The sequence below is a fragment of the Bos grunniens genome, chromosome 7 (genome assembly GCF_055505025.1).
Source record: "Bos grunniens cultivar Pamir isolate PY7600 chromosome 7, Bosgru_T2T1.0, whole genome shotgun sequence".
Classification (NCBI taxonomy): domain Eukaryota; kingdom Metazoa; phylum Chordata; class Mammalia; order Artiodactyla; family Bovidae; genus Bos; species Bos grunniens.
In genome coordinates this window covers 40,350,746-40,490,542 of record NC_141171.1, presented here as the reverse complement: position 1 = coordinate 40,490,542, position 139,797 = coordinate 40,350,746, and the positions used below count along the sequence as shown (strand labels likewise).

The 139,797-nt window shown below is 46.0% G+C and overlaps 6 protein-coding genes, 3 long non-coding RNA genes, 9 other non-coding genes and 1 pseudogene across 38 annotated transcripts; 12 read left to right on the top strand and 7 right to left on the bottom strand.

The window, feature by feature from the left end:
* Positions 1-4,323: 4,323 nt before the first annotated feature.
* On the top strand, positions 4,324-6,974 carry LOC147369164 (interferon-gamma-inducible GTPase 10-like). Its single transcript, XM_086411128.1, has 2 exons — positions 4,324-6,200; positions 6,245-6,974. Exons 1-2 carry the CDS (start codon positions 5,520-5,522, stop codon positions 6,827-6,829), a joined length of 1,266 nt encoding a protein of 421 aa, XP_086267254.1. The 5' UTR covers positions 4,324-5,519; the 3' UTR covers positions 6,830-6,974.
* Positions 6,975-24,411: 17,437 nt separating this feature from the next.
* LOC147369163 (H-2 class I histocompatibility antigen, Q10 alpha chain-like) lies at positions 24,412-42,237 on the top strand. Of its 12 annotated transcripts, none has more exons than XR_015167283.1 (9): positions 24,412-24,668; positions 26,899-27,006; positions 33,032-33,292; positions 34,351-34,626; positions 38,645-38,920; positions 39,030-39,128; positions 39,457-39,489; positions 39,737-41,463; positions 41,768-42,237. XR_015167283.1 is itself a non-coding variant. In XM_086411094.1 (8 exons), the coding sequence occupies exons 1-8, from the start codon at positions 24,560-24,562 to the stop codon at positions 39,739-39,741; spliced, it is 1,167 nt and encodes a 388-aa protein (XP_086267220.1). In that variant the 5' UTR covers positions 24,412-24,559; the 3' UTR covers positions 39,742-42,237. The 12 variants fall into 12 exon arrangements, 6 of the variants coding, with proteins under 6 accessions (XP_086267220.1, XP_086267219.1, XP_086267217.1 ...); XR_015167282.1 differs by having other exon boundaries at positions 39,457-39,498; XR_015167281.1 differs by having other exon boundaries at positions 33,017-33,292.
* Positions 42,238-47,817: 5,580 nt separating this feature from the next.
* On the bottom strand, positions 47,818-63,966 carry LOC147369161 (uncharacterized). The gene is made up of 4 exons (XR_015167296.1): positions 63,891-63,966; positions 51,913-51,965; positions 51,125-51,257; positions 47,818-50,770 (listed from the first exon to the last, which is right to left on the bottom strand). It is a non-coding gene; the product is annotated as an uncharacterized LOC147369161 (long non-coding RNA).
* TRIM52 (tripartite motif containing 52) lies at positions 50,269-61,574 on the top strand. Of its 5 annotated transcripts, none has more exons than XM_086411100.1 (2): positions 50,269-51,427; positions 54,606-55,860. In XM_086411100.1, the coding sequence occupies exons 1-2, from the start codon at positions 50,633-50,635 to the stop codon at positions 54,672-54,674; spliced, it is 864 nt and encodes a 287-aa protein (XP_086267226.1). In that variant the 5' UTR covers positions 50,269-50,632; the 3' UTR covers positions 54,675-55,860. The 5 variants fall into 5 exon arrangements, with proteins under 5 accessions (XP_086267226.1, XP_086267224.1, XP_086267228.1 ...); XM_086411098.1 differs by having other exon boundaries at positions 50,278-51,427; positions 54,234-55,860; XM_086411102.1 differs by having other exon boundaries at positions 50,285-51,427; positions 54,324-55,860.
* A 305-nt stretch (positions 63,967-64,271) lies between the features above and the next one.
* On the top strand, positions 64,272-69,028 carry RACK1 (receptor for activated C kinase 1). Its single transcript, XM_086411106.1, has 8 exons — positions 64,272-64,487; positions 65,678-65,849; positions 66,387-66,534; positions 66,794-66,889; positions 67,295-67,405; positions 67,799-67,939; positions 68,420-68,530; positions 68,915-69,028. Exons 1-8 carry the CDS (start codon positions 64,379-64,381, stop codon positions 68,978-68,980), a joined length of 954 nt encoding a protein of 317 aa, XP_086267232.1. The 5' UTR covers positions 64,272-64,378; the 3' UTR covers positions 68,981-69,028.
* LOC147369160 (small nucleolar RNA SNORD95) lies at positions 64,741-64,808 on the top strand. Its single transcript, XR_015168686.1, has one exon. It is a non-coding gene; the product is annotated as a small nucleolar RNA SNORD95 (small nucleolar RNA).
* Positions 66,143-66,221, top strand: LOC147369159 (small nucleolar RNA SNORD96 family). The gene has a single exon (XR_015168679.1). It is a non-coding gene; the product is annotated as a small nucleolar RNA SNORD96 family (small nucleolar RNA).
* Positions 69,029-69,789: 761 nt separating the features above from the next.
* TRIM41 (tripartite motif containing 41) lies at positions 69,790-80,293 on the bottom strand. Of its 4 annotated transcripts, none has more exons than XM_086411048.1 (6): positions 78,736-80,293; positions 74,858-74,953; positions 72,680-72,943; positions 72,114-72,136; positions 71,790-71,917; positions 69,790-71,380 (listed from the first exon to the last, which is right to left on the bottom strand). In XM_086411048.1, the coding sequence occupies exons 1-6, from the start codon at positions 79,543-79,545 to the stop codon at positions 70,779-70,781; spliced, it is 1,923 nt and encodes a 640-aa protein (XP_086267174.1). In that variant the 5' UTR covers positions 79,546-80,293; the 3' UTR covers positions 69,790-70,778. The 4 variants fall into 4 exon arrangements, 2 of the variants coding, with proteins under 2 accessions (XP_086267174.1, XP_086267175.1); XM_086411049.1 differs by having other exon boundaries at positions 72,680-72,910; XR_015167275.1 differs by lacking the exon at positions 72,114-72,136.
* LOC147369152 (uncharacterized) lies at positions 79,944-87,849 on the top strand. Its single transcript, XR_015167299.1, has 2 exons — positions 79,944-80,297; positions 87,103-87,849. It is a non-coding gene; the product is annotated as an uncharacterized LOC147369152 (long non-coding RNA).
* TRNAV-CAC (transfer RNA valine (anticodon CAC)) lies at positions 81,633-81,705 on the top strand. The gene has a single exon. It is a non-coding gene; the product is annotated as a tRNA-Val (tRNA).
* Positions 82,365-82,437, top strand: TRNAK-CUU (transfer RNA lysine (anticodon CUU)). Its single transcript has one exon. It is a non-coding gene; the product is annotated as a tRNA-Lys (tRNA).
* On the bottom strand, positions 85,842-87,718 carry LOC147369153 (uncharacterized). Its single transcript, XR_015167297.1, has 2 exons — positions 87,243-87,718; positions 85,842-86,325 (listed from the first exon to the last, which is right to left on the bottom strand). It is a non-coding gene; the product is annotated as an uncharacterized LOC147369153 (long non-coding RNA).
* Positions 86,598-86,670, top strand: TRNAV-AAC (transfer RNA valine (anticodon AAC)). The gene has a single exon. It is a non-coding gene; the product is annotated as a tRNA-Val (tRNA).
* Positions 87,850-94,514: 6,665 nt separating the features above from the next.
* On the bottom strand, positions 94,515-94,587 carry TRNAK-CUU (transfer RNA lysine (anticodon CUU)). Its single transcript has one exon. It is a non-coding gene; the product is annotated as a tRNA-Lys (tRNA).
* A 468-nt stretch (positions 94,588-95,055) lies between these two features.
* Positions 95,056-95,127, bottom strand: TRNAA-UGC (transfer RNA alanine (anticodon UGC)). Its single transcript has one exon. It is a non-coding gene; the product is annotated as a tRNA-Ala (tRNA).
* A 4,004-nt stretch (positions 95,128-99,131) lies between these two features.
* On the top strand, positions 99,132-113,231 carry TRIM7 (tripartite motif containing 7). Of its 3 annotated transcripts, none has more exons than XM_086411084.1 (7): positions 99,132-99,662; positions 100,544-100,639; positions 107,354-107,584; positions 109,073-109,095; positions 109,374-109,489; positions 109,972-110,007; positions 111,642-113,231. In XM_086411084.1, the coding sequence occupies exons 1-7, from the start codon at positions 99,156-99,158 to the stop codon at positions 112,151-112,153; spliced, it is 1,521 nt and encodes a 506-aa protein (XP_086267210.1). In that variant the 5' UTR covers positions 99,132-99,155; the 3' UTR covers positions 112,154-113,231. The 3 variants fall into 3 exon arrangements, with proteins under 3 accessions (XP_086267210.1, XP_086267213.1, XP_086267212.1); XM_086411087.1 differs by having other exon boundaries at positions 99,132-99,742; XM_086411086.1 differs by lacking the exon at positions 109,374-109,489.
* A 2,522-nt stretch (positions 113,232-115,753) lies between these two features.
* On the top strand, positions 115,754-115,826 carry TRNAT-UGU (transfer RNA threonine (anticodon UGU)). Its single transcript has one exon. It is a non-coding gene; the product is annotated as a tRNA-Thr (tRNA).
* A 4,782-nt stretch (positions 115,827-120,608) lies between these two features.
* Positions 120,609-120,690, bottom strand: TRNAL-AAG (transfer RNA leucine (anticodon AAG)). The gene has a single exon. It is a non-coding gene; the product is annotated as a tRNA-Leu (tRNA).
* A 3,136-nt stretch (positions 120,691-123,826) lies between these two features.
* LOC147369146 (EP300-interacting inhibitor of differentiation 1-like) lies at positions 123,827-124,382 on the bottom strand (annotated as a pseudogene).
* Positions 124,383-139,797: the final 15,415 nt, after the last annotated feature.

The following is a 139,797-nucleotide window of genomic DNA, read 5'->3' as shown; positions in this document are numbered from 1 at the left end:
ATCTTCTTTGCATTGATTTTTAGTCTAACACATTTGTGCAAATATCTTCTCCCTGTGTCTAAAGAAATTTTTACCCCCCGTAAGCATCTCTTTTCATGAAAAGAAGCTTTTCATTTTAATGTAGTCTAAGCACCTCATTTGTCAATCTTTTTTTATACAGCTATCTGGGTATCTTGTTTAAGAAATTTTTTTACTCTAAGATCAGTTATATTTTCTTCTAGAGTTTTCCATTTGAAATTTCAGTCTTTATTCTCCTTCTAGAGTGGATTATCAATAGTGATAGAAGTAGAGAATCAGTAACATTCTCCATATGGATAACCAGGATAACCAATTTTTCCAGCTCCATTACTACACAGTACCTTCTTTACTCACTGACGTGCCATATATGTCTCCTATTAAACTCAATTCCACACACGCTTGAGTCAAACATAAGGATCAATGTTGTGTTCTGAGGGTCAGTTGCTTTATCTCTATGCTGGCACTAAAGTGCAGTATAAAATATGCTTTGTTTATTTTCATGATGTATAAAATATACCATACATGGTATGGAAGTTCCTCCCATTCTTTTTTTTCAAAATGTGAGTTCTAAAATATCAACCACATCTTCCTGTTGTTGTTTAGGCATTAAGTTGTGTCTGATCCTTTGCAGCCCCATGGACTGCAGCATGACAGGCTCCTCTGTCCTCCACTATCTCCCAGAGTTTGCTCAAATTCTTCCTGAGAGAGACGTTTAGGTTAGAGGCTTCCTGATGCCTCCCATTCGGGCCTCATTACCCAGGGAGCGCAGAGATTTGCTAAGCCTTGTTCTTTACAGTGAGCACAGAAGCACACTCTGATTGCATTTCCTGGTAAAAACAGTTCTGGGAAGTGTTCCTGTGCAGCATCTGCTGTTTTCATGGAAACATTTGGATCTGCTCTGTCATAGGAAATCTGTTTTCTCTCTAGAACTGGTGAGGAAGCATGCTGTATATCTGCAGTGGCTAATTCTGGCTTTGTGCTTGAAGGACTGAGGGCAGGGGTGGCTGGTAGAGAGCTGAAATTCCATCCAGAAGTTCATGCCAACCTCTTTGGAAAACAGATAACCCTGGTGTTTAAAGATGCCTTTTCTTCTTCTCCTTTTTTTAAATTGAAAAAGTTGTAAGAAAATTTGGAATAAGAGAATGTTTACTGCTTTCACCAATGGTAAATTATGTAATGTTTGATGCACATTGAGAGTTTTCTGATTCTAGCCTTAATGCTTGCTTGCTTGCTTGCTAAGTCGCTTCAGTCGTGTCCGACTCTGTGTGACCCCATAGACGGCAGCCCACCAGGCTCCCCGGTCCCTGGGATTCTCCAGGCAAGAACACTGGAGTGGGTTGCCGTTTCCTTCTCCAATGCGTGAAAGTGAAGTTGCTCAGTCATGTCCAACTCTTAGCGACCCCATGGACTGCAGCCTACCAGGCTCCTCCATCCATGGGATTTTTCAGGCAAGAGTACTGGAGTGGAGTGCCATTGCCTTCTCCTCTAGCCTTATTACCATAGAGCTATTTAAATCTCTCTGAGTTTTGATAATTAAGAGGAATGAAAAGTAATTCTTTTCTTTGCCATTTTCTTAATCCATGCAGGCTATGACAAAATACCACAGACTGGGTTCCCTAGTTAAAAAAAAAAATCTATTTCTCTTATTTTTGGAAAATTGGAAACCAAGATCAAGGCAACTATAGATTAGGTGTCTGATGAGAGCACACTTCCTAGGTGGGTGCCTTTTCCTGTAAAGTCATGTGACAGAAGGGTTAAGCTAGATCTCTGAGGTCTCTTTAATGAGGGCACTAATCCATTTGTGATGGCTCTGCCTGCATGACCCGGGCAACTTGCAAGGGTCCATTTACTAATACAATCACTTTGAGCATTAATTTCACCTGTGAATTTATGAGAACAGGAGACATATAAAATCTGTCTGTTACAGTTCAATAGACCTCCCACCCTCTCCTTAGAAAACAGCATTCTTGTCTCACTTTGACATTCATTTCAATATTCTTGAACTACAATTGTATCTCTTCCTGAGTATTCATTCAACTAGCAGTAACATCTGCTCACTTCCTTCATAAGTCATTAGTTAATAAAATCCTTAACATGTATTTATTTTATATTTGAGAATCATGATTTTCCTTACTTTTTTAAGATTGTCCTTGCTCGATATGTAGGATGGGGGTAGAAAGCATTCAGCACACCCCTATTGGAGAGAGCCCACTGGTAATTCCTGAGACAACCTTATGTGTATAAATATTTCTTAAATCACACTTTCTTGATATAACCATCCTTGCTCATAGTAAATGATAGGAGATTCCATCGATGTAATATTAATAACTTCTTTAAATTACTTTGGTTTAAGCAGATACCCATGTTTCAAAACTGTATTGAACTGGGTAGGGAAAATTAGAGCTCTTATTTACTTCCTCTACAACTTCTTGTTACATATTTTATATTCTACCCATATTGGTCCATGAAGTGAGGTAAATAGATATTAAGCTCCAACTGGACAGCTATACCACAATGACTATGTTTTTGGTTGTTCTCCAGGACATCTGGGAAACAGATTTTATAACACATGTTTGGAATATATGTCCTGGTGGTCACCACCTGGTGGATTTGTCTCTGCTTCCTGCCTCTCCCACAAGCTAGGTCCCGTCCTGATTTGCTGCAGATTATTGGAAATGAGATCCTTCTGGAAGCCTTCTGTGCTCACTAATGTCTTCACCTAAGTGATTCTTCCTGCAGAATGGAAAGGTCCTGGTCTCTGTATTCAGGGGTCATGACAGTACAGACTGTCTATATTGGTTTCCCCTTGCTGTGTAACAGATTAATTCTATTATAGATCTGGAAGTGAGCAGACAAAATGAATCTTAAGGAGCTACAATCAAAGTGTCAGCAGGGCCTGTTCTATCTGGAGGCCCCAGGAGATAATCCATTTTCTTGTCTACTTCAGCCTCTAGAAGTTGCCTGACAATCCTTGGCTCATTGCCTTTCCTCCATCTTTCTAGATCTTCTCTCCAACCTCTGCTCTATTAGCCTATCTTCTTTTCAGCATTTGGCCCTGCCTACATCTTGCCTATGATTCCTGTGATTATATTTAGACCACTTGGATAAGCCAAGATAATCTTTTCATCTGAGCATCATTAACTTACTTACCTTCAAAAACTGCTGAATACACTAAGCCTTTATTCTTGTCCTCAAATTTTTAGATGATATTTTTACCTGCAATAATCAAACATGGACAGGTTAAGCATTAGGTTTTGTCTAGCAGTGGAATTAAAAACTAATGTCAGGTAAAAAGTGCTTTTTGCTATGTAAAGCAGCACACTCCCAAGTTATGGAGTTCACAATGTGGACATCTTAGGAACCATTATTTTGTCTTCCACACTGTCCTGACTCTTTGGACACATAAATTATCAGCATAGAAAACAGGCAGTGTCTTCTGCAACGGTGGAAACAAAAGCCATCAAGAGGTACTACTCAGCCATAAAAGAAGAATGAACAAATTCAATCTGAAGCAACATAGATGGACCTAGATATTACCACACTAAGTGAACTAAGTCAGAAAGAGATGAATGTCATATGATATCACTTACACATGGAATCTAAAATATGATACAAATGAACTTATGTAATGCTCAAACTACCACACAATTGCACTCATCTCACACGCTAGTAAAGTAATGCTCAAATTCTTCAAGCCAGGCTTCAGCAATATGTGAACTGTGAACTTCCAGATGTTCAAGCTGGTTTTAGAAAAGGCAGAGGAACCAGAGATCAAATTGCCAACACCCGCTGGATCATGGAAAAAGCAAGAGAGTTCCAGAAAAACATCTATTTCTGCTTTATTGACTATGCCAGAGCCTTTGACTGTGTGGATCACAATAAACTGTGGAAAATTCTTCAAGAGATGGGAATACCAGACCACCTGACCTGCCTCTTGAGAAATTTGTATGCAGGTCAGTAAGCAACAGTTAGAACTAGACATGGAACAACAGACTGGTTCCAAATAGGAAAAGGAGTACATCAAGGCTGTATATTGTCACCCTGTTTATTTAACTTATATGCAGAGAACATCATGAGAAACGCTGGGCTGGAAGAAACACAAGCTGGAATCAAGATTGCCGGGAGAAATATCAATAACCTCAGACATGCAGATGACACCACCCTTATGGCAGAAAGTGAAGAGGAACTAAAAAGCCTCTTGATGAAAGTGAAAGTGGAGAGTGAAAAAGTTGGCTTAAAGCTCAACATTCAGAAAACGAAGATCATGGCATCTGGTCCCATCACTTCATGGGAAATAGATGGGGAAACAGTGGGAACAGTGTCAGACTTTATTTTTGGGGGCTCCAAAATCACTGCAGATGGTGACTGCAGCCATGAAATTAAAAGACGCTTACTCCTTGGAAGGAAAGTTATGACCAACCTATATAGCATATTCAAAAGCAGAGACATTATTTGCCAACAAATGTTCGTCTAGTCAAGGCTATGGTTTTTCCAGTGGTCATGTATGTATGTGAGAGTTGGACTGTGAAGAAGGCTGAGTGCCAAAGAATTGATGCTTTTGAACTGTGGTGTTGGAGAAGACTCTTGAGAGTCCCTTGGACTGCAAGGAGATCCAACCAGTCCATTCTGAAGGAGATCAGCCCTGGGATTTCTTTGGAAGGAATGATGTTAAAGCTGAAACTCCAGTACTTTGGCCACCTCATGCAAAGAGTTGATTCATTAGAAAAGACTCTGATGCTGGGAGGGATTGGAGGCAGGAGGAGAAGGGGACGACAGAGGATGAGATGGCTGGATGGCATCACTGACTCGATGGACGTGAGTTTGAGTGAACTCCAGGAGTTGGTGATGGACAGGGAGGCCTGGCGTGCTGCAATTCATGGAGTCACAAAGAGTCAGACACGACTGAGCGACTGAACTGAACTGAACTGAACAAACTCACAGACATAGAGAACAAACTTAGGCTTACCAAAGAGACAAGAGGAGAGAGGGATAAATTAGAAGTTTACAATTAGCTGACATAAACTATTAATTGCTGTTGTTGTTCAGTCACTAAGTCGTGTTCAACTCTTTGCGACCCCATGGACTGTAGCCCCCGAGGCTCCTCTGCCCATGGGATTTTCCTGGCAAGAATACTGGAGTGGGTTGCCATTTACTCCTCTAGGAGTTCTTCCCAACTCAGGGATAGAACCCATGCCTCCTGTGTCTCCTGAATTGGCAGGCAGATTCTTCACAACTGAGCCACCTATAAATCCATATATGTGTAACTGGATCACTTTGTTGTACACCAGAAACTAACACAATGCTATAAATCAACTATACTTCAATAAAATAAGTCATCAGAGAAAATAAATTAACTGTAGAGACATGAGTCTGCATGAGGGATGGGACTGGTCGGTTAAGACCAGTGTGTTTTCTCAGCTGACTCTGTGTCTGTTCTGTTGCTTCATTCACCTTATCTCCTAATTCTCTCTTCTTTTCCACAGATTATTCAGTTAACTGGCATGGATCCACTCCTCTTAAACGTCATTAAAAAAAATGATTCTAAGCAACTAGCCTCAGAGTTTCTGTCTGGCTACAAAACATTAGTCAGTGAAGTGGGGGGGATCCTCTCTCAGGTAAGCCTTAAACGTATTCTAAAAGGCTTTGAGAAGGGGCAACCGAAAGACGTGGCTGATGAGATTCAGAGAGCACTTCAGAGCGCCGAGAATGCTCCCCAGAATGTGGCTGTGATTGGGCAATCTGGTTCTGGCAAGTCCAGTTTCATCAATGTCTTGCGAGGAATTGGTCATGAAGGGGCTGGATCTGCTTCTGTTGGAGTTGTGCCAACCACCAGAAAGAAAACTCCCTATCCACATCCAAAGTATCCCAACATGACCTTCTGGGACCTGCCTGGAACGGGGACCCCAGAATCCCTTCCAAACGCTTATCAAGAAGTAGTGGGAGATGATAACTATGACTATTTCATCATTATTTCGTCCTCACGGTTTAGCTCAAACAATGCTTTCCTGGCCCAGAAGATTCAGGAGAAGGGGAAAAAATTCTACTTTGTTAGAACCAAGGTGGATAGTGATTTATATAATGAAAATAAAAGCAAACCCAGATCTTTCAATAAGGAGACAGTCCTTCAGCAGATCCGAGACAACTGTCTGATCAATCTCAGCAAAATTGTATCTGAGCCGACTGTCTTCCTGGTGTCCAACTTAATCTCAGCAAAATTGTATCTGAGCCAACTGTCTTCCTGGTGTCCAACTTTAAGTCGAAGGAGTTTGATTTCCCAAAACTGCAGGAGACACTGCTGCAGGATCTCCCTGCTGAAAAGCACTACACCGCTCTCCTCTTGTTGCCAAATTTGTCTGAGTCTTTCATTCAGCTGAAGAGAGCTATGATCAAGGAGAAGCTCTGGCTGACAGCCTTCTGGGCAGCCATTTTGGCCTTCATTCCCTTGACACCTTTCTGCTGTGGCTTTGAATTGTCTGAACACGAGAGGGACTTGAAACAGTATCAGAGCCTTTTTGGTTTGGATGAGGAGTCGGTCAGTCAGATTGCCCAGAACCTGGGCACATCTGAGCAAGAGATCTACAGCCTCATGAAGTCCACAGATTTCAACTCACTTGTGAAGGATGACAGTATAATAGCCAATGTCAAGAAGTGTGCTGAGTTTGTTTTCTCAGTTACTGGACTCCTCCAGTCTTCTGTTTTCCAGTTTTATAAAGTCTACTTTCTACATTTGAAATTCATTGATACAGTGGCGGAAGATGCTAAGAGAGTCCTGGCTAAGATTGAGGAGATGAAGTCTGGTAGGATGAAGTAGAGACGGGTGGAGTTGCCTATGTGAATAAGTGAACCTCACATGTTGTGTTCTCTGAGTGGGTCAGGATCTTCTGCATACCACCAAGGCCAATGCTTCCCAATTTGAAAATATCTTCTGTTAGAGTAAGCCTATTGCTCCACATTGATGCTTTACTGCTCTACAAGAGAATTTGCCCATAGCCTGTTTACTGCACTCTCTAAGCTGTTTTCCTTGAATCATGATAGAAATGCACCATGTACCTTTCATTAATCTTCCAGTGTTATAAAGTAGCTTGCTTTTGCATGATTTATTCAGATAATAAAATTTTGGCAACAATGAGGATGACTGTTATCCATTGGATTTTTATGAATTATGATCCCCTGTTATCATTATCATCACTGGGACATTATCATCTCAATGTCCTCCTCATGAAAATGAGGGAAAATACACACATTTGGGACCATGGTCAAGTGAACAGTTTAGAGAACTACATAGGAGAAATAGTTGAGAGAGGATTAGAGAGTATAGAATGTCATATTTTCAGATATTTCTGAGGATTAGGGGGAAGGAAACCAACTCAGGGTTTATATTTCCAGAACTTTTTCAACACTGGGTTAACAAGACAATATGAGGGACAGAGATATGAAAGAGTAAAAATGAATTAGGAAGGAAAGCAAAGAATAAGTGAACTGGCAGAAGAGAGAAAATGAGTGCATTTTTCACTCACCAAATTTTATATCAAACTTCTGAAATACGACCTAGCACACATCAACATCACCTATCTCAGTCTTAGGGATTCTCATTCCTGATGTTATAGTAATTATAGTCACATATGTGACTTTTCTTCCTTATTCCATCACTGGTATAGGATAGTGGATCAGGATCTGTACTGAGTAAGATATGTACATGGTAGAAGTCATCCCTCAAATCCCCATATTCTGGAGGTCCTCTCAGAGGGTGGAGGGCACTGAGATGTGGAAGAGGGCATGCGTAGCCCACCATCACTTTACTCCTCCATGCTCGCCCTCTGCTCAGGAGAGGGTGCAGTCAGTGGGGGATGAAGGAGATCACTGTGTGCGCTGCCTCATATTTAATAGGTATGTGAAGTGTTAAAAGGGAAGGAGCTTGTGACCTTCTGTTATGGATGCATTGATTTTAAAAATTCTTTTGTTCCTCACATCCCTGTGCAGTATTTACACTCTCAGAATACAGTCTGTTTGTCAACTTGCCCCTAGACCTCATCTGTCCTTATAAAGAGCATGGATATTGAGGAAATCCTCCTTCTACCTCTACCTCAGCTTGTCAATCAGATGTGGCCAACACAGGGACTCATACAATCTTCTCCTCCTCCAGAAGTCATGACTTTCCAAGGTCCCTGGACCTTTTTACTCCATTTCAGTGGCCTTCCAACAAGGCCACTTGTTGCAAAGGACAATTTGCAAAGGACAAATCAAATGTATCTTGTGTGGGTCCCTTGGAAACACCCTTGCTACAAAACAAGAGTTATCAAATATTTACATCTGTGCTTTTTATTTTCAAAGTTCCCTCTTCCCAGATGAGACAGCAGGGTTAATGAATCTTTCCATCTGGGAAGAAAGAACTCAGGAGGAGGAAAATAGAGAGGCAGTTCCAGTGCTTTGCTTTAATCAACATGGTCCAAGGTGAAAGGGAAGTTTCTTATACCTAACACGGCATTCAGAAGGGACTGAATGATTTCACAGGCAGAGCGAAGTGGGGAATTGGGAGGTGGCTTAGAAGAAGAAGGGAAGTCTCAGAGTCTGGTGGGAGGGGATGGAACTTTGAGATGTCTCCAAACTGAGACCTGTGAGTCCACCTATCAATGTGTATAAGCATCAGGCTCTTGTAAGGGTAGCATCTGAGGTCCCTCCAGACTCTGTCAGAGGAGGCTTTTGTAGCTCCTTCAGGAGATTATATGATAGCTGACCACATTTTAAGCATTGAGTGAACCTGTCTCATTTGGTAGCCTTCAGCCTATAGCCAGATATATCACATCAGTGTACCATACACTTCCTTGGTCCCCATATGTCTTACTCTGTGAGTACAAAACTCCTTTCATGACAGCGAGAGAGCTGGTATTAGTGAGAAAGGAAAGAGGCCTTCTTCTAATCCCTGCAGCTCAGTGTTACTGGCTGAGAAATTACAGTCCCCATCCTGTCGTCTGTCCCAAATCACTGACTGAAAGAAAGAAAGTGAGAGTGACTGAGTCATGTCGGACTCCTTTCGACCCCATGAACTGTCCATGGAATTCTCCAGGCCCTTCCCCTCCAGCCTTGCATTTGTTCCACAGCCCCAAGGGGTCCTGCACCAAGTAGTGTAGGCTCCAGGCCTGGCCTCAGCACAGGGCTGAGAAGTGAGAATGGACCAATTTCCTCTCAGATGACCCAGCATCTTGTCTGTTAATACTAGAGTGGAATCTGTGGGTCAGTGACAGTCTGATGTAGTGTGATCAGGTCTGCACGGGTCCCCCCAGCTCTCTGGGAAGGATTTTAGTTTCAGTCTCTTTCCTCATTAGCTAAAGCAATTTCCATACACTTTGTATTAGAGGAGTAAAATAGTCCTTGCAAGCAAAACTGTCATCTCAGGTAGTTGCTTTAAAGTTATTACTGCAGTCAGTCACCCACATTACACAACATCCCCTCTATCAGTAAACAATGATTTCTGAACCAGAGGATGATAAAGCCAACCTTGTGTTTGTGTAAATAGCATTGTGCCACTAATGCTATTTGTGTCTTCTCACAGAAAGAATTTAGAGACAAGAAATAGTGGCCAAGAAAGCAAAGTGAGGATTTATTAAGTGATAGACTTCCCTGGTGGTTCAGATGGTAAGGCGTCTGTCTATCAATGAGGGAGACCTGGGTTCGATCCCTGGGTCGGGAAGATTCCCTGGAAAAGGAAATGGCAACCCACTCCAGTACTCTTGCCTAGAAAATCCCAGGGACGGAGGAGCCTGGTGCAGGCTACTGTCCATGGGGTCGCAAAGAGTCAGACACGACTGAACGATTTCACTTCACTTCACTTCAGCACACTCTCAGAAGGGAGAGTGAGCAGGCTTATGTGAGTAACTGCCCTGAGTTCCTTTGGCAAACTGGTGATACGGGTATTAAAATGGTTGGATGGAATAGTCACCGAAGAGAGAGGGGTCTTGGATCGTATTTCCTGATTTTCATCCTACTTCTGTTACCAAGCCCAGGCTCTCTCTGCCTCTCACACAATAGACAGACCAATCAATTGGGAGACAAGTCGTTGGAACAGGAATAAAAGTTTTAGTTGGAAAGCTAGCACACCAAGAAGATAGAAGATTACCCAAAAACCATCTCTTGAACTTCCCTGGGGGTCCAGTGGTTAAGAATCCACCTGCCAGTGCAGGGGATGCAGGTACGATCCCTGGTTTGGGAAGATACCACCTACCAAGGGGAAACTAAGCTGGGCTGCCACAACCACTGAAGCCAGCACAGCCCAGAGCCCAGGCTCTTCAACAAGAGAAGCCCCCACTGTGAGAAGCCTGAGCACCAAAACTACAGAGTAGTCCCTGCTCGCCACAACTAGAGAAAGCTCGTACGCAGCAGTGAAGACCCAGCACAGCCATAAATAAATAATAAACAAACACAAACAAACCATCTCTCCTCAGTACCAATTCGGGTTCCTTTTATACAGAAGGGGGAAGAGTCCCACTGCTCCCCGACCAATGGCTGAGCAGCATCACTGCCGGTTGCTCCTTGACAGTTGCGGAACCACGAAGAGTCGCTGACTGACAGTTGCTTGCTTGGGGGAGGGGCCCACTCGGCACCGACCAATGGCTGAGCAGGGCTACCATAGCGCTCTCCTGTCGCTCTGCGGAGAAGACAATGAATGGCAACCCACTCCAGTACTCTTGCCTGGAAAATTCCATAGACGGAGGAGTCTGGTACGCTGCAGTCCCGGGGGTCGCTGAGAGTCGGACACGGCTGAGCGACTTCACTTTGACTTTTCAGTTTCATGCATTGGAGAAGGAAATGGCAACCCACTCCAGTGTTCTTGCCTGGAGAATCCCAGGGACTGGGGAGCCTGGTGGGCTGCCATCTATGGGGTCGCACAGAGTCGGACACGACTGAAGCGATTTAGCAGTAACAGCAGCAGTCCCTCTGCTATTATGGTTCCACCTTCCGGAGGTGAGGAGAGATTTTTGTTCATATTTGGTCTTGATTGGAAGTGTCACGGTGTCAGCTTATGATGGCAAATTCTTATCTGCAAAGCTACTTCTATTGTAATGAGGACATAATGAGCAGAAAGTTACAGCTAGAGAGTCCCACCTTTCTGCCTCTTTTGTCTGCCTCTAGGACCCTTGTTACCACAAGATGTGTGGTTTCTTGCCACCTGGTCCATGGCCCCGCTTTTCTCTGCTCATATCTAGCTATCTGCTGGCTTTAACACTTAGAAAGCACTTGCTTACACACCTGCCACTTTCCCTACACCAGCTGCCACCCCTGTTGCACCTACAGCAGCAAGAGACCAGCTAGAAGCAGACACTTCACAACGCAAGAAAGGAAGGTACTGCTTTCCCAACTTTTGCCTCATTTGCACCACCTGGAAAACACGACAGAGGGTCCAGGAAGGTCCAGTGGAGAAAGGGGGTCTTGGGTGAACCAGAGGAGTGCCTCCTCTACTGCATCCTGGGCTCAAGCTCCTCTGACCAGCAGCTAGTTTCCATGGCTCTCTCTAAAATCCCACTCTGTCAACACCTGTTCCTAGGTCTCCAGGACACCCCTGTCTGGAAGACTCTTTCCCAGTGATGATGAATCTGTCCCTAGAATGCCATTCCCAAATAAGCCTGGCTATTCCCTGACCCTCCTTCTCCTGCCAAGTATAACTTACGTCAGTTAGGTTTCCCAGGTCACCTCTATTTTATTGTCTCCTGAGGGTTTACAGCACTGCCCACACTAGGGGGGTGGTGGGGATGGAGAATTGAGGAGCTGAAAGCAATTCAAGATCAGTCAGTGGCTCCTGAGAAGGGGCCATCTCTAGGGGTAGGAACCTGGATTGGCCCCTGTCCTCTGCTTCCCCTTGTCCAAACCCTCCTAGTGTGGCTTTTGTTCCCCTCCCTGTCTCATTTCCTTCTGAGCCTATTTTATGTGCAGCAAGATGCAGAGGGATGTGGAGCCCTGTGTGATTACCCAGGATCCCTACTTCCCAAAGAAGCCTTAAAGCCCAGCTCTTCTACTAGTAACATGATATACCTCTTCTTGTGCAGCCCTGTGTATACCCACCTTTTCCAGTCCCAGCCAGCCCTTCACCCATGTCCACTCTCCTGCCTCACAAAGAGATTTAGTATTTCCATTGCAGAGACTTGTCCAAGTTACACAGTTAATAAGGACCAACCCAGAGCTGGATCCCAGGGCTTCTGAGCCCATGAAGGGTGGGAGTATGGTGGCAAGATCACTGGGTTTTCCCTTCAGTTTTGCAGGGACCCTGTGTGTGTTCTGGAACCTCACAGCCTTGCTTCTGACCCAGTTCATCTGCTTCCCAGCTCTGTGACCATGAGCAGAAGACTAACCTCCCTGTGTCTCTGTGTCCTCATCTCTAAAGTGGGGGTCATGAAAAGGCTTGAACAAGTGAAGTCAGGACAACTCAGGTCCATCATGACCTAGAGACAGGAACTTCTTCCCCTCCCAGGATCCCACTCTCTGCTGTTCTTGCCATGTAATATCACAGGCTCACCCCCAGAATCCCTGGGTACAGTGCCTTCATGTGCCTGGAGGACCTAATGGTCACCCAGGCTGACACTGAGCATTGGAAAGTGGAGTCACGATGGTTCCAAGACTGCCTGCATATCATGATGGGCTACTTCAGTGAGAGCCAGGGTGAGTGATTCAGGAAGCAGCACAGCATCACCCCGTAGAGACCCCAGACCTGAGGTCCAGGACTACTCATCTCACCCAGCAGGTCAGGGGGCAGCAAGACATTCCCTGCTTGGCTGACCAGTGCTGGTACCCTGGGGAGGAATAGGCTGTCAAGGTTGGAGTGGTGGAAGCAGCCTTGAAGTAGGGCAATTCACATAAAAGCACTGTGTGGAGGAGAGAATCATAAGACAGACTCAGAGAGCTTCCAATTATCCATGTTCAATGTACCAAAAAGCACAAATACAAATTGCATATCCTGAAAGGGTCTTCAGGCTTTATTTTTTACATTTTAACATTTATTTTACATATTAAATATACTTAAAACCTTTTCACACAGTAAATATTCTCATTAATAATAAAATTTTAATAGTGACAGTGTGTTTGAATATGCATCATTATTTTTCCTTTTTTAAATTAATTATTTTTTGGCTGTGCCAGGTTTTCATTGTTGTGCAGGCTTTCTCTAGTAGTGGCGAGCAGGGCTTCATTCTGGTGCTTCTTATTGCAGTGGCTTCTCTTCTGTGTAGTTCAGTCAGTAAAGCATCTGCCTGCAATGCAGGAGACCTGGGTTCAATTCCTAGGCAAGGAAGATCTCCTGGAGAAGGGAATGGCAACCCACGCCAGTATTCTTGCTTGGAGAATCCCATGGACAGAGGAGCCTGGCAGGCTACAGTTCATGGGATCCCAAGAGTTGGACACGACTTAACCCTTTCTTTCTTTTCTCTGCTTGCAGAACACAGGCTCTAGGCGCTCATGCTCGGTAATTGTGGCACATGGGGTTAGTTGCTCTGAGGCTTGTGAAATCTTCCTGGACCAGGGATTCAACCCATGTCCCTGCATCGGCAAGTGGATTCTTAACCACTGGACCACCAGGGAAGTCCCTTCTGGTTTTATTTTTAAATTTTTATTGGAGTATAATTGATTTATAATATTGTGTTTCGGGTGTACAGCAAAGTGAATCAGTTATATGTATACATATATTCACTCTTATTTTTAAGATTATGTTCCCGTATAGGTCATTAAGAGTATTGAGTGGAGTTCCTTGTGCTATACAGCAGGTTCTTATTAGTTATCTCATTTACATAGTAGTGTGTATGTCAGTCTCAATCTCCCAATTTATCCCTTCCCCACCCATCATCCCCTAGTAACCATAAGTTTGTTTTCTACATCAGTGTCTCTATTTCTATTTTGTAAATAAGTTCATTTGTACCTGAAAGGATCCTCAGGCTTTGAGCAGAAAGCCAGTCTTGTGAGGCAGCCTCCCTGGGTTCTTACACCCCATCCTACCTCCTGCCCCAGAAAAACCATAATAAGGCTGGAGCCTTCCAGGGCCATGTTCTCCAGCTCATGGTCAGATTCTAGATCCTGGCTGATGGCAGCATCCAAGGGCTTTGCCAGTTTGTGAAGGACTACTGCATCACTTAGAGACTAACTTAGAGACCAATATCCGCCTTGTCATTCTCATTACCAAGTACAACTGGGAGGTGATATGGCCACTGAGAAGCAGAGTCTGGACTGGAGCATGAGTGTGTCTACCTTCTGAAGAGGTTCCTAAAGGACAAGAGCAAGCCTATGGACCAGACTGGTACCTGTCCCTCCAACCCCTCATCACAGCAGCTCACTGTGCCCTTGTAGAATGATGGCCAAGCTATGCTGCTCACTGCTTTTCCAGTGATTAGAGGCTGCGCATCCACAGTATCAACACCTCATTCAGCAAATGTGAAAGCACTTCCCCATGCAGGGCTTCTGGGGATACGAGGCTGAGGATATCCCAGGGTCCACCTGGGCCTTACTGTCTCCTGGGCAGAGGTTGTCCTCCTATAGGAAGGGCTGAAAATTAATTAGCTTTGAAAAAATTAACTTAAGCAAGAGCATATAGCACTTGTCTTGATTCCATTTCTGCTATGCTATGCTAAGTCACTTCAGTCGTGTCCGACTCTGTGTGATCCCTAGACGGCAGCCCACCAGGCTTCCCCGTCCCTGGGATTCTGCAGGCAAGAACACTGGAGTGGGTTGCTATTTCCTTCTCCAATGCATGAAAGTGAAAAGAGAAAGTGAAGTCGCTCAGTCGTGCCTGACTCTTAGTGACCCATGGACTGCAGCCTACCAGGCTCCTCCGTCCATGGGATTTTCCATGCACGAGTCATATATATCTCCATCTCTTCATTTGGAAAATGAGGGTAAATTTTTTAATGGACAAGTTGCATTTATTTTTTGGAGCCTTTTTTGAAAACTTGAAGTCACCACAAATCAATCTCATATAACTCCATTGACATATAAGGAACAGCTACATTAATATCATCATGTTTCACAGAAAGTTCAAAGTAATAGTAATTTAGCACCAAACATGATGGAGTATCTGCTGTGCACCCCACGCTCAAATGTGTGTCATCTCAGCTAACCAACCTTCTTTCAGTTCCTTGTGGTTTTTAACACTTTCTAAGCAAAACACTTTGCTAAACTCTTCAGTTGCTGCTGCTGCTGCTAAGTCGCTTCAGTCGTGTCCGACTCTGTGCAACCCCATAGACGGCAGCCACCAAGCTCCCCCATCCCTGAGATTCTCCAGGCAAGAACACTGGAGTGGGTTGCCATTTCCTTCTCCAATGCATGAAGTGAAAAGTGAAAGTGAAGTCGCTCAGTCATGTCCGACTCTTAGCGACCCCATAGATGGCAGCCTACCAGGCTCCTCTGCCCGTGGGATTTTCCAGGCAAGAGTACTGGAGTGGGTTGCCATTGCCTTCTCCGAAACTCTTCAGTATATTACAGTTTATCTCTGCATTTAGTGAATTTCCAGAACTTCAAAGATCTGACATATAGAAGAGTCATTTGACTGGCAGTAGAGGCCACCCAGGTGAAGCATTTCAAGCAGGGGTACAGTGGGGTCCTCACCACACAGAGAGAAGTCTCGGGCTCCAAGGGGAGGGTGATGGCAAGTGTGAAAAGCCAAGTGTTCTGGGTTCCCAGAGAAGAAGTCCTAGGCTACAAGTATTCCTTGCTCAGGGTTTGCCCCCAGAAATCAGGGGTGGGGGGAACAGGGACAAGGAATGTACTCTCACCCTGGAAAGGATAAAAGGCCTAATCAAACTTGGGTACCCCATGTGCCTCCTCGTGGTCCGAGGTGTGGATGTTAAGACCCTCTGGCGGGAAGTTCCAGCACCCTGCATCCCACCTGTAGCCATCTCTTTCCCTCCATCAAGGGTTTGCTGGGCTACCCAGGTGGAGCTAGTAGTGAAGAACCTGCCTGCCAATGCAGGAGATGTATGAGACGTGAGTTTGATCTCTGGGTTAGGAAGATCCCTTGGAGGACAGCACAACAACCCACTCCGGTATTCTTGCCTGGAGAATCCCATGGACAGAGGAGCCTGGTGGGCTACATACAGGCCATAGGATGGCAAAGAGTCGGACACGACTGAAGCGACTTAGCATGCACACACACATGGGTTTGCTACCATAAAGCAAGTTTCTTAGATAAGGTTGCCAGGACCATGGTCATTTTAGCTTCTCATGCTTACTGGCCTGGGGTCCTCATCCATTTCCACTTTTCTCTCTCCTCCCAGCCCCACACATGCCCCAGTGCTTCCTGACTGTGGACCTAGACCACCTTTAGTATCTCTTCTCTTGCCTTGTCTTACTCTAAAGGTGAGTTAAGCAGACCTCGGAAGGTGGGAAAGGTGTGAGAGAGGGCAAGACCTCCAGCTCGGAGCACTCTGAGGTTCCTTCCTGCTCTCAGGCAATGCTCCCCAACCTGTTCACCAACTTCCTTTCTTCCTTCTCTCCTCAAAGATCTCAGGCCAGAGCAGTGAAGACTTTGATCAGGGAGCCTATGGTGGATGAAGGGTAGTGAAGGATAAGGTTGTGAAGGGTGAGAATTTAAAAGCTCTTACTGCCTTTACCATGTAGCCATGGTAAAAAGAAACCACCGGAATCTGTTTTCAACCTGTGTGATCACCAATCTATAACAAGTCCCCTGTGACCACAGTTCTGAAAGTCAGCCAGTCAGCCAGAGCCCGGAAAGTAAACACTCTCAACTCTGAAAATCCCCAACCTCTGAGCACTGGCTTCTGCAAAACCCACACCAAAACCCACTTCAACTTTGCTTAAAGAGACAGTGTCTTATAAGCTGTCCATGCTTAATCTCTTAACTGAATCTCACATTCAGTTTTGTGTCTCAGCTTTTAAGTTTTCCTTTCTTCCTTTAACAAGGGGTTTACACAATCAAATGAGGTCCTCTGAAATCCAGGTTGCCTGGGTTCTCTCTGTAGAAGCCAACATATACTACAAAAGCCTGTGGAAGTCCTGGCTGTAGAAATCCTGGCCCAGACTCACTCTGCAGAAGTAATGAATGTTGTTTATGCTAACATTGCTAATTTCAGAATTGTTGATTATTGTATTAACTGACTGAGATAGAAGGTAATTGATTTTGACAACTTAACTTTGATGGTGAGCCTCCCATCCTTCTAGGAGTAGACCTAGAAGGGATTCTGCTCCAATGTCTGGGTCCTTAGCCCTGATGGTGAGCTGTTCTACAGGGATTGATCAGGGATTCTGAGAATCTCAGGTGCACCTACAGGAGAATTCAGCCTTCAGCTCTCATGAGAAGCATTTGATGGAGAATCACCCCTGGATGTCTGGACGGAGATCCAGAGGAGAAAATGGAGCTAGGGATGGGGAAGAGTTTGGCCAATGTCCCTAAAACAAAGACCTTAGGTGAATGGGCCCCTGGACCAAGACTAAGTAACCATGCAAGTAGAGGAGGTCTAGGGGAAATTCTAGAAACACTGCTGATCCCAGGGCAACCAGCAAGTACATAGCAGGGTGCTGGATGGTGCCCAGACTTCTCAGAAAGCCCTTCCCATGGGGTGCTAGATGAGGATGGCCTCTTGGGGTCTTTCTCTTCCTCTGTCACAGAGCTAGTGTCCTACCCTTACCTGGACCCAGGGACAGCTGTCAGTACACCCTTTGTAAATTCCCATTAGGCAATGGCCAATCCCTTCCAATGTCTCCTCTAAACTTCTATCATAGCGCTTAGAGTGCCCTGTGGCCCTTATGTGCTCCAAGAGTGTTTGAGAGCCTGGAGTCTGGACTCAGATTGCCTGGGTTCAAATCTTAGCTCAGCTTCTTACAAGCTGCCTGAATTAACCTCAATCTGCTTCACTTTCAGTTCAGTTCAGTTCAGTTACTCAGTCATGTCCGACTCTTTGCAACCCCATGAACTGCAGCACGCCAGGCCTCCCTGTCCATCACCAACTCCCGTTCACTCAGACTCATGTCCATCGAGTCAGTGATGCCATAGGGCCATCTCATCCTCTGTCGTCCCCTTCTCCTCCTGCCCCCAATCCCTTCCAGCATCAGAGTCTTTTCCAATGAGTCAACTCTTCACATGAGGTGGCCAAAGTACTGGAGTTTCAGCTTTAGCATCATTCCTTCCAAAGAAATCCCAGGGCTGATCTCCTTCAGAATGGACTGGTTGGATCTCCTTGCAGTCCAAGGGACTCTTAAGAGTCTTCTCCAACATCACAGTTCAAAAGCATCAATTCTTCGGCACTCAGCCTTCTTCACAGTCCAACTCTCACATCCTTCCATGACCACAGGAAAAACCATAGCCTTGACTAGATGGACCTTTGTTGGCAAAGTAATGTCTCTGCTTTTGAATATGCTATCCAGGTTGGTCATAACTTTCCTTCCAAGGAGTAATTTAATTTTACTTTTAATTTCACGGCTGCAGTCACCATTTGCAGTGATTTTGGAGCCCAGAAAAATAAAGTCTGACACTGTTCCCACTGTTTCCCCATCTATTTGCCATGAAGTGATGGGACCAGATGCCATGATCTTCATTTTCTGAATGTTGAGCTTTAAGCCAACTTCTTCACTCTCCACTTTCACTTTCATCAAGAGGCTTTTTAGTTCCTCTTCACTTTCTGCCATAAGGGTGGTGTCATCTGCATATCTGAGGTTATTGATATTTCTCCCAGCAATCTTGATTCCAGCTTGTGTTTCTTCCAGCCCAGCGTTTCTCATGATGTACTCTGCATATAAGTTAAATAAGCAGGGTGACAATATACAGCCTTGACATACTCCCTTTCCTATTTGGAACCAATCTGTTGTTCCATGTCCAGTTCTAACTGTTGCTTCCTGATCTGCATATAGATTTCTCAAGAAGAAGGTCAGGTGGTCTGGTATTCCCATCTCTTGAAGAATTTTCCACAGTTTATTGTGATCCACACAGTCAAAGGCTTTGGCATAGTCAATAAAGCAGAAATAGATGTTTTTCTGGAACTCTCTTGCTTTTTCCATGATCCAGTGGATGTTGGCAATTTGACCTCTGGTTCCTCTGCCTTTTCTAAAACCAGCTTGAACATCTGGAAGTTTACGGTTCACGTATTGCTGAAGCCTGGCTTGGAGAATTTTGAGCATTACTTTACTAGCATGTGAGATGAGTGCAATTGTGAGGTAGTTTGAGCATTCTTTGGCATTGCCTTTCTTTGGGATTGGAATGAAAACTGACCTTTTCCAGTCCTGTGGCCACTGCTAAGTTTTCCAAATTTGCCGGCATATTGAGTGCAGCACTTTCACAGCATCATCTTTCAGGATTTGAAACAGCTCCACTGGAATTCCATCACCTCCACTAGCTTTGTTCATAGTGATGCTTTCTAAGACCCACTTGACTTCACATTCCAGGATGTCTGGCTCCAGGTGAGTGATCACACCATTGTGATTATCATGGTCATGAAGATCTTTTTTGTACAGTTCTTCTGTGTATTCTTGTCACCTCTTCTTAATATCTTCTGCTTCTGTTAGGTCCATACCATTTCTGTCCTTTATTGAGCCCATCTTTGCATGAAATGTTCCCTTGGTATCTCTAATTTTCTTGAAGAGATCTCTAGTCTTTCCCATTCTGTTGTTTTCCTCCATTTCTTTGCATTGATCGCCAAGGAAGGCTTTCTTATCTCTTCTTGCTATTCTTTGGAACTCTGCATTCAGATGCTTATATCTTTCCTTTTCTCTTTTGCTTTTCACTTCTCTTCTTTTCACAGCTATTTGTAAGGCCTCCCCAGACAGCCATTTTTTGCATTTCTTTTCCATGGGGATGGTCTTGATCCCTGTCTCCTGTACAATGTCACGAACGTCATTCCATAGTTCATCAGGCATTCTATCTATCATATATAGGCCCTTAAATCTATTTATCACTTCCACTGTATAATCATAAGGGATTTGATTTAGGTCATACCTGAATGGTCTAGTGGTTTTCCCTACTTTCTTTAAGTCTGAATTTGGTAATAAGGAGTTTATGATCTGAGCCACAGTCAGCTCCCGGTCTTGTTTTTGTTGACTGTATAGAGCTTCTCCATCTTTGGCTGCAAAGAACATAATCAATCTAATTTTGGTGTTGACCATCTGGTGATGCCCATGTGTAGAGTCTTGTGTTGTTGGAAGAGGGTGTTTGCTATGACCAGTGCATTTTCTTGGCAAAACTCTATTAGTCTTTGCCCTGCTTCATTCCGTATTCCAAGGCCAAATTTGCCTGTTACTCCAGGTGTTTCTTGACTTCCTACTTTTGCATTCCAGTCCCCTATAATGAAAAGGACATCTTTTTTGGGTGTTAGCTCTAGAAGGTCTTGTAGATCTTCATAGAACCGTTCAACTTCAGCTTCTTCAGCGTTACTGGTTGGGGCATAGACTTGGCTTACTGTGATATTGAATGGTTTGCCTTGGAAATGAACAGAGATCATTCTGTTGTTTTTGAGATTGCATCCAAGTACTGCATTACGGACTCTTTTGTTGACCACAATGGCCACTCCATTTCTTCTGAGGGATTCCTGTCCGCAGTAGTAGATATAATGGTCATCTGAGTTAAATTCACCCACTGGAGAAGGGAATGGCAAACCACTTCAGTATTCTTGCCTTGAGAACCCCATGAACAGTATGAAAAGGCAAAATGATAGGATACTGAAAGAGGAACTCCCCAGGTCAGTAGGTGCCCAATATGCTACTGGATATCAGTGGAGAAATAACTCCAGAAAGAATGAAGGGATGGAGCCAAAGCAAAAACAATACCCAGCTGTGGATGTGACTGGTGATAGGAGCAAGGTCCGATGCTGTAAAGAGCAATATTGCATAGGAACCTGGAATGTTAGGTCCATGAATCAAGGCAAATTGGAAGTGGTCAAACAAGCGATGCCAAGAGTGAATGTCGACATTCTAGGAATCAGTGAACTAAAATGGACTGGAATGGGTGAATTTAACTCAGATGACCATTATATCTACTGCTTCACTTTACCCATCTTCAAAATGGAGAAATAACGATGCTCCTGACTCAGAGGTTATTGAGTGGAATAAATGGCAGCTGTAAGTGAAGGGTTTGGACCAGGACCTGTCTGATCCATCCACCATTATTTATGTGTTGGGGTTAGCTGTTTACTAGGATAATTAATGTAAATCACCTTCTTCCAGACTGTGGACTTTCTCCTGGCAATAACCTTACCTGGTTCCTGCCTGTGCCAAGCACCTGCTGCAGAGCAGACACTCCTGCCCAGCTGAATGGACGGTTGTATCTGACTGCTTACACCTTGAGGCCAGCATGCAGATTCCTTAGTTCTTCACTCAAGACCCTCTGTGATCAGGCCCCCAGCAACCCTCAGCTCTGTGAGCTTTCCTTCCACCTGTCCCCTCTGCCACCCAGCACCTCCCGCTGCTCCCCACACACCACTCTATTTGCATATCCCTGCCCAGAATTGCCTTTCATCCTACACCTTCATCTTCCTTGCCCCCTTTGTCAAGAACTAGGTCAATTCTCACCACCTCTAAGAGCCTGGCCCCTCTTCCTGCTCAGTATCCAAGTTTTACCAGTGGTGGGTATCAAAGCCCCATCAGAATAGCTCTCCTTGTTACAAATATTTTATAACATCATTTTCTTTCTGAAAAGAAATTCAAAGATAATTTAATCTATATACCCATAGAATTTTTGCCTTTCTATACAGTTTATGTGGTTCTCACTGCAAAAATACTAAAGTGGTTTGCCATTCCCTCCTTCAGTGGACCACGTTTTGTCAGAATTCTCCACTGTGACCCATCTGTCTTGGGTGGCCCTGCATGGGATGACTCATAGCTTCATTGAGTTACCCAAGCCCCTTCACCATAACAAGGCAATGATTCATGAAGGCAGAAGGAGAAGAGCGTGACAGAGGATGAGATGGTTTCGTGGTATCATTGACTAAATGGACATGAACTTGGGCAAACTCTGAGAGATGGTGAGAGATAGGGAGGCCTGGTGTGCCACAGTCCATGGGGTTGTAGAGTCCGACTTGGCAACTGAACAACAACCCATAGAATTATAAATTGGAGTCAATGTAGTGCTGTAATTATAACAAAAAGTATTAAAAATTAAATTATGTAAAATAATAGCATGTGTTTGAATACTTAAATGTTTCAGTTGACTATATACAAAATAAACTGATGACATAGGTAATTACATGTATGCAAAAAAAATTCTGTAAATATGATAGCTATAAATGCAGATTGATTTGAGTATGCAGTGTGGACAATCTGGAACATCCCTGAGGGTGACACAGCACTACAGAAAGCCTCTCTTGGTAAAGTACCCCACAGCACTAAGTACAACCTCTCTTTTATCTGCAGCACAGCTGCCTTCCTGAAAGATTCAGTGTGTACTGCTGCTGCTGCTAAGTCACTTCAGTTGTGTCCGACTCTGTGTGACCCCATGGACCGCAGCCCACCAGGCTCCCCTGTCCCTGGGATTCTCCAGGCAAGAACACTGGAGTGGGTTGCCATTTCCTTCTCCAATGCATGAAAGTGAAAAGGGAAAGTGAAGTCACTCAGTCATGTCTGACTCTTAGCGACCCCATGGACTGCAGCCTACTAGGCTCTTTCGTCCATGGGATTTTCCAGGCAAGAGTACTAGAGTGGGGTGCCATTGCCTTCTCCATCAGTGTGTACAAATGAAGCAAAAAATGACAGTTGCTTGCTTCCTTATGAGTAGGCCCATCATGTCCTATAGCCAACAGAACCTTCAATACTAAAACCAGGACAGTTGATTACCCCACTTTATACCTTGAAACAAACCAAAGCTAACTGGGTTGCTTTATTTGATTTAAAGAAAGGGAGGACGCTCAGTCGTGTCCGACTCTTTGCGACCCCATGGACTGTAGCCCACCAGGCTCCTCCGTCCATGGGATTTTCCAGGCAAGAGTGCTGGAGTGGGTTGCCATTTCCTTCTCCAGGGGATCTTCCCCACCCAGGAATGGAACCCGGGTCTCCTGCATCTTAGGCAGATGCCTTACCATCTGAGCCACCATTTGGCCCCCCAAATAAACCTGGATTATCTAGAAAAACAACTTTCAAAGCTATGTCAAACCTAGACAGCATATTAAAAAGCAGGGACATCACCTAGCCAGCAAAGGAGGTCTATATAGTCAAAGCTATAGTTTTTCCAGTAGTCATGTATGGGTGTGAGAGTTGGACCATAAAAAGGGCTAAGCACTGAAGAATTGATGCTTTCGAATTGTGGTGCTGGAGAAGACTCTTGAGAGTCCCTTGGACAGCAAGAAAGTCAAACCAGTCAATCCTAAAGAAAATCAACCCTGAATATTTATTGTAAGGACTGATGCTGAAGCTGAAACTCCAATACTTCGGCCACCTGACATTAAGAGCCGACTCATTGAAAAAGACCCTGATGCTGGGAAAGGATGAAGGCAGGAGGAGAAAGGAGTGACAGAGGTGACATAGTTGGATTTCATCATCAACTCGAAGTACATGAATTTGAGCACGCTCTGGGAAATGGTGAAGGACAGGGAAGTCTGTAGAGGTGCAGTCCCATGGGGTTGCAAAGAGTCAGACACCACTGAACAAGACAAAAACAACAATGTCTGCAGCTATGTCACAATCTTTGTGAATATAATAGTCATATCATAAAGCAGATTCATTAATTTTGTAGGTTTTTTCCTTTACACACAAATTTGTATTTGCTTAAATTTTCTGATGCCCACCTTCCTCTATTCTTTTCACTCCATGTGTTTTTTTGACAATATTAAAACTTAACAAACATTGTATTCTAGACTCAGATCATTACAGTCTGGTTCCTTTCCTCCTGTTAGCTGGCAGGACACCATTTGTGTGGTGGTCCCCAGACAGGACTGCACATCTGACACTCCTGCTCCCTCCCTCTGATGTGAAAATTGTCCCCCTCACTCACCCCAATCAGGATCACCAGAGCCCTCCCTGTGAATTTTCAAATATCAGAGAACGCTGGGCTGAAAACCATTTTTCTGAACATGAGAGTCCCTAGTGAGAATTCAGGGGTTCTGTGAACCCAGATGGGGAAAATAACCTTTATTTTCACTAACTTCTATTTGAAATTTCGCCGTTCTTCCCTGATGGATGGAGGTAAGAAAGCTCAGTGAGGTTAGCAGGAGCGGTGCCTTGGTCCCCAACAGAAACCACAAGAGTTTTAGAATGACGACAGTAGTCGGAGACACCTCTCGACTTGCCAGACGGCTGTAACGTGAGCTTCACCGCCTGGTCTACTTTGGTGAGGTAGTATACACGAAAGGCTGTGAGGCTGTATTTCACAATTAATCGATTGGTTTTCGTTCCTGTTTTTCATCCGAGGCCCAGCAGAGGGAGCCATCGAGGAGCTGGGGGCGGGTCCCAGTGGTGCGATAGAGTCCCAGCCGGAAGTCTGAACCTGAACCAGGATGTGGTCGCACCCTCCGCGGCCCAGAGGGAGCTGAGCGCTCACCCGCCGGGGACCCGGGAGCGGACGCGGCCGGCGTTAGCACAACTGAAGGCGGCCCCCCCGGGGACCGGCGCCCTCGGGCGGTGCGTGAGGCTGGCGACCATGTGGCTTCGTAGTTCCGGGAGTGCGCAGCACCCGCGGCCGCCGCCACCACCCTCACTGCTGCGGCTGCTGCTACTGCTGTCAGGACTGGTGCAGAAGGGAGCGGCAGGTAACGCGGGGCGGCGGCGGCCGCGGGGGAGCTGCTAGGGAAGGATCCTCCAAGAATACAGAGGCCATTCCGGGTTTGGAGGAGAGGAGAGTATGGTCAGTTGGAGAGCTGACTGACCCAAGATAGCCAAAGCCACAGTTTCCTGGGGATCCCTTGGCCAGTCTGGAGGATGCCGCTCGCACTCGGCTCCCAGACCTGGTCCTCCAGGAAGGCCCCGGAGAAAAGCTCCTTGGGGGCAGGAATCTGAGCGCGGCCTTGGAATCTGCACAAGCCTCTGCTTACTTGCTTGACGAGGCACCTGCCCATTGCTATAGGTCTCCCTGGCTCCCTGCCGAGGTTATCGCGTGTGGCCCGGGCAGCTCCTTGTTGAGGTAGCGGGTGAGAGGAGCAGCAAGGATTTAATTGACTTGGCGGGGAATTTCCATCCTTTTCCAGTTTCCATTCTGCACGCAGAACTGCAGGGCTGATCCTCTCCCCGCCCCTCCCATGCCAGATTCCCTACCACCACACCGAGCACCACCCATCCTAACTGCCCAGAGACCTGAAGATTATTAGCACAGACCGGGAGTGTCCACCGTCACGGCAGTAATAATAGCTGATGTCCTTTATTCCAGGCTCTGTACTAAAAGCTTCAAGTACAAGTAGCCATTTCGGCTGTAGAAAATTCAAAATGTACAATTTACAGATTTAAAATAGGGCCCGGAGAGGACGCTAGGGGGCAACACTGGGATCCAGATTCGGAAATTTTTTTCCTTTCTTTTTCTCAGAGTTTTTAACCATATTTGTACTTGGGCCTTGTCTCAGAATGTTTTTTATACATAAATGAAATACATATGATTCCTAAGGATCCAAATTATATTTTTATAAGCTATTAAAATTTTTAGCTATAAGTATAAATTTGTGATATGTAATATATATGCTTCTAAGTTAACACATTAAATCACCAATTAAATAGCTACAGTTCCCAGAATTTGTAAGTATTGAGAGTAAAGCATATTTACAGGTGTCTGAAATCACTGTCATATGATTGGAAAACATCTGTGGATTCTATCATGGACCACTGCACAGGTTCTGCTAATCCTGCTGAACTTCCATTCAGCATGGAAAATGGGCCAAACTTCAGCTAGAGCTTAGTGAAAATAAAGAGGTTATTTTTTTCCTCCAAGTTGAGGCTCCTGAATGCAATAGGAGGATTCAGGGCTTCCCTGGGGGCTTAGTGGTAAAGAATTCACCTGCCAAGCAAAGGAGACACACATGTAAAGAACAGACTTTTGAACTCAGTGAGAGAAGGCAAGGATGGGGTAATTTGAGAGAATAGCATTGAAACATGTACATTACCATATGTAAAATAGATGACCAGTGCAAATTTGATGCATGAAGCAGGGCACCCAGAGCCGGTGCTCTGGGACAACCCAGAGAGATAGGGTGGGGAGGGAGGTGGGAGGCGGGTTCGATGGGGGGAACACATGTATACCTATGGCCAATTCATGATGATATATGGCAAAAACCAGCACAATATTGTAAAGTGATTATTCTCCAATTAAATTAATTTTTAAAAAAGAATGGTATAATAAATGTCCTTGAACATAAAAAATGTGGGGGAGGATTTCTGTATCTGGGTATTCTGTTTCATATACTAAATATACATCTGTCCTCAGAAAATGAATGTGTATTTTTCCAAAGATGTATATGCATGTTCCATTTCTCCTATTTACTATATAATCTGTTATTTTAAAAAAAAATGAAAGAAATGGCAACCCATTCCAGTGTTCTTTAAACAACAAACATGTTTGTCAAATGAGTAATATTGCAAAGGGAGAGGTCAGGGCTGCCTAGCTGAGCAGCTGGGCAGGGCTGAGCCAGGCAGGAGTGCATGGGTTCTCCTTCTGGCAGCATATGAGCATCTCCTGGGAGGTTTCAACGCCTGCCAGTGTCCAGCCCTCCTGTACCTCCAAACCAACTAAATCCATGTCAATGGCAGGATTGTCAAAGCTGCCGGGTGGTGTTAGGCAGCCAGATGGAGACATCCCAGTCCTGGCTGCTCTCCTGGCTTTGTGCCTGCCTGCTGGGGAAGTTTCCCGTCACTCCTGAGACAAGACCCCCATGTTTCTCTTCCCTTCCAATGTGCCTCTCATTGTCATTCCATACTATCTCTCCCAGCGAACACAAGGATGGGAAGGATGTTTATGCCTTAAGATTCATACTATCCTTTTCCATTTTCCCCTTGTAGAGAGTCCCTGGGGGTTGCCCTCGGTGGCCGATGGCCCAGCTTCCATGGCAAAGGTGGTGATGGCAGAACTGGCAAACCTGAAGTTGGAAAACAAGTCATGGCCTAGAGGTAAGACCTTGCCCGCCTGCTAAAGAAAGGATAGGATGGTGGAGGCCAGGAGCCCCCAGCCTGCAGGAGACCATGTTCACTGTCTAGGAATCTGGAGGACTGTCTTGGGGTGGGGAAACTCTGCCAGGATAGAGGATACAGAGGCCAGGGCCTCTGGACAGTGTCCCAGGAACTGAGACCTGGCCTCCAGAGAGCTGACCCAAGCATCTTTGCTCACCCCACCCCAAACTCCAGCTGTCTCCTTCCCAAGGCCACCTCTCCCTTCAGAATAGGAAAAGACTGAGACTAAGAAGGTGCTGTGTCCCTGCCTGTTGTTTAGTTGCTCAGTCATGTCTGACCCTTTGCAACCCCTTTGCATGGACTGTAGCCCACCAGGCTCCTCTGTCCATGGGATTTCCCTGGCAAGAGTACTCAAGTAGGTTTCCATGTCTTTCTCCAGGGAATCTTCCTGACCTAGGGGTTTAACCTGAGTCTCCCGTACTGTGGGCATTTTTTTCTTTAACCACTGAGCCACCTGGGAAGCCTGCCCCATGCCTGAACTTTTTCTTATGTTCATTATCTCATTGGATGCTCCAGCACTGTGGAGCAGGTCAGTTCATTGAGCCTACCTACAGGTGAGAAAACCAACGCCTGGAGCATTGAAATAACTTCCTCAGAGCCATGCAGCTAGGGACTGGCAGTGCTATATGGATCGTAGGGGAGGTGTTCAGTTCAGTTCAGTTCAGTCACTCAGTCGTGTCCGACTCTTTGCGACCCCATGAACTGCAGCACACCAGGCCTTCCTGTCCATCACCAACTCCCGGAGTTCACTCAAACTCATGTCCATTGAATCGTTGATGCCATCCAGCCATCTCATCCTCTGTCGTCCCCTTCTCCTCATGCCCCCAATCCCTCCCAGCATCAGAGTCTTTTCCAATGAGTCAACTCTTTGCATGAGGTGGCCAAAGTACTGGAGTTTCAGCCTTAGCATCATTCCTTCCAAAGAACACCCAGGACTGATCTTCAGAATGGACTGGTTGGATCTCCTTGCAGTCCAAGGGACTCTCAAGAGTCTTCTCCAACACCACAGTTCAAAAGCATCCGTTCTTCAGCACTCAGCTTTCTTCACAGTCCAACTCACATCCATACATGACTACTGGAAAAACCATAGCCTTGACTAGATGGACTTTTGTTGGCAAAGTAATGTCTCTGCTTTTTAATATGCTATCTAGGTCGGTCATAGCTTTCCTTCCAGTGAGTAAGCATCTTTTAATTTCATGGCTGCAATCACCATCTGCAGTGATTTTGGAGCCCAAAAAAAATAAAGTCTGACACTTTCCACTATTTCCCCATCTATTTCTCATGAAGTGATGGGACTGGCTGCCATGATCTTAGTTTTCTGAATGTTGACCTTTAAGCCAACTTTTTCACTCTCCTCTTTCACCTTCATCAAGAGGCTTTTTAGTTCTTCTTCACTTTCTGCCATAAGGGTGATGTCATCTACATATCTGATGTTATTGATATTTCTCCGGACAATCTTGATTCCAGGTTGTACTTCTTCCAGCCCAGCGTTTTTCATGATGTACTCTGCATAGAAGTTAAATAAGCAGGGTGACAATATACAGCCTTGACATACTCCTTTTCCTATTTGGAACCAGTCTGTTGTTCCATATCCAGTTCTAACTGTTGCTTCCTGACCTGCATATAGGTTTCTCAAGAGGCAGGTCAGGTGGTCTTGTATTCCCATCTCTTTCAGAGGTGGGGCAGACACAAAAACATCTCCTGGCCTGGGTGGCAAAGGGACTGGCTCCTTCCTCCCCAACCATGGTCAGAGGAAGAAGGAGGCTAGGCTAATGGGGTACAGGACTGCTCCTTTTTGAAGACCAGCCATGTGGCCAAGAGACTAGGAAGTGGAGAGTTAGGGTGGAAGTGGGGAAAAACTAATGTTCACGCAGGCCCTGAAACAACAATGGGCATGTAGCAACTTCCTTAGGCCATGTCACTGCAGGAGCAGATACCGCTGGATGCCTGCCGTGTAGCCCCCACTTCCTCCTGCCTTGGTCTCACAGTGCCTGACACTGACCCCAGCCTGGCAGGTGGTATCACCTCCAAAGCCAGGGAGGTGGCCTTCCTCAGCTGTTTTTGCTTCACTGTGGGCTGCAGCCCAAGGCATGATGATTCCACTTGGGTCCAGTTAGCAGGTGGCAATCTAGTCCCAGCTGAGATTGTTCTCCTAGGCAAAAATGGCAATGAGCAGTATGTGAGCCCCCACAGAGAGCAGGCTGGACTCTCAAGACTATCTGGTAGGCAGAGCAGAGACTGGTAGGATTTTCAGGGAGGGAAGGGTGACAGGCCCCTCACTGGGTACATGGGAAGCAGTACCTGAAAGTCAACTGAGGCAGGCCACAGTCATGAACTTGTTCTAAAAAGCAGGTCCCTGACTCCCAGGATGGGTACCAGATGCCAGGATGTAGGCCATGGTAAGTAGTCCAGGGCAGAGCAGATTCCAGGAACCAGACCCCTCATGGCAAGGAGGGCCAGGCCAGATCTGGACAAGCCTGGGAAAGATTCAGAATTCAGCCCCTTCCTTCACCCCACATCTGCTACACTGAATCACAGCACCATTTTATTTTTCCCTGCCTTCTTGCAGCAGCCTCGGGACACCTGACATATGCTTCTGACTTGGGACCTTTGCACTGGCTCTCCCCTCTGCAGACCTGGAATGCTGTCAGATCCTTATATGGCTGGTTCCTTCCTGTCTTTTATAAAGAATTCCCTTTTGGAGGAGGCCTTTCCATTCTAGAACTGTATTTCTTGGCACATAGTGCCTTCCTGCATCTTTCTCTGCTGGAATCTCCCTCTCCCTCCCTTTTCTAAGGACACATTTAGGGCCTGCCTAGACAATCTGGGATAATCTCTCCATCTCAAGATCCTTAATTTAATCTGCAAAACTCCTGTTACCATATAAACTAATATTCAACAGTTGCAGGGATATCTCGGGGGGCATTTTTCAGCCTACCCCACTATGCTTTCTGAGCTGTGGAGAGGGAGGCAGGACTGGAGGCCCAGCTTGTACAGATTCCTCACTACCCAGGAGTCCCAGCAGCTACACAAAGACACAGGATCTTTTCTGTCCCTCACTTCCAGGGCAGGTAGAGCTGCTGCAGATCAGAACCAAGGAGTGGGTGGATCACCTTGACGTGGAGAAATCATAGCCTCTGTTCTCCCCCAAAGAACTTTGTGCCCATTCACAGCTGCCAGCACAGGAGTACCCCCACACTGCCCTTTGAGCAACTCAAAGATGTGCAAGGAAACAGCACCACGAGAGATAATTCAGTCATTTCCCAGGAGGCCCACATCAGTTCAGGCCTGACGTTAACCTTCACTCAAACACTCCTAACATTGACCACTCTTGCCTCCCATGAGGAGGTTCTCCAGGCATGAGAAGACAGCATCCCTTTTCTCAGTTTAGAAGAAGACAGCAGTCCCTGGGGAGAGAATCTGGGCTGCCCTCATTCTAGTACATGCCTTTTGAGTACTACACTTGGTCTCCCCTGGGCCTTGATTCCCTTATCTGTAAAATGGGACCAATCACACTGACCTCTTAGGTTTATTGTAAGGATGAACTAAAATAGTGAATGAGGAGGAGTTAAACCAGTGCAGGCACAGCGGTCACCAAAAATAGCAACTCTGATTATCCTCATACCATTCATGTTCTTGTTTTTTGTCCAATTTAGCAACTTCCAGCTGTGTGCTGCTGCTGCTGCTAAGTCGCTTCAGTCGTGTCCAACTCTGTGCGACCCCATAGACGGCAGCCCACTAGGCTCCCCCGTCCCTGGGATTCTCCAGGCAAGAACACTGGAGTGGGTTGCCATTTCCTTCTCCAATGCATGAAAATGAAAAGGGAAAGTGAAGTCGCTCAGTCATGTCTGATTCCTAGCGACCCCATGGACTGCAGCCCACCAGGCTCCTCCATCCATGGGATTTTCCAGGCAAGAGTACTGGAGTGGGGTGCCATTGCCAGCTGTGTGCTAGGTCCTGGATAAATAGAGGGCAGATGGACTTCCCACCCTCATGAAATCCATAGTTTCACAGGAAGCACAGGACACTCTTGAGATCCCTCTGTGAGACATCAGGCTGAAATCAGGAGGACTTCCTGGAGGAAGGGATGTTTGACTGCAACCTGAGGGATGTGGAGAGTGGCTGAGAGAAAGCAGAAAGGGGGATGCCTAGGGCAGAAAAAACAGCAGGTACAGAGGACCTGGCCAGAGTTTGGTATAGCCTGAAGTAACAAGGAGGCAATAAAAAGAGAGCTGTGAGTGTAGAGATGTGTTTGACTCTTTTCACATGTGAATGTTCAACCAATGAGCACCCACTGTATGCCAGAAGCTGTTCTAGGTGCTGGGGAAACAGAACAATCCATACAGGAATCTCTGCCCTTGGAGAGCTGACACTGCAGAGGAAAGAGTCCATTAACAAGACAAACAAATGCATACTCTCTAGTCAGTGCAAATGCATACTCTCTCCAGTGCTCTGGAGAAAAATAACACAGAGACAGGCGTGTTAGGGGATAAAAACTTCTGAGCAAAAGTTTTTTAAAAGTACGAAAGTAAGCCAGGGATATCTCTGAGAAATGTGACCTGAGTTTAAGATACAGCATTTATTTGAATAGCTTGACTCAGGACTGGCTGCTAAGTAGATTTCATCTCCAGCACCAAGTTAAATCAATGAGTTTGGAGTTACGGTAGAGAGGCAGCATTTAGACTCAAAGAGATAAGAGATCAACTAGTCTTGGGCCTCCCTGGTGGCTCAGATGGTAAAGAATCTGCCTACAATGCAGGAAACCTGGGTTTGATCCCTGGGTCAAGAAGATCCCCTGGAGAAGGAAATGGCAACCCACTCCAGGTTTCTTGCCTGGAGAATCCCATGGACAGAGGAGCCCACTGGGATACAGTCCCTAGGATCACAAAGAGTCAGACATGATTCAGCAACTAACACACAGTAATGTCTGCTGTGGGAACAGAAGGGAGTGGGGAATGGAGTCAAGGTGCCACCAGCTTGGCAGTAATGGTTCAAGCTAAGAATGATGTCCAACCTTTCTCAAGCATATCTGGGCAATGAATTAAGCTTAATTAACCACATAAATTTGGAGAAGGCAATGGCAACCCACTCCAGTACTACTGCCTGGAAAATCCCATGGATGGAGGAGCCTGGTGGGCTGCAGTCCATGAGGTCGCTAAGAATTGGACACGACTGAGCGACTTCCCTTTTACTTTTCACTTTCATGCATTGGAGAAGGAAATGGCAACCCACTCCAGTGTTCTTGCCTGGAGAATCCCAGGGGCGGGGGAGCCTGGTGGGCTGACATCTATGGGGTCGCACAGAGTCAGACACTACTGAAGCGACATAGCAGCAGCAGCAGCAACCACATAAATTAAGCTCCCAAGCAACCAACTTTTTAAAAATATCCCACCCTTTTTGTGAGAAATTGGAAACCAGACAATCACACTCACTAGAGATGAATACAAAGTATGAGTAAGTAGGCCCTGCGTGAGGAGCTGAGAAACTTTCTGAGAATAAAGTCCATAAGCCTTAATGCATGACCTTTGGCCTCAATGTTCAACTGGTTCTCTCTATATTAATCTCTTTGGATGCCCTTATGTTTTTTTTTCACTGAAATTGCTAGTGCTTACTCTTGCTAATGGACTTCCCAGGTGGCGCTAGTGGTAAAGAACCCACCTGCCAATGCAGGAAACATAGGGACTCATGTTTGATCCCTGGGTTGGGAAGAGCCCCTGGAGGAGCAGCAACCTACTCCAGTTTTTTTGCCTGGAGAATCCCACGGACAGAGGAGCCTGGTGGACTACAGTCCATGGGGTTGCAAAGAGTTGGACATGACTGAAGCAACTTAGCACGCACACACACATTCTTGCTCATAATAAATTCTCTTGGATAAGTTTCTACTGCCAACCTCACCCAGCACACTGAGGCCTGGTGCAGATCCTGGTCGTCTATGTGAACCCAAGACCAGTTTGTGTTTCCACAGGGACGCACTCCCTCCGCTACCACTACCTGGACCTGTCAGAGCCGGACCCGAGCCTCCCTAAGTTTCAGGCTGTAGGCTACGTGGATGATCAGCCTTTTATCCGGTATGACAGTCGTGTGGACAAAGCTGAGCCCCAGGCTCCATGGATTATGCCCATGAATGCCAAGTACTGGGAGAAGGAGACCAAGAAGCAGAGGAAATGGGCAGAGCTTCATCAGGTGGAGACATGGAGAATGATGGGCTACCACAACCACAGCAGCGGTACGTTGGGTGGACGCCCCATTCTCCTTCCTTCACCCTCTGCACGCTCACTCTCCTGGCAGCTATGTTTGTCAGAGGGTGTGGGGCAAGCCTCTGATACTTGGCTCTTTTCAGTCTCCTTCCCCCACAGTCAAGCAGGGGCCTCAGGGCCTCAAAATCCATTGTGGCTTCAGCAGCCAGCACACAGGCCAGTGCAGCAAGCATCATAGGAGCTGGGGGCCCATGATGTCTCCCCCTCAGCCCTTGCCTACCCCTTAGCTAACCTGGGCTCTGAAACTCAGCTGATGGGGAGAGGATTTTCCTGCCTCATCCTCACTCATGCAGTACCCCCAGGCCCTCTGGCACCACCTCAGCTTCCCCCTCTCAGCAACAGTGCACTTGGGCCCACCACCAGGGCCGCTGCTTATTCTGAATGAAGTGCTTATGGAGCACAGCTTGTTCACACAACACCATCCCTCTCTGTGCCTGGATACCCAAATGCCCAGACTAAAAGCCTCAGGTCCCCAGAGGCCTCAGAATCAGTACATACAAAGGATATAAAAGATTGAGACTGAGAAGGGCTGTGCATCAGCCAAGGGCCCCCAGAATAAGCATGGCATGACACCCACAGGTGGACTTCCCTGATGGCTCAGCTGGTAAAGAATATGCCTGCAATGTGGGTGACCTGGGATTAATCCCTGGGTTGAGGAGATTCCCTGGAGAAGGGAAAGGCTACCCACTCCAGTATCTGGCCTGGAGAATTCCATGGACTGTATGGTTCATGGGGTCACAAAGAGTCGGACACAACTGAGCAACTTTCACTTTCACGTTCAAGTAGTGTGGGATATGAAATAAGGATGTGTCTAATTATGAACTGGGGTGTTTGTCCCACATGAGAGGCCTAGCAGGTTTCTCAACCCAGGCTGCTTATGAAAATTACTTGGGGGATTTTTATCTAAATGATGATGCCCTGTCCCTCTACTTTTTTGATGTCCCTGTGGGTGGTGGGCTTCTCCCTGGCTATCAGGGACTTGACCCCCAGTCCCCACTAGTGCCAGCTTTCTTACCTGTACTCACAGGCATGCACAGCACTCACCGCATGTTTGGCTGTGAGATCCAGGAAGATGGCCACTCCAACAGCTTCTGGCAGTTTGGCTATGATGGGCAAGACCACGTGTCACTGGACATGGAAACTCTGAGTTGGGTGTCAGCTAACCCCGTGGCTCTGTTGACCAAGCGTAGAATGGAGACAGAGCACTGCTATGCTGAGTACAACAAAGCCTACCTGGAAGGCCCCTGCCTCGCCTCCCTGCGCAGATACCTGGAGCTGGGAGGCCAGAGATTCACCCGGAGAGGTAAGGTTCAGCCTGTGGCAATGTAGATTGGCCCCATGCTCCCATTCTCAAGAGCCATCCCATTTGACAGACAAGTCTCTGGGGAATGAGAGGTGGGCTGCGTCCCCAGGCTGTGTCCCCCTGGCCCAGGCAAGCCCTCTGGGATCCAGAAAGATGGCCAGCTAGCCAACTGTTTTTTGCTGCAGACTAAGAACAAAGCCCAGACCTCAGGTCTTCGCTCCAAATAAGATAGAGTGCAGAGTTCTGGAGTCTCCCCTGTTCCAAAGTGGTCTTGGGAATAAAGTCTCTTAATCTGGGTCTCATTTTCTTCATCTGCAGAGCAAGTGGGTTAAACTAGGTCCTCCTAAAATCCTTTGGGGATTTACCAACCTGTAACTCTGCTCCTTGGGAAACAGATCTCAGGTTCCAGGAGAACAGCAGCCCTCACCTCTCCCTAGACCACTGGGGACTGACAGGAAAGCTTAAGCTTTTTTCCCCTTTCTGCCCTCACACCCCTCATGCTCAATGTGCTCCCCAGACTCCAGGTGCATCATAAACTTCTCCTGACCCCAGCCAACAAGGCTAGAGACACAAAGGCTGGGGTGGACACTAGGGAAAGTGGGTGCTTGGGGGTGCCTAGGGTGAAAGCCTTTCTGGCTGAGGTTGCCAGGGGTGGAGCTGATCACAACACCCAGGACACCATGGATGTCTGGCAATTGAATGGTGGGACGTGAATCAGCTGAGGTAATAGGATATTCCTCAAAGGGAGGACAGGACAGATAACATCAGGAGTAGAAGATGTGATTGTGAGAGCAGGGCATGGTGGACAGAGCTCAGGCATTGGAGCCTAGCCTCCAGATAGCGCATCCCAGCTCCAAGATTAACTGGCTGTGTGACCTCCTGCCAGTTACTCGCCTTCTCTGCACTTGAGTTTCCTCATCAGTATAATGAGGATAGTAATAATAGCCGCTGCCTCTCCAAAGCACCATATTGGTGTGCATTAGAGTACTGTGGAACTCTCATTTAGGTGTGCATTAGAGTACTGTGGAACTCTCATTTAGCACCAGGTTTGTCCTATGTCCTTCACCTGGGAGATTAGTGAGATTCTTCACAGAAGCAGAACCAACAGGCTACATGGAGAGAGAGAAAGAGTTGTGTTCTAAGGAACTGGCTCATGTGACTATGGCGGCTAAGTTTCAACATCTGCGGTTGGCAAGCTGGAGACCCAGGAGAGCCAATGTTGCAGTTCCAGTCTGAGACTAAAGGCCTGAGAACTGGGAGAACTAGTGGTATGGTTCCTTCAAATGCTAGAAAGTTTGAGACCCAAGAAGAGTCAGTGTTTCAGTTTGATTCTGAAGGCAGGAAAAGACCAATGTTCCAGCTCAGCAGTCACGCTAGTGGAGCTCCCTGTTACTCAACCTCTTTGTTCTGTTCAGATTTTCAGTTGAGTGGATGGACCCACTCACACTGCAGAAGGCAGTCTGCTTCACTGAGTCCAATGATTCAAATGTTAATCTCAGGCAGAATACTCTTCAACATAAATTGCAGCAAGATCCTTTTTGACCTGTCTCCTAGAGTAATGACCCACCTCCTAGACAAAAATAAACACATGGGACTTCATTAAACTTAAAAGCTTTTACATGGTAGAGAAAACATAAACAAGAGGAAAAGACAACCCTCAGAATGGAAGAAAATATTTGTGAACAAAGCAACAGACAAAGGATTGATTTCCAAAATATACAAATAGAACATGCAGCTCAAATATTTAAAAAAAAAAAAAAAAAATCAAAAAATGAGTAGACCTAAGTAGACATTTCTTCAAAGAAGACATACAGATGACCAACAAATACATAAAAAGATGTTCAATGTCACTCATTATTCAGTTGAGTTCAGTCGCTCAGTTGTGTCCGACTCTGCGACCCCATGAACCGCAGCACGCCAGGCCTCCCTGTCCATCGCCAACTCCTGGAGTCCACCCAAACCCATGTCCATTGAATGGTGATGCCATCCAACCATCTCATCCTCTTTTGTCCCCTTCTCCTCCTGCCCTCAATCTTTCCCAGCATCAGGGTCTTTTCAAATGAGTCAGCTCTTCGCATCAGGTGGCCAAAGTATTGGAGTTTCAGCTTCAACATCAGTCCTTCCAATGAACACCCAGCACTTATCTTTAGGATGGACTGGTTGGATCTCCTTGCAGTCCAAGGGACTCAAGAGTCTTCTCCAACACCAGAGTTCAAAAGCATCAATTCTTCAGCACTCAGCTTTCTTTATAGTCCAACTTTCACATCCATACATGACTATTGGAAAATCCATAGCCTTGACTAGATGGACCTTTGTTGGCAAAGTAATGTCTCTGCTTTTTAATATGCTCTCTAGGTTGGTCATAACTTTCCTTCCAAGGAGTAAGCATCTTTTAATTTCATGGCTGCAGTCACCATCTGCAGTGATTTTGGAGCCCCCCAAAATAAAGTCTCTCACTGTTTCCCTATCTATTTACCATGAAGTAATGGGACTGGCTGCCATGATCTTCGTTTTCTGAATGTTGAGCTTTAAGCCAACTTTTTCACTCTCCACTTTCACTTTCATCAAGAGGCTCTTTAGTTCTTCACTTTCTGCCATAGGGTGATGTCATCTGCATACCTGAGGTTATTGATACCCCGGCAACCTTGATTCCAGCTTGTGCTTCTTCCAGCCCAGCGTTTCTCATGATGTACTCTGCATATAAGTTAAATAAGCAGGGTGACAATATACAGCTTTGACGTACTTCTTTTCCTATTTGGAACCAATCTGTTGTTCCATGTCCAATTCTAACTGTTGCTTCCTGACCTCCATACAGATTTCTCAGGAGGCAGGTCAGGTGGTCTGGTATTCCCATCTCTTTAAGAATTTTCCACAGTTTGTTGTGATCCACACAGTCAAAGGCTTTGGTATAGTCAATAAAGCAGAAGTAGATGTTTTTTTGAAACTCTTTTCTACTGGGCCATGCTCAGTAAATCTTTAATCCAATTTTCTATTGATGGGCAGAACTGTGTTTCATGGCAAATAGATGGGGAAACAATGGAAACAGTGAGAGACTTTATTTTGGGGGGTTCCAAAATCACTGCAGATGGTGACTGCAGCCATGAAATTAAAAGACGCTTGCTCCTTGGAAGAAAAGCTATGACAAACCTAGACAGCATATGAAAAAGCAGAGATATTACTTTGCCAACAAAGGTCCATCTAGTCAAAGCTATGGTTTTTCCAATAGTCATGTATGGATGTGAAAGTTGGACTATAAAGAAAGCTGAGCGCTGAAGAACTGATGCTTTTGAACTGTTGTGTTGGAGAATACTCTTGAGAGTCCTTTGGACTGTGAGGAGATGAAACCAGTCAATCCTAAAGGAAACCAACCCCAAATATTCAAAGGAAAGACTGATGCTAAAGCTGAAACTCCAATACTTTGGTCACCTGATGGGAAGAACTGACTCATTTGAAAAGACCCTGATGCTGGGAAGGACTGAAGGAAGGAAGAGAAGGGGATGACAGAGGATGAGATGGTTGGATGGCATCATCGACTCGGTGGACATGAGTTTGAGCAAACTCCAGGAGTTGGTGATAGGACAGGGAAGCCTGGAGTGCTGCAATCCATGGGGTCACAAAGAGTTGGACACGACTGAGTGACTGAACTGAACTGATTAGATACCTACTGTATGCAGGAAGTCACAGAGGAAGTAAATAAAGTCACTGAGAAAACCCTAGGATCTCTGTAGAAAGAAGGGGGTGTATCTAGGACCCAACAGCCCCACAGAGGTAGGTCCTTGGAGGTTGGGGACAGGAAGTCAGTCCCCTTCATGGCAATTAACAGGTCAATGCTTCTTTGTAACAGCTGGAAATCAGTCATCCCTGCCTGCAACAGTGATTGGGTACCTCCCCTAGAGAGAGACCTTGTCCCCATTTCCTTGTCCTCCACCCTGGAAGATGCTGGAGGAGCCCAGAATTAAGCATAAGGGATAGACAGAGAACAGCCACTCAGCAGTCTTCCTCCCTCCTCTCCTTGCAGAACCACCCACAGTACGGGTGACAAAGCACTCAGCCCAGGACGGGGGTACCACCCTGAGGTGCTGGGCCCTGGGCTTCTATCCACAAGACATCACACTGAGCTGGTGGCTGGGTGAGAAGAAGTTGAATTCAAAGCTTGAGTATGTGGAGGCACGCCCCAGTGGAGATGGCACCTATCAGACGTGGATGGCCGTGTGGGTGCCGGCTGGAGATGAGACCCAATACACATGCCACGTGCAGCACTGCAGCCTGAATCACACGCTCACTGTGTCCTGGGGTGAGAAGCTGGGCTTGGCCGGGAGGGGCTGAGGAGCGGAAGGGGAGGGTCCTAGGGGACCAGAGACAGGCCCATGATCTGGGAGTGCTCACTTTTCTGTCTTTCTTAGAAATGCCCTCTCATCCAAGACTTACGGCCGTGGTTCTCTCTCTCATCCTGATCTTGCTGGTGATTGGTGGTGGTGTGAGTTTGACCAAGTGCCTTCAAGGTAGGTGGGTAAGGAACAAAGGAGTGGGAAGCCCTCTGGCTGGTACAGCCTTTTAGGGAACAATACAATGTATCCTTCCCTGCGACAGCAAGAACAGTTTTCTCCTGGGAGCAGCAACTACTGCTGAGGTCCTGCCCCCTGTCCCCCACCTGTAGAAAAGTCCACATGTCCCCACCCTACCCCAGTTGCACACCACCAGGAGGACCTTGTGGATCCCACAGTCAGGGGAGACCTGGGACTGACTTGGGAAAAGGCCCAGCTGGGGAGAGGAAGAGGGATGGTGGGGACCCAACACTCACTGGGTCTCTTGTGTTCTTTTTCTCCACAGCCAGGAATAAGGAACCTTACGAGCAACCCCCAGGTGACTGTGGTATGGACCAGCTGGGGAGAGGAAACCCCAGATGTTCCCAACACAGCGGAGATGCCTTAGAACTCAGGATGGGGGTGGGGCATGGGGTGTATGCTTTCCCAGGCCTCAGCCCCCTGCCCCATGCCACCATCCTGCCCCTAGGCAGAGGGGGTAGGGAGCACTCCAGAAAGCCACCATCTGGGTTTGGAAGAGGGCTGGGGAGCCTGTTGGGATCACCTCCCTTCCTTTCTTCCTGCAGGTTAAGAGGACCCCCATAATTCTCAAAGCCCAGCAAGATCAGGAGCTGCTCAACTCATCTCCTGACAGAAGTCACTGTCACAGATCAAGGAAGTGTTTTGTGGGGTGTTAGGGGGCCTGAAGGCCTCCTGCCGTCTAATTATTTCTGGTTTGGGGGGTGGGAAGGGGGGGCAGTAGTAATCCCTCAGGTCCTCTTACACTTGACAGTTTTCAGAGTGATTTCATGCTAATTGTAAATACCACTTGAGCTTCTCAGGCACTCTATGAGTTTGGCAATGTTACTCTTATTCCCACTTGCCCAACATGAAAACCAAGGGTCTGGGCAGTCAGGGAAAAACCCGAAAAATATCCAAGAGTTATAGCGGCAGCATCATGTGTGAAGCTGCTAGCATCAGAAAGAAATGGCTGAATGCCTGCCTCTTTCATAGGTGTGTTCTGTATATATGTATGATCTCCTTTTGTATAGATTAGAGTGTTGGGTGTGTGAGGGTATAGGGGAGGCAGTAAGGGTAGGTGTGTGAAACTGAGGAGGTGTGTTAAGGTGAGGATGTGTGGGTGTGTATGTTTGAGGGTGCGAGGATATATGGGGTGCATGTGAGGGTGAGTGGTATGTGTGGTGTGTGGTATTCTTTTGTATTTGAGGAGAAGCTCAGAAGACAGGTACCTGGAGACCTGTTAGTTAGTCCCAGGCAACTGAAGGTTGGGAAACAATTCAGTTTCCCTATGTCCTATCCTTTTGAATGGTTGAATTTTTACAATAGGCACAGGTTACTGTTACAGTAAGGAAAGACCCCTTTTCTCTATGTCATGTGAAAATGCCTATGAAGGATATGTCTGGAGAAGGCCCAGCCTCACCTTTGCATATTCAGTGGAGCAGAAACCCCTTGTCCCCTCAATGAACAAGAATCCAATCTTAGGGCCATTTGATGTGCTAGCAGTTGGGACTCCAGAGCCGAGGCAGAGAGATAGCGCGTCCCATTGTCATAAAGGACACAAGGTCAGACCCCTTCCAGAGCACCCTCTGCCTCCCTTCAGCTGACTCCAAAGTGTGACAGAGCCTCCTGTGGGGAGTTTGAAACCTCTGTGTCTGTAGCCCTGGGAGGCTCAAAGGCCAAGGATGTGAATAATTGTAATACTAGAAAAAGACTCAACCTGCCCTGGTGGCCTGTGGGACCTAAGCAGTGAGCTTGTAATGACTGACTTGTACTGAAGACATGTCTTATATGTCTGTCTTTCTCACTGATGTTGTCATGCCCCATATATGCTGTGCAAACCACTTCCTAAGCAGAGTTCTAAGCACTTTATTACATGTTAGTTGCTTAGTCGTGTCCAGCTCTGTGAGACCCCATGGACTGTAGCTCACCAGGCTCTTCTGTCCACGGACTTCTCCAGGCAAGAATACTGGAGTGGATAGCCATTCCTTTCTCCAGGGGATCTTCCTGACCCAGGAATCGAACCTGGGTCTTCTGCATTGCAGGCAGATTCTTTACCATCTGAGCCACCAGGGAAGCCCTTTATTTTATACTTTATTGTATACTAAGCTGTTTAATCTTCCAAGCATGACTGTGAGGGGGAATTAATACTCCTGTGGTACAGATGAGGAAACTGAGGCCCAGGGTCCCACAGCTGATTCATGCCAGAGCTAGGATGTGAGGACTGCTGCAGCCTGGCCACCTCACCACTGCACCAAAGCCTCAACAATAACTGAGCTGTTCTGTAAATGGGCAAGTAAGTACAGGTCTATAATCCTTTATTTGCAATTCTGAAATCTACAAAAACCTCTGGAAGCTAGAAGTGTCTTCCCAAATTTGTCATCAAAACATGACCTGGGAGAGGGGCAGGAAGGGAAAAAAAAAATCCTAAAGGGAAGTGAGGTTCAGTGCTTCCACTGCCAGGGGCACAGTTTTGATCCCTAATCAGGGAACTAAGATCCCACATGCCCCATTATGGAGCAAAAAAGAAAGAGTCAAGTGGGGTTATTCATATTCTTCATTTACTTCCTCTAATGTGCCTTTTCACATTTTTTTCACAGAAATATTGATTTGGGGGATTATTAGATGTCACCCCAGACATCTCTGGTTGCTGCTGCTAAGTCGCTTCAGTCATGTCCGACTCTGTGCGATCCCGTAGACGGCAACCCACCAGGCTCCCCCATCCCTGGGATTCTCCAGGCAAGAATACTGGAGTGGGTTGCCATTTCCTCCTCCTATGCATGAAAGTGGAAAGTGAAAGTGAAGTCGCTCAGTCGTGTCTGACTCTTATCGACCCCATGGACTGCAGCTCACCAGGCTCCTCCGTCCATGGGATTTTCCGGGCAGAGTACTGGAGTGGGGTGCCATTGCCTTCTCCATTATATAATATTCAGCATTCACATCTTGGTATCTTTCTAAAGCCTAAAGAATTCTAAATTCTAAACTATATCTGACTCTAAGGGTTTTGGGTAAGGGATTGTGGACCTGTATTAATAAGGTTTTGTGGTAATAAACATGTTTTATTTTTTCAGTTCTCTGGCTGTATGGTGAGATGAGTTATAACAAAGGTCAGGTCTGGTCCCCAGCAACGGGAGGCACAAGTGCCCAGGTGGACCCTCAATGCTCCCTCAGCCCTGGGTACACTTAGGGCCTCCTGAGAAGAAGTGGAAGTTTCTTCTCTGGGGAAGGAGTAGAGGCAGAACGTTTTTGGGAAGAAGCAGATAGAAGGAGGCTTCTGATTAGTCTTTCTCTCTTTGAATTGGTATAGCCTGGTCACCCTTCTGTACCCCAAGGTTATGGGGGTTCAGGTTCCTCTATAGACCCTCCAGAGCCACCTCCCAGTTTTGATCTCACCCAACCAAGTGTGGCCCTTAGACTGACAATCTGCATGGCTTCTTTGATACAAGGAGGTGGTATATTCAGGGAGTCTTAGATATAGGGTCTGGCTTCTGTAATTATGCACTGGGCAGAATAGGCTGGAAGTTCCTGTCCAGTTCTGGGCTTCCCTGTGTCTAGGACCCTGAATACTTCTGGGGCTGTGGAATTAAAGGGACAGAGAGGCCATAAACTAGAACAGTGCCATAAGAGCCCCTATAGGACAGCAGCAGGGCCCAAGCACCTGCCCCTTAAAGGTATGGTCTTTCCTTCTTCCATTGGCTTCATTGGCTAATTGGCTTAGAAACTGCCAGAGGGCAAGGGATGTGCAGTCTACATCTGCCCTGGATATCCATCCACAAACCCTGGTTTTTACACCTCACTGCCTTATCCTGCTGGTTCTACTCATTCTGTCCACCCAGCCTCTGATCTCCTCATCAGAACATAACATTTGCAAGAAAACCTGGGGCTCTGGGACCAGGGGTCTGATAGAAATGCCTGAGGCAAGGAGACAGCTGTTACACTGCCTACCCTGGCCTGAGGGGCCTTCCTCCCCTTTCCTGAGTCCCACTAACCCTTCCCTGGTGGAGTAGCCCCCACCCCAAACTTGACACCCCAGGCAGAACCTACCAGCCTTTTTGCTGCCAGTGGCACCACTGTCCTGATGTTCAAGAAGTGTGTGTTCCATAAACAGATTATGAAATCTTTGGTAACTGGATCGCTTTTATTTTGTTTTAATCATATCTCCCTTATAGACTAGTTCAGTGTTGGCCCATAGGACCATAAAATACATTTTAGGAAAACAAAACAAAATAAAAAATATATATAAATACAAAATAAAATAATACATTTTGGACCTAAAAAGATCCTGAAGCACTTCTTTGAACCCCTGATAATTTGACCCTCTCACTAACTGCCCCACCCCTATCACACTACTTCCCTCTGCTGAGGTTTTGAGGCCTCTCACGTTAGAGTCCTTCCTGTCCAGGCTGTGAGCTCTCTCTCAAACACATTTCTTTTACCTCCATCCACACCCCAGCATATATTGGTTTATGTCTGGTGCAGTTGCAAAAATTGAAATAAAGGAACATGATTCAATTACCACCCCACAAACAGTAGGAGTGAACGCAGGGATCTAATGGCACCAAGGGATGAGGAGGCTTAGAAAGCATGGCTGTCTCCCATAACCCAGGTTTTGCTCAACCCCCATTTTTGTTTTTTGGCTTTTTAAAAAATATTTATTTATTTGCCTGCATCAGTCTTGGTTGTAGCATGCAGGACCTTTGCTGTGTCATGCATTGTGGTACACCAGCTCAGTAGTTGTGGAGTGTGGACTCAGTTGCTCTGGGGTGTGTGACATCTGAGGCCCCCAACCAGGGATCAAACACAAGTCCCCTGCATTGCAAGGTGGACACTTAACCACTGGACCACCAGGGAAGTCCCTCCATCCCCATTTTTGTTTCACTGCTTAGTAGCAGCTAGTCAATGGTGTCAACCAAAGTCTGGTGCTCTGAGCCTAGCTGAACCCACCTGGACATCTGCCTCTCTTGGCTTCCTTCCCCAGCCACTGCTGCCAGGAGAGAAACTTGTGAGGGGACAGAAGGAAAATGCACAGGGAGTTTGTCTTAGCTCTGAGTGTTCCTCTCAGCTTCACCGATGGACACCATGGTCTCAGGAGTGGACAGAGGCAGGAAGGCAAGTAAGGAGGGTTCTGAGTGCCCTAGAAAGGGCATGGGAATCTGGCAGGGGTAGGATGGCAGCTTTGCAAGAGCTCCTCCCTCAAATCCTTGATCTGAGGGAACAGCCTTCCTATCCAGCAGGGCACTGACTTTGTGTCCTGAGGGCACGGCCACAGGCCTCTCTAGGGAACTGCTTCCTTCTGTCAGCCATTCTGGGCTGTGGCTCAGAACTGTGAGGTCTCTACTCACAGACACACCCCTGGCTCAACCTGTGGGTGGACTGCTAAGTCATACTTCTAAGCCTCAGGCCACCCTGATGGCCTCCCTACCCCCATTTGCGCAAATCTCACATGCTAACCGCTCACTCAGGAGTCCTGTCCCAAACCACAACTTCTTGAGGGGCTATTCCATTCAGAACAGAATTCTCTGGTTGTTCAGTATGGCCCAGTGCTGTGATTATGCGTTGAATGAAGGAATTCACTAATGAATAATATGAATCATGGGTATTCAAAGAATATCATTAGAATCCAAACTCTCCAAACAGCAAGGCTTTCTTACAATATCATCTCCAGTGCAGCTTGACTCACCCAGTTTCCATCAGTGTTCCAGCCTTGCCTCCCTTCCTCCCAAGGCCATCCAGAACTCAGAGACCTGGACGTGCCTGCCCTGGGTACCATGATGAATTATGCAGGATATCCAAGCAGCCACAGCCTGGTCAGATGGGAACTAATGACAAAGGCCAACAGGAAGGCCCAGCCCTGGCCTGGTATTTTTTTTCTCCTCTAACTTTCTGGAAATGTTCACAGATCAGTGTGGCATCAAAAGCATAATCAAGGACATAGGCTCATTCACAACTGTGTCTTTCTAGACTCTCCTTGCCCCAAACTGCCACACAGTACAAAGGGAACCACACAACCTCATCTCAAAGCAAACAGCCAGGGAGGAGGGGGTCAGCCTTTCAGCTGTCTGTGCCAAAGGCCTGTCCCTCCAGGTCCTTTTACTCCACAGTGCCAGAGTCAGGATAGGGAAGAGACCCAGGAAGCCCGAGCTCTCTGCACCGCAGCCAAGGCAGAGAAGAAGCTGGGCCTGTATTAAGGAAAAGCAAGGCTGACCCACTGGTCATACTCACTCTGTCCAGCCAGGACCTCTGGAATCTGACGGAGAAGACGGTGCTAGGGCATGGTGGACAAGCTTGAGTCTTGAACCCAGAAGGTAGAGACAAACCAGAATTGTAACATTAGAAGGCATTCTGGGGACTTCCCTGCCATTCTGGTGCTTAGGACTCTGTGCTTCCAATGCAGCAGCTTGCAACTTCCATCCCTGGTCAGGGAACTCAGATCCCATATGCCACGTGGCACAGCAAAAAAACCACCACCAACAGCAAAGTCCTGCTGTATAGCACAGGGAACTATATTCAATAACCTCTAATATACTGTATTGGAAAAGAATATATATAAGTATATATGTGTAACTGAATCACTTTGCTGTATGCCTCAAACTAACACAATATTGTAAATCAACTACTTTGAAAAAAAACAACAAGGCATTCTAGAGGTCCTCCATTCTAACCCCATATCCCAGGGTTCAGTAAACTTTTCTTGTAAAGTGTCAGACAGTAAATATTTTAGACCTTTCTGGCCACAGTCTCTGTCTAAATATTCACCTTTGTTTTCTTGTTTTATAACCCCTTTAAAATTTAAGAATTGCTCTTTGCTCTTGAGCCTTACAAAAAGAAACCAAGGGCCAGATTTGCCAACCCCTGTGTGGTCAAGCCCATGCTCTACTGCCTCTCGGATACCTCTGACAAAGTGGTTTCCAGTGTCTGTGTGACAAATGCTTGCCTCCTCACCATAAATTGGAATATAATCATCTGCCATTGTATGGGATTCTTCAGCCTAAAAAGGCTGATGTGAGTTTCCATGGATAAGTCTTCTGAAGTCAGAATCCTGAGAAAAATGCCCTGGCAGCCACCTTCATTGCTGAGCCCTAGCTCCTGAGTGCCCTCCACAGCTCTGTTTTCCCAGTGCCCTGGGACAATGACACCGAGGCCCTGTGTGTGCCAAGTGATCTGCTCCAAGTACCCACAGTCCCCAGCTGAGTTCAAGAGAAGGCTAGCAGTCCTCTGTGAATAGGAGAGTGTGCCTGGTTGCTGAGGGTGTACAGGTTGCAAGAGGGCTTAAAACCAAGCCGCCTGTATACCCTGGAAAATATCAGCTAGGTTTCACTACATGATGGAAATTAAACAAAGTCCCTCTCTCAGGTGCCGCTTAGATTTGAGGGGAGGTAATTCAGAAGAGAAGCAAAATAAAATAGGTACTGAATTAGGACTTCATTCAGCTAGGTATTCTTGAGAATGGGTGTCCACTATATGTTTAAGTCACTTTGGTTCCTTCAGGATGCTCCCTCTAGCCTCCTCTCACCATCTTCTTTCACTCATTCCTCCTTGCTCTTTCTCCAGCTCTCCTTCCCACCTGGGCTCTGCTCCCTGGGGCAAACAGGAACTTGCTTTCATAAGCAGGCCCCTCTTCTCTTGGTCTGCTCCCCAGCTCTTTGCCAACCCCCTTCCATGTGCAGGGGAGAACCTGAATTCAGGGATGGGGAAGTAGTCCAGCCTTGAAACTCAATTCCAGTTCCTGTTGTACGTATTACCCACTGCGGCATCTCAGTCATTACCTCCAGGATGGCTCTCAGATTGTATATGGGAGCTCACATGTTTGTTTTCTAACAAATAGACAACATGGATATGTGTCCCACCTTACACAGGGAAGACCTGGGTTTCTACTCCTGCCCTCTCCAGAATAAAGGCTCTCAGAACCACTAGGATAACAGAGAATTCCCTGTCAGTTTGGTGGTTAGGATTCTGCACCTCCACTTCAGTGGGAAGGAGTTTGATCCCTGCTCTGGACCCTGCTTGTTGAGGGCAAAAAAAAAAAGTAGGATGACATATGGTGGGTTATTTTTCCCCTCAGGGTTCCAATCACTTGAACATACTTGAAGTAAGAGAGAATAGGAGATAAGGGAGAGTTTCTTCTGAGACTTATCTACTACAGGAAAGTAATACAGTGGTAGGTGATAAAAACACAAAAATAACTCCAGTGGGCACTGTTCTAACCATTTTACAACTAATCCAATTTTATACCAACCCATGAAGTAGGTGCTAGGCTTCCCTGGTGGTTCAAACAGTAAAGAGTTTGCTTGCAATGCAGGAGACCTGAGTTCAATCCCTGGGTTGGGAAAATCCACTGGAGAAGGGAATGGCAACCCACTCCAGGATTCTTGCCTGGAGAATTCCATGGACAGAGGAGCCTGGCAGGCTACAGCCCATGGCATCACAAAGAGTCAGACACGACTGAGGGACTAACACACACATGATGTGTGTGCTACTATCATCTTTATGTTGCATGTGGGAAAACTGCAGCATAGGGATGTTAGTAACTAACCCAAGGTCATACAGAAAATGAGTAACAGAGTTGGGGTCTGAACACAGGCTGGTGCTGATAGCTCACTGTGAAACGTGCAGCTTCAGGACCAGGAACCAGGCTTGATCACTCAAGAGCTTTTGTGTAGCAGAGTTTTATTAAAGCATAAAAAGGGACAGAGAAAGCTGACATAGACATCAGAAGGGGGACGAGAGTGCCCCCACTTGCTAGTATTATCAAGGCCTTATGTACCTTTACCAGACCCATTTTCACAACATACATCTTAAATTAACAAGATTAGAACTAACAACAGAAAGGTCTCACCAGACCCGCTCCCATAATATACATTTTAAGATGACAGGATTAGTCAAAAGGTTCTCAAGAAGAAGAAACATGTCCTTGAGCAAGATAAATTGTTATATTGACTAAGACAAAGCAATGTAGAAAAAATTGTTGGTCCTTTTCTCCTTAAGAGCCCCAGACCCCTTTCTCCTTCTCGAGGGCTCGGGACCCCTCTCTTCTCCCCCTCCTCCTCCTCAGGGACCCCGGACTTCTTATCAGCCTGCCTAGGAATTGACTCTCAGTGCCATCCTCTGCAGAGAAGGCAATGGCACCCCACTCCAGTACTCTTGCCTGGAAAATCCATGGAAGGAGGAGCCTGGTAGGCTGCAGTCCATGGGGTTGTTGAGTCGGACACGACTGAGCAACTTCACTTTCACGCATTGGAGAAGGAAATGGCAACCCACTCCAGTGTTCTTGCCTGGAGAATCCCAGGGACGGGGGGCGCAGAGTCAGACACGACTGAAGTGACTTAGCAGCAGCAGCAGCAGCCATCCTCTAGGAAGAGTCTCCTTCAGGAGTTTATGCCTAAGCAGAGACCTGAAGCTTAGTCAGGCATTATACCTACGTGAAGCAGCGAAGTGCAAGCCTTCTAGGTGAGTGAACAACATGTCCAAAGACAGAGGCAACAGCCTGGCAAGAGTGTGTCAGACCTTCATTTCAGGTAAATGGTACTGGTAGCTGAAGGATGCACTGAAATGAGTGCAAATGACCTTTCAGAAAATGTTTTGTCCATTTGGAAGCTGATAGGGTAAAATATAGGCTGGAAGAAACAGAAATAGAGAAGACCTAGATTTGAGGAGATAAAAATCAGCAGGACATGATCCTAGCAATTTGTTGGGTTTCCTTTATTTACTTTGCAGATATATAGGGAGTATTAGCTGTATATTCAGCACTATGATGGAGCTGTGTGCACAATGTTGAATAGTGCATTTATCATTCTTACTCTGTGTTCAAGCTCAGGCCCGGAGAGGAAGAGCATGGGATCCAGGGTTGGCTGAAGTTTCTGTTAGGGCAAGTGGAGTTCCTCACACCAAAGTGACCAATTAGTGAGGTCACTTTGCAATCACTCCAGTGGGTCTTGAACAGCATCTTATTGAAGCAGAACATATCAGAGTGATATGAATGCCTGAAGGAAAAGAACAATTTCCCCAAATTTTGTTTCTGTCATGTATGTGGAAGCCTGTATTGGATCAATATGTGCAATGTACTTCTTACTGAGGGCCAAGTTAAACAAACAAACCCTGTAAACCTTGGGTGACAGATGACCAAACGTCTATAATTCTGTAACTCCTTGAAGGACCCTATCATGCCTTACTCATTTTCTGTTGTTATTGTTCTTATAATGTGGACAGATGAAAGTGGGTGGATAAATGGATGGAAGGGTTATTCATGAATATGATGGATGAATGCAAAGGCAGAGGGATGGATGAAAAATGAATGGTTATTTGGGTAAGTGAAGTCGCTCAGTCGTGTCCGACTCTTTGCGACCCCATGGATTGTAGCCTACCAGGCTTCTCCGTCCATGCGATTTTCCAGGCAAGAGTACTGGAGTGGGTTGCCATTTCCTTCTCCAGGGGATCTTACCCACCCAGGGATCAAGACCAGGTCTCCCGCATTGTAGGCAGACTTTTTAACCGTCTGAGCCACCAGGGAAGTCGCATGCATGGAGAGTAGATGCTGAACGGAAGGATTATAGATGGAGATGAAAAGATTCACAGACGAAGTCAGTGTAGGGTATGCCGAGTCTAAGGTGTCTGAGGGCAGGTAGCAAGAAAGGGGTGAATTGATCTGAGAAGGAAAGTTGGAAGCACCCGGGTTTTTATGCGAGATTCTTCCACTTCACGGCCACTCAGGGGCACAGCGAACTCAATCCCGCCAGGTTCCTACAGACCACACCCTCGAGCGCGGGAGCCTCGGAGGAGTCCTCCCTACCACAAAAGACTCTGGGTAGACCCGGGTCGGAAATACAGGAGAGCACCAGAGCTTGGTCGCCGCACTTACGGCCCTTTTGGGTGCATGCGGGGACGGGCTTTCCTGAGCAGCTGCTGGACCCTCTGGGTCTGGCTGATTAGAGAAATCGTGGCTTAAATTGATTCTCTCGCCGCCTCCACCCATTCTGACCAGGCAGTTTTTTCTATCTGTGGTAGCTGAATGGGCGGCCGGTGCTCTTGCCTGGCGCGTTTCCGGGGGCACCATAGAGACGTGGTCCTCAGCCTGCCCAGTCCGCCGTCTCCCGCGTGTTAGCGTGCCTACGTCATTTTCGGTTGCCTCCGACGGAGTGAGGAGGGCCGGCTTCTGAGGGGAACGCCGCCGGGTCGCGTACACCTGGAGGCAGGCGAGAAGCGTGGAGTGGTCTGAGTTTGAACGCTGGGTCTCGAAGGGAAGTGGGGGGCCGCAGCCTGGTTCTTTTCCCACTGCCTTCAGAGGGCAGCTGTGAGTTCAGGGAGCGCCCGAGAGAAGGAAGCAAGGCTTCTCTGAGAGCCTGAGGAGGGAGAGCAGTTGGGGACAGCTTTGAATCACCAGCGTAGCTTGGAGGCATGTCCGCAGGTGCGTCCCCTGCTCCTCGGCTCTGAACTGACGACGCATCCACACCAACCGGCCGCGCGTTAAGATGGCTGGCAGTGCCACTACTCCTAATCCCTTGCAGACACTTCAGGAGGAAGCCGTGTGTGCCATCTGCCTGGATTACTTCAAGGATCCCGTGTCCATCGGCTGTGGTCATAACTTTTGCCGTGGGTGTGTGACCCAGCTGTGGGGCAAGGAAGACAATGAGCAAGACAGGGAGGAAGAGGAAGATGAATGGGAGGACGAGGACGACGAGGAGGCAGTAGGGGCCATCGGTGGATGGGGCAACTCCATTCGGGAGGTTTTATACCAGGGGAATGCTGACGAGGAGTTGTTCCAGGACCAAGAGGATGATGAACCCTGGGTCGGTGACGGTGGCATAAGGGACAGCATGGATTATGTGTGGGACCAGGAGGAAGATACGAACTACTACCTGGGAGGCTTGAGACATGACCTGAGAATTAACGTCTACCTGCAAGAGGAGGAGATTTTGGAAGAATACGATGAGGACGACGAAGAGCTGTACCCTGACACTCACCTGGCCCCGCCTCCAGCCCCTCCACGGCAGTTCACCTGCCCCCAGTGCCGAAAGAGCTTTAAGCGTCGCAGCTTTCGTCCCAACTTGCAACTGGCGAACATGGTCCAGATAATTCGCCAGATGTGTCCCACTCCTAATCGAGAGAGCCGGGTGAATGATCAGGACATCTGCTCCAAACACCAGGAAGCTCTGAAACTTTACTGTGAGGTGGACAAAAAGGCCATCTGTGTGATATGTCGAGAATCCAGGAGCCACAAACAGCATAGTGTGGTGCCATTAGACGAAGCGGTGCACGAGTACAAGGTGAGCAGCGTGGGAGAATGTGGGGATTTGAAGGAAGTGGAGGAGAAACCAGGGCAGCTGGGTACTTTGTAGCTGAGCCTCTTTTTTTGTGAGGGATGAGGCACAGGGTGAAGAGAGATGGACATATGTGGAGAAAAGAAACATTGGCGGAGGCTAACTGGCTTCCCCAGAGGAAACTGAGTAAAGACTAAAGACAGTAATCAGGAGTTGACCACTGTCCTTACTCCCTTTCAGTTTGCCCAAGTGTAAGGGGGTACAAGTGACAGACTCCTCCCCACTCCCCGACTTAATTTCCCTCTTATGTAAGTACTGAGTCTATACCTGACCAAGACTCTAGGACCCTTAATACACAGGAATGGAAAGCCATATGCTTGTAAATAACTAGACATTTAGGACATCAGCACAAGCAGTGTCAAAACTGAGGACTAATTGGTAGACCAAAAAGCCAGGGTGTGGTTCCTGCTAATAAGACCGGCTGGACATACCTGCCTAGTAAAGTCTGGAGTTACGTTGCTACCTTCAGTGGGGCCCATTTCCCCTGTAGAGAAAGGCAGAGGACATAAACATCAGAATAAACCTGCCCCGATCATTTTCCTTACCTGTTACTTTATCATAGCGGAAGAAGTTAAGGATTTAGGATCAGATGACCTGGCTCTAAAACTTACTGTCTAATCTTGGGCAAGCCTCAACCTCTTAGCTTTACTTTTCTCCTAAGCTTGTTAAAATTAAAAGAGATCTTATATGAAAGTATTTTATAAACCATAAAGCACTAAACAGATGTTTCTTTGGCTTTCCTCTAGTTTCCTCTAATTTTTATGGGTTCTGATATGGTTAAAACCTTGATTTCTAGTTCTGATCTGAGTATTAGAGAATTATCTCAGTGACAGCATGAAGACTGTCAAAAAGCCTAAATGGATATGACTCCTAGCAGTACCCAAAGGAGAGAAAGGTTGTCTTCAGGTCCCTAAAAGTCTTAGTAGCAGTTGCTCATGTCTCAGTAGTGCTTTACAGTTTATAAAGTGTATTTTCTCATATTCTACAGCAGTGGTTTTCAAACTGTGGGTTTTGACCAATTAGTGGGTCTTAAATGGGTCAATGCCCAGCATTATTTTTAAATGAAATGAGAAAATATCGAGTGCACGGGAGCATAGTAAGGGTAAGTATTGTTTTATGAAACTTTTAAATTATACATACACAGGTGTATACTTGGGCCACAAAACATATCGCTTACTCTGGGTTGCAGTCAAAACACAAACAGAACCCTGCCCTACAGGTATTATATATTAGATATTATCATCCCTCACCCCCCCACCCCACCCCCGCCCCGTTTCACAGTAACTGTTGGTAAGTACACAGTTAAGACACAAATCTTCATTACAAACCATTGCTAATTCCATCATATTAATATGATTTAAGGATAAACCCTAGTATCTGCTTTCCCCCCAGGGTAATAATTAAGTTTGCCTATAGAAGAAACTGTGTCCTGTACTTCTGGGGTTTAGTACCTAACGCTAAGGAGAAGAGGTAACCTTTCATTCCTCTGCTAGGATTTCCTGAAAAGAATTTTTGAACCAAAATTTTAATTGAAAGCCAATTTAGACAAGAGAAAAAGAGGTGATCTCTTTATCTTGGGAAGCCAGCTAACACTCATTTGAAACCTCGGAAGTTACTTATAAAGCACACTTGTAAGTATAAACAGCACAATCAAGTTAAATTGGAAATAATCCCTTTCAAAATATATACTATTTAAAAGAGTATAAAACTTTCTTTTTTCAAACATATACCAGAACTTAGATTGATGGTGTTACCAAACACAGGAATTACACTGAAGAGGTAATAATTGTGTAGGCCTTCTTTATATGGTTTATAGTTTTGGTTTTTATTGGTAAACATGCATCTTACAGTAGCATGATTTAGAGCCTTATGATACAAAGTTCTCACAATAATAACGTTATATGGAACTGTTTTTGTATAATGGTTTATTTAATTTGCTATACATTAGCCACCACACAGTTCTGGTTACATTAAATTCTCTCAGTTCAGTTCAGTCGCTCAGTCGTGTCCAACTCTTTGCGACCCCATGAATTGCAGCACACCAGGCCTCCCTGTCCATCACCATCTCCCAATTCACCAAAATTATAATCTCCTTTGGAGGTGATCAAGCTTTTTTAGTTTTAGGGGCTACAGTAGGAAGTTGTTACTCACAGACTCAAGGAACATGTTAGTGATTTTCAGAAATAGAAAAGAAAGCATTCTCTCCCCCTCCCTTCACACATTATATCAGCATTGCAGGGTATGAGGAAAGTTATAGTTTATGAAATCATACTTAATATTGTAATATTAAAAAGAAAAAAGATTTAATTTTTCATAATATAAGAAATAAATTGGAAAGAGCTCCTTGGCTGGTGGGAATACAAAGACAGACCAAGAAGTATTCAGAGTAAAGCCTATCTATAATCAGTGAGGTATATAACAAACTGTATACGCAGAGATGTTTGTTGTGGATATGGTACCATTCATACTGCTATTCCTTAAAGTTTAATTTTGTATAAGAGGCTTTTTTAGCTCTGAAACACTTAATTATTTACATCTTCCATTTTGTTCACCCCATGAGTTAAGAGTTCGTCTTGACTCTTCAAGCTAGAATCAGAGGATTATGAAAGTAAGATCGTTTAGATTGACCAAGGGTACTGTTAAATGGTGTCAGGTTTTAGCCAGCAGATTGGTGTATAAAAAGAAAATGAACAAAGATGTCACTTGTTGAGGCTCAGGCATAACTGGATGCCTGTATTGCCCTGCCACCCAGCTGCCGCGGGTAAAATCATTCATCGCTCTACAAGACGGACCAGAGGCTTCCATCATCAGTACTCCTGTTTTTCTGTTTTTTTTCCTTAAGGTAGCTAAAGGTGGCAGCCAAAACATTTTTTGAGGCTTTTATCAAGTATGTATTCATGAATGATGCAGAAGATAGGGTCAGCTTCTTCGGCTGAGTTATCTGAAAGTGTTGAGCAGTGATACATGCCAAACACTGTTAAAAGTTATGCCACTAAAACAGTGAAGTATTCTGCAAAGCACAGTTCTCTGCAGTTTTAAGATTGGACAGTATTGGAATATTAATAAGAATCTTCAAAGGCCATGAATGCCTACCTAATACTAAATAACTCTTTTAATTGCAAAGGAGAAAAAAATGGAGAAACTAGTGAAACCTTGCATTCCAAGTGCTGCCATAACTTTGAGAGGAAATTGAGGAATTCCAGAATTTCTTCATCAACTTCTGCATCTGAATTCATTGACTGAGCCTAGCAAACATCAGGTTTAAAAAAAAAAACAAAAAACAAACATCAGCTCATCCTTCTTTGCTGTTAGTTGAGATTAATCTACTGATGAAGAAAATTGTACTTTGCTTTGTTCAGAGTAAGGCTTTAAAAACTCTGGATGTGCTATTTTCACTAAGCCTAGCACTAAAGACAGTATTTTTGAAGTTGTATGAAATGAAATTGGTTGGAAGAAAAAAATTAGAGAAGTATATGTTTTAGATATGGGTCTTTGTCAAAAATTGAAGAAAACTGGTGAGATGTACCGTAGCAGTCATCACCAAGCATTGACTTCATCAGCCTGCCCATAATCTACTGGAAATCTTAAACCTTGCTGTCAGCATAACTGTTGTGAAAAGTAGTCCATCTGATCCCAGTTTGCCTTGGTTTTCAAAAATCTGAATGCTGTTCAGAGTATTTTCTGTCATGCACTGAGTTTCCTTGATCAGAAAACTTGGTTCACCTGAATTTATGGACAGAACAACTAACTTGGGACACCAATGATAAAGAATCTGTACTTTAAAACTTTAAGTAGAATTTAACACATTGAAGCTTAAAATACATTGACCCTGAAATGTCAAGGAACAGACACCAACATCACTGCTTGTTATAAAATGAGCACTTTAAGCACTTGCCAAAAATCTCTACAAATAGCGCACTCATGTGAAAAATGTCAATTTTCTTGGCTAATCTTTCGAGAACCAGATTCGTGAATGTTACTTCCAGGGGAAAAAAAGGGAAAATCTAAAACTATTTTGGGTGATGTTTTGTTGACCTCTTAAAACCTACCTGTGGTAGCTTTGGGAAGAATGTCTCATGTTTCACACTTAATGTTCAGTTCTCATTGGAAGAACTTCAGGAGTTTGTGGAACTCAAAGTTGGATTGTTTTGACTAGAAATTTTCACATTTTAATCCTTCATTATTCCATTTTTCTCCTTGTATCTTAAAAGCTTTTTTTTTTTTAAATTGGTATAACTAACTGTGGGAGAAAACACTGCAAGAGTGTTGTCAAAGCAGCTTGTGTTTTGTTGCATTTTCTACACCATCCAGGAAAGAAAAGGCTTAACAGTGACATGGTTATTATATCATTTGAATAAATTTTTGCCTTCCAAAATTTACCATTGCTTTGATTAATTTTAGTCATGAAACTTAAGTTTGTAATTTTAAATAACATTGAAGGAAGGAGAATGTGAGGTGTTAAGATATGTGGGGGGGAAAGGGATTATAAAACATGTGTGGGTTACAAAAACATTGAGAAAAATTGATACATATCCAAATCCATCAGATGCTCATCTGTTTATTGAATGTCTTCCCTACTAGGTTCAGCTGTTGACTGCTGTATCACAAGTCAGACTGTTTAAACTTGCTCCTCTCTACTGTGGCTGTACCCTGGACCTCTTCTTCACACAGACTTGCTACACACCTGAAATCCTGAACTCCAGTTGTACCATGACCTCTCATTCCAGTACAGTTAAACACACTCCAGTTATACATGCCCTTCATCTTATGGAGGCCAGTGTTCCACTGACTCCTAATTTTTTCCTTTCCCAATTTATCAGACACTTGCTAGCCTTACTTACTATCCTTCTGACCCTGTACCTCATGATTAGTCTTGGCATGAAGAACTGATCCATGTTGTGTTCTAGATCAGGGTTTTCTCAACTTCAGCACTCTTGTCATTTTGAGTGAGATAATTCTTTGCTTTGGGGGGTGGGGGATAGTCTATGCATTTGAGGATGCTTAGCAGCATCTATAGGAGAAGGCAATGGCACCCCACTCCACTACTCCTGCCTGGAAAATCCCATGGACGGAGGAGCCTGGTAGGCTGCAGTCCATGGGGTCGCAAAGAGTTGGACATGACTGAGCGACTTCACTTTCACTTTTCACTTTCATGCATTGGAGAAGGAAATGGCAACCCACTCTAGTGTTCTTGTCTGGAGAATCCCAGGGACGGGGGAGCCTGTTGGGCTGCCGTCTATGGGGTCACACAGACTCGGACACGACGGAAGCAACTTAGCAGCAGCAGCATCTATGGATCCCACCTACAAGATGTATGTAGCACTCCTCCACCAGTTGTGACAACCACAAATGTCTCAGACATTGCCAGATGTCTTGGAGGGAGTGGTGCAAAAGTATCCCTCCTTAAGAATCACTGCTTTAGTCTCAGAAAAGTTAGTCCTGTCTGCAGACCTGCCATTACTAGTCTCACTTAGGCCGTATAGTCAGTACCTGGCAGGGGGGTTTAAAAGTGTTCAGGGAAGAATAGCCTCACCCAGCTGGAATTTTATTAAATGCAGTCATAGCATCAGTGGATTAACTAAGACCCCTACTTCTCCCAGTTCTTGGCATACAGGTAACAGGGTCAACAGGCCTTTTTTTAAACTGAGTTGCCTATATCACTGCCATCAAGGACTAAGATAAAGCAGTATATGAAATAAGATCTAGAAACAATGAATAATAAAAGGCATTCACTTCATCTGTTCCTTAGTTTCAGCAGAGCCATATGGCAGTATTTAAGTATTCAGAACTATGACCAGAGCCTCTGTTCCTGTCAGAGTGGGAGTAGCCCTGGACTGATCCATCAGCCCTTAAAGCACTTCTTTAAAACCTAAGGCTCCTCTGCCATTGCCCATCAACCTCTGGTCCCTGTGCCATGCCTCCTGAAGCCTTTATAGGACCTAAAGATTCTATGCTGCTTCCCACCCCTTATCCCTGACCCCCTTTGGAAGCTATCCTATAACAGTGAAATTATCACAGATAGTTATTGACCAACAAATTTGGGTTACAAAGAGGAGACAGGGACAGTAGCCCTCTATACCAGCTCTAAGGACTTTATGCAATGATGGAAGTGTTCTAAATCTGTGCTATGCAATATGATAGAGGAAACACTGACTACATAGGACTTCTGAGCTCTTGCAACATGATTAGTACAACTCATTTATTTTAGTCACATATGGCTGGTGGTGGTTTAGTTGCTAAGTCGTGTCTGACTCTTGTGGCCCCATGGACTGTAGCCTGCCAGGCTCCTCTGTCCATGGGATTCTCCAGGTAAGAATACTGAAGTGGGTTGCCATTTCCTTCTCCAGGGGATCTTCCTGACCTAGGAACTGAACCCAGGTCTCCTGCAGTGCAGACAGATTCTTTACTGAATGAGCTATAAGGGAATCAAATCATGTTGGACTATATAGTTCTATACAAAAACAGGTTGAATTTTGATCCTTCCTAGGACTCTCAAGCAGAGAAGGCAATGGCACCCCACTCCAGTACTCTTGCCTGGAAAATCCCATGGACGGAGGAGCCTGGAAGGCTGCAGTCACTGAGGATTGGACATCACTGAGTGACTTCACTTTCATCTTTTAACTTTCATGCATTGGAGAAGGAAATGGCAACCCACTCCAGTGTTCTTGCCTGGAGAATCCCAGGGACGGGGGAGCCTGGTGGGCTGCTGTCTATGGGGTCGCACAGAGTCGGACATGACTGAAGCGACTTAGCAGCAGCAGCAGTAGCAGGACTCTCAAGAGTAGTAAAGTCCAAAGGGAAGATGAAAAGACAATTTTCTTTTCTCAATCAGGAGAGAGGCTGTAAGGTTATATTTTTAGGTATAAAAGGAGAAAAGGCGATTTGTTTGTTTAAACCTGACCAAAATGGTCTTGAGCCAGTTACACCTGTGATCCATATAGATCACATGTGGGAGATGTGACAGAGGAGAATTCTAATGGAAAGTAGCTAAAAACTATTACCCACTTTCCCAAAAGAGCTGGGGCTAGAACCTCAAAACAGGACAAGTTTAAGTATAAATAAGCTTTTATTTGGTTTAACTTTTTAATGATAGTGTCTGCCCACAAATCAGAGCCCTCAGAGAATCTTGGACTTGGGGCAGCAGCTCACCTGTGCATGTGGGAAGTATAGGTGGAGATGCCACAAGGCTCCTGTTATCAGGAGACCTGCTACTCTTCTCCCCAACTCTCCTGCTTCCAAAGAAGGGGAAAAATGGATACCTTAGGGATTTGAATTAGAAATAGCCTTAAAGAACAAGGAGGCTTATTCCTCCTAGCTGCATTCAGGCTGAGACCTTCCTTGCCTTTTCCCCCATCCTAAAAGATTCAGATCCAGAGTTGGTCAGGGCCTTCTGGTCAACAGTTCCACTTGGCATCAAGCAGGGCCCTGCAAAGTTAAAGGAGGATCCAGGTGGTCTGCAAGAGGATCCCTGGAGGTCACACCCCTTTTTTGACTACCATTTCCTAGGTGTGTAAAATCCCTTCTCTCCCTCTATAGCAAAGGATGGAATTTCTCAGCACGCTCTGGCTATTTAACCCAAGTGTGAGCAGGGAAAGGTTACATGGGCTGAGGGCTGTCTGCTTCGTAGCCCTCATATCTTGTAGTAAGCTAGTTAGCCTCAAGTTTCCATTCCAGCACAATCTCCTGACCCTGGTTCATATGAAATTCTCTTCCTGGTAAAAAGCTGAGAACAAGCACCCTGGGTCACATTTTGTTTCTCCCTTCCATTGAGTGCTGTTTTAAATCCTTTAACAAAGCAAAGAAGTTTGCCTTTTGCTGGCATTTCTTACGTTTTGCCTGGAATATAGCCACTTGCCCAGATCATGCCCACTTTCATAGCCTGTGACTCTGCACATCTGGTAAAGCAGGGGTCCCAAACAGGGCCACATAGTAGGAGTTGAGTGATGAGAGAAACCAAAACCACCTCCCCACCCTGCCCCCGTCTGTAACAAAACTGTCTTCCATGAAATGTTCCCTGGTGCCAAAAAGGTTGGGGACCACTGTGCTAAAGCACCCAGAGCCTGGGGAATGCCAGTCCATCTATCAGGAAAGACCCACAGGATATCTTAGCAGCTTTCTGGGAGACTGTTAGACTTCAGATTTCTGCCTTAGATGGACAGGGGACCTTTCAAGAGATTAAAAAATGGCATGTGATTTCAAGATCTATTCCCAACATTGATTTAATGCCACATCCCTGCTTCTGACTAGGAAGAATGGAACAAAACCTGTAATTATAGTCTCACATTTCCCTGTCTTCAGCCTTTTTTAACTTAATTCTTTAGGCCTCAATCATTACATAGCTTCTGTATACAGAACCTGACTCTAGACCCTGGAATGGAGGAAGCAGGGTAGAGATGGACTGGAAGAGATGTTCAACCCCTCACTCATAAGACCTTTGGTAAATCTTCTATTCCTTCCTTTATAAGAGTCTCATGATCCTCCAGGAGGCCCTCTTCAGCTTCTGAATTCTTACTTTTTTCTAGTCTTACTCCTCCAACCTAGCCTCCACTTTGACAACAAATGCCTTTCAGTAAGATCAAGGGTAGGCAGGACAGGGATGAGATAATCTTTAAGAGACTGTCCTGAGCTTCAGGACAAAATCACTAGGGTGAACTGCCCACCTTGGATTTCATTCTGCCTTCTCTCTTGAAATAATCATGCTCAAACTTGTGCATGCAAACAATGCACAAGTTTGCACATTTCCTCCCAAGCTGATCCCTCTGCCTAGAATGTCCTGCCTTTAACTACTTGTTCGTAAGTACTCAGCCTGTGAGGCTGACCACCAAAGTTAGAATCTTCCACATGTGAAACCCTCTACCTGGTGCTGGGAATGCAAAATGTGAGCAGAAACAGCCTAATCCCTATCCTTACAGCACTCACAGGAGAGGCTGGCAGAATTTAAGAGACCCAACACACACTGCACCACTAGTAGGACAGCATTAAATAAAGGAGCCTGACATACACCTGAGGGTCACAGAGGGCCTCCCAGATGTGGCAACTTGAGCTGAGACTTGAAGGAAGCTTAGATTTAACTAAGGTTGGGGTGGGGGGGGGAGGGGGTTGGTAATAAGACATGGTGGGCCTTCCAGACAGAACAATGCATATCCTGTATGGGAGAGAATTGATGGATGAGTTGGAGGAGCAAGGGAGGGCCAATGTAGTCATAACAATGGAGTATGGGGTATGCCAGAGCCAACCACACTAAGTCTGTGGAAGGACAGTAAAACAAAAGGAAGCCATCTGCCCAGGGCTGGCAGTCAGGAGGCCCTCTGGTCCCGGCCATACACCTTTTCCTTAAGGTCCTCACCTCAGCATTCAAGGGAAGACCTCTCCTACCTCTTGAATGCTGGCAGGAGGGGATGGAGAAGCCTCTGCTCCTGGAGATCATGAGCATCCAATAAGAAGTCTGAAGGACCCTTTCCAGCTATGTGGGTCCTAGGGGCTTCCTTCAGGAAATGAATGGTGAGACAGACTTACTTAGAAGAGCATCTCCAATTTCTTCTGTGGGATTCTTACCTTGTGTGGACTAGAGGTGGTGCCCATGGGGACAAGGGAAAGATGGGGCTGCCCAGGGGTTAAGACAATAAGTAGGTGAGACAGCAGTAAGCTCAGAGCCAGGACTGGTTCTACCTACAGGGTGTGGGCTGCCTCGAAAAGTGGGAGGATACCTTGGAGGAGAGCTGAGTCTTCCCTAAAGGGCAGATGAGAGCCTCCAGCAGCCTTCCACCTCCCTGAGGTTGAAGAAGAAATGCCCTGAATGAGAAGGAAGAGGTCTGGCCGGGGTAGTAAATAGACTTTGTTGAGAAAGGTGCAGCTGATTCTCAAACTGTCCAGCAGCTGAGGGACACCACCCTGCTGGAAGGGGGCAGGATCTCTCTGCTAACCAAAACAACCTACAGCCTCCTCAACAGGAGTGAGGAGTCCAAGCAGATCCCTAACCAGGGCAAAGTGAGGGCTTCCATGCCAGGGGTCCCCAACATCTGGGATCTAAGCCTGATGATCTGAGGCAGAGTTGATGTAATAATAATAGAAATAAAGTACACAATAAATGCAATGTGTTTGAATTATCCTAAAACTACTCACCCCCATGTCCATGGGAAAACTGTCTTCCACAAAACTGGTCCCTGGTGTCAAAAAGGTTGGGAACCACTGTAGCAGGGAGCCACAGAGTGCCCTTGAGGGAAGCAGGCGTGAATGTGGCTGGGCTGCAAAGGTCACTCCACCCCGATCTCTACCCAGAGCCAATGCCAAAGAGGTGCCCAGTGTCCCCAGGGTCAAGGCAAGGCCTCCTTCAGCTAAAGACTGTCCTTCAGTGGCACTGTGGCCTGCCAGCCTCACCTTCAAGAGAGGCGAGACCAGGTGGTGGCTGTAAAAGAGCTCTGAAGTGGAAAGCCTGAATCCTGCAGGGTCTCTGGTCTATGGGGAAGTCCACTATTTCTCTCTCTCCTCTACTGGCATTGCCAGCTTAGTCCTGGTGAGCACCAAGGCAAAACCCGAATTCCCTCCTTGACCCCATAGGAGGGGCTCCCGCCAGAATCATCTCAAGATTAGAGACAAGTGTGGGGAGAAGCCTGTGGGTTCGGAAAGTCACCTTCAACTGTCTCAGAGCAGAGGCAGGACAGGGAGGACCTGGGAGGGGCTGGGCAGGGGCAGGCTGGGAACCTGGGAGAGCAAGGATCGTCTGGGAGGCTTCTGGAAAAGAGTCTGGTGTTACAGAAAGGTCCCATCTTTGAGCCAGTATGAGGGACCTGGGCTCCTTTTAAACCTGGTTTCCTGGCACCCTGCCTCAAGGATGCAGATTCCACAGGGGTACCCTGGACAAAATTCAAAAAACAGCTGAATGAGGTTTTTCGAGGGGGAAAAAAAATATAATAATGTGATTGAGTGAGGGTGTCTTTGGAGAGTAGAGGTAGGAGGTGGAGGAGCAAGTGTTTTTGAGGACAGAGGAAATTTTGCATAACACATCTCACGTTCCACAGAGATAACCACAGAATCACTCACCTCTCCATTGTGCTGAGTACCCAAGGAGGCTTAATCATGGCCTAAATTGTGGGCAGCAAGCTGGATACTAAGATGGGTAAAGGCAAGGATCTCTCACCATCACAGGAGAAACAAAATGCATGGGTAGGGACTTCCCTGGTGGTCCAGTGGCTAAAACTCTGGGTTCCCAATACAGGGGGGCCACGGTTGGATCCCTGGCCAGGGAACTAGATCCCACATGCCACAACTAAGACAGGGTGCAGCTAAATAAATAAATAAAAAGCATGGGTAGGGGTAGAGTTCAGTGTTGGAAAAACTACAGGACAGCCAGTTGGGGGCGCCCTTAGGCTGTGCAGGAACACAGCGAAGGCTGTTCCTGATGAGCCCAACTTGGCTGTGGAGGAAGGCAGAGGTGTGCAAGGCACCAGGAGAGTAGCTGCTTTCAAGGGATGGATTCTGGCCTTCTTCACACATCTGAGCAGCCATAGCCCGTAGAAGCTTTGCCACTGTCCCACACTGTTCCTTCCCAAAGGCAGGCCTTCTAGTAGTCTGCAAGGTCCTTCCCCCAGCCTGCAAGGCCCTCTGTCAACTGCCACCCCCGCCCCCACCTCCATCGCATTGGTTTGGTCCCCAAGGCCTTCAACGCTCCAGCTCTGAACTTTTGCACTGATTCTTTCCTCGGATTGGAACATCCACCCATAAATCCCTAAAGCTCTCACCTATATCTTTCTTTGTTAAAAATCTCCCCCTTGAGCTCTCTTTTCCCCATCTCATTGGATGTAAACTCAAAAAACAAAGAAACAGGTCCCTTTTATCCTGTTCACAGCTATGTTCCCAAGACGTAAAACCGTGTCTGGTAGCCAAGAGGTGCTCACTAAGTTCTGTGCATTTGCTTTGCCAGGGATCTTTCTGGGTGTTTTACCTATCTAATATACTCTCCACACCATGTGAGGTAGGTACTATTATTCCCAATTTCATTTCATGAGAAAATAATACATGTGACAAACAGAAAAGAAATACTTGGGCACGCCTGGACACCCAGACCCAAGGACCTTTCTATGAGGTGGTTTTGCGCGAGCCAACCTTCCTCTTGGGGCCTTTCAGTTTCTGCGAGAGCTCTCCACGCTTCTGCTTAGGCGGGAGTGGGGTTTACTGTCCAGCAGCCCACAGACTAACTTATCTTTCATTCCCGGTTTTCCTCTCTGTAACCCATTCCTGCTTTAGTCCTGGGTGGACTGTCTTTCCTCACCCAACACCATCAGTGAATAAACCTCTTGAGGGAAGAGTCGCCGCCCGCGCATGGAATCTGTTAGGGTTTAATAGTTCACCTGAACGCAGTTTACTTTGAAAATTTAATATAGTATTATTCACATTGCCCACCGTTACTCACAATTGTGCCCATGAAATTAAGCTCCCTCTGCGATGCCCTCCGAAACACCAAGCGGAAAGGGAGGGGTTCAGGCTGTGCCACGTAGGGCCAGTGAAGCCACTAGGCTCTCCTTACTAAGCTCTGGGGCGTGTACTTCCTCTCTGACGCTTTTGAGACATCATGCCCCAACCATAAGGAGCCTTTTTAAATACTCAGGCATGTTGGTTTAATAAGGGAATTTGTACGGTGCTACCAAATTACGTTGTACGACGGTCTGGACAAAAAGTCTTTTATTTCTCCCTTTGAACTACATGGGGCTGCCATCTTGAGCAGAAGTGAATTATGGGAGGGCGCCATTTTGTTCGGGAGGGCGGGTATTTCCGGTTCCGGCGTGGGCGGCTCGCTCTTTTCCTCTGCAGGGCCGCGGTGGAAGCGGGTGCGCGGGTCGCCTCTCTGAGTTATCCAGTTCCATCCTTGTCGCTGCGGCGACACCCGCATTCTCCGTCGCCATGACTGAACAGATGACCCTTCGTGGCACCCTCAAGGGCCACAACGGCTGGGTGACCCAGATCGCTACCACTCCCCAGTTCCCGGACATGATATTGTCCGCCTCTCGAGGTACGGGCTGAGGTGCTGGATTAAGGGGCAGGGGTCGTTGGCGCGCGTCACGTGGTTGGGCCTGTGGGCCGCGAGGTGGGCTGTGAATTGACCTGTGCCTAGGCCTCATTGCGGATAAACCCATGAGGCGTCCCCGACTTTGCGAGCTCCGAAACAGCTGGCTGCCGGGAGGGTTGCAGGGCTGCGGCCTTTTTAATCTCTACCTCTCAAACCCGTGTATGTAACTGTGAGCCCAGGAGCCTTCGGGTCGGGTGGCGCGGTGATGATCCCAACATGCCATCTGAGTGCCTATGCTGAAACCCAGAGGCTGTTTCTGAGCTGCTGCCCGGACCCTCTGCTCATTAAAAAGTGAACTTCAAGGCGGACCTCGTATCTAGTCTCTCGGCTACTTCAGGGCAGCCCTTTCTCCAGCCCCCCCCCCCCACCCCCGCTTTTTTTTTCTTCTCATTCTCTCTGTGCCTGACTGCATTTGGAGACTTCTTGTCGATTGCTTTTTGCATTCACGCTATTTAAAAATAGTTCATCTGAGGCTACCATCATGTATGGCACTTACTAGGAAAGTTTGTTCAGTGGAACACATTGCAGTGAAAGCATCCAATCCTTAGCGTCTAAAGTGAATTTTCTATTGCAGGTATTTCTTGCATCCCCTAGCAGTAGTCTCAGGAGGCCCACAGCTACTCTTCCATATCCAGCCTGCTGTGCGCATGCATTGTGGAAGTGAAGTCGCTAAGTCGTGTCCGACTCTTTGCAGCCCCATGGACTGTAGCCTACCAGGCTTCTCCGTCCATGGGATTTTCCCAGGCAAGGGTACTGGAGTGGGTTGCCATTTCCTTCTCCAGGAGATCTTCCTGACCCAGGGATTGAACCCAGGTCTCCCGCATTGCAGGCAGATGCTTTACTATCTGAGCCACTTAGGGAAGCCCAGTAAATAGATGTGGAATCGTTTTGGATTTCCGAAAGGGGCATCCATAACCTGGTAAGGTTTCACACACCTGAGTTAAATTCTGAGGGTGCAACTTAGCTCTGCTTGACTCTTCACTAGAGTTACTTGGACTTGGCTAAAAACTACTTTCTCAGCCTTTAGGTAGTTTCCCTACCCCTAAATGCCCTTGATTTATGATCCAGAAGGTCAGATGGTGAGCCGTGGGGTTTTTTCACTGGGTCTTCTTTTTCGTTTTACCTCCCCTTAGATAAGACCATCATTATGTGGAAGCTGACCAGAGATGAGACCAACTATGGTATCCCACAGCGTGCTCTTCGGGGTCACTCCCACTTTGTTAGTGATGTGGTCATTTCCTCAGATGGCCAATTTGCCCTCTCAGGCTCCTGGGATGGAACCCTTCGCCTTTGGGATCTCACAACGCAAGTAGCTGCTCTGGGGCACTGGGGGGAAGCTGGGTAGAAAGCAGGTAGATACCATCAGGTTTCCCAGGGTAGTGATTTGGTACTTGAGTGGGAACTGTAAGGCAGAGTACCTGGAGAAGATATTTGTGGTTGTTCCGCCTCCCTCCCCGTTGCTTTTAATTAGAGACGCAGAATTGCTGAAGAATGGTCTGTTATAGCAGTTTTATCAGATGTTGTATTTGGGAGTGGGCAACATGTTTGAACATGCTGTATATTGGGAGCTCGGTCTTGGGTGGTCAGGCATAATGGAGGATCCTGGTGATGACAGATGACATTGTCAGCCAATCCCCACATGGGAGTGAGGACATGTCCTGCAATTCTGAAGGGATTCTCTGGCATATTCTCAGCCAAGGGCTTGCCGTTTATCAAAGTCATATCCAGGGTTGTGTGGGTAACGCAGCTCCATTGGGTGAGGAACTGGGCTAGGGAAGCAGTCTGACTGTGGAAGAATGTTTGCAGAGTCTGTCTAGAGAGTAACCAAGTCCTCCCTCTCAGGGGCACCACCACTCGCCGATTTGTAGGCCATACCAAAGATGTGCTGAGTGTGGCCTTCTCTTCTGACAACCGGCAAATTGTCTCTGGCTCCCGAGACAAAACCATCAAACTATGGAATACTCTGGGTGTATGCAAGTATACTGTCCAGGTAAAGTAAAGGCACATGCAGGGAGCATATGTTGAACATTTCCCCCTATCCTTCTTAACTGATGCTTTTATATGGTGATTTCAAGCCTCATCTGGAACCTAAAGGGATTCTATCTTATCTTAAAGGTTTGGGTTCTGAAGTGTGAATATAGGTTGTCAACATACTGAATATATAGCCCACATAACTGAGGGGGAAGTGTGGGGTCTGGAGTTTCATGAGACAAGACAATTTCTCCTTATTTCCTTTCCATCCTCTGCAGGATGAAAGCCATTCAGAGTGGGTGTCTTGTGTCCGCTTCTCGCCCAACAGCAGCAATCCCATTATTGTTTCCTGTGGCTGGGACAAGCTGGTCAAGGTGAGCTTGGAGCCAGGGTGTGAGGCCTTTACCAACCAGAATGTGTTCCCACTGCCTCCCAGTTGGTCATAATCAACTTCGAATGCTTAACTGACCAACTTGTCCCTTAACTGACCATTTTCCTCCTGATACTTTCTCAGTACAGGCCTTTAATTTTTGATATTTGGTCTAAAGTAGCTAATTGGGAGCCCAGAGTCCCTGGTAAGGTGGCAACACGGAAAGCATTTTTTTCCCTAAGTGGCCAAGATAAATAATTCTTGAACTTTTTTGTCAATGACAGAATGGAAATTGGCTGTCCTATCCAGGGATGCCTTTTAAGCATGATGCCATGCCTTTTCTTGACCTGAACCCTTTTGACCTTGATAGATCCAGAGCCCAGGTTCTTCACCTTTGACCCAATTTTAGGTATGGAACTTGGCAAATTGTAAGCTGAAGACCAATCACATCGGCCACACAGGCTACCTGAACACTGTGACCGTCTCTCCAGATGGATCCCTCTGTGCTTCTGGAGGCAAGGTGATTCATAGACACAGGAGTCCCCTAATCAATGGGAACAATTGGATACTTAAGATAATGGGATAGCAGTCCAGGGGAGAAACATTTTGAAAATGAGTTAAGGCATTAAGAGATTGTCTTATGTGAGGCTGGTTTCTTAAAGCTGTTGATGAGATTAGAACCTGTGCTTTTGGAGTTTACAGTGATGCATTTTGAAGTCAGGTTCTTGTAGGGTTGGTGAAGTGTCATCTCTTACATAAAAAGATAACTGGTGATACTTGTGAAATTAATTTTATAAAGACAGGATACTGCAGTAAACAGTTAAGAATAAAGGTCCCATCAGAAGGCAAGATGGGTGGGATTAATATGTGGAAGAAGTCATATTTCTCTGATTGGTTTTCTCCTGTCACCCAGGATGGGCAGGCTATGTTGTGGGACCTCAATGAAGGCAAGCACCTTTACACACTAGATGGTGGGGACATCATCAACGCCCTGTGCTTCAGTCCTAACCGCTACTGGCTCTGTGCTGCCACGGGTCCTAGCATCAAGATCTGGGTGAGTGTGGGCTGCAATTGAGGCTAGATATCTGGCTGTGCAAGCCTTGGCAATGTTGTAAATTTTCAGTGTGTCTTCTGACTCGCTGCTGGGATTTGAACTTCCTAAACAACTCCAGAACCATCATGCTATCAATGGATACCCAAGAAGGATGAATTATAACTTCTTGGGATTGGGGGGAAAAAAAGGAAGACCAATTGTAGTGATGTACTCAACGTCAGTGCAGTTGACACTTGGGTCTGGGTAATCCATTGTTGGAGGGGAGGCAGTCTTGTGCATTATTTAGGATGTTTAATAGCATCCCAGGCTCTACTCCCCACAAGATGCCTGTAGCAAACTAGTGAAAAATAAAAATGCCTCTAGGCATTGCCAAGGGTCCCCAAAGAGGCAGAAAGTAATTCTCTGCTGAGAATTACTGAATTACAATTAAAGGGGCGTTTGAGAGGGGACGTGTCTATCCTGGTTTTTCCCCTTCCCCAGGACTTGGAGGGCAAGATCATTGTAGATGAACTGAAGCAAGAAGTTATCAGTACCAGCAGTAAGGCAGAGCCTCCCCAGTGTACCTCTCTGGCCTGGTCTGCTGATGGCCAGGTAAGTGGATCTATCCTCTGGTGATTCAGCTTTTAACCTTTCTGCGCTTCAGCCAGTTACAAAATTAGTGACATAGGTGATTGCCTTTGGCGGGACTTGGATAACTGTGCCAGTGAACACAGATCAGCCTTCATGTGTTAATGTCAGTAGGAAAATTGTGGAGGAACAGTGATTACCTGTCTTCAGTTAAAACCTTGATTAACTTTATCAGTTTACAACTGATCAAGTGAATCCTTACGACCAGCTGTTGCTTCCTCTAGGAATACACAATCACCTGTGAATAGTAGAAGAGTGGACATCTTAAAACAAGGGTCATCTTTGTTGCACTAACAGGACTGTAGAATTGCATGGCTCTAACTTAATGTTGTCATTTCTCCCTTGCAGACACTGTTTGCTGGCTACACGGACAACCTGGTGCGAGTGTGGCAGGTAACCATCGGCACCCGCTAGGAACAAACACGGCAGAGCTTTAAAAATTAAAAAAAAATGGTTTTCTGACTTTCTATAGTGAGTGTCTTTCTCTGAAAACTTCTTGGGACTCATCACGTTAGCTTAGTCTGCATCAAACCGGGGCTTTGATTAAAAAGGTTTTGTTCTGGTCCTTTAAGGCAAGGACTCCTTTGTACTCATCTTACATAGATATTTAAAATTAGGTGTAGATGATATGGAGATGGTGGCTTTTCCTCAGGTGGCAGCTAAATGACAGATGTGTGGCACATAGAGGTCTCCTGTATATATACCGTCCAACTCATAATGGCAACGAGACTTCTTTGACTTCCAACTAGATACAATACATTAAAAGATTGGAGATGTAGTGTGCCTGAGTCTTGGGCATGAGGGCCACAGTATGGAGATTATTAGGAAAACCAAAGTCTTAAGCAGTGGTAGAAAAGAAGTGGCAGATGATCTTGAAGTAGACCTGAGGAGCCTGCCAATAACAAGCTAGGCAGAGGACCCAGATGGAGGGTGGTAGGATTTATACCTCGCTCTGTTGAAACAAAGAAGATCTAATTAAGCACTCCTCCATTCTGTGGCATCTCCTTTGTGTGTGTATGCACACTCAAGTCATGTCCAACTCTGGTTTCCAACCCCTATGGACTATAGCCCCCCAGGCTCCTCTGTCGCTGGGTTGTCATTTTCTTCTCCAGGGGATCTTCCCCACCCAGGGACTGAACCCACATCTCTTGCTTCTTTTGCATTGGCAGGCAGATTGTTTACCACTAGCAACACCTTACTCTTCTAAAGGAATGGACTCCACAAAAGCAGCAAATAGTTTTTATTTTCACAACACAACCCATCTTCCTTTCTCCCAGGAGCATAAAATTGACCTCAGCCATCAAAGCAGAGGACAAAAGCTGATCAGTGACAGAAGGCAAAGGGTTACTAGAAAAATAGATTCTGCCCAAGGCTCTCCTAGGGATTCAAATCCGTCCCAAGGCTCCCCTCCAGGGCTCACCAAATGGAGGGAAATAAGCACATGAAAAGAGGCTGGAAACTGACAAGGGGATTTTACAGAAAATGAAAGGAGCCTGGTGGTGAAAAGACCTGAGGGATTGGGGTGGGGGAGGAGCCTTGCTCCTAGATTAGTGCTGAAAAAGGAAGGGGGAAGAAATAATTGGATGATGTATGTAGTTTCCATCATGTCGACCATTCCAGATCTCACTGAAGCTAAATTCTGGCCAGTCTATGGAGGTAGAAATTGGGGATGGAAGGAAAATTAGAATCCTTCCTACTTCCCCCAGAGAGTAGACTGTTGATTATCCAGCTCTACCCTTTTCCCAGCCTGCCTCCCCCAAAAAAGCTTCCAAATCCCTTAGCTAAAATTTGCATCAGAAAATGGAATGAGGGCTGTCATGAGTCTTGCCCAAATCCTCCAGCCTCAGAACTGACATGAATGTTGAACAGGAAATGGGGAAAGGGAAGTTTAGTAATGAGATTACAACCTCCCTTTATCCCCTACTCAAAAACTCAGATCCCTGGGCAGACAGGAAGGGAACACCAGGCAGCTGTTGTCATCAGGGACCCATGCAGACCTGTTGAACAGACCCAGTAGGTGAGAGAAAGCTGAGCTGGAGGCTAGGAGAGTTTATTAGACTCCTAGAAATAGAAGCAGGGGCCTGGGGTCAGAGGAGGAGCATGAAGCAACGCAGGAACGGGAGCATTTTAGCCCCCAAACTTATGGGCCACCTTCCACCACCACCCGCCCCCCTAGTGCTAACCAGAGGGGCCCATGCGGGTGGCAGGCTGATCAAGGGCAGAGCTTGATGCGGGTGCCCTTGGAGAGCACCCGGAAGAAAGGGAAGACACGCTCGCCCAAGAAGGCAGCCGAAAAGGTGTGCACATGAGCCAGAGTCTCTGCATTGTAGAAGCCCAGGCGCCCAGCCTCATAGTCCAGGTACACGCCAAACCGCCGTGGTTTCTCACTTGGGCTCAGCAGTGTCTGCTCCGTTGAGCTTTGTGCCTGGTAGCGTTTGCCATTGGTGCCCACACACCACACTTCCCGCTGGAGCAGGGGCTGCTGGGGCAGGTGGAGGCGGCGGCGGCGGTGGTGATGGCGAGAGGAGCTGGCATCCCCACTGCCCACAGAGGACCCCCCAGAGCCCACCTTCTCCTTATGATGGGTTGATTCACGGGCAGCACCCACCGCCCAACCCCGACGCCCACCCACCTCTACCTCCCAGTAGTGCCGGCCAGAGCGGAAGCCCTGGGCCCCCAGCACGCAGCAGTCGGCCGAGAAGCGCTTGGAATGGTCAGCAACCTCCTGCCGCCTCTCTGCCAGGCGGACCGCCCGGCGGTCGGGAGACAGCATCAGAGCCGGGTGAGCCGTGTCAGGGTCCAGCGTCAGGTCCACTTGGGAGGAGGGAGGACAAATACGCCAGGGCTGGAATGACTGTTGGTGGCTAACTCCAAAGTTTGGCCTTTCCTGCTTTCCCCTTCACCTCTCGCCCTCCCCACCATCCAACTGACTTCAGCTCCCTGCCCCGACAGAGTCTGGGCTCAAGTTCCTAGGGACTCCACTTCTTTTCCCCACTCTGTTTTCAGGACACCAGACAGGTTTTCCCTCTGGTCCTGGCTTTTACTCCCCATCACCCACCTGGGCTAGAACAAAAGCTGCTCTCGGCTTGAAGCCCCAATTGGCCTGCCTTTATCCTGCTCCAATTTCAGCACCCATTCCCCCAGGGCCCAACTTCCCCTCAGAACCCAATCTCAGGTCTGTGAAGGGAAAGGCAAAGGAAGGTCGAACAGGTGACCTCCCTACCTCGGGCAGCCTGACAGAACATCCGGCTCATTTTCCTCACGATGGCGTCTGTCAGGAAGTCATGGCTATGGGGTTGACACGGGTCAGGGGACCAGACCTCTGGGGGCTGCAGCTGTACCTCTTCACACCTGGAGAAGGGGACCGGGCAGGGGGTGGGACCATGATATTCCCAGAGGAAAGAGCAGAAGCTGAGGGGAAGGAGAGGGTCCAGGAGGCAGAAACTCAGGTCCTGGGGAAGGAAGGAGAGGAGCGGGATATCCGAGAGATGCAGGGATGGGGAACCAGATGCCATTGGGTCACAAAGGATAAAGGGTGAGAACACACCTATTGAAAGTCTCCTTGATGTCCTGGGAATAACAAAAAGAGGGAGAGGGAGAAAGAAACAGAGAGTCAGCTGCACAGGGATGGTTCCCTTCTCCCCATCTGATTCCAGCCAGAGAAAGAACTTGAACTTGGACAGTGAGAAAGCACATACAAGGCCTTCAATAAGCATGCATCCATTTCAATCACCCATATGACTCATTATGCCTAATTTAACCCATCCTGCTGTGAGCCCAACAGAATTTACAGCCCCAGTAAAAGAATTTTCACAATATGACTTGGTCCTATTTTTCAAGATGTTAATGTCAAAAATTCTTTTCCAAACTCTTAAAATCCTTTTACAAACTGAATCTTCATTCTTTTCATTAGGTACAATTATCACACACCACATTCAGTATCAATCAATCTGTCTCCAGCCTCAAAAATTCGGGTTAAATCACTGTGGGTTCCTCCCAATGAGAAGAGAGGTAGCTCTGGACAGGTGTTTGGTAAGCACCACCTTTTACAGCAGACACAGGGCTGGGGCGGCGGGGGAGGCGGGGGTGGACAAGGAAGGGGCCATTGCTTACCTGGAGTAGCCGCAGGCCCCCTTGCTGGCTTCGCTCCTGGGCCTCAGCCAGCAGGCGGCTCAGCTGAGCAGCCTGCTCTGAGAGGCGGCTGGCCGCTGCTCCTGCACGCCCCAGCTGAGCTTCGTGCATCTCTCGGAGGCGCCGCTCTAGCCCTGCCTGCTCTTCGGCCAGAAACCGTGTCAGCCGCCCAAATTCTGAGGCCACAGCTGCCAGCTCTGACTTCATCTGGCTCTGGGATGATGCAAAGGGGATGGTGGATACCACCTCAACACACAGAAACAAACCTCCAATTTGGTAACTGCTGCCCCTCAATCCAAGGCAAAGGAGCCCTACATTCTGAATGGAAAAGAGCCCCTGACCCCTTCCCCATCTTCTGGCTTTAGCAGGCTTTAGCATGCTCCTGGCACAATGGTCCCAAACCCACCAACCACTGCCTGCAATGCTTATCTCCACCTTGGCTACTTGACTCTTTCTTCAAGTCTAAGCTTAAATATTCCTGAGAAATGTCTTATCTCTCTTCCAGATCTAAATCAGGGTTACTTATATAAATATCTCCTCGTGGCATATGCCTCAATTTGAAAGGTTATATTTACACTGGAGTATCTTTTAAAATCCTCTTTCCCCACTGCTCTGTAAGCTCTGTTACCACAGGGTCCTCAGACCCTGGAACAGTGCCGACTACCGAGTAGGTGCTTGGTGAGAAGTTTTTGAAATAAAAAATTCAGGAATCAAGATACAAAATCAGGGTCCTGGCTATTCCACTAATGACCATGGGAAAGTCACCCAATCCTTCTGGGTTAGATGTCAGTAAATTTTCCATAAAGGGTCAGATAAGATTTTACACTTTATGGGCCATGAGGCAAAATAAAAAATATTATGTAGATAACAATAATATATAAAGAGAGAAGACCTCTACCCATTGCCACCCCATTTGCCTCGGCCGGGCAACCCTGGATGATCAGCACACTTTTCACCCAGATATAAGCTGGAGATATTCTTAAGGGTATGTAAAAAGAGTTAAAAGACCAGAGTGTGGAGGGAAGTCCTGGCTGGTCAAGTGTGTGAAGAAAATAGTTTCACTCTCTATCCCAGTGAAACTCAGTTCCTGACACCGCTGCACCCCAGGAGCCCAAAAATCTCAATTTGGGCAGCAGGCTAGAAACAAGAAACTCCCTGACTCCCAGACTCAAGATTCCTACTAGGTGCCCAGCAACAAAGTCCCTAATGTATAGGTGGCAATGAATGAGCATGGGTCCTGGAAAGTGGCAAGGCTCAGCCATCCTGCCAGGATGGCAGGCACTAGAGAGATGGGTAAAGATGTCAGATAGGAGGGATGCCCTGGCTTGGTGTCCAAAGCTCATTGCCAGGTCATTCCAGTGCCTGCCAGCTTTACAAAAAGAGGCAGGAGTAAAGGGCTGGAATTAGGGGGAAAATATTTAAAAATACTCCATGGGGAGGGGTAAGCAATAATGAAAAAAGGCTGAAAAACACCAGACTAGAAGATAATAGGTCTCTGCAATGCTGACATTCCTCCACTCATGTTCCTCTCACTTATGCCTTGCCCACCACCTGACATCTGTCTTGGAGCCTGGAGCTTCTCTGACAGCTGATATGTGAATTTTGCATTGCCCTCTTCTGTCCTCTGTGCTATCTGGAGTGATAGTATGGGGCAGCAGGTCTAGGGTTAAGTGTCTGGGATGGTAAACATGCTCTGCAACCTTGAGCCAGGGACCAGCCCTCTCCAAGCTAAACCTATTTCATTCCATTTTGGAACCTAGGAATAAACATGCCTCTTGATTTGCTAAGGCTTCCCTGGTGGCTCAGATGGTAAAGAATCTGCCTGCAATGCAGGAGACCTGGTTTAAACCCCTGGGTCATGAAGATCCCCTGGAGAAGGGAATGGCAACCTACTGCAGTAGTCTTGCCTGGAGAATTCCATGGACAGAGGAGTCTGTTGGGCTACACTTCATGGGATCACAGAATCGGACATAACTGAGCAACTAACTCTTTCTTTGAGCTGCTAAGACACCTCTCCTCACAGACACCCAAGGTGTCTACTTCTCTCCCAGGGCTTGGCTGTCCTTCTTCAGAGGATCCAGTCACCACCTGTGAGAGCCCATCTTTCCTGCTCTGGTTTAACCACAGAACCAGTCAGCCCTGTCAAGGACATTCACTCACCTTCAACTCTGTCACCCGCCTCTCCTCCTTGGCCTTCATCTTCTGCACAGCCTCCAGGTGCTTCCTCAGTGGTTCCACATGCCCCTGCAGTTTGGCCTAAAGAAATGGAGAAAGGAAAGTTAGAGGTCTTGGATAGGAGAAGCACCTGCCCTCAAAGGCCATATCCCCCATTCTCCCTGCAGTGGGTTGGGCTCAAAGCCTGATACCCATTACAGGTATTAAATGAGCATCAAATTCCCTTCCTCCCCTTTCTTCTCTTCAGATGATGACAAAGGCTTTCAACCCTCCTCCTGAACTCATGTACAAAGTCTGCAAGTTAAGATTCTGGGACTTCCTTGGCAGTCCAGCAGTTAAGACTCTGCGCTTCCACTGCACAGGGCACAGGTTCAGTCCCCGGTCAGGGAAATAAGATCCTGCATGCCACTCGGCCTGGTCAAAATAATAAATAAAGTTAGGATCCTGATGACTACACAGCACCACACTCAAGAGCTGGGAGTGAACATGGCTTGAGCCCCTCAATGCACAAAGTCTTTCCATATGAATGCTCTTACATATGGTCCCTTCCTCCTCATGAGCAATCTTCCTCATAATTTTCAACTCTAAATACTTTTCTGATGATTTTATGCCTATGCTAAAAATCTTTCAACAGTTCTCCATGACTTGCAATATATGAGGCTCTCATTGCACCTTCATTTCTAGCCTCCCCTCCTATACCTCCTAAACACAGAATCTTTAGTTTTAGTCATAAAACTTCTAGTCTTTTCCTGAGCGTAATTCCATACTTTTATCCATGCTACTCCCTCTGTCTGGGACTGCCTTCTACACTTAGCCCAAGGCATTCTTCCTTTAAAACCCAGCTACCTGTCCATGCCCCTGATGCTTCCCACCCCCAACTTCCTCTGTGATCCCAAGGAACATGAATACACCTTTACAATACTTCCCTGCACTGTAATCACTTACATGTGTTCTGTCCCTAGGACACACAGGCTCATGGGAGCACGGACCCCACTTATTTTAATTTCTATGCTTCTCTCCCACTCAATTACTTGCTAAATGGAAAACAAATACACTCTCCTCCTACAGTTTTAACTTGTGCAACGAAAATGCACTTGAGCTCTGTGTTCTAATCGTTTGTAACAGAATCTTGTGCTTTAAAGACCAGAATGGATAAGCCTGGTTTTTGTGCCCTTTCCTTTTTTGTGCCTTCTACTACTTCTGCCTTTCAGCCTCCTTTTCCTTGGGGGGTGATACAGCCTAGAAGAGCTCAAGCCTAGACTCTGATCTGAACCTGAATGCAGGCAGGTGACCATGCTTCAAGTTACCTCATCTTAAAAAGGAATAACAGAATCTACCTTGTGGACACGATGCTTAGCACAATGTCTGGCACAGAGCAAAAGATCAGTACTAAATGTTATCTACAATTCCCTACCCAGGCCTAAGCTTCCAATGACAATCTGATAATGACCCTTGATCTAAAGAGGTTCCTGACCCAGAGCACAAAAGGTAGTCATTGCAAGGTTAAAGAGTTGAAAAAAAAAATCGTAATAAAATTACAATCCATAACATAAAAATAGCATAAACAACACAAAAATTTGCCTTTTGCTATTATTTTCTACTTTTTTCCAGTAGGGTCAATAATTTCAACTCTATTAATTCAACATTTATGCTTATATTTCTCATTTAATATTCTTCCTAAATTATGGACAAAAAATTCATACACGAATCCAAATAGAGTACCATTTAAGAGAAATTTTCAAGAACCTTTAACTTTTTGAAGCTTTATATCACTTGTGCATTATTACCTATTCAATAAAGAAATATTTCTACAAAACAACACTGTGCTAAGCTAGTGCTAGTTAGTGTATGTATCTGAAAAGAAACTACCTGCCTGTAAAATACCCTGTAATTTAGAAGAGACTCAAATTAGTCAATAAAACTTATGTATTTATATTTACTGATCAGTTAATGTCAGACTTGGTGTTTAGTGGCCTTTTCAAATTGCAGAGCTCTACTGGGCTGGCATTCAACAGCTACGGCTAACACAAATTAAAATCCAGTTTCAGAAGCTCTTCAGAAGAGTTCTGCAAGGAGAGGGTGGAGAAGGGATGGAATGCCCCATGGATATGCCACCCTGGGATCCAGTTAACAAAGTGACTACACACTGATGGGTACAGGTAACTAGAAGCCAAGAGGATACAAAAGGGAAGGACAAAAGGAGCTCACAATGTCCCCTAATGTAGGGCCCAAAAGGCAGGTGGTAGTACCAGTGCAGTGATTTCCATAGTAGCCTGGGCTTCCTAAAGATAACCCTCCCTGTCAGTGGTTCAGAATCAATGATGGTAGGGCTCACTCTACTTCTGAAAACCTCCACTAATAACTGGAACAATCAGCCAGGTTTGACAATCACTCTGTGGGAGGAACAGTTACTTGTCATAAGGTGTGTAGGTTTGTCTTAACTGTACATACCACTTCCAGCTGAGAAGCTCTAGACATCTTACTCTAAAACTGGGGTAATGATAATAAAACCCAAATGAAGTTACTGTACAAATCAGGAGAAGATTATGAAAACACAAGCCATGAAACAGAAAAGCTCTGTGCAGACTACACAGAAGAAGCTACCCTCTCCTCCTGGTTCCACTTCTACAAACCATCTGGCCCTTCGGTAAATGTTATTTCTACCAGCTATCTCACACACAAATCTCCTTTACCTGTGTCCAAAAAGATACTAACTAAATTAGAATTAAACTTCGAGAAGAAAAGTCACATGTCAGAAAAATCAAACAACAGACACCTAATAGTGGTGATGTTATAAACAGTATAGGCCAGGAAAGGCGGGGTGGGGTGGGGGGTGTAGTTACTAGTAACTGTGTGGCCCTGTGTGTATATTACTTACATCTCTCTGGTTCTGTTTCCCTTCCGTTTCCCAATCTGTAAAACGGGAATACAAACCGCAGCAAACACACGGGGTTGTTTTCGATTTTAAATGAGACAGTCCATGAAAAAGTGCTTAGTACAGTGCAGGGGTACATAGTAAGTGTAGAGTAAATATTAACTTTTAATCCTGCAGAAATTAAAGTTCAAAGACATTCAGAGACTAAGGGCCAGATCTTCTGACTTAAAAGCCTATCCCTCTTTTCTAAATACCCAGGAAAGGTAAGAAGTCCTGGCCAGTACACCAGAATGATTCAGATCCAACAAAATTCCTCAAGGGGAAAACAAAGCCATATCTTGGAGTGGGTGGGGAACCCATTAGAACAAGAGCAGAGCATATGAGTCTAATACTAGTAGTTAGTCAATATACACTTCTGTTCCTCAGAGCACTTTATTATTTGAGGCCCAAGCTCTTTCCTAGAGAAGCAAATGGCAACCCACTCCAGTATTCTTGCCTGGAAAATTCCATGGACACAGGAGCCTGGCAGGCTACAGTCTATGGGGTCGCAAAGAGACGGCCAGGACTTTGTGACTGAGCAAGTTCTTTCCATTTCTAGAGGTTTTAATCAAGGATAGAGTTGTAAGAGTCATTCACAGTTAAATAAGACTGGTGGTAAAGCCCTAAGGGCTTGTCACTTGCATTTCTATAACTTAGGGACAGTGGAAGTGCAAAACAGCAGTGGCTTTTCCCCAAAAGACAAAGTCCAGTGATATGACATCACCAGATTTCGTTTGAGGAAGCCAGTCTTCCCTGGTCTTCTTCACTGTGTCTACTTTGTGTCCAGGATCCTTCTCATTCTAATCATCCTGGTGCCAGTAAGTGCTTAGGTAAGGACAATCAGCTCAACAGTACACGAGGCTCTCTGAACGGGAAAGACACCATCTCCTTTCCCCAGTTCCTCTTACTTCTTCTCCACCCCAACTAAACTCCCATCTTCTACTCTCACCTTGTACTCCTGCACCACCTCCTCCAATGGCACCACGCTGTGCTGTTTGTGGTTCCTGGATTCTCGACATACCACACAGATGGCCTCTTCATCCACCTCGCAGAAGAGCTTCAGGGCTTCTTGGTGTTTGGGACAAATGCCCTGCTCGTTCCCACGGCTCCCCCGACCAGCGGTTGGGTGCATCTGCCGAATCACCTGGACCATGTTGGCCAGCTGCAGGTTGGGCCGGAAGCTCCGCCTCGGAAAGCTCTTGCGGCACTGAGGGCAGGTGAAGCACCTCCGAGGAGTTGGAGGCGGGGGCAGTGGGGTGACGGGATCTAGCTCCTCTTCCTCGTCCTCCTCCAGCACTTCCTCCTCGTCCTCCTCCTCCTCTCCCCTCAGGTCCTCCTCCATGTCCCCCAAGTAGTAGTCCAGGTCTTCCTCCTCCTCCTCCTCCTCCCACACGTAGTCCATGTTGTCCCAGTTGGATCCGCCCATGCCACTGGTCCAGAACACACCCTCTTCTTCCTCCTCGACCTCCTCCTCCATGTCGCCCTCATAGTCTTCATCGCGCATGGGGGTGTCCCAACCCCCACCGGCCCCCACAGCCTCCACTTCTTCCTCCTCTGCATCCTCCTCCTCTTCCTCCCGGTCTAACTCTTCTCTATCCTCTTCATCCTCCCCTCCCCACAACTGGGTTACACACACTCGGCAGAAGTTGTGCCCGCAGCCGATGGACACGGGGTCCGTGAAGTAATCGAGGCAGATAGCGCACACCGCCTCCTCCTGAAGGGTCTGCACAGGGTTGGGTGCCATGGCAACGGCAGCCATCTTAAGTGTCCAGTCAGCCAGTATAGACGGGTGGTGGGTGGTAGGGGGCGGGGGGGGGTCTTCCCTCTCAGACTCCCTGACGACCCAGCCCCACCCCCAGCCCTGCCCCTCCACACCTCGCCTCAAGCGCAGCCAAAGAAATGTCCTCCCGACAACACACCCCTGCACACAGAGTTCCCTACTCCCAAACCACAACTGAGTCCCTGAAAGGGGAGGGGACAGAGTTGAGCTATACCGCCAAGTCCCTCAGGTGGCCCTGAGTGCAAATCTGCCCCAACGCTCCCTTGGCCTCCTCATAAACCCCCGCCCCTCCTCACTTCCTGGCTCCGCCCCCTCACTTCCGGCTTCCCCTAACACTTCCGGTGCTGCTAACCATCCAAGATCGCGAGCTCCTTCCTAGGTCACGCTACGCCCCTTTCTCCCCCCGCTTCCCCGCCCCGGGTCCCCAGATGACAGGAAACGGTGAGGCGACGCTCTAGCAGGCACTCAGGAACAGGGAGGGAGGCCTAGAAGGACGGAGGCGTACGACTCTGTAATGCGAGGGAGTGGGGAACGCAGACGAAACTGAAAGCCCGGCCTCCCCCATCGCCCGCCACTGGGGATAAATTTCGGGGGACCTTGGAAGGGCTTGGCACCCGTCTACTCTCGTTGCTATGACCGTATCGGCCCGGCGCCATCCTACCGACCGGACACGGAGAACTGCAGCAGGAACTCCCCAAGGCCGATGCCGGAAATGGGAAGGGCGGGTGTCGGTGAGAACCCTGAAGTACTTCCGGCCCATCTAGGCGAAGGACTTTGTTGTTTGAAGACTCCGAGAGTCGGTCCGAGACTGACTAGGGGGCGGGGTCTGTAGAAGTACGGTGGAGGTGGGACCGGAGACCCTTCCCATACTCCCCGCTGTAGTTGGCATTTCCAAACACTGTAGAAACTACCATCGGTCACTGTCGCTTCGTTTGGATGAACTTTCTTAACTGCCATCAGTAAAGGAACCGTAGCAAATCATGACATGCACATTCACACAGTGGAACACTTCAGATGTAGAAAAGGGAATCCTCCCCAAAATGTACAAATGAAATGAAAAAAACAAGGTGCTAAACAATGTGTAGAGTATAATTGTAAAGAAGGGAGGGGGATAGGATGTTAAATGTATGTAATAGCTTTATAGTCCTGTACTAATTCATAAAGGTAGTTCTCAGAGGGTTTAGTTAAATTACTGTCGTGCAAAACTATTATAATATTGCCTAGCACATAGTAAGTGAGATACAAGGTTTAGCTATCCATCATTATCATCGTTGTCTATCTCTGGATGAATACTAGTTTATCTAGGACACTTTTCTGTAAATGTTGTTCTGTATCTTTTGAACTTGAACCAAGTCAATTTATTGCCTTAAAGAAAAAAATAATAATTTTGTTTCCCACCCCCAAAGTGCTATTGAGTCTTTCAACTCTTTCTGAGCTGTGCACCACGCGTGCTGCACGCCCAGAATACTTCGAGGTCTGTCTTCGTGGAGTCCCAGTGTAAGAGCAGGGGCTCAAACTGGGTTTGCGGCATTGGGTTTTACTTGAGAGAATCCTAGCTAGGATGTAGAACGGTATCAGTAAAGATGCTACTGTGGTACCTGGAGCATCTCAGCCAAATGGATTATTTGTGCGATAGAAATAATACTTGATGTTTTTAAAAAACATGATCTTGCTTAATTAAAAAAATTTTTTTTAAACAGCAGGGAAACTTACGGGACTCCCTAGTGAGTGTCGGGCGCTGCGCGATGCCAGAACTGGGCACGCAGAATTGACCCTGATCGCGAGGCGCTTCACGCCTCTTGTGGAAACTCCACAAAAGGACATGTGCTTTATAAAATGGTGGTCGGAACGCGCCAAAACTACGAATCTTCGTGCATAAACTATGTACTAGGCCGTGCCAGGAGCTGCAAGCGCTACTGTGGCAGATAAATGGGACCACCAGACCTGAACGTGATTCAGACGGCCCCTAAACGGAGCCCCATGTCCCTTTGGAATCTTGTATCATCCTGACCAGTAGGGGCCATGTGTAGATTCAGGGACTAATCAGCGAGAGAGTTGTTGTGGGCGTTTCCGTAGTGTAGTGGTTATCACGTTCGCCTCACACGCGAAAGGTCCCCGGTTCGAAACCGGGCGGAAACATGTTTTACTTTTCAATTCTAGTCATTACCTCTCTCGCGTCCTGGATTGAAGACCGTCACATCAAAAACGTGTGTGTGTGACTATGTTTACCTGTATTTCTGTTTCTCGGAGACAGGCAGTGAAGCGGCACTGTAGCAGGCAATACTCTACCTAAGTGCTCCAGTGGAAATTCGGTTCTGGCACCTTAGCTAATCTCCTTGCTCTTCCCCTCGGAAGCCTGCATGGCCAGCTGTCCCACGTTGAGAGGGTGTAGATTTCAGATGCCTTCGCCAGGCGCACAGTAGGAGCTCCATAGTACTTTTGTAGTTGTTTAGTAGTGAGCTGCCGGAGAAGGCAATGGTCCCCCACTCCAGTACTCTTGCCTGGAAAATCCCATGGATGGAGGAGCCTGGTAGCCTGCAGTCCATGGGGTCGCTAAGAGTCAGACACGACTGAGCGACTTCACTTTCACTTTTCACTTTCACGCATTGGAGAAGGAAATGGCAACCCACTCCAGTGTTCTTGCCTGGAGAAGCCTAGGGACAGGGGAGCCTAGTGGACTGCCGTCTACAAGGTCGCACAGAGTCGGACACGACTGAAGCGACTTAGCAGCAGTAGTGAGCTGCATCCTTGCTTGTGGATTTTGGTCTCCTGGGATAGAAGGGGTTTGTCTACTTGTAGCCCGGCTAGCTCAGTCGGTAGAGCATGAGACTCTTAATCTCAGGGTCGTGGGTTCGAGCCCCACGTTGGGCGATGATTGATTTTGGAAAATGAGACAATAAAAGAGATCTCAGTGTAAGGGCAGCAGTCCGAGACCCTTCTGGGATCCATCTTCCCGCTGATGATGCCCAGAAGCTGGGCTACAGAACAGATGGAGTGCACCAAGCTCTAAGGGGACAGTGAAGGTTGAGTACCGGGCGACAGGGCACCCTGATTAGCGACCACTTTACGAGGTGATTTTGAGGTTAGTATTCCGGGCTCTTAAAGCCACGGCCCTATTTCGAAGTCTGAAGCCCTCACATTCAATATATTCTCTTTAAGCTTGATACTGAGTCGATCTTTTGTGAAATGTTGCCCTACACATCCTAGTCTCCACATTCCCCCCACACGTAAAGGAATGTTAAAATAACCCCCCCTTTTTAAATCTTAAAATCATGATACATTTTATTTATAGAGTTCTAAGACTGATGACCTATCAAACACATTATTCTGGGAAAAGGCATTTGGTCAGCGTTGGAGGATATGCTTATGACAGGTCTTTACAGTTCTTTAAAAAATTATTTTTTGTTTTCTTTATTAATTTATTTTAATTAGAGGCTAATTACTTTACAATATTGTAGTTTTTGCCATACATTGACATGAATCAGTCACCGGATCCCCCCTCCCACATCCCTCCCCATCCCGTCCGTCTGGGTGGTCCCAGTGCAATGTCTTTTAGTGCCCTGTTTCATGCATCAAACTTGGACTGGTCATCTATTTCACATATGGTGATATACATGTTTCAGTGGTAGTCTCTCAAGTCATCCCACCCTTGGCTTCTCCGAGGGAGTCCAAAAGTCTGTTCTTTATATCTGTGTCTCTTTTGCTGTCTTGCACATAAGGTCATTGTTACCATCTTTCTAAATTCCATACATATGCATTAATATACTGTATTGGTGCTTTTCTTTCTGACTTATCTCAATCTGTATAATAGGCTCCAGTTTCATCCACCTCATTAGAACTGACTCAAATCCATTCTTTTTAATAGTTGAGTAATATTCCATTGTGTATATGTACCACAACTTCCTTATTTGTCTGCCAACGGACATCTAGGTTGCATCCATGTCCTAGCTGTTGTAAACAGTGCTTTGATGAACATTGGGGTACACATGTCTCTTTCAATCTCTTTCAATGGTTTCCTCATTGTGTATGCCCAGCAGTGGGATTGCTGGGTCATATGGCAGTTCTGTTTCCTGTTTTTTAAGGCATCTCCACACTGTTCTCCATAGTGGCTGTACTAGTTTATATTCCCACCAACAATGTAAGAGTGTTCCCTTTTCTTCACATCCTCTCCAGCTAAAATGCCCTTTTTTAAAAAGACCCTAACATGAACATCTTCAGCAGGTCTTGTCACCAGCTTCTTCCTTAACTTCACATGAATTCATTCTTTTCCATTTATTGTTCCTCGGTCCAGTAAATTCATCTCATTTTCTATTTTCCATCTGTAGAAGTCTCCCCACATACATTCCAGACCACAACAGAAGTCGGCTGATTATATAAAGCTGGTTTATTAAACTCGCTAAGTGAAGGATAGTTATCACCTTCAGTCTCAGAAGTGTATGGAAAGGAAGAGTTAGGGAGAGTTTAGCATGACACCCTCTGAAGACAGTGCAAGACAGGAATTGGGCAGAGCTGGTAAAACAGGTAGAGTTCCTAGTACAGTCATAACTCACAGATCCCTGGGGAGTTACTGTTATTACCATCTTTTCTTGGAATAGACGGGTCTAAACAAGCCAGTGTTGAAATAGTTTGGACTTTGGCATTTCGTGTTGCAAAAGGCTTGCAAATTCATCTGCAAAGTTGCTTTAGGGTTTTTTTGTTTTTGTTTTTGTTTTTGTTTTTACCGCCTTTACTGGGACTGGAAAACATTATTAAAAGATTCTGACTTTTTCATTAAGAGAATGTCCAAATGTACACATTTCTCTTCCCTGTCTCCCAACAAGCCAAGGCCACACCCTCCCCAGCTTTTTGCTACAATTTCTGCTTTTCTCTCCTCTCCACCCATTCCACAGAAGCCCCTCAGGTCAGGTCTTGTTTGGAATCCCTCTGCTGCTGCTGCTGCTGCTGCTGCTGCTGCTGCTAAGTCGTTTCAGTTGTGTCGGACTCTGTGCGACCCCATAGACAGCAGCCCACCAGGCTCCCCTGTCGCTGGGATTCTCAAGGCAAGAACACTGGAGTGGGTTGCCATTTCCTTGTCCAATGCATGAAAGTGAAAAGTGAAAGTGAAGTCGTTCAGTTGTGTCCGACTCTTAGCAACTCCACGGGTTGTAGCCCACCAGGCTCCTCCATCCATGGGATTTTCCGGGCAAGAGTACTGGAGTGGGGTGCCATTGTCTTCTCCGATCCCTCTGCTAGTAAGTAACCTATGAGGCTCTTGGCATTCAGCAGTTCAGAAATCAGGCTAATGCATGGTAGGATCTTTGCTCTTTAAAGGCCGAAGAGGCAGAAAGACTCTGATGTACATTTTGGAGCCTTTCAGGAATGAAGAGCTGAAGGTGTGAGGGAAGTGAGACTTCCTCAGGGAGAGGGGCTGGAAGGACACAACCACAGTCCAGACAGGAAGGGGCTTGCGCCAGGGTCAAGGCAGCAGCCAGACGGAGAAGCGGCAAAGGAGCTGGATGTATGGTTTGTACTCAGGGTAGGAAAGGGGTCTCCTGGATTTCTGTTTTATATGGGTTAATAATCAAGATCAGATACTGAAGATTGGGGCTGTTAGGGAAGGGAGGAGAGAGGTTTAGTCAGTTCAGTCTTGGACAGGTTGGGAGATGTCTAAAAGGACATGTCCAAGGCAGGAAGTTCTGAAGCTTGGGGAGAGCAGTCACAGCTGGAGTCACAGATGCAGGGAAGGAGAGTGGGTCAAGTGTGAGCTGAGATTTGACCCTCAGGGACATGGCCTCAAGTACGTGGAAGAGTCCGATTAGATGGAAACCCAGCAGCAAAACTCCCACTGAAGCCAAGGGAGTGGAGATGTGCAAAAAAAGGAAGGACAAATGGGTAGAGTCAAATTATGGTTTAGGAAGGGAAAATTGTAACGCGTGCATGAATTCAGCCACTTGCAGTCTCCTTGCTAACCTTGAACTAGACTCTGACAAGAGAGTCTCCTGCCCAGTGCTCTGGGGGAGAGGGGCTTCCCTGTCACAGAATCTCTACTCACACATTAAGAATCCCCACTCAGTACAACCTAGCCTCTTTTCCAATTCCTGGTTACCTTGGTCTTTGGCAACCAGCGCTGGTGGCAGAAAAACACTTTGCAGTACTTTAAACCATCCATACTGCTCTTAAATTTGCATATGTGTAAACTACATATAATATACATTAAATTTCATCCCAATTCTGGGCATCGAATGCTAGGATTGATGAATTTTATTTTTATAAGGTACTTAAGAGATTTCACTACATTTTCAAAATTTAATAAAAATTTCAGCTTTATTTAAGTAACATCGACTTAAAACTTGATATGTTTCAATCTCCCCTTTATTCTTAATAATTTTATATTATTTCTAAGAAATAGTTATTCTGAAAGCATATGTAAAATTAACTTCCTTGTTGCTTGTTCGTATTTAACATATATTTTGATGAAAATATATTCAAATCTCATGTACTTTGTATTTGAATCCTTTAGAGTGTAACTATCAATAGAGCACAAATTATGTGAAAATTTAAACCCGGCGGCAGTCCCCCTCAGTTCAGTTCAGTTGCTCAGTCGTGTCCGACTCTTTGCGACCCCAGGAACCGCAGCATGCCAGGCCTCCCTGTCCATCACCAACTCCCGGAGTTTACCCAAACTCATGTCCATTGAGTCGGTGATGCCATCCAACCATCTCATTCTCCGTCGTCCCTTTCTCCTCCTGCCCGCAATCTTACCCAGCATCAGCAGTCTCCCTAGAAGACAGATAATGAAAAGGGTTATCCACGTTTTACCTTCCCTTCGGCGAGGCTCGCTGCTTTCATTCACGCCTTTTTAAAAATTGCTGAACTTGACTGATTTCATAACCTACCAACCTGTCGTGCTCCACAAGTTTGACAAACACTGCTACCTGGGGCCACCAGGGGACCGATGTCCTAGAGTAGAATTGTTCCAAGGGCTCCAGGAGGGCCCGGGCAATGACAATGACTATAGTCTATAAGGGATTTGAAAGGGGTGATCGTCAGGTGTTTCCGTAGTGTAGTGGTTATCACGTTCGCCTAACACGCGAAAGGTCCCCGGTTCGAAACCGGGCGGAAACAACAAGAATGTTTCTATTTTCCCCAGCTACAACCACTTTCTTCTAGTCAATTTGTCAAGTTCTATCATCTGTCCCTGGAATGTGTGTGCGTAAAAGTATGCTTAGCTTTTACAGTTTTATACTATCGCTCTCTTTTCCAATCTATTACCAGTTCACTTCAAGCGAGTATATTACGGATCTCTAGGTCTGTAGCGCAAGAGAAGGTGGTCTGTCATTAGAGCCATCCTTCACAGAACTTAAAATCCTAGAAGATCAGAAGGCAGGAATGCCACTCAAAGACAAATGAAATAGTAGAAAGTACAAAAAGTGCGTTGGAATCATATAGTGGAAGTCAGACTGGGAAAGAGAGTTCACAGGAAAGAGCAGTAATAACCTCACCATCTATCACAATCACGTTAACTGGTCCTGTTGTCGGTGTCTCCCTCTCCTGCAGGTGAGGCCACTGAGCCACAGACACGTCACACGAGGTGACTAAATGTGGGGTAGAGGAAGTAGCAGACGGAGCTAAAGGACGGAGAATGCGGAATGAAACGGCACCGAGAGAAATTCAAGTTAGCATAGCCGGGAAAGTACCTGGTTCTGCCAGAGATGTGCTGGTGACTCGTTCCCGCTTAGCGCTGACGAATATTAGCGCGACAACCTTCACCTTACGGGACACCACCGTGAGCGAGTCTGAGTTCTTCTATCCTGACTGGTTTCACTCCCGGCCTGCACCTACGCATCCGTCTTCAGCGGCAGAATAGAACAGTAAAAAGAACATCAGCCTCTCCACAGGTGTCTCGGTCAGCCGCCTTCTTCATCCGTCCTCACTTGCTGCGTATCTGCTGCGTGCCTATGCGACTCGAAGGGTGGTTTAGGAAACGGGCTCCAGAGGTCAAGGGCAAAACGTCAGCGAAGGCTTCAGAGAAGCAGACCAGCGGTACTTGGAGTCCCCAGGCCAGAGTTCCCGGCCTGAAAGATGTCTGCAGACAGGCACACGGTGTGGACTTCTGAAGAAGTATAGCCTGCTTCTATGCATGGAAAATGGGGTTTACACTTTCATACACCTGACTGTACAACAATTTACACGAGCGAAAAGCAACTACTTCTTTCCCTAGGACTTCTGTCAAGCTTGAAAGTCAAATAGATAAAATATCTAAGTGGTAAATCAAATTCTTTTTAAATAAAGTTTCACAGGGTGTTTTTGTTTTTGTTTTTTGCATTGGGGCGGGGCTGGGGCCGGGGGTGTTGGTTGTGCGGAGGTGGGGGCGGGGTGGAAGGTTGGGATGCCGTGCTGGGCAGCTTGAGAGATTTTAGTTGCCAGGCCAGGAATCAAATCCCAGGCCCTGGCAGTGAAAGCACTTTCACATCTTAAATGCAGATAATGCATAATCAAAACTAGCTACGTGATGGCAAAGCTTGTTAGGTTACCTGCATTCACATAACTTTCACAGACACAAAATCAATATCATGCCCATATCTTTATCAGTGCTTTTTAAAAAATACTCACTCATATGCGTTAGCTTGGTTTACAGATGTAAACCCGACCAAAACGGCTAGGGCCCAGCTGTACAACTTAGAGCCCTAGAAGAGTGAAGAATTTTGGACCCCACTTGGAAGAATTTTCCCAGAGTTTCCCCTGCTCACTCAATTTCTTTTTTTCCCCCCCCTCATATTTTACTGACTGATTTGAGATAAATCAGAACAGTCCCTGCATCCCAGGCTCTGGACTGTCAGAGTGTCTTTTGCTGTATCCCCTCCAAGCCCACCCAAGACTCCGGGAGGCCAGGATCATCACTCAGTCCTGTCACTCTTCACCAGGTGGATTTTGGTCCCTGCCTCAGCTAACCTTAGAGTCTCCTCTGACTTCCTTGGGGAGACAGTAAACAAATCCACTGCAACACAGTTAACACCAAAGAGGCAGCTGGGCTGGGCAATAAGCTCCACAGGAAGTTGTCTCATGTGGGTCATATTTCTTTTGGGTTACATTTAATGCTAACTTGTCAATATGGCTTGAGAGCTTTATTAGTTTCATCTTGTTTCAATTAATGCTAAAGTTATCCTCTTTTTGATGCTTAAATTGTTGCTGCTTGTCAGTGGAAGCCCCTTTAAAATTGGCCCCTTTATCCTTTCAGCACTGCCCTGACAATTTGAAAGCACACTGTTTCCTGGTAGAAACTCACACTTCAGGCCTATCTTTAATTTTTCCTAGATAAAGAATAATTTTGGACCTCACTTGGAAGAATTCTTGAAAGAATCAAGTTCAGAAAGGTTTTTTTTTTTTTTTTTTAGTAAAAAATAAAAGAGTCAAATATGGGTACCAGGACACAATGCATGGGACCAAAGGTTGGCTCCCCCACTTCTGAGGTTCCCTAGGGAAATCCTTTAAAGGATGTAAACATACACTAAGAGCTCTATTTAATTGTAGCTTTGCTGGATCTTTACCTTTTTTTTTTTCCCCCAAATAAACCTCAATCAAATATACTCAACATCAATACTCTACAAAATTATTTACCTAAATCTCTCACTCAAAAGTAATTGTGTTACTTTTTGCTTTTATTTTTTAAACTTTTATTAAGAAATTTAAAGTAGACAGAATGGTATTAAGAAGTCCCAAGTACTCATCACTCAGCTTCAACACTTTTCTCTCTTTCACCATTTCTGTTTTATCTCTACATTCACCAGTTCCCACCCCACTGGCTCATTTCTTTATATTCCTCATAGATCTCATGATATATCCTTCTATAGTCACTCTATTGATCATCTCCCTTTCCCTCTGGTTATTCTGTTACTGTATAAAACTTCAGTGTTAGGAAATAATATTAATAGCTACAAACCTTGTGAATTGAATCCTTACCATGGACTAAAAACTGTTCTAGATGCTGGGCACACATTGATTCTTTCCACTCTTGCAACAAACCTATGGTGTGCCACCATTAAAGGGAAACTTCATTCATTCATTCATTCATTTACACTGCAGTGAAAAAGACAGGCCAGTGAAAAAGACTTGACCTCCTGATGTTTACCTTCTAACAGGCAATTAAAACAACAAACAAATAAGCAGATAGAAAAGGAATCTTAGAGAGTGATACAGACTGTGAGAAAATTAGTGAGGGTTATCTGACAGAGTGGTAGGCAGAGGACAGTATTAGAGAGATAGTCCAGGAAAGATACATCACAAGAGGTGACAATGAGCTGAGAAAGATAAGAAAGAGCCACCTTAGAAATATCGTGGAGAAATGGACTTTGGGAGAAGGGGCAGAAGGTTCAAAGGCCCTGAAGTAGGCATAAATTTGGTGGATTTAAGGATGGGGGAAAAAACCAAGACCTCCTTAACCAACCTTGGAGGTTAAGGAGCCACAGCTATACCCTCAAGGCCCCGCATTCTGATGACTGCATCCACACCATCTGCTGGTTTTGTTTGCAGATGGGTAGAAAAATGAGTGGAGGACACAGGATTTTATGTGTTTGAGGACTCCCAAGCAAATGAACACAGTAGGAATTTTAACAGTGCGGAGTTTTTAAGATGAACACACAGGTTCATTCAGAAATTTTCAAATAAACAATAAACATCAGCTCTAGGTCCTAGCTGTGTGACCTCACCAGCGCCTCCCTCACCTCGTCGTGAATTAAGGGTTCAGATAAAGTCTGTAATTATCATTTAAAATGTTTTAGAGAATATCATCAGTGGCTTAGATGTTCAGAATGATGCCTTTCGGTGGCTTTAATTCACATAAGAACCAATGAAAGGGATTGTTCCAGTTGTTTCAACATTTTCTAGCTTTATAAGAAAAACAACAATATTTTTTAATTGAATTTAAAACCTTGAGAAAAACTAGACTTTAACATTTGTAACTATAATACAATGAATATTAATCACAAAAGAAGTATATATTCCTTTCCTTTTTCAAAAGCCTTCCACTGCCCTTAGACACTGAACATCTCAAATGACAGCAGAAAGGGTTTCCCAAAATAGGCAGTGATTTTAATCCAATTGGTCCTGACACAGACTAGAGGAGCAGGTCATTCTGGGTCATCTTTTTTGGCCATTATTCCTTTTGCAGGGAGTCCTCCAGAGTTAGCTTGCTCTAGTTGACATTTTGTCTTCTTCCTTACCCAAAATTCATATTCCCCATGATGTGACTGAGATATGCCTTTTTCTAGGGGGACTTGCACCCTTAAACCAATGTGATATAAATAGCATTGAAATAATGGGGTGAGCATTTGATGATGTTTGAACCATCTTTGCTGATGCTACAGAGACCATAGAAGAATGATTTTCTCAAGTTAAGGAAAGGGAAACCAGTAACTGTTAAAGATACAGGAGTATTTTTATTTTTGATACTAGAATATTTTTAGACTGGTCAGAATATCCGTCTACTTGTTTATGCTCAGTTGTGTCCGACTCTTTGCAATCCCATGAACTGTATAGCCCACCAGGCTCCTCTGTTTATGGAATTTCCCAGGCAAGAATACTGGAGTGAGTTGCCCTTTCCTCCTCTAGGGGATTTTCCTGACCCAAGGATCAAAACTGCATCTCCTGTGTCTCCTGCATTGCAGGCAGGTTCTTTACCCGCTAGCCATGAATATAGTAAACCTGAAGATAATTTTCTGTTTCAAATGAGATTTTTAAATAAAAAAGTAGATGGTTGATCAGTGAAAGTGAAGTCGCTCAATCGTGTCTGACTCTTTGCGAGCCCATGGACTGTAGCCTACCAGGCTCCTCGCTCCATGGGATTCTCCAGGCAAGAGTACTGGAGTGGGTTGCCATTTCCTTCTCCAGGAGCATCTTCCTGACCCAGGGATCAAACCCTCGTCTCCCGCATTCCAGGCAGACGCTTTAACCTCTCAGCCAGCAGGGAAGCCCCTTTACATATAAATTATATATAATTGTTATTCGAGATCACTTCACAATCTACATGCATGATCTAATAATTTATATATGCCCTACATGACATCGAGACCTTATAGAAAATCACATACAAATTTAATTTCCTATATCTGACTGGAGTCTTCCTGCCCAAGGGAGAAAATTTGCCAAGTAAAAATAACTTAACAGGCCTTCCAATGATGTCATGGCTTTGCAAGTGAAGAAAACACGATGGCTCCCACAAAAACATGTCTGAAAAGAGAAAACAGTGTTATCCTATACAGTTGGATTAGAAATCATAAGTTAGAGTGACAATGTGATCTTCAAAATCTTTTGTCCAAGTATGCTCCTATGAGAGGCAAAAGGAAGGTCCCTTTCTCTGTAGGTAGTATCCTGTAGGCCCTGCAATGGTTATTATCTTATAAGACAGACAATGACGGACCCTGGCAATATTAAGGGGATAGGGACAGCCACATGTTAGGTTTGTTTTTCAAGCAGCTTGATGCCACCAAGGCAGTGGAGAAATAATCAGTCTCATTCATGACTGGTGGGAAGTAATAATACCCTGTAGGGGCCCTAGCCTGGTAATTTGTCTATTTCTGTAAAATTACAGCTTCATATATAATGAATCTTACTTGACCCAGGAATCTTACTTCTGGTAATTTTCCTTGCAGATGTAAGTTCAAAAGTGCAAAATGACTACACTACATGCTTATTAATGTAGCATCACTTGAAATAGCATGAGATTGGAAACTATAAATATCCATCAGTAGGTGATCTGCTGAATGAACTAGGATTCATCTACAGTGGGATATTAGACAGCTGCAAAAAAGACTGAGTAAAATTTCTATGTCTTGAGATGGAAAGAAAATCAAAATATAACAGAGTTGTAATTATATCTTTATGTAAGATAGAGGAAAATAAAAATATCTTTGCATTAAAAAAATTCTGGAAGAATATGTACATGGATACAAACTTGTTACCTAAAAAAGGAGAATAGAAGTTGGATACTTTTCACTGAATATTTTTATAGATGTTTCACTTTTTGAACAGTACAGTATATGACCTACTCAAAAGATGTTTTAAAAACTCATTTCGTGATGCAGCCTCTGTGGAAAATGGTATGACGATTTAAAAAAAATAAACATAGAAATACCTTATGATCAGCAAATCCACTTCTAGATATATGTGCAGAAGTGAAAGCAGGAACTTGAACAGAACAGATATAAGTAAACCCATATTCACAGCAGCATTATTCACAGTTGCTGAAAGATGAAAGGAATCTAAGTGGACTGATGCTGAAGCTGAAACTGCGGTACTTTGGCCACCTGATTCAAAGGACTGAAAAGACCCCGATTCATTTGAAAAGACCCCAATGCTGGGAAAGGTTGAAGGCAGGAGGAGACCGGGACAACAGAGGATGAAATGGTTGAATGGCATCACCGACTTGATGGAAATAAGTTTGAGCAAGCTTGGAGAGTTGGTGATGGACAGGGAAGCCTGGCATGCTGCAGTCCATGGGGTCACAAAGAGTCAGACAGGACTGAGCGACTGAACTGAGCTGAAGTGTCTACTGAGAGATAAATGGATAAACAAAATATGATATATACATACAATGGAATATTGAAAAGTGAAAGTGTTAGTCGCTCAGTCGTGTCTGACTCTTTGGGACCCCAGCGATCAAACCCAGGTCTCCCACAAAGCAGGCAGATTCTTTATCGTCTGAGCCACAAGGGAACCCTCTGTTGTTTAGCCTTGAAAGGAAGAAATTTGGAGCATGCTACAACATGGAAGAATCTTGAAGACATCACACTAAGTGAAATAACCCAATCACAAAGGAAAAATAATTTTGATTCATCTTATATGAGGTTCCTAGAGTGGCACAGCAGTGAAGAATTCACCAGGCAATGCAGGAGAAGTGGGTTGGATCCCCGGGTCTGGAAGATCCCAGAGAAGGAAATGGTAACCCACTCCAGTATTCTTGCCTGGGAAATCCCAAGGACGGAGGATCCCTGGTGGGCTACAGCCCATGGGATCTCAAAGAGTCGGACACGATTTAGTGACTAGACAACAACAACAAAGAATAGCCAAATGCATAGAGACAGAGAGTAGAATGGTGGTTGCCAGGGACTGGGAGAAAGATAGATAGGGAGCTAATGTTCATTGGGTAGAATTGCAGTTGGGCAATATGGAAAAGTTCTGAGGATGGATGGTGATGAGGGTTGCCTAGCAAGTAAGTGTGTTTAGAGGCACAGAATTGTGCACTTTAAAATAGTGAAAACGAACAAGATCCTACTGTATAGCACAGGAAACTATATTCACTATCTTCTAATAAACCATAGTGGAAAAGAATATGACAAAGTATATACGTATACATACATATGTCTATATGTATATAGACATATATACATATACATACAGGCAAAGAGTCGGACACGACTGAGCGACTGAACTGAACTGAACTGATATATATATCTGCTGTATAGCAGAAACTAACACATTGTGTATCAGCTATAATTATTTTTTAATAGTGAAAATAGTATATTTTATTACATACATTTTGAACAATTTAAAAAAATATTTATTTTTGGCTGCATTGGGTCTTCCTTGCTGGGCGGATGCTTTCTCTAATTGCGGTGCACAAGCTTCTCATTGCAGTGGTATATCTTGTGGAGCTCAGGCTGTAGAGTACCTAGGCTTCAGAAGTTGCGGCTATGCCTCCAGAGCCCAGGCTGAACAGTTGTTACCCATGGGCTTAGTTGCCCAAGGCAATGCGGCTTCCTCCCAGACCAGGGATCCAACTAACGTCCCCTGCACTGTATGGCGGATTCTTTAAATAATTTCTAAAATGTTGCTTTGCTAGTAGGTAAAGGATACAGTAATCAACGAACAAGAGCATAACAGCAAGAAGCCCACATCAACTTATACACATGGATCAAGAACAGAAGTATTTTTCCCTATCAACCTTCCGGTAGTTAAGAGCAAAATACACCTGCCGCCCAACGTGGGGCTCGAACCCACGACCCTGAGATTAAGAGTCTCATGCTCTACCGACTGAGCTAGCCGGGCACGTGAACTTCTTTTTCATTAACTTTTACTTGAAGGAAGGGTTCCGGTTGTATCTAGCTTGAAGTTTAAAGTTGAATTTAATTGGGACAAAATTGGGCCACTAAAGACAAGATTATTGGCAACCTGAGAAATTCAAACTCTACCAATCATGCTTGACTGACCGTCCTTCCCACTTCCGTCCCTTTTCTGCTCGCCCTTTTCTGCCATCACCCTAGCCCTTTTCCATCCCTGAGAAACACAGGCTCTGAGGAGGGATAATGTTTGCATCCTGATGCAATAGCAGAGCTTAATCCGTGAATTTTCAGTCTGAAGTTTAAACGCACCGTCGCGGGGTTGAGCCTAGAGTGGGTGAAGGCCGCCCCCGTGCCCACAACCTGCGCAAACTCCACGATTTAGGGTGTTTCCTTGGGTTCTGCATTTCTAAACTCTGGGGTCGAGAGAAAGCAAAACAGAAACTGCTGCTTGTTCTGGAGATGCCGGGGATCGAACCCGGGGCCTCATACATGCAAAGCATGCGCTCTACCACTGAGCTACATCCCCAGCCCGCCGCAAACCTTCCTCTAATTTCTGTTAGGTGGTTATTGGCAAAAAGCATGGTCGAACGAAAGGCATCTGCTGGTTTTGACAATCGAAAGGCTGCAAAGGCCAGCGGCCAGCGCTGGGAGCTATTCCAGGGTCCTCTACTGACTCTAAGCGAGTGGACTTCGACCGAGATGACGACCAAGGGTAGCACAGGACCAGGATAAACACTTGGAGGCAGCGGTGAAAAAAGAAGGGAAAGTCATCCGGCACGAGGCCCCAAAATGAATTGTGAGCCGAAAGAAGCAAAGTAAGATTAGCTGCAGGATGCTACGTTTGTTAAACAAAGAGAAGAGTTGTTCAGTCGCTCAGTTGTGTCCGACTCTGCCACCACATGGACTGTAGCATGCCCGGCTTCCCCGTCCACTGTCTCCCAGAGCTTGCTCAAAATCACGTCCATTGAGTCGGTAATGCCATCCAACCATCTCATCCTCTGTTGTTCCCTTCTCCTCCTGCCTTCAATCTTTCCCAGCATCAGGGTCTTTTCCAATGAGTCAGTTCTTCGCATCGGGTGGTCAAAGTATTGGAGCTTCAGTACCAACCCTTCCAATGAATATTTAGAGTTGATTTCCTTTAGGATTACTGATTTGATCTCCTTGCTGTTCAAGGAACTCTCAAGAAGTCTTCTCCAGCACCACAGTTGGAAAGCATCAATTCTTTGGCGTTCAGCTTCTTTACTGTGCAGCTCTCACATCCATGCATGACTACTGGAAAAACCATAGCTTGACTCTGCAGACCTTTGTCCACAAAGTGACGTCTGCTTTTTAAGGAGCTGTCTAGGTTTGTCATAGCTTTTCTTCCATGAAGTAAGCGTTTTTTAATTTCATGGCTGCAGTCACCATCTGCAGTGCTTTTGGAGCCCAAGAAAATAAGTCTCTCACTGCTTTCATTGTTTCCCCACATATTTGCCATGAAGTGATGGGATTGGATGCCATAATCTTAGTTTTTTGAATGTTGAGTTTTAAGCCAGTTTTTCCACTCTGCTCTTTCACCTCCATCAAGAGGCTTTTTAGTTCCTCTTCACTTTCCGCCATTAGGGTTGTGTCATCTGCATATCTGAGGTTATCGATATTTCTCCCAGCAATCTTGATTCCAGCTTGGGATTCATCCGGCCTGGCATTTCACTTGATGTACTCTGCACAGATGTTAAATAAGCAGGGTGACAATACACAGCCCTGATGTACTCCTTTCCCAATTTGGAACCAGTCCATTGTTTCATGTCTGATTCTAACTGTTGTATCTTGACATGCATACCAGTTTCTCAGGAGGCAGGTAAGGTGGTCTGGTATTTCCATTTCTTTAAGAATTTCCCACAGTTTGTTGTGTCCACATAGTCAAAGGCTTTAGCTTAGTCAATGAAGCAGAAGTTGATGTTTTTCTGGAATATTCTTGCTTTTTCTATAATCCAACAGATGTTAGCAATTTCATCTCTGATTCCTCTGCCTTTTCTAGATCCAGCTTGTACATCTGGAAGTTCTTGTTTCAAGTATTGTTGAGAAGAGGGAGTGTAGTAAAGTGTGCAATATTTGTACAAAGTAATTCAGAATTGCAAAGTTGACGCTCAGGATTGGAAGGGGGCTGGGGCATAGGCGATGGGCAAAGGTTTTCACTGTTAAATGCTCTGTACATCTGAATTTTGAGCCATATTTAAATTAATTGAATCCAAGAAAAGTTAATCAAGCTCTGTTGTGTACCTAGAACTGCTGTAGAAAACTGGGAGTTCGGCCATAAGCAAAACTGACATAGTTCATTACATCTTTCAGCTCTGGTTTCAGAGGAGGTTGAGTGCTAAAGAGAAAATAGAGCCAGCCTTGAGAGAGAGAATGGAGTAAAGCATGATTCTGAGAAGGTGACGTTTGAAGAAAAGGGTTGAAAGGAGATGGAATGTGAGCCATGAAAGTGTCTGTGAAAAGAGAGGTCCAAGTAAAGGTGAGAGCCAGTTTAAAGGCCCTGAGGTAGGAGCCTTGTGACATGTTATTGCAGGAATAATAAGGGGGTCCATGCAGCAGGGGAGAGTGACAGGAGGTGAGGGGATGCATCCCCTATCACTTTGTATGCAGGGGATGGAGAGAAAGAATGGATAGTACCTTTAGACGGTGTGAAGACTTCAACTTTTACTCTGAGACAGGTGGGAGCCACGGGAGAATTTGAGGAAAGGAGGGCCCCTATCTGACTTAACATTTTAACAGGATTGTTCTCACAGCTGGATGGAGAAGATAGGGCAGGAGAGGGACAGAAGGGGAAAGAAATGTTGTGATCATCAAATTATAGGTGATGATGCTGTGGAAGAACTGAAGAGATGCTGAGGATTAGGGGTGGGTCCTGTACATTTCCCGTCTCTTGGGGAGTCTCAGAAGACTCACCGGTTTGGGCCTGAGCACCTGGATGGATGGAGTTGCTGTTAAATGGAGTGTAGTGGGGAAGGCTATGGGAAGAGCAGGTGGAGGGGCAGACAGAAGTGCATTGTGGAAGTGTCGAGTGTGCAACTCTCCCTTAGAACGCCTCATGTGGAGATGCTGCCCAGTGAGTTGGCTGTGGGAGCCAGGTATTCTAGGAAGAGTTGGGCTGGAGATTTGTCCGTAGAGCAGAGAGAAAGTCTTTCAAGCAAGAAAGTGGAAGAGATCACAAGGAAGTGAGCGTAGACAGAAAGTCCAAGGACCAAGCAAGGGCAGGGAGAGGAAGAGGAAACAACCATGGTGACCAAGAAGCTGGTAGGAGGCCATAGAAGTGGGAGAAAAGCCAGGGAGTACAGTACCCCGGAAGGAAGAGATGGTGCTAGAAGGAGGAAACATCCCAGAAGAGAGGAGGTAAAGCCTAAGAAGCCGCCTGCCTTCGTCTTTGGGTTATGATCGCTGCGGTCACCCGTGACCTTGACAAGCGCGGTTTCTGAGGAGGCTGAGGAAGAAATCTGCTTCGAGTGCCCTCCAGAGGGAGTCATGACAGACGTGTGTGTGTTACCCGCTCTGTCGTGTCCGACTCATTGTGACCCCAGGGACTGTAACCTGCCAGACTCCTCTGTCCATGGAATTCTCCAGGGAAGAATATTGGAGTGGGTAGCCATTCTCTTCTCCAGGGGATCTACCCGATCCAGGGATCAAACCCGAGTTTTCGAATTGCGAGCAAACTCTTTACTGTCTGAGCCACCAGGGAAGCCCCCGAGGGGAGACCCGGCGTGAGCAAATATTATTGGCAGCTCCAGAAGGGCTGCAGAGAGCTGTACAAATAAAGATAAAGAGACAATAGAGGATGGGGGTTTTTTTAGGGGAGGAGGATAACACTGAATAAAGCGGGGGTATTGACTGTAAGTGTATTACTTGCATTAAAAAAAAAAAAAAAGAATAAACGGGCAGGGGAGGACACAAATGCAAGAAAGGTAGTTACAAAAGTGGATAAAAGGCCACTCATGTGGGTGGGGGTAGGAGCAAGAGCCAGGTTCCAGATTCTAAATTTAACTTAGTACAGGGCCGGACAAACCTGTGCTCCGGGAACCCGACACCGTGGTCGGGCGCCCGACCCTCGGGCTGTGCTGGGTCACCCTCGGGCTGTGCTGGGTCGGCCTCGGGCAGCAACTGGGAGTGGCGCCCAGGTGGGCGTGTGCTTCCACCCGTCCCGGCCCGTTTCTCACGGCCGACGGAGTCAGGCTTGGACAGCGTAGGTTCGCGTTAGAGCTGAAATAAGGGAGAGACGGAGAGAGGGCCGCGGGACCTCCGAGGCCGCTGGCCAAGGCGGGGTATTGAGGGGGCTCAGAGCGGGAACGCAAGGCACTGGCCCGCGCTTGGATCCCCTTGACCTGTGCTACTCCGCCAGCTGTCAAGACGCACCCTCCTCTAGCGTTTCTCAGCCTGGAGCACTCAGCTCTAGTCTCTGCCAGCCGGCGTCAGCCCCGCCCTTCCTCTTTCAGCGGCCGCTCGGACGCCCGCCCCGGCCGCGCACTGTCGGGTCCAGCAACTTCCCCAGCGTCGCCCGACTTCGGTGAGCTGGGGGCGCGCATGGCGGCAGTGGGGCCGCGGACTGGCCCAGGCGCCGGGGCCGAGGCGCTGGCGCTGGCAGCAGAGCTGCAAGGAGAGGCGACCTGCTCCATCTGCCTGGAGCTCTTCCGCGAGCCAGTGTCCGTCGAGTGCGGCCACAGCTTCTGCCGCGCCTGCATCGCGCGCTGCTGGGAGCGCCCGGGGACGAGGGCCACCGCCGTGTCCCACACGCTGTCCTTCTCGCTGCCCTGCCCGCAGTGTCGCGAGCCCGCGCGCCCCAGCCAGCTGCGGCCCAACCGGCAGCTGGCCGCGGTGGCCACATTGCTGCGGCGTTTCAGCCTGCCGGCCGGAGCGCCAGGAGAACGCGGGCCTCCGGAGGCCGTGGCGGCCGGGTGCGCGCAGCACGGCGAACCGCTCAAGCTTTACTGCCAGGACGACGGACGGGCTATTTGCGTGGTGTGCGACCGCGCCCGCGAGCACCGCGCTCACGCCGTGTTGCCGCTGGACGAGGCAGTTCAGGAGGCTAAGGTGAGCGTCGTCCCTACCCATGCGGGTTCTCGGGACCTGCAGTCCCGGTTCTACATTCCCGCGCACGCAGGAAGGCCCAGGTGAGCCCTTGCTTTTTTTTGTCCTATCCCATGCTGCCTGGCATTAGCTTCGGGACTCAACGCGGCTCTCTTCTCCGTCACCAGCCTCCCACACCCCTATCATTTCCTCTGGGGCCCATACTGGACCAACTGCATGATACCGCACAGATTTGGCGATTTTTCTGTCGGTCCCTGGCTTCTAGTAGTGCCTCCTTCACACCCCCATATCTGCTACCCCTACTATCAACCCTTACCACGGGCATAGCTCTGTTCAATGTTCTCTCACCTCTTGTGGCCAAGTGAGACGACCTTCCCAGGAGGTTGGGCTAAGGGGGTGAGTGGATCCAGGGTTGAGTAGAGTGCCAAGAGCCACCTGGGATTCTGGGTGCCTGCCGCCTCCCTTTCCTGCCAACTTGCTGGAGTGTGCACTAGGAGGCCTGCGGCACAGTCCCCAGTCTCTCTTTGCTCTGACTCTGCTCCAGCCCTCCTACCCAGATGGCTTTCTGATGCTGGTGAGGAGAGTAGAAAAGAGGACTAGGCAGACTGGGCGCTGGAGTGCTTGCATTTCAGCCTAGACTGTGCACAGATGATCTTGAGGACCGGAGACCCTGAGGTCTTTGGAATCAGCTTGCAGTTGCCCTGTACCCTTAAGTGCAGACTGTGTAGGCTGTATCCATCCCAACTTCCAGAGGTGGCTTCAATCCTGCCTCCTCCACCTCAGTGAGCAGGGCCTTCAGTTTCTTCTGGGTGGTTTCAGGAAGGCCCATGTGGGGGTTTCCAGAATCTTCTCCCTCCAATGTCTTCCTTCTCACCCTCCTGCAGGAGCTTCTGGAGTCCAGGCTGAAGGTCTTGAAGAAGGATTTGGAGGACTATGAGGCCTTTCGTTCCACAGAAGAGAAGGAGAGCAAGGAGCTCCTGGTGAGAATGGCAACCCCCAGGTTGGCTCCCCCTCCCCCAACCCTGTGCCCAGGCTGACAACACAGGGCCACCTACCACTCTGGCTTTGAAGTGTGTGCCTGTGGAACAGAGGTGGATTTTAGAAATATCAGTTCAGTTCAGTTCAGTCGCTCAGTCATGTCCGACGCTTTACGACTCCATGGACTGCAGCACACCAGGCCTCCCTGTCCATCACCAACTCCCGGAGTTTACCCTAACTCATCTCCAGTGAGTCAGTGATGCCATCCAACCATCTTATCCTCTGCCGTCCCCTTCTCCTCCTGCCCTCAATCTTTCTCAGCATCAGGGTCTTTTCAAACGAGTCAGCACTTCACATCAGGTGGCCAAAGTATTGGAGGTTCCGCTTCAACATCAGTCCATCGAATGAACACTCAGGACTGATCTCCTTTAGGATGGACTGGTTGGATCTCCTTGCAGTCCAAGGGACTCTCAAGAGTCTTCTCCAACACCACAGTTCAAAAGCATCAATTCTTCAGTGCTCAGCTTTCTTTATAGTCCATCTCTCACATCCATACATGACTACTGGAAAAACCATAGCCTTGACTAGATGGACCTTTGTTGGCGAAGTAATGTCTCTTCTTTTGAATATGCTATCTAGGTTGGTCATAACTTTCCTTCCAGGAAGTAAGCGTCTTTTAATTTCATGGCTGCAGTCACCATCTGCAGAGATTTTGGAGCCCCCCAAAATAAAGTCAGCCACTATTTCCACTGTTTCCCCGTCTATTTGCCGTGAAGTGATGGAACTGGATGCCATGATCTTAGTTTTCTGAATGTTGAGCTTTAAGCCAACTTTTTCACTCTCCACTTTCACTTTCATCAAGAGGCTCTTTAGTTCTTCTTCACTTTCTGCCATAAGGGTGGTGTCATCTGCATATCTGAGGTTATCGATATTTCTCCTGGAAAACTTGATTCCAGCTTGTGTTTCTTCCAGCCCAGCGTTTCTCATGATGTACTCTGCAAATAAGTTAAATAAGCAGGGTGACAATATACAGCCTTGACATACTCCTTTTCCTAATTTGGAACCAGTTTGTTGTTCCATGTCCAGTTCTAACTGTTGCTTCCTGACCTGCATACAGGTTTCTCAAGAGGCAGGTCAGGTGGTCTGGTATTCCCTTCTCTTTAAGAATTCTCCACAGTTTGTTGTGATCCACACAAAGCCTTTGGCATAGTTAATAAAGCAGAAACAGATGTTTTTCTGGAACTCTCTTGCTCTTTCGATGATCCAGTGGACATTGGAAATTCAATCTCTGGTTTCTCTGCCTTTTCTAAAACCAGCTTGAACATCTGGAAGTTCACGGTTCATGTATTGTTGAGGCCTGGCCTGGAGAATTTGAGCATTACTTTACTAGCGTGTGAAATGAGTGCAATTGTGCGGTAGTTTGAGCATTCTTTGGCATTGCCTTTCTTTGGGATTGGAATGAAAACTGACCTTTCCCAGTCCTGTGGCCACTGCTGAGTTTTACAAATTTGCTGGCATATTGAGTGCAGCACTTTCACAGCATCATCTTTCAGGATTCGAAATAGCTCAACTGGAATTCCATCACCTCCAGTAGCTTTGTTCATAGTGATGCTTCCTCAGGCCCACTTGACTTCACATTCCAGGACGTCTGGCTCTAGGTGAGTGATCACACCATCGTGATTATCTGGGTCATGAATATCTTTTTTTGTACAATTCTTCTGTGTATTCTTGCCACCTGTTCCCAATATCGTCTGCTTCTCTTAGGTCCATACCATTTCTGTCCTTTATTGTGCCCATCTTTGCATGAAATGTTCCCTTGGTATCTCTAATGTTCTTGAAGAGATCTCTAGTCTTTCCCATTCTATTGTTTTCCTCTATTTCTTTGCACTGATCACTGAGGAAGGCTTTCTTATCTCTCTTTGCTATTCTTTGGAACTCTGCATTCAAATGGGTATATCTTTCCTTTTCTCCTTTGGTGTTTGCTTCTTTTCTTTTCACAGATATTTGTAAGGCCTCCTGAGACAGCCATCTTGCTTTTTTGCATTTCTCTTCTTGGAAATATAATAGTATGCATATCATATAGTGTGACCATATAATTTATTATGTAACCAGAGCTTTTGAGAGTAAAAGGGACAGCTAAAATAATTATTTTCGAACATCTGGCTTAAACTGGAACTGTCCCAGTGAATCAGGAAGTATAGTCCCCCTAATATGACATAACACCTCAGTTAGGGTCTTTGGAGCATCTTGTAATTGAATACATTAATATTCCTGTAGAGAAACATATAAATGGAAAATAAATAGCCTTCTGTCAGTTTTAGGGCAAATTTTACCACCAAAGGAGTTATGAAAAAAACTTTTTCTTCATTTTTAGAGTTTTTTAGATTTTGAAATTGAGGCTAGGAGAGAGGGGGTTGGGGGTGGAGGAGAGGATGGCAGAGCTGTTCCCCACCCAGCAGAGGGCAGAAGGTTTGCGGACTTGGGTTTTCAGCAGCTGACTGTGCCAGCACCCCTGTGCCCAGAGCTTGGGGTGGTATTTTGTCTTCCTTGAAGTGAAACAGGAAAGTGAAATGGGGTTCATTTTGTTTAAGGTGGGAAAATGTGGGTCACTGTTATTTTCTATCTCGAAAATTCAGTTCCTGCTTGTTAGCACAGGACTGTGTAGTTGTGAAGTTGGAAAATGGAGGGAAAGGAATCTGAGGACCCCTCTATCCTTAAAGGGAGGACAGGTGGGGTGAAGGGGAGGCATGTGTATAGATGCCCCAGTGTTCTTTCCTGATCCTGAACTGCATCGGGTACACTTGCATTCGGTGCACACCTCAGGCCTTCTTTTCTGAAAATTCACTTCCCTCCATAAGGAAGAACTTACCTCTCCACACCTCCACCCTCTCTGCTGGAAAAAGGAATAAACCTGTGGTTCTTTGGCCATTACTGTACATCTATGACCAGAGGGCCTTCTCCAGCTTGGGCAGCTTCATGGTCTCTGATCCTACATCCCATGGCCTTGCTTAGCACTTTCTACTCTGTCCTACACCCACCCAGCCAACCCCTCTCTGGCCCATACATCCTTTAGAACTGCAAGATACCTGCTTAATGAAACAATTATTGCTGCCATGAGAACAAAGAGAAAGAACATTTTTATTGGAAAATGCTCTTACTATTTAGAGAAGTGGTTCTCAACTGGTGGCAATTTTGGGCCCCAGGGAACATTTGGCAATGCCTGGAGATATTTTTGGTTGTCAACACTGGGGCAGAGGTGCTACTGGTGTTTACTGGTAGAGGCCAGGGTACTGCTTAAACATCCTGCAAAGCACAGGACAAAGCCCTCCACAACAAATAATTATCTAGCCTCAAATGTCAATAGCACCCAGGCAGGAAACCCTGATTTAGAGTACTTTGGCAAATATTGTTACACTTGTGTTATTTCCACTTGTGTTGTTGTGTAAGAAGCTTGGACTTTGAGGTCAGACTCCCTGGATTAGAATCCTGACTTCCCGCTTCCTGGTAATTCACCTGTCTTCGTCTCCCCATTTGTAAATTGGGATGAGAGTATATCCATGCCATTGTGTGGTTGTCATCACTGAGGGAGCTGATACCTGTAAAGTGCCCCTTATTGCTGCTGCCGGTTTGCCCAACATCCTGAAGACTAGGCAGCAGTGACCTGAACCCCGGGTCGCCTGACTTCAGAACTCACTTACAGTCTGCTCTTCTAGCTACTCTTTCCTCCCATAACATTTTCACGGAAAAGGAACTTTGACATTTGAGCTTGTCCTGGAGGGATGGGATTCTTCTCACTGGCCACGAGAGGCCCCACTTGTGATATCACACAGAGTCCCTCCCATGTGTTTGTGTAAAGAATCAAGAGGATCAGGGGCGAGCTGCTGCTGTTGCTAAGTCGCTTCAGTTTTGTCCGACTCTGAGCGACCCAGAGATGGCAGCCCACCAGGCTCCCCCGTCCCTGGGCGAGAGTCTGGGTCTAAAAACACAGGGGAGAAAATCCCGTGAATGGTAATAATGGAAAGAATAGAATATAAAGCTTGCACACAGCATATTCTCACTTAGTTCTTGTGGATATGCTGTTACCTCTGATCACTGGCATTGATTTCACTTTCTTCTTTCTTTGCTGTTGTATTCAGTCGCTAAGTCCTGTCCAACTCTTTTTGACCCCCTGGACTGTAGCACAGCAGGCTTCCTTCACCATCTGCTGGAGTCCGCCCAAACTCATGTCCATTGAGTCGGTGATGCTATATAACCATCTTATCCTCTGCCACCCCCTTCTCCTTTTGCCTTCAATTTTCCAACGAGTTGGCTCTTCACATCAGGTGGCCGAAGTATTGGAATTTCAGTTTGAGTATCAGTCCTTCCAATGAATATTCAGGATTAATTTATTTTAGGATTGACAGGTTTTATCTCCTTGCAGTCCAAGGAACTCAAGAATCTTCTCCATTACAACAATTCAAAAGCATCAATTCTTTGGTGCTCAGCCTTCTTTATGGTTCAACTCTCACATCCATACACGACTACTGGAAAAACCATAGCTTTGACTAAATGGCTACCACTTTGTCGGCAAAGTGATGTCTCTGCTTTTTACTGCACTGTCTAGGTTAGTCATAGCTTTCCTTCCAAGGAGCAAGTGTCTTTTAATTTTATGGCTGCAGTTACCATCTGCAGTGATTTTAGAGCCCAAGAAAATAAAATCTGGTTTCCACTTTTTCCCCCTCTATTTGCCATGAAGTGATGGGACCGGATGTCTTGATCTTCGTTTTTTGAATGTTGAGTTTCAAGCCAGCTTTTTCACTCTCCTCTGGCACCCTCATCAAGAGGCTCTTTAGATCCTCTTCATTTTCTGTCATTAGAGTGGTATCAACTGCATATCTGAGTTTGCTATTTCTCTCAGCAATCTTGATTTTAGCTTGTGATTCATCCAGCCCAGTGTTTTGGCTGATGTACTCTGCATAGAAATTAAATAAGCAGGGTAACAATATACAGCCTTGACGTACTCCTTTCCCAATTTGGAACCAGTCTGTTGTTCCACGTCTGGTTCTAACTGTTGATTCTTGACCTGCATACAGGTTTCTCATGTGGCAGGTAAGGTGGTCTGATATTCCCATCTCTTTAAAAATTTTCCACAGTTTGTTGTGATCCACACAATATTCAGCCTGGTAGCAACAGAAGCAATGTGGAGGCCTGATACAGCATCATCCTTGAAGGAAACCAGTTACTTGGTAGCAGATGGATAGCCTCGGACCTCTTCCACCCTGGAAGGGAAAGTATTTTATCTTGGCTGAAACTGACACATATTCTGAATAAGAACTGTCTTTGCTGCCTGTGGAGCCTCAGTCAGCACTAGTAAGGGCTTATAAACTGATTCATCAACATGATGTACAGTCCTAAAGTGACTTGGGTGTCTGATTAGAGAGGGAATTTAAATATCAGAAGTGCTCTGAGGGACTTCCCTGGCAGGTCCAGTGTTTAGAATTCCATGCTACAACTGCAAGGGCATGGGTTCAATCCCTACTCAGGGGACTAAGATCCCACATGCCATGTGGCCAAAAACAAAAAAAACAAAACAAAAAGCTGTGAAAGTAGAGTTATTTAAAATTTACTTCCAATTTTTCAATTTTGATATTCTATTAGTACGTGTTTTAACACTGAATGTGCTTCTTTAAATGTGAGACCTGACACCATCTCTCCACACCTTGCTTCAGCCTTGCAGCCTAACAATGACTTAGGGTACTATGTTGGCTTGTCCATCTGACAGCCAGTGACATTGTTGGTTCACTTTAAATTTCTGTGTCTTAAAATGAATTTTCACTGGCACCCCCAGCTCCACAAAGGTTTTGCTTCAAAGTCACACCTTAAAGTTGCCTTGTAAATCATCTATTAAATCATTGCCAAAAATGTTGAACTAAAGAGAAGTGAGAAGAGTTTGACAGCATTACGTTTGAGATCTCACTGTGTGCTATAAAAGGTGCTTTCCAACTCTGCAACTTTAATGTTTTCCAACTTTCCAACTCTAGTAACTTGAAACCATAATGTGTTTGGATTTCCGCAGAATAAAGATCATAAATTTGGTCACACACACAGAAAAGTGGGTTGGCTACTGCAAAGTTACTTTCCTTGTAGTGGCTGGCATGGTTTTATCAGACAGGTTACTAAACAAATGTTGAGGAGGCCATTCCTTATAGGATGGTTTAAGGTAATATTTCTGGGAGAGCTGAAACTGTAATTAGGTCTCGGTTTGGTGACATGGGGCTTAGCATAAGTGACTCCATTTGGAGCCTGTTGTCTTGTTTTTAACACAAAATAAATGTGTTTGGGGACCTCAGCTTAATCTTTACAGTAACTACAGAAGGCACTGATTTATCCCTTCCATTTTTCAAATGAGGAAACTGCAGCCCTGGGTGGTTCTGGAGTGAGTTTGAAGTTGTTCTAGGTTGATGGGAGAGCCCAGGTCTAAAGTGACACATGGGCACAACTGTGACAGGGGAAGGGAAAGCACATGTCAAGGCTACCGCATGCTCGGAACTGTGATACTTAACTAGAGTGTGTGCACTGTGGGTATGTGTACATGAGTCTCTGACCCCCGAGCACGGAAGGAGATGGAACCCTGTCCTGTGAGATGGCACAGAGGCTCCCATCCAAATGGGATGGGATTGATGACCCATCGATGACCACATCCCTTGCCTTCTTCAACTTCGTTTCTCCTGAGACAGAAGCAGATGGCAGCTGAGCAGGAGAAGGTAGGGGCAGAGTTCCAGGCTTTGCGGGCCTTTCTGGTGGAGCAGGAGGGTCGACTCCTAGGCCGCCTGGAGGAGCTGTCCCGGGAGGTGACACAGAAGCAGAATGAGAACTTGGCCCAGCTTGGGGATGAGATTGCCCAGCTCTCCAAGCTCAGCAGTCAGATCCAGGAGACAACTTGCAAGCCTGATCTTGACTTTCTCCAGGTGAGTCTGGCTTGGCCAGGGGTATGAGTCATTAATTTTAAGGCAGGAGGCTTGAATGTATCCCTCCAACTTTTCAAATGAGGAAACAGCAGCGAGAACAGAATTAGTTTAGTAGAATCACACAATCTGGAGCCAAAGGGTATTGAAGAGAAAAGCCCTGATTTTCCTGGGGTTAGCAGTCTAAAAGGATGTGATTAAAATTTTTCTTGACCATGATCCACAATAATATATCTTACAATGCATTCTATTATATACATATGTGTGAAAAAAGTCTCAGAAAATAACACCTGTACTACATATGATGCACTTTGATCTTTCCTATCATATGTCCTTCTAAAATAAATAGTCACAACCCACTAATTAAACTTCACAAGTCACAAATGGACAAATGGATTGAGAGGTCATTTAAGGGAATTCCCTGGTGGTTAGGACTCTTGTGCTTCCACACAGATCAGGGAAATAAGATCCCACAAGCCATGCAGCGCCCCCCTCCCCTAAAAAGAATGGTCATTTAAAAGGCACTGGTCTAAGAATTTTTTCACCTTGTTTTATGGACATGACCGAGCAACTAACACTTTATGTCCCTAGATACGTTCCAATGTTTCCTGGTTTATAGTCTATAGGAACTTGAATAGAATTTGTATCTTGCTGTTGTCTGAAAATTGTATAAATCTTAATTATGTTGGATTAGTTCACAGTGCTTTTCAGATCTATTATATCCTTCTACTTATCTATTCATTTTTTTAATTTTTGAGAGTCTGATATTGAAAATTCAACTAAAATTCTTATCTACTTAAAAAATAATTGTGATATATAATGGAACTGTATGTAACTTTTTTCTGTACTTTCCAAGTCTCTGGTAAATGTGTTATCATACTTTCATAATTTGAAAAATAAAAAAGAAGAAAAATAATAATATATGGGGGAAAAAAAGCACTGATCTGAGTGACCAGTTGTTGCATAGGGGCTGTCAGTTTTCTTGAAAGTGTTAGTCACTCAGTGATGTCCAACTCTTTGCAATCCCATGGACTATAGCCAGCCAGGGTCTTCTGTATAGGCAAGAATACTAGAGTGGGTTGCCGTTTCCTTTTCCAGGGGATCTTCCCTACCCAGGGATCGAACCCAGGTCTCTGGCATTTTAGGCAGATTCTTTACCATCTGAGCCACTAGAGAAGCCCCATCAGTTTTCTTAGGCTATGTTAAAAGCAGAAGCAACGTTGACTCCTGGCACTTGTCTCCAGTGATGATTCTGTAATGATGGGAGCAATTGCAGAGGTGTGGGCAGGGTTGAGGGGTCTACCTTGTTGATGAGACACGCAGTGGTCTGCCATATGAGGAAGCTGTTGCCACATGGGGCCCATGCAAGCAGTGTGTGTAGAGGGGGTAATGCATCTCCGTATTGCTTATTCCTCTGGAAGCAGGGCAAGGGACCAGTTTTATTTCTCAAAGGTGAATGCTGATTTGGTTTTCTCTCACCTTTCCTTCCAGGAATTCAAAAACACACTAAGCAGGTAAGTGGACCTAACAATACCTGAGGCCTCTTAGCCACCTCTTCTACTGTGCTTCCTCTTGTCATTCCCCATCCTGACTTCTCACCTCCTGTTCCCCTCACCAACCTACCTGAGTACTTTCTGAGGCAAACATCTGCTGCCTGGCCATGGGTATTTGGCACAGGGTCAGGCTCTTCTTTTCACCTTTCTTTACCCAGAGGACCTCACTATTCTAATTGTCAAGCCCAGGGGGAGTGGGACAGTGGTTGTGGGCCTTCTTCAGGGTCCTTGTCCTGCAGGTGCAGCAATGTGCCTGCCCCCAAGCCAACCACAGTCTCTTCTGAGATGAAGAATAAAGTCTGGAATGCTTCCCTCAAAACCTTTGTCTTAAAGGGGCTGCTCAAGAAGTTCAAAGGTAGGGGCCTGTGTGTGGGGCTGGGCCTTGCAGTCCTGGTGTTGGTGGTTTAGGGTCCTAAGGATGTGCCTTTCCAGAAGCTGTGTGATAAAACAGGAACTAGTGTGTCTCTCAAAGCCAGATTGGTTCAGGCAGTTAGTGGTGGCTAATTTATTTAGAACCCCCATCCCTACCCCAGGACACAAAGCTTCAACTGAAGACAGATGGAGTCGAGGGTCATTAGGGGCAGAAATAAGGATGAGGAAGGAGAGCTCAGCTCAGAATGGCTCCAGACAAAAGAGGGGGACGTGGGAGAGGTAGAGTTAGACTACTGTCCCCTTTCCACCCTTGTGCTTGGCCCGGTACCTGCCTGTCATCTCTAGGTTATCTAGGGAGTGAGTGAGTCAGTGGGGCTTACAAGTCAAGAGATGGTGTCACTGTCATTGCCGGATAGAAATTTTCCATGTCATTCATGCACAACCTGCTCTGTTTCTTCTCTTCAGAGGATCTTCGGGGAGAGCTGGACAAAGAGGAAAAAGGTACGATGGTTGTTGTGACAGTGAGTACCTGTCATTTGGCCATGTGGAGATACAGTAACTGTCTCTCGGCTCTGTGCATGGTTGGTTCCTTCTGCCCATCTACCTAAGCAACACTGCCATCAGCTGTCCTTTCTCCCTCATCCTCATAATTATGATTCCTTCATGTCACAGTGGGGCCCATAGGCCGATAAAGCTATGGGTCATTCCAGAGTAGGAGTGCCCTGCACCTTGGGGTATTTAGATCTGGAAGTGCTTGTCAGTCACCTGGACAAATCTCTCTTCCCTGTTCCCACTCCCAGACAGACGGAGACCTCTTCTTGGGACAGGGGTTGTGTACTGGGTCAGGGGTCAGACTGAAAACAGGAAGGGAAGCGGTTATTACTCTTGCAGAGTTCTGGGGTGAGTGGGATCTAACCCCAATGGGCTGGGAAAGTGGGGAAGGGAAGGCACATATTCCTGATGCTGATGACTAAGCTAAGTCATATCTTACCTAGTGAACCAACTGAGTCAGACTATGTCCTCCTCTGCTCAGGACTCTGTGACAGCCCTGCCTCTCCCTCTCACTCAGTAAGGGGTGGAGTAACTGGTCTTCAAGGTCTCATGAAATCTAGCCTCACTGCATACTCTTCCCCTGGTTCACTCTGTGCAGTCACACACGTGCTTGCTGCTCCTGGAATGCACCAGGAGCACACAGCTACCTCAGGGCCTTTGCACTGCACTGGCTGTGCCAGGGCCTGGAACACCCTTCCCACAGACAGCCACCTGTCTGGCTTTCTCATCTCCTTGATGTCTGTGCTCATATGCACATTTTCCGTAAGGCCTTCCCTGGCCTGTCTAGTTGAAATTACAGCCTGCTCTTCTGATCCCTTTATCATTTATTGTCTCTCCTCCTTCTCCCCATAGAAAGGAAGCTGCAGGAGGGCAGGGATATTCCTCTGTGGGATTCACAGGGCCTAGCACAGACCTGGAACATAGTAGTATTTACAGCAAGTGTGCGTATTTTAACTTTTCATTATGGAAGGTTTCAAACATGCACTAAAGTAGAGAGAAGAGCATAACAAGTATTATGTACTCATCATATACCTTCAGCAATTATCAACTCATGACTAGTATTTTTCATAAACATCCCTACCCACTTCTTGCCACTGGATTATTTTGAAGCAAATCATAGATAACTGTGATTTCATATATATCATTTCATATATATCTCAGTATGCTGTCTCTAAAGAGACATACTTTTTAAAAAGCATAAAGAGGAAACCATTGTTATAAATAAAAAATTAATGATTCTTTCCAGTATCTAGTGTCCAAAATTCCCCAGGTGTCTTTTTGCTATAAAATACAGTTTAATAATACATATATGTTTTAAGTAAAATTTTACATAGTATCACAAAGGTAATACAATATCAAAGAAAACTTTATGGAAAAACTTTTCCATAAATTATGATACAAGTGTTTTAAATTGGATTTATCAATTTGTGTGAATTGAGATCCAAATCAAGCCCATAAACTGTAGCTGTGTGATTTCAACATATACTTATTTGAGGGGACAGTTGGGCAAGGGGAGCTGTGCAAGGAGCCTGCATGGGAAGTCCTCTGTCTCTCCACCTCCCTAAACCACCCATCCCCCGCAGTGGAGCTGACCTTGGACCCCGACACGGCCAACCCCCGCCTCATCCTCTCTCTGGATCTTAAGAGCGTGCGCCTTGGGCAACAAGCCCAGGACCTGCCCAGCCACCCGCGCCGCTTCGACACCAACACACGAGTTCTGGCTTCCTGCGGTTTCTCCTCTGGGAGGCACCACTGGGAAGTGGAAGTGGGCTCCAAGGACGGCTGGGCCTTCGGCGTGGCCCGTGAGAGCGTGCGCCGCAAGGGTCTCACGCCCTTCACCCCGGAGGAGGGCGTCTGGGCGCTGCAGCTCAACAACGGGCAGTACTGGGCGGTGACCAGCCCTGAACGGACGCCCCTCAGCTGTGGGCACCTGTCCCGCGTGCGGGTCGCCCTGGACCTGGAGGTGGGGGCTGTGTCCTTCTACGCTGCAGAGGACATGCGCCACATCTATACCTTCCGCGTCAACTTCCAAGAGCGCGTGTTCCCTCTTTTCTCTGTCTGCTCTACCGGCACCTACTTGCGAATCTGGCCTTGAGATCATTGTCCAGCCTCCCGGAGGGAGTAAACCAGTCAAGGGTGAACTCCTCCCAGTCCTGGCTGCCCATGGGAAGGGTTGTTGCCCTTGGATGGAACCTCCTGGATACTTTGGGTCTGTCTTCCTGACTGTTGCCCCAGGCTGCCTTAGAGGGGCTTCTGCAGACCACAACATCAAACACATGAGATTGGGCTACTGGGGAAAAGTGTTCTAAGGTTAATTCAGCAGGGGAATATATGGCCTTGGACTCTCCCTTCTGTCTCTTGCCTGTTGTCCTGGTGAGGATTTGGCATGAGCTGTAAGGAGGTGGAGGTGGATGAGAGGAGCCCAGCTCCATCAGAGGTGCTTCCTATCACTGCCCCAATTCACCAGGACCTCTAGTTCCATGGAACAAAACCAAGCTCTTGGCTGTGCAAGGGAGCAGCTTCCTTCCAGACTGCTCAGCTTCATGATCCCTTCTGCTTTGCCTTCTTGTCAGCTGCCAGCTTTGCCTTCAGAACCTGGATCTGGCTAGCTTGACAAAGTCATCTACTCAGGGAGGAGCATGGTATTCCCAGCCCAAAGGAGAGTCTAGGCCAGAAGTGGGAAGAGACCCTTGATATGTACAATAGGAACAGCCCAGGACAACAGCCTATTGACATTGCTGTCACTCAACACAGCTTAGCCTGATGAGATTATATGTATATCCTTGGCCACAATGACAGTCCCACATTCTCACATTTGCCTAAACCTTTCCAAGTGCCAAGGTACAGTCTCCCCTGGGAAAGGAGACCAAAGATTATGGAATTTTGAAACTCAAGGCAGCACTTATAATTTTACAGAAGCAATTAACTCCAATTAATGGAAATGTGCAGGGCACAGGCATACCCCTGACAGTTCCTGGAGCTTCTCAAATGTATGCCAACGGCAGAAGACCCTGGTTTCAAGCTCTGCTCAGTCTGTACCCTGGCCTGTGTTATTTCCTTGGCTAACTGTTCCCCAGCTTCTGTATGGCTGCATTTCTGGGAGAGTGGAGGTGGGCTGTTCACTGCTTAGTATGCTCCTGGAAAAGAGGATGGAAATACAGACTGTGAGCTCATTTGTATGGTGCCTTGGCGAATTCTTAACTCCCCCAGTTTGAATGCAAGAGCAGTTGTGAGCAAAGTTTCTGCCAGACTAGGTGGCCATGTGTGTTATGTGTGTGAGGAACATCTGTATGTGTGTATATGTCTTAGATCTCAGGAATGGGGTGCAGGGCCATGTAAATTTTATAGAGGGCATTTATAAGTATGCATATAGGGTTTAGGTACGAACAGACCTAAGTCAGTATGGTTACACCCTATTATTGATTTGTTGTTGTAAAATATTAATATTAGCCACCCCATATTTAGGTGAAGGTCAAAGGTTTCCTTCCCCCATTACCTAGCTACCTAGCTAGATGAAAGCCAGTCTCAGACCTAATTCTGTCCTGCACATATTGTTGGCATGCAGGGACACTGACAATTAAATAGTCTGACTTACAAGCATCTTGGAGTTTCCATGCTCTGTCCCTGAGATACTTCAAGCACACTTTGCATACAAGGGACTGTAAGAGAGATGTTTTGGTCAGGCCAGCATGACACTGTTCTAGAGGCAGACCCAGTGGACATAACACCAGGCAATCAGAATCCAGTGTCCTATAGGCTGGGGACAGGATCATTTAAGAGTCCAGCCTACAGCAGCATCCCAAAGGGTAAATCCTATGTTGTATAGCTCTAGAACACTGTACCCAATCCATGTATTTGAATATTACTGATTTCTACAAGGAAAATCATCAAGCCCTTATGTATGGCTGTATGGCTTATATGGCTTTTTGACTGAGTGTCACAATTACCCTTTCTATCCTCTAATAACTGTGCTGAAGTACGGCAACACATTATGGATCACAGAAGGTAGGGTGACTTGTGGAGGTGCCTGTAGGATCAGGCCTGGGCACTGCAGAGCTGGCTGTCTGTGTGTATATTTTCAGCTTTTATGTTTGTGAATATGACTATATGTCTTTCAGAGTTTGTAGAATAACTAGATAGATATATACATATCCGAAGACGTAACAACAGTACATAACAATCACAAGTGGTTGGTAAGAGAGATGTTCTCTCTTGGTCTCCAGGGTGGTGCGGTGACTTAGGATGTCACAATACTGGTGTGAGTATGCCTGTGTATACATTTTCCTCTTCCATCCTGTGACCATTGTAAGCTCTCTGAGATGTCTGGGCCTCTGAAAGCAATGACTGGCCTAATTTGGTTTCCTTCTGACACAACCTGTTCATTGGTCCTAGATCCTTGAGAGCTACTTTGATATGAGAACTCACATCCTTGACACCAGACCCTCACACTAGTCCTCAGCATCCAGACAGGAGGGACCTAGGGAACTTCCTTGGGCCTGGCTACCCAGTGATCAAAGTCATCTGGCCTTGAAGGCACCAAAGAACAGATTGGGCCATCAGACCAAGTTCTACCAACTACAGACACATTTTCTGACCATTTCTGGGCTAGGGTTCCTGTCCCTTACCTGGGCTTTCAACCTCTGCCCTTTGCTCCGTGGGTCCTTTGGGGAGCCATGATGGACCCAGCTCTTCCAAAGTCCAAGACAGGCTTCTAAGGGTTGCTTTTTCCTAATTTGCTTTAAGTTGCGATAGATACGAGAACACACATCCTTGACACCAGACCCTCACACTGGTCCTCAGCATCCAGGCAGGAAGGCACCTAGGAAACTTCGTTGGGCCTGGCTACCCAGTGATCTGGGTCTCCTGTCTTGATGCAGTCGTTAACACACTGACCACCTGATTTTCTCACATTCTCTACCAATCTCTCCCTCCTGATCATCTCTTCTACCAGCCTAGCTGGATTCCTCTCAGGACAGGCATGTTGACACCATTCCTTTAGCCTTCCCCTCAGGGCCTCGGCCTTGAACCCTATGCTGCTGCTGCTAAGTCGCTTCAGTCGTGTCCGACTCTGTGCGACCCCATAGACCGAAGCCCACCAGGCCCCGCCGTCCCTGGGATTCTCCAGGCAAGAACACTGGAGTGGGTTGCCATTTCCTCCTCCAATGCATGAAAGTGAAAAGTGAAAGTGAAGTCGCTCAGTCGTGTCCGACTCTTAGCGACCCCATGGACTGCAGCCTACCAGGCTCCTCCGTCCATGGGATTTTCCAGGCAAGAGTACTGGAGTGGGGTGCCATTGCCTTCTCCCTGAACCCTGTTCTCATACACAATTACTAGTGGACCTCTCTACTCAAGTCTTGCCCCTGATCCCGAGGGCAGGAGGAAGGCCCCCGGCCCTCCAACAATTCCGCCCACTGGTGGCCCCACCCCCTTCCGCAGCGCGCCCCGCCCTCACCCGATCCTTCCCAGCTTCCGCCCACCCACGTGGTCCCCTCTACGCTGGACTTCTCCCAGGATTTGCGGCTCAGTCTGTGACACTGACACTTACTGACGCTGCAGACTCAGCTGTGGCAGCCGGACAGGGCGGTCACTGGCTGAGGAGCGTGGGCCCCGCCTTTCCGCGTCGCTCTTCTGTCTGCGGCTGCGCGGTGACCATAGCGGTATCAACTGCTCGTGCGCAGAGTGCAGAATCGCAGTTGGCTCCATAGCTCAGGGGTTAGAGCACTGGTCTTGTAAACCAGGGGTCGCGAGTTCAAATCTCGCTGGGGCCTAATTACCCTTTTTTCCCCCACCCCCCTATTTCTGGAGAGGAGAAGATGCGCTTGCCAACACGACTTTCCGCCATACTGAAAGGGTAGACTTAAATTAAGCAGGTCTGAGTGTTTTTGCCCCTCAAGTGGCCGTCACTTATCGCTCCCTCCACCCCTCCTCTAACATTATCTCTTTAAGAACCAGACCCACTGCTCCCTTGGACTTGCGGTCACAGATTCCGCTGGCTCCGCGCGCCTTCTCCCCAGCGACCCCTCCCTCGCTTCTTTCTGCGCGTCTTCTTGGCAAATTCATAGCGAGTCTTTTTGTTCCCCTCCCGTCACTGACTCGGGCCAGGGGCTTTGCCGTGTTCTCTAATTCGTTCTTCTCCCTTGCGCGGGGAGCACCTGTGAACGCTGCACACCAACCTCCGTACTCTGGGAATCTATTATTTTAGTTGAGAGTGGGGCTGTGTTTAAGATCCCGGGAAGTCTGCCTTTGGTCCCCGAAATCTGGCTTCTTCAATGAGGTGGCCTTCCAGTAGGGTAGTCACTTTGGGATTGAAGAATCCAGGAGTTCGGGCCGCACAAATGCCCCATCGTGCCAGTGTGGGGCAGGTCCATTCGGCTCTTGACGCAAAGCGTGATTCTTTGGGTGAGATCTGCCTTGTGTGACGGAGAGAAGCGAGTCCCTCCTCTGCCACTCACCCCACCTATCTCATTCACCGCTCCTGGGCGTCTGCCCAGGTTCCCGAGAGCAGTATTCTCTCCTCTGGTGATACGGCCCGGGCTCTATTTTCCAAAGCTGATCCAAGCTAGACCTCACGTGGACTGGCGACTCACTCGGGGCTTTTCTGAGGGTCCTCACCCGCCGGATGGCGCGGCGGGATTAATCACGTCTCTGCCTCTGCCAAGACCCCCACCCCCTGCCATGGGTCATGCCTGCGAAGGCCATGGCGGGCGGGCACCCAAGACCTCCAGCGGGCCTGGTTCTGCCCATTGGGCAGGGCCCCCATTGTTCACTTAGGATTTAGGCTTATTTGTGCACTTGATTTCCATTCACGGCATTAATAAATCAATCAGACAGGTCATCATGAATTACTGCTTTTGGTTCGTTAAAAGGAAAACCAAAAGTTTTTTTTTTTTTTTTTTTAAAGATTGGAAGTGAATGTGACAAAGTTGTAGTCTTTAGGTCCAGGTATCACGAATGTGGATTCTTTCTTTCTTTCTTTTTGTTGCATTTTTCTTTATATAATTCCATAGAGAAGACAGGCGAATGCTTACAACACCGAGGCAGTAGTGGCCAAGGGGCCAAGGACGCACCGCGGCGGTAAGCAGAGGTGAGCCCACCTACCTCCATTGCTGAATGCGCAATGGAGAAGGGGAAGACACAGCGCGTGGAGATGAGGTGCGTGAGCATCGTAGTCTCCAAGGAAGAGGCCGAGAGGAGGAGCACTTGAGTGGAGAGGCCACGGCAGAGCGCTGAGCTAAGATCTAAGAGAATGGCAATAGGAAAAAAGAGCACTCTCTGCCCCACCCTCCCACCCCCATCCCGGAGTGGGTTTTCCAGCATTCATCTCCCACGCTGTTTTGTAACAGCCATCTGTGTAGGGGAATTTCTCTGCTAGTGGCACAAAAATACACTTTGGGGTCAACTCTAAGTGGATTTTCGTGAATTTTTCTAGCAAGGAATCAGAATAACCGCTTTTCACAACTGGGTTACCCAGTGGAATTGGAACAGGAAAGCACCCGCAGAGTCTGGGCCTTCGGTTCACCCGACCTAAGACTGTTCTGGGACGATTCCGGCCGAAGGCAGCAAGGGCGGATAGCCGGGACACGCGGCCTGGGCGCCGCGCCTATGTGTGCGCGAGGGCACGGAGGCGAACTTTGCCGGGTGTGCACCAACCGCCGCTGCCGGTCACCCTTGAAGGAGCGGGGTTCCTGGTCATCTCATGTATGCTTTTCATTTCTCACTTTCCTACATTTTCGGAATACTTTGCAAATAAGTAGTTGTTTTAGAAAACATTTTCATAAAATGATAGAGAAAAGCCCCCGCCCCCTTACCAGGCGCTCGATAGGAAGCGATTATCCAGATTTCCTTTCGTCTGCGGCAGGTACTGACCCAGTCTACCTCTCCTCGTCCCAGACTCTCTTCAGGGACCCTCAGGCTCTCCCGGCTTCTGTGCCCTGCCTCCAGTTCTCCAGACTTGCGCCTTATTTGGGCTCCACTGGGAAAAGAGTCCCCACAGTGGAAGGGTGCCCCTGCCTGCTGCCCGAGAAATCTTAGCAACGAGGCGCTCGTTGGCATTCCAGGAGATCTCAGAGGGGCCGAGAGATACTGAGAATTGATGCTGAGTGAACTATCTACCGGAGAAAGCAATGGCACCCCACTCCAGCACTCTTGCCTGGAAAATCCCATGGACTGAGGAGCCTGGTAGGCTGCAGTCCATGGGGTCGCGAAGAGTCGGACACAACTGAGCGACTTCACTTTCACTTTTCACTTTCATGCATTGGAGAAGGAAATGGCAACCCACTCCAGTGTTCTTGCCTGGAGAATCCCAGGGATGGTGGAGCCTGGTGGGCTGCAGTCTATGGGGTCGCACAGAGTTGGACACGACTGAAGCGACTTAGCAGCAGCAGCAGCAGAACTAACAGCTGAGACGGCGGACGTGGAGGCGGACGTGGATATCGTCGAACTGGGATAGGTCGGGCGTGAGAAAGTCCGAGATGCACAGAACATTTTCAACGTGCCAGAAAGAAAAATTGGTTTCTCAGTGGGTAAAAGAGTCCACATAGCGTCATACCAGGGACTGACCCAATCATTCCCGAGTGGGGGGCAGGCTATTTTGTCTACAGGTTACAGTTTTTGCCTCTCACGCGAGAGGTCCCAGGTTCAGACTCCGGACGAGCCCTTTTCTTTTTTTCCTTTGTCCCTTTCTTTCTAAAAATCTCTCATGTGGACAGTTTTGGTCCTGGACGGGTAATGGGCATTACCAAACGTTCGGGGATGGGAAAGAAGTTCGGGTAGAAGAGTGGGTGAGGCGCTTCAGAGCCCATGGTTCCCGGTGAGAGACTGGGAGCAGAGCCTCCTGCGGGTGTTTCCACTGATTGGGTCGTGGGACCATCCTTTCCCACCACAGAACTGTATATTCACTGATCCCACCAGTTTTCCTAAAAATCAATAGTGTCACAAAGATGACCAAGCTCAGGCGTTTCTGTATTGTAGTAGATATTATCTTCATCTAACAGGTGAAAGGTCTCCAGTTTGAAGCTGAGGGGAAACAAAGTTGGTAGCATCTTGAGGGTTTTTGTTTTTTTCCACTATTGGAAATTTATTACTTTGAGGTAAATTTAGTCCTAGTCCAGGACGTCCCAGTCCAAGACATCCAGTCATCACCTTCACCTGGTTACAGAGGTGTACACTTTTCCAGGGAAGAGAAATTTAACATTTACACCTCTGGATTCTCATACTCAAGAGGCATTAACCCATGAAAGTAGTATTAACCCACCCCACTTTCACTTTGGGACTTTGCACTCACTAAGTTGGGTGATTTTGCTTGTTTTCAGTCGCTCAGTCGTGTCCAACTCTGTGTCGCCATGGACTGCAGCATACCAGGCTTCCCTGTCCTTCACCATCTCCTGGAGCTTGCTCAGACTCATGTCCATTGAGTCGGTGGTGCCATCCAACCATCTCATCCTTTGTCGTCCCCTTCTCTTCCTGCCTTCAGTCTTTCCCAGCATCAAGGTCTTTCCCAATGAGTCAACTCTTCACACCAGAAGTATTGGAGCTTCAACTTGAGCATCTATTTTTCAAATGAACATTCAGGGTTGATTTCCTTTAGGATTGATGGTTTGTTCTCCTTGCAGCCCAAGGGACTCTCAAGAGTCTTTTCCAACACCACAGTTCAAAAGCATCAATTCTTCTGCATTCAGCCTTCTCTATGGTCCAACTCTCACATCCATACATGACTACTGGAAAAATCATAGCTTTGACTAGACGGACCTTTGTCAGCAAAGTAATATCTCTGCTTTTTAATATGCTGTCTAGGTTTGTCATAGCCTTTCTTCCAAGAAGCAAGCATCTTTTGATTTCGTGGCTACGGTCACCTTCTGCAGTGATTTTGGAGCCTAAGAAAATAAAGTCTGTCACTGTTTCCACTTTTCCCCTTTCTATTTGCCATAAAGTGATGGGACTGGATGCCATGATCTTCCTTTTTTGAATGTTGAGCTTTAAGCCAGCTTTTACACTCTCCTCTTTCACTTTAATCAAGAGGCCCTTTAGTTCTTCGATTTCTGCCCTTAGGGTGGTGTCATCTGAGTATCTGAGGGTAGTGATATTTCTCCCAGCAATCTTGATTCCAGCTTGTACTTCATCCATTCCAGCATTTTGCATGATGTACTCTGCATATAAGTTAAATAAGCAGGATGACAATATACAGGCTTGTCTACTCCTTTCCCAATTTTGAACCAGTCTGTTGTTCCAACTGTTGCTTCTTGACCTGCATACAGGTTTCCCAGGAGGTAGGTAAGGAGGTCTGGTATTACCATCTCTTTAAGAATTTTTTACAATTTGTTGTGATCCACACAGTCAAAGGCTTTAACATAGTCAATGAAGCAGAAGTTGATGTTTTTCTGGAATTCTCTTGCTTTTTCTATGATCCAAGGGGTATTTCGCTGAAAGCTGGCAAACACAGTCTCATGTTCAGAATAAAGGTAAGGTTGCGATTGAGAGACCAATATGCATAATCTTTTTGTGTGGAGGATTGAAGGGGCGAGGGGGCGGGAGAAAAAAAGTTGTCAACAAGCTGGCAGCGGTGGGATTCGAACCCACGCCCCCGGAGAGACTGGAGCCTTAATCCAGCGCCTTAGACCGCTCGGCCACGCTACCATGCCGGGAAGTGAATTTTTTTGGTGTTGTTTTTCAATTTAGATAACGTCCCCAGGCTCCTGAGGGAAATCTTGTGTTCCGGTGCCTCTACAGGTCAGAGCAGAACCAACCACACCCCAACTAGCAGAATTCGATTGTCCAGAGTCTCAGGAGCGGAATCTGCACCCTGCGCTCCTCTGACAAAGGATGAGTCGTGAAGTCCAGACCACCGCACACAATGGTTTGGGGAAGAACATTCCAGTCACTCCGACATTTCACTTTTGGGAAGTGGGCGTGGACGCAGGGGAAGACTTCTACACTATCACTTGTTTTATTTTTATATTTTAACTGTGATCTTCTGTTGGTTTTATAAATTAAAACAAAAACAAAAACAAAAAAAACAGAAAGGAACCCTAAACTACTTCTCCCGGTTCTTTTTTGTTTACCCCATAACATTTTTTGGTAATAACATGGACACATTCAGAAGTGGCTCATTAACGATCGCGTGGCCACCATCTCAGAAGCCGCCATCCTTGCAGTTTTGTTGCCTGATGTTTCCACCCTTGAAACAAATGTTCCAGGTGGAGGTATAGGGCCTTAACAAAACAAGCTTGATTGAACACTATATGGAGACCTCCCCGCCTCCCCGCCCCTCACCAATCATAAAAACCAATTTCTTAAAAAATAGCAAATCCTAGAAAAATGTATAGAAAAAAATCCCCTCGCAAGCCCCAAACTCAGAGACAACCATCAATACTTGGTGAACTAATCTCCAGTTTGCTTTTCTGTTGATTTTTACCTGCACCAGTGGAGAAGAAGGTGACAGAGGATGAGATGGTTGGATGGCGTCACGGACTTAACTGACATGCGCTTAAGCAAACTCCAGGAGATAGTGTAGGACAGGGAAGCCTGGCATGCTGCAGTCCATGGGGCCGCCAAGAGTCCCACAGGACCTAGAGACTGAACAACAGTGAGGCTATGTCTTTACTTGTGATCATGCTACAGATACAGATTTGAATTAAGCTTTTTTTAAAAAAATTATCTATCTCCATGCCAGTGCATAACTTATGACAAGCTTAATTAGAGGAGGAGACAGAGGGAAACTTCAGATACTGAGGTAGATTTCTGGGCAGGTTTAAAATCTTTAAGGGTTGACAGACATGAGTGTTCACGAAGTCTCTTTTAGATGTAGGGCTTTCCTTCCACTTGACAACTTTCACTTAACAGTTCTTACATTATGAAGTTGAAATAGTCTTTTACCTGTAAAGCAAATGAAAAATAGAGAGCGAGAGAAATAAACAATTTCTCTAGAGTATAAAGATGTTAGAAATAGTTTGGTTTCCTTTCACAAACATCTTAATGTATAAAATTTGAAACTTCATTAAGGAAGTCTTAATTTTGACTTTTAAAAATTGTCAAGACAAAGAATTTTCTTGATTTACAGATCACAGTAGCTTTCTAAATGTTTAAGATACAAGTACAAGCAAAATCTCAGATGCTCTTGGAAGTACATTTTTGGATACAGCACACATGATACATATGTCTTTGGGGGCTTGATTATCCTTTTGAGATATTGAAGAATACTCAGTTTATCTTACATTACAAATTTAGCCTTTGATAACCACAACTTGGATAGAGCACAAAGTGGAATCTTCAAAGGTTTCTCAATATACCCTCAGTCTGGGGAATTCCCTGGTGGCCTAGCGGAATTGCACTCATCTCACACACTAGCAAAATAATGCTCAAAATTCTCCAAGTCAGTCTTCAGCAGTACATGAACCATGAACTTCCAGATGTTCAAGCTGGATTTAGAAAAGGCACAGGAACCAGAGATCAAATTGCCAACATCTGTTGGACCTATGAAAAAGCAAGAGAATTCCAGAAAAACATCTATTTTATTGACTATGCCAAAGCCTTTGACTGTGTGGACCACAACAAACTGTTGAAAATTCTTAAAGAGATGGGAATACCAGACCACCTGACCTGCCTCCTGAGAAATCTGTATGCAGATCAAGAAGCAATAGTTAGAACTGGACATGGAACAACAGACTGGTTCCAAATCGGGAAAGGAGTATAAGGCTATATATTGTCACTCTGCTTATTTAACTTCTATGCAGAGTACATCATGAGAAATGCTGGGCTGGATGAAGCACAAGCTGTAATCAAGATTGCTGGGAGAAATATCAATAGCCTCAGATATACAGATGACTCCACCCTTATGGCAGAAAGTGAAGAAGAACTAAAGAGCCTCTTAATGAAAGTGAAAGAGAAGAGTGAAAAAACTGGCTTAAAACTCAACATTCAGAAAACTAAAATGATGGCGTCTGGTCCCATCACTTCATGGCAAATAGATGGGGAAACAATGGAAACAGTGATAGACTTTATTTTGGGGGCTCCAAAATCACTGCAGGTGGTGACTGCAGCCATGAAATTAAAAGATGCTTGATCCTTGGAAGAAAAGTTATGACCAACCTAGACAGCATATTAAAAAGAAGAGACATTACTTTGCCAACAAAGGTCCATCTAGTCAAAGCTATGGTTTTTCCAGTGGTCATGTATGAATGTGAGAGTTGGATAATAAAGAAAGCTGAGCACCAATGAATTGATGCTTTTGAACTGTGGTGTTGGAGAAGACTCTTGAGAGTCCCTTGGACTTCAAGGAGATCCAACCAGTCCATCCTAAAGGAAATTAGTCCTGAATATTCATTGGAAGCTGAAGCTGAAACTCCAATACTTTGGCCACCTGATGGGAAGTGCTGAATCATTGGAAAAGACCCTGATGCTGGGAAAGACAGAGGGCAAGAGGAGAAGGAGACAAGAGAGGATGAGATGGTTGGATGGCACCATGAGTTTGAGTAAGCTCCGGGAGCTGGTGATGGACAGGGAGGCCTGGCATGCTGCGGTCCATGGGGTCGCAGAGTCGGATACGACTGAGCGACTAAACTGAACTGAACTGAACTAGCAGAAAGGACTCTTTGGAATTGCTACCAAAGGCACAGGTTCAATTCTTGGCACCATGAGACCAAGGGGAAACTTACTATTGAAGCATTGGCAAGTAACTATTTGGAATGAACCCTAGAGACAATGGAATGCTGGGTCTTTTCCGACTAGTTTCCTCTTATAGCATCGTTGAACTACTATCATATAGATAACCTAATCATTGTTTTTCAGTCAAATGATTGACAATCATGAGTGGAAAAAAGCTCTTCGATAAAAGCCAACTGATGAAACGAGGTCTTCTCATAATGCATCTGAAACCCACCATCCAGAGTTGCTTCTCTTGCTCAGGATGTTCTCAGAAACATCTTATTGGCTTCTTCAAGGGCTGCTGAAATTCTGTAATCTGCACCACTTGATTGCTCCTCTTCCAGATAGTCCTAGTCATCAAATTCCCAGCCTTCCTTGTGTCCGCCTACCCCCACCCACCTTCTCGAAGCCAGGGCTGGCAATCTGGCTTGGCTGCTCCCCAGACTTGGACCAGTTAGCAAAACCCTGGTCCCTCTCTTGCTCTGCCGTTGGCTGTGTCTCCTCCTGCTCGACTGGGCCTCCTGGTCGGCTGTGGCAGGTCTCCTTTGTGGGTGGTTCGGGGATGCTCCTGGCTCCAGCTGCCTACCTGCATCTGCGGAAGGTCAGTCTTGCCATGTATCAGATCCGTCTGCATGTCAATACTCTCTTCATAGAGCTGAGACTGATCGTACATTTCCAATATTGTGCAAGTGGCTCAACCTCCCAAAAGGCGATTATACTAAGAAGGGAGCTATGCTTTGAGACAAGTTTTTTTTAAACTCAGATTTTTGTCATTTAAAAAAATGACAGATTTTGTGTCATTAAATATTCCAAAATCTCATTTGTCTTTTTTTCCCTGATTATGAATATTCAACTTTAATTTAGAATCTAGAATCTAGATGGCACAGTCCCACATTTCCCAGAGTGCAAAACTTCACTTGAAAGCTCAATTTCTAGAAGAAAAAAGTAGCCAGATTTCTGCCCCTGGCCCCTGACTTTGAATGGGAGATTGAAAGACAGGATGGTTACCAATGCTAGAGTAGACTACACTGAGATAACTGCGGCATTGTGTGGCCGTGTTCTTGGTGCTTATGTTAAACCTTAATGTAAAGATGATGGTGTGGTTTTTAGAACTGTATAGCTGTCTGTTTTTCAGCCAACATGTGTGTATTTCAGGCCTCACGGGCTTGCAGAGATGGCCTCGGCTAAGTATTTTGTTTTAATATTAATAACACGAACTTCCTCTCAATCATTTTAATAACAGGGCCTTCCTCTGCTCTACAGTGAGGACCTCAGTGTGGATTAGAAAATGTGTCTGTAAAACTACACGGAATCATTAATTGACCACAGCCCCTGACAGCAGCAGAGCTTTTGCTGTCTACATATTGCTTCCCTGATAGCTCAGATGGTAAAGCATCTGCCAGCAATACAGGAGACGTGGGTTTGATCCCTGGGTCGGGAAGATCCCCTAGAGAAGGGAATGGCAACCCACTCCAGTATTCTTGCCTGGAGAGTTCTATGGACAGAGGAGCCTGGTGGGCTACAGAGCTGGACAGGACTAAGCAACTGAACAGACTGACTGACCGTCTGAAAAACGGCCCTCACCAGAACTTGACTTGGTTGGCACTCTGATCTCAGACTTCCAGCTTCCAGAACTGTGAGAAATAATTTTTTTCTGTTTATAAGTCACCCAGTCTGTGGTATTGTATCACAGCAGCCTGAACAGACTAAGACAGGCTTACAGCTACAAACAACAACATGAATGATTTCATTGACATTAATATCGAGCACAATAAATTGGATGTAAAACAGTTTGTACGGGCTTCCCAGGTGGCTCAGAGGTAAAGAATCCACTTGACAAGCAAGAGACCCAGGTTTGAACCCTGGGTTGGGAAGATCCTCTGGAGAAGGAAATGGCAACCCACTCTAGTTTTTTAAAAAAATTTTTTATTTATTTGGCTGTGCCAGGCCTTTGTTGTAGCATGTGGGATCTAGTCCCCTGTCCAGGGATCAAACTCAGGCTCCCTGCATTGGGAGCTCGGTGTTCTACCCAATGGACCACCAGGGAAGTCCCCACTCCGGTATTCTTGGCTGGGAAATCCCACGGACAGAGGAGCCTGGTGGGCTGCAGTCCACGGGGTTGCAAAGAGTCAGACTTAGCAACTAAACAAAAACAACAACACATGACTTTGTGACTAAATAGCAACAAAAAACCAGTTTGAATTCTGTTGATTTCATACATATGACACTCAAGAATGAGTAAAACTAATCAGTGGTGAGGTTAGAAATTTTGTTACTGTGGGGAAGGAAGTACTGATACTGACAAGTGACATGAGGAAAGTGTTTTGGGTGCTGAAAATGTTCTGTATTAATCTGGGTGACACACACAGACACAGACATGTATTCACTTAGTTGTGCACTTACGAGTTTTGCACATATAAGAATACATAACAAAGATATCTTTGCACAAAAATTATAAAGAATATGAGTTGATGAGAAAACCACTGCAGTAGTTTTTTATTACTGCATAACAAATTTCCACAAATTTAGTGGCTTAAAACAACACAAATTTATTACCATATAGTTTTGGTGAGTCAGGAGCCTGGCGACAGGTTAGCAAGGTCCTCTCCTCATGGCTTACCAGGTAAAATCAAGGTGTTGGCTGTTGCTGCTACATGGCAGCAGGCTCAGGTTCTATCCCATCCTCACTAACTGTTGGCAGAGTTCAGTTCCTTGCTGTTGTAGGACTGAAATCCCCATTTCCCTGTTAGCTGTTGGCTGGGGGCTCTTCTAAGAGCCCCTCTGCTGGTTCACTGGCCCTCTCACAGTAGGGCAGTTTACTCCTCCTTTGAGGTCACTGTAAGGCCTCTCTAAGACTTTATCTTCTTCTAAAGGTCCTTGGACTGCAAGGAGATCCAACTAGTCCATTCTAAAGGAGATCAGTCCTGGGTGTTCTTTGGAAGGACTGATGCTAAAGCTGAAACTCCAATACTTTGGCCACCTCATTCGAAGAGTTGACTCATTGGAAAAGACCCTGACACTGGGAGGGATTGGGGGCAGGAGGAGAAGGGGACGACAAAGGATGAGATGGCTGGATGGCATCACTGACTCAATGGACATGAGTTTGGGTGAACTTAGGGAGTTGGTGATGGACAGGGAGGCCTGGCATGCTGCAACTCGTGGGGTCGCAGAGTCAGACATGACTGAGCGACTGAACTGAACTGAACTGAAAAGGTTCCCACCGATTAAGTCAGTCCCAGCCAGATGATTCCCCTTTCGATTAGCTCATAGCCAACTGACCAGTAACCTTAATTTCCTCTGCAAAATCATTGTTTCTATAAAACATAACATGATCCTGGGAGTGACATCCGGTCATAGCCACTCATGGGAAAAGGATTATACTAGGCATGGGCACCATTGTGGGAACCTGTATCTATAGATACATCACATTTTCTTTGCCTTTAGGAAGTGCTGCCAGCATCCTCCCCGCTGTTCAACTCACAAGCCCACAGGGTAGCTCCATCCAACACTATTGCCGCCATCATCTCTCTTCAGGATTGTTGATATACCCTTCATCAGGAACCCCCACAACACCTCCTTCCAGAACATCAGAAAGTTGTCCATTTCTTCTCTGCTTACTCTATTAACCAAGCTCAAAGGGATGTGTGGACAAAGCCCAGAATTTTCAGTAAGAAATAAAACACAATTGACACTGGCGATGGTGTTAAGCAACAAGAGGGGAAACCAGAAAGTAATAGGTGAGCAGGTACCCGGCATGACAAACTCTATCACCTGGATAGAATCCTTTCAAACCGTGTGGGTAATGTCTTGTCTCATTGAAGAAATCATTTAGATGAATCTTTTAGCTAAAATAATAATTTTAGCTAAATAACGGTCATCTAGATAAGAGCATTCTTAGTTTTTCTAATAATGATATTCACGATTTAACAGAAGGAAACTCTTCTGTCAAAGCTTGAGGACTCAATTCTGCCTGTTCTGGTTCTATTCCCAACAGGCAGAGGGAACCCCTTGCTGTTGGCGCCCTCTACTGCCAATAAACGGTAGTTGCAATCTTGGAAGAGAATTCTTTGGAGGTGAGGGGGCGGTTCTGTGAACCTGGATGGGAAAAAAGAACAGAATTCATATTTTTCCTAATCACTAAGTGAAATAGGGTCTTTATTTCCATTCTTAATGCAGGAAACAGACCCCAGTAGGATTAACAGGACCTGTGACTTCACTGCCAATAGAAATTGCAGATGTTTTCACATCTCATCACAGTTGTTGTAAATACTTTTTATCCTTTATGCTCCTTAGTATTTAAAAAAATTATGATAATTATTAGATATGCTTCTGGATCTTGTTATTAAGTGTGTTAATAAAGCAGTATATTTATTTCTATACTGAAAATTGATTTAATGGTAACTGGTGGCTCAGATGGTAAAGCATCTACCTGCAATGCAGAAGACCTTGGTTCTATCTCTGAGTTGGGAAGATCCCCTGGAGAAGGAAATGGCAACCCACTCCAGTACTCTTGCCTAGAAAATTCCATGGATGGAGGAGCCTGGTGGACTACAGCCCATGGAGTCGCAAAGAGTTGGACAAGATTGAACGACTTCACTTTCTTTCTTTCTTTTCAGTAGAATTGGGTTCTTTAAGATGCAATGTATTTTGTACACATAAAACATGATTCTGAGAGAAGGTCCATAATGTTCACCAGACTTACCAAGGGGTTCACGATCCCAAAAATGTTGAGACTCTTGGAAATAGTGCAAGAGAGGTGGAACACAGCCCCCTTTAATAAAAGAGCAGTGACTTTCCAAGAACCAGGAGGGCCCAGAACCCAGGGTGGTTAGGGAGAGTTTCACACTTGTAAAGTAGCAAAGAGGTGCTGGTGGTCTCCACTAGCACACTGCTGGGGAGAAGTTGGTGGAAACTGGCATGCCATCTGGGACTGATCAGGGCTAGAGTTAAGTCTACTTCTGCAAGAAATGTCCCTCGTCAAGAGTATGGGCTGGTCAGAATTTGCTTGTTGAAGGAATGAAGGATTATCGCAACCCACACTTTTACTTTTTATTCATTCATATACTCAGTTCATTCATACATTTCTGTGACCTGCTCCTGTTCTAGGCCCTGCTCTAGATCTTAAGCATAAAGGGATGTGTGCCTTAGAGAACTCATGGACTTGTGGGGAAGATAGGGTTTCATACTCAGAGACAAGTGAATGTGCCCTAAATGGAGGGGGGGCGGGGGAGAGGCAGAAAGCTGCAAAGGGAGAAGTACAAGTTTTCAGGCACATGGGAGAGTCAGAGTGCAGCAGGGGCAGCATCCATGGTTCTGGTGCACGCAGGTGCATTCTTATATCAGACCTCACCTGTGGCCCCAGGTGGAGTGGGGTGGGACAGGGTGGGCGGGGAGGGGGGTGGGCAGTGAGTATTGCTGGAGGTGCATGCTCGGAGAATAATGGGTCACAGGTTCAAAGACAGGGTCTACTACATAATTTGCAGGGCACAGAGCAAAAAAAAAAAAAAAAAAGAAAGAAAAAATGTAGGGACTCTTGTTCAAACAAGCAAGAAAGTTAAAGATAGTAAAGCTAAAACCGTAAATGCAAGGCTTTCCCACTCTTCTGTGGTCTTGCTCATGACTTGTCATGGTGGATTTTGTTTTTTTGTTTGTTTTTTCTTTTGCTAGTCAATGTCATTCTAAGTAAAGAAAAATTAAAAACCTAAATTATTAGCATGGGCTTTCTATTCACCTTTTTATTTTGCAATGCTGGTTTTAAATGCAGATAAAGGAACATTTCACTCAAATACAGAATTGCCATAATCCCACATGATCCTCATTTGGTAGCTCATAAACGCACAGGTACTTCATTCTTATTGTAACAGTGGAAGCGCTACACAAAACTAGCTCAACTACTTTTATTTCACTTCTTGAAATGGCATTCTACCTTCTGCTTACTGACAAGAAAGGATTGAAGGAGTAGTGGGTCTCCCTATCTTTCCCTTTCCTTGTCTCTCCTTACTCAGTCCTAAGCTAACAGCTTACCTTGAATTCGACTTTGAGTTTTACTGAATTCCCACGCGTTATGGAGAAGGAAATGGCACCCCACTCCAGTATTCTTGCCTGGAAAATCCTGTGGATGGAGGAGCCTGGTGGGCTGCTGTCCATGGGATCACACAGAGTCGGACACGACCGAAGCGACTTAACATTAGCATGCCTTGTGGGCCCAAGAGATGTTGCTGATTGTGTACAAATGGGGTGGCAAGGAACACAGGACACATAATGCACAACAGTGCATAGATCTCTGTTCATAGATGTGCTTCATTGTCCTGCTGCTGCTGCTGCTGCTGCTAAGTCGCTTCAGTCATGTCCGACTCTACGCGACCCCATAGATGGCAGCCCACCTTCAAAGACCAAATCATAAAGAATTTCAACACAGCAGGGCCTTAAACCAAGCCACCCTCTTATCTGCTGTGGCCTTGAAGAGTCTTGTGAATAATGCTGAGTCATCTCTGGCACTGGGGAAGAGGAAGAGAGCTAGCCTGTACGATATGGCCTTTGTGTCTGGCTTCTTTCACTTTTTTCTTTTTATGGCTGAATAATATCACACTGTATAGCTATGAGTGCGTGCTAAGTCACTTTAGTCGTGCAATCCTACGGACTGTAGCCCACCAGGCTCCTCTGCCCATGGGATTCTCCAGGCAAGAATACTGGAGTGGGTTGCCATGCCCTCTTCCAGGCCCAGGGATCAAACACATCTTTTTAAGTTTCCTGCACTGGCAGGCAGGTTCTTTATCTAGCGTCACCTGAGAAGCTCTTTATAGCTGTACTACATTTTATTTACCCATTTGATGGACATTTGGGTTGTTTCCACTTGTTGGCTATTAGGAATAATACTAGTATGAATATTACATGTGTAAGTTTTTGCATGAATACATGCTTTTCAGTCTTTTTGATATGTACCTAGGAGTGAATTGCTGAGTTGTATAGTAACTCTGCGGAGAAGGCAATGGTAACTCTGCGTTTGACTTTTTGATAGCAGAGTTAAAACTTAACACACGACAATTCCAGTGCTACCATTTATATGAAATCTCCAGAAAAGGAAAATCCATAGAGACAGAAGGCAGACCAATGGTTGTCTGTGCCTAAAGGAGAGAGCGAAGACTGACTGCAAACGGGGATGTAGGAAATTTTTATCATAATGGAACACTTAAAATTGAATTGTGGTGATAGTTGCAGAAATCTGTAAAAAAGATTGAGTAAAGAATCACAAAACTGTATACTTACAGTGAATGAACTTTGTTGCACATTAATCATACCTCAAGAAAGCTGTTACGAAATGCTAAAACAAAAAACCAAAGCCACAACAGTGTGCAGGCATTTTTCAGGGAATGGCACGGGTGACAAGTGTAGTGTGCAAAATTACTTAAATGACCCAGAGACAACTGTTCATGTAACACTTCAATGTAGCTTAGCAGGTGTGTATCTTGCACCTTGAAAGTTGAAATTTATTGATGGTATTGCTTGCGATGAAGCTAGAGTAGTTATATAAGTAACAAAGATATGAGTACATTTAAAGAAATGTCAATTAAATGAAGTGAGCAGCCATTGTAAGATTGCAGAAGTTGAATGAGAGTGATGGAAGTCATCCAACATAAAATTACCAAAACAGAGAACTTACCATGAGATAGTTTAAAAAATGAAAACTGAATGTCACAGAAATAAAAAAATCCAGTTTATGGTGAAAACAAGCACACACCCCATGGTGTGTCTGCACGAGGTGCCAGTTTATGTTGATGTTTTGTGCATGATGTGAAAGCTATTTACTGGTGCTTGAACAAATAGGAGATTTTCACCTTTTATATGCTATAACTGTCTTTTTGTTTTGGTTGCGTGGGGCTTTGTCGCTTCACTGGGCTTTCTCTGGTTGCAGTGAGCAGGGGCTGCTCTCTAGGTACAGTTCCCTTTCTTGTTGTGACCATGGTCTCCGGAGTAGGGGTTCAGTAGCTGTGTACATGGGCTTAATTGCCCATGTGGAATCTCACCAGAGAAAGGATCAAACCTGTGTCCCCTGCATTGGTAGGTGAATTTTAAACCACTGGAACTCCAGGGAAGTCCCTATAACTGTCTTTTTAAATTAAAATTCAAAGGATTCTGTTTATAAGCACTTAGGACTGCAGAGAAGTTGTAGTGTTAAGAGTGTGTGTGACTTCTGGACTACTCCCACCTGGGGTGGTGTCAGGCCTCCCCTCTGCATCCTCACCATCAGGGTGGATCCTGGGCAAGTTAGCCATCATCTGGAGGTCCCAGATTTCTCATCTGCAGAACAGATGATAGTAGTGTTCTTATAGGGTGATGAGGAGGGTTAAACGAATTAACAAGTGCAAAGCACAAGTTGAGAAATGCTTACTGGATCAGCAGGTGTGCCAGGGTAGGCTTTGTTTTAGGTTCAGGGGATACAGCAGGAAGGCAAGGAGACAGAGGAGTACCCTGCTCTCCAGCACTACAATCAGAGGGGTTGGGGGAGGGATGGTTGCACAATAGGAAGACACAATATACAGACCAGCAAGAATGGAGGATGGCTGGGAGGAGAACATCTGAGGTAGGACCAGAGGAAGCCCTGGGAGGGATTAGAACAATGAAAGACAAAAGCAGGGCCTGGGCTTCCCTGGTGGCTCAGACAAGGTAAAGAATCTGCCTGCAGTGCAGTAGACCTGGTTTTGATCCCTGAGTCAGGAAGATTCCCCTAGAGAAGGGAATGGCTACCCACTCCAGTATTCCTGCCTGGAGAATCCCATGGACAGAGGAGCCTGGCAGGCTACAGTCCATGGGATCACAAACAGTGGAGGGGACTAACACACCGGCCTGACGTGGGTGGGTGGATGTGTGGGTGGGGGGCTGCTGGGCCGAGGTTTCTGTGTATTATCATCAAGGATACTAAAGAAAAAATAAAAGTGTTGGTAGTTGCCCCATTTTCCTGCAGCCTAAGCTTCTGCTTTTCTCTTAACTGTTACAACTTATGTAAAGCAGATGGCCCTGAGCCTTTCACTCTGAAAGCTCTTTTAGGAGCTCTTTCAGGTGAACATGGACCAAGGAGGGTTGAGGTCATCCTGGGGTCCCTTTGAAACCTGCTCCTCAGGCTTCAGGTATACCTGCTCAGAGTGCAGAGTCTTCTCTCTCCTTTTCCCTGCTCCTTGTGCCTTACTCCAGGCTCATTAACAGGAAAGTTTCAGCAAGAGAGCTGCTGGGAGAGGCAAGCATTCCTTGGGACATAAAGGTCCCTGGTCTTGCTGGAAACTTACCAAGGATGCAAGTTCGATAGAAAGAGTCCCTCCCTGCCTTGGAGTCTTGGCTACTCCCACTGGGAGCACTCACCCATCTGGTGGAAGCCACATGTCCTTGGCAACAGCTCCAGGGAGATCTGCCAGGGCTCCAGGGTAGAGGACAGTTGCTGCTCTTCCCATCACAGGAGCAGGAACTTCCCCTCTCTGTTGCCAGGAGAATGTCCCCCTGGCATTCCTTTCTACACTGACATGCCATGGCTCACACTTCTCTCCTTGAAGGGCTGTTTAATGGGAGCATCATCTGAATCATCCCCTCCTAGGGCTGGTTTGAGGATCAGAGGCAGCTAGGTATGTTCACTGGTTTTCAAAACTTAACTGACTGTAAATATGATGTCCCAAATTAGATAGGATAGGATAGGATAAGATGAAGCACATGACAAAAGAGGGATTGGGAAGGGGGTGACACCTTCCACCCGGGGACTGAAAACAGCTTTCTGGAGAAGGTTTCAGACTAGCTCTCCATGTACCAAGTTCATCTGGCAAGGAGGTGTTGACTTGAAAAATATTCTCAAACTGAATTTGAGAATCATGTTTTATTTGGTGGGAAGTTTTAGGACTTCAAGCCCTGAAGAAAACATCTCAAGTAATGCTGAAAGCATTTCTCTGAGGAGTGCGCAGGGGAGCTAAGTTATACAGAAGTTTTGCAACAAAGGGCAGGTAGGTGGAACATCAAAAAATGATTGTTAGTTCAAGAAAACCAGATATCCCAAGTTAAGGAATGTAGTACTTTTCTATTCATGGGAAGATGCAAGAGTCTGGACTCACTGAAATCATTCCTTTTATATGCTCCTCAGCTGTCTGGGGCCAGTATCTTGTGTTTTCATATTGGAGTTTCCTCAGGGTTCACCATAGGAAGTAGCTGCAGTCTGATGACCACTAGATGGCAGGCATTCTTTGTTTCCTTCCTGAGTTCCTTCAGGGCTCACCCTTGGGATGACAGCAATCCCTGATGACTGTGACTTCCTTTGTTTACTGATAAGGCAGGAAATATTCTGATGCTCAGAGATCAGCCTCTGGTTCCCTTGACATTTCTCCTGGCCTTCAGGCACCCTGGAAAGGAACCTGAGAGATCTGAGGTCCTTTTGACCCCCAGAGGTCAAATTGAGCACAGAGGCGCAATCCAGACTTAATGGGGGGAGTTTTGCTTTGGAAGTTTCACAGGTAGGGTCATTCTGAGTCTGGCATCCATGGGACAACTATGCTGGCTGGTCTCTGCCTATTTGGAACTCCATGTGGATTCAGTTCCAGGGCTGCACGGCCTGGGAGACCTGAGCATGGAGTGTGGGGACATGCTCTGTGATGCCAGCCATCCATCCCCATCTCTGAGCTTGTTTTCACATCTGTAAAATGAGAGGGCAGAATAAGTTGATCTTGAAAAGTCCCTTCTAGCTCTGAAATTCCCTGCTCTTGTGGCATTTAGATTTGTCTTATTTCCAATAATGTTTCTGCCGAGCATCCTGTCCATTATCAGGGTGACTGAAAGGCCAAAATCAAGAGGTCATTTTCTGGACTGCCTGAGTACTGTTGGCAAAGTTGGCCTCTGTGACATGTAACGAGGCACCAGCCTTAAACTGCCCCAACACCTCCCCACCATTGTTCTTCATTTTACGCAGCCTGGGCCTGGGACACAGAAGTTCAGAAAAGAAGTAGTCTGTCACCAGAGCTGTTCCAACTACTGGTTCCTTTGCTCTGGGTTGGGACATATCCAGCTGTTGTCTCAAAAGGACCCACATGGGGTCCCTGAAGACAGGGAGGGCCTGGGAAAACTGCCCTCAGGTTTCCTCACCCTACTCCCATTAGGACAGAGTTGTGGTGAATGTACCAGAAATGTTCTCATCAGTTAGTCCTCAAAGGCAAGGATTCAGGGAGCAAAATGTAGATGAATGGTGTAAAGTGCTGCGATGAACAGGAGGGAGCCTCAGAGGTTATATTTCAAAAGCCTACAGCATTTTTTGGTGGGGTGGGGGTGTTCCTTATCTGGGTTTTCTTTTCTTGTTTTTTCTTTGAAATTAAAAAAAAATTGAAGTACGGCTGATTTACAATGTTGTGTTTGATATATGATATATATATATAAATATATATATATATAAATATATATATATATATATATAAATCTCATTTATCAGATTCTTTTCCACTACAGGTGTCAACTGGGAAATACACACAACCTAAAAGTTGAGAGATATGTTTCATTCAGTGGACATTTTTAGGACATCAAGCCTGGGAGGCAGCATCTCAAGTAACACTGAGAAAACTTCTTTGCAGAGGCAAGAGGGGAGCTTGGAAATACGAGTTTTGCAACAAAAAGCAGATGGTTGAATAAAAGGTTACTGTTAATAAAAATAAACTAGATATATCAGGTTAACTATAACATTTTTCTGGAGAAGACTCTTGAGAGTCCCTTGGACTGCAAGGAGATCAAACCATCAATCCTAAAGGAAGTCAACCCTGAATATTCATTGGAAAGAAGATGCTCAAGTCCAATACTTCAGCCACCTGATGTGAAGAGTTGACTCATTGGAAAAGACCTTGATGCTAGGAAAGATTGAGGACAGGAGGAGAAGAGGACAGCAGAGGATGAGATGGTTGGATGGCATCACCGACTCAATGGACATGAGTTTGAGCAAACTCTAGGAGTTGCTGTTGGACAGGGAAGCCTGGCATGCTGCAGTCCATGGGGTTGCAAAGAGTCGGACACAACTATGCGACTGAACTGAACTGAACTCAGCTATTTGGGGCAAGTATCTTATGTTTTCGCATCCTGAGATTCCTAAAGCTGCACCCTTGAGGGGTGGCTGCAGACTGGTAACCACTAGATGGCAGGCATTCTTTCTTTCCTGAGTTCCCTCAGGGCTCTTGCTCGAGGTGCCTGAAATCGGTGATGACTGTAATATCCTTTGTTTACTGATATGGCAGGCATCATTCTTTGTCCACAGAGGTTATTACAAGATATTGACTGTAACCCTATCTGGGTCTTACCTGAAGCCTCTTTGCTTCTTGATCACTGACTTCTCAGTTCAGTTCAATCACTCAGTTGTGTCTGATTGTGGCCCCATGACTGCAGCAATCCAGGCCTCCCTGTCCATCTCAACTCCCGGAGTGTACCCAAACTCATGTCCATTGAGTCAGTGATGCCATCCAACCATCTCATCCTTTGTCATCCCCCTCTCGTCTTGCCCTCTGTCTTTCCCAGCATCAGGGTCTTTTCCAATGATTCAGCACTTCCCATCAGGTGGCCAAAGTATTGGAGTTTCAGCTTCAGCATCAGTCCTTTCAATGAATAATCAGGACTGATTTCCTTTAGGATGGACTGGTTGGATCTCCTTGCAGTCTATAGGACTTTCAATAATCTTCTCCAGCACCACAATTTGAAAAGCATCAATTCTTTGGTGCTCAGCCTTATTTATGGTCCAATTCTACATCCATACATGACTACTGGAAAAACCATACCTTTGACCGGATGGATATACGTTGGCAAAGTGATGTCTCTGTTGTTGTTTTTTTTTTTTAATATACTGTCTAGGTTTGTAATAACTTTTCTTCCAAGGAGTAAGTTTGGCTATCAATAGGGAACAGTAAAATAAATTGTGGTTCATCCACACAATGGAACACACTGAAGTTCTTGAAAAGAATGAAAGAAATTGTTGCTTTGGGAGGTGAAATAGACAGCAGAAGGAGGAGGAGAAAAGGAGACATTTTTCACTGTATGTCTTTTTCTCTGTTTTGTATTTATTACCTTTTAAAAATGAATACAATAATTTACATTGAAAATGCAGTTGGGGAAATGGGGCAAAGAATGGAGGGCTTCATAGAAAAAGCGGATTCTTCTTTCTTTATGATGCCTAAGTGATTGTCAAAGACAAAATGCACTAGAAAGCTAAAGAGATTATTTTATTCAGACTATTATAATACAGAGAATGTTTAGTAATGAGGAAAGTCTCAAAGAAAAGGAAGAAAACTGGGGTTTTGTAAAACAAGAAAGTCATTGAGGAAGAGCAGAGGCAGCTCTTAGACTATGTGAGAATGAAGTTGTCTTTCATGGTTAGTCCCTTAGCCATTTGCGGAAACACAAAAAGGTAGAGGGATTGCTTAATCATTCCTAGTTTTAGGCAACTCATGAACCATCTCATCCAGTTTCATGGCTTTAAATATCATCTGAGCTCTGAGTTAAAAGTCATCCAAAGTTTGGAAATATGGCTTGAGGATAAATGCATATCCTTTCAATGTCGTTTCACAAGCTCAGCTAAGGTTTATTTAATATTCTAGGCATATCCTTTCAGTATCTGTGTTTCACAGGATTGTCAAAGGATTATTTAATATTCTAATATGTATGTTTGACTTTGCTACTTACTATTTGATTAGAGCTTAGACATTGTGAGGTTCTACCCTGAACTTGTAAATTTCTGTCAGATGGAAAAAATAATCCCAAAGATTTAACATATTATTCTGTAGCACACTGACTTTTTAAAAATTTTTTACTTTCAGTTCAATTGAGTCGAGTTGCTTAGTCGTATCTGACTCTTTGCGATCCCATGGACTGCAGCATGCCAGGCCTCCCTGTCCATCACCAACTCCCGGAGTTTACCCAAACTCATCTCCATTGATTCAGTGATGCCATCCAACCATCTCAACCTCTGTCATCCCCTTCTCCTCCTGCCTTCAATCTTTCCCAGCATCAGGGTCTTTTTCTAATCAAGTGGCCTTTTCCAATAACCTCTTTGCATCAAGTGGCCAAAGTACTGAAGTTTCAGCTTCAACATCAATCCTTCGAATAAACCCTCAGGACTGATCTCCTTTAGGATGGACTAGTTGGATCTCCTTGCAGTCCAAGGGACTCTCAAGAGTTGTCTCCAACACCACAGTTCAAAAGCATCAATTCTTTGGCACTCAGCTTTCTTTATAGTCCAATTCTCACATCCATACATGACTACTGGAAAGCTTTGACTAGATGAACCTTTTTTGGCAAAGTAATGTCTCTGTTTTTTAATATGCTGTCTAGGTTGGTCATAACTTTTCTTCCAAGGAGCAAGCATCTTTCAATTTCATGGCTGCATTCACCAGCTGCAGAGATTTTGGAACCCCCAAAATAGTCTCTCACTGTTTCCACTATTTCCAGTGTTTCCCCATCTATTTGCCATGAAGTGATGGGACCAGATGCCATGATCTTAGTTTTCTGAATGTTGAGCTTTAAGCCAATTTTTTCACTCTCCTCTTTCACCTTCATTAAGAGGCTCTTTAGTTCTTCTTCACTTTCTGCCATAAGGGTGGTGTCATCTGCATATCTGAGGTTATCGATATTTCTCCTGGCAATCTTGATTCCAGCTCGTGCTTCATCTAGCCCAGAGTTTCTCATGATGTATTCTGCATATAAGTTAAATAAGCAGGGTGACAATATATAGCCTTATACTCCTTTCCCGATTTGGAACCAGTCTGTTGTTCCATGTCCAGTTCTAACTGTTGCTTCCTGACCTGCATATGGATTTCTCAAGAGGCAGGTCAGGTGGTCTGGTATTCCCATCTCTTTAAGAATTTTCAACAGTTTGTTGTAATCCACACAGTCAAAGGCTTGGGTGTAGTCAATAAAGCAGAAATAGATGTTTTTCTGGAACTCTCTTGCTTTTTCAATGATTCAACGGATGTTGGCAGTTTGATCTCTGGTTCCTCCGCTTTTTCTAAATCCAGCTTGAACGTCTGGAAGTTCACAGTTCACGTACTGTTGAAGCCTGTCTTGGAGAATTTTGAGCATTACTTTACTAGTGTGTGAGATGAGTGCAATTGTGCAGTAGTTTGAGCATTCTTTGGCATTGTCTTTCTTTGGGATTGGAATGAAAACTGACCTTTTCCCATCCTGTGGCCACTGCTGAGTTTTCCAAATTTGCTGGCATATTGAGTGCAGCACTCTCTTTTCTTTTTTGAAAAATTTATCTATTTTAGTTGGAGGCTAATTACTTTACATTATTGTAGTGGTTTTTGCCATACATTGACATGAATCAGCCATGGGTTTACATGTGTTCCCCATCCTGAACCCCCCTTCTACCTCCCTCCCCACCCCATCCCTCTGGGTCATCCTAGGAGTGCAGCACTTTCACAGCATCATCTTTTAAGATTTGAAATAGCTCAACTGGAATTCTGTCACATCCACTAGCTTTGTTTGTAGCAATGTTTCCTAAGGCCTGCTTGACTTCGCATTCCAGGATGTCTGGCTCTAGGTTAGTGATCATACTATCGTGATTATCTGGGTCATGAAGTTTTTTACCTTACCTAGCATTTTATCCTGTCAGCTCTTTATTAGATAGCCCATACTCTCAACTCTTCAATTACTCTTTGAGCCATCTTTACCATCCTATTGCTTGCTTCATCAATTAATATAAATGAAATAAAAATACTTGACATGTTTCTTTTATGTTTATATGAGAGTCAGGTTTTTACCTTTCAAAAAATTATGCTTGGACAGCTTTGGAGGTCCCATATACTTGCTTGAGTGGACTCACCTGAGGGAACAGGTAAACTTTGCTGAAGAAGTGTACCTCAGGGCTGCTTAAACCCAAGCATGGCTCCCAGAATAATGATTCCCTGGGGGCTAAGAATTTTTTCTTTGCTGGCTCTCTGGTTTTCATTTTCTTGTTGTTCTTGATGTTCTGTATTTGTGTCTTTGCTTTTGTTTTTAGTTCTTGGGAAAGATTAGTTCTGTGCTGCACATGACTGATAATTGATTCTCCGTTGATAGCAGCAAAAATTGAGAATCTGTTTTCATGCATTTGCTGATATATGCTAGAAG

Bases quoted from the DNA above. Each gene is read 5' to 3' on its own strand.
- LOC147369164 (XM_086411128.1), top strand. From the start codon at position 5,520: ATGGATCCACTCCTCTTAAACGTCATTAAAAAAAATGATTCTAAGCAA. The intron at 6,201-6,244 runs GTCTTCCTGGTG...ATTGTATCTGAG, and splicing joins AAATTGTATCTGAGCCGACT to CCAACTGTCTTCCTGGTGTC.
- RACK1 (XM_086411106.1), top strand. From the start codon at position 64,379: ATGACTGAACAGATGACCCTTCGTGGCACCCTCAAGGGCCACAACGGC. The intron at 64,488-65,677 runs GTACGGGCTGAG...ACCTCCCCTTAG, and splicing joins GATATTGTCCGCCTCTCGAG to ATAAGACCATCATTATGTGG. The intron at 66,890-67,294 runs GTGAGCTTGGAG...ACCCAATTTTAG, and splicing joins GCTGGGACAAGCTGGTCAAG to GTATGGAACTTGGCAAATTG.
- TRIM52 (XM_086411097.1), top strand. From the start codon at position 50,633: ATGGCTGGCAGTGCCACTACTCCTAATCCCTTGCAGACACTTCAGGAG. The intron at 51,428-56,062 runs GTGAGCAGCGTG...CTTCCCTACTAG, and splicing joins AAGCGGTGCACGAGTACAAG to GTTCAGCTGTTGACTGCTGT.
- TRIM41 (XM_086411048.1), bottom strand. From the start codon at position 79,545: ATGGCTGCCGTTGCCATGGCACCCAACCCTGTGCAGACCCTTCAGGAG. The intron at 74,954-78,735 runs GTGAGAGTAGAA...CCATTTCTTTAG, and splicing joins AGGTGGTGCAGGAGTACAAG to GCCAAACTGCAGGGGCATGT. The intron at 71,381-71,789 runs GTAGGGAGGTCA...CCTCCTCCCAAG, and splicing joins GTTCTGTCAGGCTGCCCGAG to TGGACCTGACGCTGGACCCT.
- TRIM7 (XM_086411084.1), top strand. From the start codon at position 99,156: ATGGCGGCAGTGGGGCCGCGGACTGGCCCAGGCGCCGGGGCCGAGGCG. The intron at 100,640-107,353 runs GTGAGAATGGCA...CTCCTGAGACAG, and splicing joins AGGAGAGCAAGGAGCTCCTG to AAGCAGATGGCAGCTGAGCA. The intron at 110,008-111,641 runs GTACGATGGTTG...CATCCCCCGCAG, and splicing joins GCTGGACAAAGAGGAAAAAG to TGGAGCTGACCTTGGACCCC.
- LOC147369163 (XM_086411090.1), top strand. From the start codon at position 24,560: ATGTGGCTTCGTAGTTCCGGGAGTGCGCAGCACCCGCGGCCGCCGCCA. The intron at 24,669-26,898 runs GTAACGCGGGGC...TTCCCCTTGTAG, and splicing joins GGTGCAGAAGGGAGCGGCAG to AGAGTCCCTGGGGGTTGCCC. The intron at 33,293-34,350 runs GTACGTTGGGTG...CTGTACTCACAG, and splicing joins CTACCACAACCACAGCAGCG to GCATGCACAGCACTCACCGC.